Raw genomic sequence first — 144,179 nt, forward strand, 5'->3', positions numbered from 1 at the left:
CAAACACCTGCAAGGATGGTGACTCAGCCACTGCTCTGGGCAGCCTGTGCTCTGAAAATATTTTCAGTTAAGATTTTTTTTCCTTATATCCAATATTTATCCCCCCTGGTGCAAATTAAGGCAATCTTGTCTCATCCTCTCACTTGTTACTTGGAAGTAGAGGCCAACCCCCACCTCACTACAGCCTCCATTCAAAGGGATGTAGAGTGCAATAAGGAAGACATCCCCTGAGCCTCCTTTCTTCCAGGCTAGACAGCCTGGAAGAAAGCTGCTCCTCACAGGATTTGTGTTCCAGACCATTTACCTGCTCTGTTCCCCTTCTCTGGACACACTCACTGTCCTTCCTGTATGAGTGGGGGGCCCAAAACTGAACACAGGGTTCAAGGTGTGGCCTTCACAATGTCGAGCACAGGGGACAATCCCTTTCCTGGCCCTGTCATCCACACTGTTTTTGTTACAGGCCAGAATGCCAATGGCCTTGGCCCCCTGGGCACATGCTAGCTCATAAAGAGATGGTTTCCCTCTGATTTTATTAATTATACCAATCTCTATGCAGAGGTATCTGCCAGTGGTATACAGCAAATTTTAAGCTGGAGAGATGAAACAAACTAATTTTAGGTGTTCTAAACATACTGGAACCATCCTTCCTCCCAGTTCTGAGATAAACCCAGCTTGCACATAACTGAATTACCCTTGGGGAAAAGCATAAAAAACAGCTGTACAAAATATATTGACAACAAGCAGGCAAGTCAGACAGTTCATTTACATGAAATGTTTTGCACATAAATAAGAATGAAGATAAGTTCCTTCCCCCAGTTTTGAAATAATTTAATTGATGAGGGGAGGGGATGGAGCAGGGGGACCTTTATTCTGATAACAGAAGAATTACATTTCTATTTCTGTCAAGGCTGAGAAGTAATAGGGTTAAATTTCAGCAAGGAATATTTAGATTACGCAGTTATGGTAAAATTTAACTCAGAACAGTTACACATAGGCAATCTGCTTGTCTGTGTCAGGCATTATCATTCTTGTCATATGTTTGTCTGCATTTTCCTTAAATAATACTACACTGAAGAAGATGTCATTTAGCAGTGTACTATACCCTCATTTTCTAAGAAATCAGTCACAATCAGTAATTAGTTTTATTTTCAATTTTATTAAATCTTCCTCTTACTTAGAGATGAAATCTCCACAATAGTTTGCTACATTACTGAAGAGGATTAATTTTCTTAAAACTTTTCTGAGCAAGTGGTTACATTGCAGGTATTTTTTATTCTTAAGCCCAAATGTGAAGGGTGCTGGGGCAGCAAGGGAAGAATACATAGAAGAAGTCCTTGCTTTTCTATAAAAGGAAAAGGGAGAGAGAAATTGGTGCTTAAATAAAGGAAGGCTTGTGCTACAACCATGGTGTAGGATTTGAACTACACCTCCTATCTTTTGTTCTAATCCTCCTAGGAGTTCTACCCTTCTAGGGTTTTGGATGATCTAATGTTGACGTCTAGTGGTGGGAAGGTAGATTGCAGAGAGCAATCTTGCCCTGCTCACACACACACACACATTATTTGGAGGCACAGGAAATGTCATTCTAAAATTTAAACTCAGCCACTAAAACCTAAGACTTGTGAAGCTAGGAAGAGTAAGGTTAAGAATAACTGCATAGTCAGACGAGAAACTAAATGACTCATCTTTAATTCTCATATTTAAGTCTTGTTTGCAGCCTTTGTGAATTCTTATTTGCAACCTTTTGCTTTAATGTGTTATATAAACACCATGGATGAAGAGACTGGTGTTGGTAAACATTATAACTAGACTGATCTTTATATTTGTCTCCAGATCTTAATCCCTATGTTTATTTTGGGGTAATAGCAAAGCTCATTCAAACAAAAGTTAAAGGGTTTTATTTTTTTATGTCAGCAACAACTGGGCTAAGGCCATGTACAAAAGAATTTCTATTTAGCTGCTTCTGTGGCAACACTTTTGTGATTGCTGGTTACTACTCTGTGTTTGAGTGTGTGTGATTCATTTATGATAATGCCTTCATCTTGTTTTTGTTGGGTGACCTTGGTCATATTGTTATGCCCTCATTTGTGCCAACTTGTCAAGATATTCCCGGAGTACTGGTGCCAACTACAGGAATTATTGAGTGTCCTTTTTATTTAGAAAATATTCTGTTTAGGTCAGATGACCTGCCAAATGTTTCAGGATACAATTGTGAAAGTAAATGCTGCAGTTTTCCTTCTATGGTCCTTTAAGCTTTCACATTCAATGGGTGTTGGATGCATGTGTACCCATTTCTTTTATTTTCCAAAGTTAACACCGAAACACGAATGATGTTTCAAAACATTGCTTTAGAAGATTTACATTACATGAAAAAATCTTTCAAATTCAAGCAGCCCAATTACTGTGTATGCTGAGCTATTATTTAATTAAGTTTTGGATAGGGGAGCGGGGTGGTGCAGAGACAAGGTATTTGTAGTAACCTGAGTGCTCCTACTGGAATGGAGTTTAATTCCATGTAGAGCTAACAGTTTGTCTCCTGACTGTAGCTGTTTGGAAGAGAGGGCCCCGGTCGATATGCTGAAGACCTGAAGTATGTTTACAACTTCCAGTTAGATAAAGTTATGGAAGTAAGCTGGAGACACTGAGAGAAGGAGGACAGGGAACCAAAAAAGCGAAAGGTCACAACCATAGATGCTTCTATTCTTCTTGCCATATAATAGAAATAATTAAAAGAAAAATTTTGTTCAATGGACTTGAGAGAAGAAGTCAAAGTTATAAAAGCAGCCTGAATAACTTTCCTTAACAAGAGTTACTGATGCTTTACATCACCAAAAAGGTTAGGTATCCTATTACATAATACAGGATTATGTTCTGCAAGACATGTCTCAAGCTTCAACCTACACCAGGGGAGCTTCAGGAACAGGCTGCCCAAGAATATGGTGGGTGGAGTCACCATCCCTGGAGGTGTACTGAAAAACAACTGGATGTGGCATGCTCTAGTTGACAAGGTGATGATCAATCAAATGTTGGATTTGATCATCTTAGAAGTCCTTTCTAACCTAAATGATTCCTTGATTCTATGTTGAATCCTCCTATCAGAAATTAGAAATATTATATTAATTTATTAGCTATAGAGAAAACACATTTCCTTCTTGGCCAAAGAGAATCCTATTTACTGTGTGTGTTTTAGAAAACTTAATTTCTCTCATGATCATTGACAAACTATGACAGTATAGCAAACTATTAATATATGCTGGATAATTTCAGTAGGCTTTTGGAAAAAATTTCATTGACCTGTAAAATTTACCTTTGAAAAAACATACTCCGTACATTTCAGAAAGCAGTGTTACAAACAGCTTTTGGTCCACTAACAGACGAATGAACAAAACATATCAGGGGACTATGTCTTTATGGTAATTTGATATTTAAATACAAAATTAGCCTGTTTTGATACTGTCCACATTTTTCTTCCTTAACCCATAGCTTTTAACTGTTCAAAACCACAAATTGTGCTTTGAACTATGATTTAAACAAGAAGTCAAAGCTGTCAGAGACTTAATTTTGGAGCTGTATGAGGATCAGAATCCAGACAAGATGATAATCTTTCCTGCTCATGCCTCAGACAGAAAATACTCATTTGGCCTTTGCTGTTGTCAAGTCCATTAAACCTGAGGGAGTTTCATCTGTTTTAAAGAAAAACATGGTTGTAGCCACAAAGTGTGGCTTGCTCATAATACAGCCTGTGTTGACTTAAAAAAGGGTCTTTTAAAATACTATTTAAAGAAATGGAAGGGGGATTTCTATTAACTGAAGAAATATGGATTAGAAGAGTTTTAAAGAATTAGTTTTTACAAGTTGTACATTTAAAATATTGTGTTCATATTTCCCATCTCATTTTTGCCTGTGAGGTTTTTTTTTGACAGCTATATAATCAAGTGTATTTAGAAGAATATACATACCTACATTGCTGTCCAGTTCACATCTGCTTCAGATTTTTTTAATTTAGCATTTAAAATCATAGCTTATAACATTTGAAAAGTATTGCCTTAAAAATAACAAGTTAGAGATTTTTAGGGTGCTAGATATTTTTATATTCCTGTTCTGAGCAATGTAGTTGAAAGACATAGGTAAGCCCATTATGTTTTACAGAAGTAGTTCTCTGTAGTCGTGATAGACCAAGTCCTTGGATGTTCTAAGAGTAAGTACAAAATATTAATTATTGGTGACTCTTGCATATCACTACATTTTTGTTCAAATGCTTTACAATAACACTTTTCTCAAAGAGCAAGGCACTTAACAAATGATCCCAGCATTCACTGCCATGGGAGCTGAAAGATTATCCACAGATACTAGTGATTAACTAGGCCTTAAATTCCTCCAAGTCACTAACATAACCTGCTTTCTGCACATTGCATTTCCACAGATATTAAACTTTATGGGTAGTTTTCCATGGCTTAGAGAGGAGTAATGGTCATTCTTTAGATTTCCAGCCATTTTCCTACCTCTCACACTTTCTGCCCAACTACAAACCCTCCACTAAAAATGGCAGCACCACTTATAGCACATTCAGTTCCCCTTCACTGTGGCAACAATTCTCAGACAAAATAATAAAGACATGAGGACAATTTTGAAAGCTGTTCTTACCATGCAAAACTCATGGAGGTTACTGGCACTTACCAGCTCGCCCAGCAACACTGGTGGTACAGCATGTTAGTAGAACGGCCTCATAATAGTGGCAATTAACCTCAAAAGATGTGCCAAGTTTCTCCTGTACTTAAATACATCAAAATGTCATTTTTCTGAGGGAAAATAATATAGTAATAGCTATTGCTATAGTCATAAAATAACAATTTCTGTGCAGCACAGAAAAATAAAAAAGTTCTACTGACTTTTCAGTTTGAGTAGTGCTCTTGTGTATGCTGCCAGGTGATAGTTCTCACAGCCCAGTCCTGGGAAAAGCACACCCTGACCTTTCCCTGCTCATAAAAGATGTTTGCAGTTTCACATATTAAACAACACAGATCCCTTTTTTTCCAAAGTACAGAAAAAGCAGTCTTTCCAGAAGAAAACAGTCTGTAATGTTTGACTAATTCACTTTTTCTTTAGTGTTGGAAAATCAGGAGAAGGCCCTTCCTAACAATGCTTTTATGCTTTTAAGGAAGTGAAGGACACTGACCTATAACACAGCATCCATACTAGTGAATGGCAGTTCTCTATGCTGAGGGAACAGTGAAGAACACTCTGGGATGAGGTACAGGACACAGAGCCACTTGCTGAATGAGCGGCAGCCAAGAGGGGTGGCAGAAAGCACACTCTGCAACAGCCCATCTGTGTGAATATCATCCATGTTCCCAATATGTCACCTGACCCCCCCTTTAGAAGTACTGATGCCATGCTAAGTCCTCAAACCTACTGTCCTAGATTAACCATTGTTGCTCAGAGAATAATTCAAAGCAATTATTGTCATAACTATAGATAATGGAATTTTACTTTAAAAATTCCAGCCACAGGAAAAGACATCAATGAAATACTTTTCTAGGGCAGCAGATTTATTAGAAGGCGACATATAAAATGCCCAAATGCCTCCACTGCTTGATCCAGTTTTGAGCCCCCTGGGACTTCCAGAAAAATATGTTTAAACTCTTAGAGGTTTGCTCTGAGAGTCAAGATTTGCTGAGTATGTGAGTAGGACATTTGCACCATGGGTGTGGGAGCCTGGCTTTGCTGGAGTACAAATTTTGCAGATGGTGAGACTGTTACCATTGCAGGACCCATCAGCACAAGTTTGCTTTATTGTCACACTTCACAACCAACAATCAAAAGCATACACGGAGGCACTGACCAAGACAAACCTCTGCACATAGTTCTCAATCTGCTTGACGCAACAAGGAGTGAACATGCACAAAGAAAAAAAGCCAATTGGAGACATCCAGCAAAAAGAGAATTCCGTTTTTTCCCCTCTTTTCTTATTAATGTCCTACCTCATCATGCCAGTTCTGGCAACCATATGTTGCAGTCTTTGCTGTACCATGACAAGTTAAAACAAAAAATTACATAAGACATTCTTTTACTTCTTGTTGGAGCAGACTTAAAACAAATGTACTCTTCCCTTGAGATATTAACAAGAATATTTAAAATTCTTGTTCCAGATTTGCCATGAAGACAATCAAATCCAAATTACAACATCTCGGGTGTGTGATCAGTGAACTTTAGATTCTTGCAGTCACAAAAACAAAAATTGTGACCGAGATCATCATTGCACAGATTAGATAAAGCTTCATCTCTTAGGCGATGCATAGATGTACTTGCATATACTGTGCAGAAAATTCCCAAATCTGCAGGTAAGAGTAATTTTGTAAAATGCTAAAGATAACAAACAAATAGCTAATGGCACACATACACAATCTTTATGATTAAAAAAAAAAAATTGAAAGAGGATTTCACAAGAATTGGGTTATTCTAAGCAAGTACAGGCTCAGTAGAGAATGCTAGGGGAGCACCCCTGCATAGGACTTGGAGCGGCTGGTGGATGAGAAGATGAAAGAAGACCCAGCCAACTTCACTTGCAGCCCAGAAATCCAAATGTATCCTGGGCTGCATCCAAAGAAGTGTGGTCAGAGGAGGAGGGGAGACGATTCTGCCCCTCTATTCCAGTTTCATGAGAGTGCACTTGGAGTGCTGTGCCAGCTCTGTGGCTCTCAATGGAAGACACAGACCTGTTGGAGATGGTCTGGAGAAAGGCCAGGAATATGGTCTGAGTGCTGAGCAGCTCTTTTATGAAGACAGTTCAGGAGATTAAGTCTGGGAGGGGAAGATTCTGGGAAGATGATGTAGCAGCCTCATGTATCAAAAGGGGGCCTACAAGAAAGCTCGGGAAGAACTTTTGACAAGAGCATGTAGAGACAGGAAAAGAGGGAACAGCTTCAGACTAAGAGAGCAGGTTTAGATTAAGGTATCAGGAAGAAATTCTTTCCTGTGAGGATGGTGAATCACTGCAATAGGTTGCCCCAGGAAGTTATGCATGCCCCATCCTGAAGCTGTTCAAGGCCAGGTTAGATGGGGCTCTGAGCTACCTGGTCTAGCTGAAAGTGTCCCTGCCCACAGCAGGGGGGACTGCAAGTAGGTCATCTGCAATGTCCTTTCAACCCAAATCATTCCATGATTCTATCATCTGGCAACATCATTATGTCTCTTTCAATACAGCAACAGAAGAAAAAAAACAACAAAAATCAACAGCCAAAAAACCCCACACCTCCAAAAAAAATTTTTTAAGGAACTTATACATGTTAATCCAGTTAATAAAAACTTGTCTTAAAACAATAAACTAAAGGAAAATTCTAAAATCTGTAATTCTCTTTTCCTGAGATGGCTGTGAAAGAAGTTTGACCAGGTATTCTCAGAGACAGGGTTTGACTTGACCTATGAAATTCTGAGTAATGAATGGCTTTATCTGTTAATTAAAGCAGTACATAAAGAAAACAAGTAATAATCACATTTCAGTCAAATAAAATTCAGTTTCACTTTATTCAAGATTAAGAAGTGGGGTAGGGTGGGGTGGAAACCAAGAGAGCCATGCTATGAAAGCCATGCAGCTGAATAAAAAGGAAGTGCAACAATCAGACTTACAAATGCTTCAGGAATTTCTTAGAGGTAATTGTAACCCTTAGCCAACTGAGAACCCAAATTACATTTCTCAAAAGTTTTAAGTTTATATAACAGTCATATAGAAGAGGAGCAGTTCTTCAGCATTTCAGTAAAGGCCAAGATACACTTTTAAACACCACAGTGGGCAGAACCAAATGCCTACATTTTAATGTTTATCGAGATCCCCTTTTCTAGTTGCATATACACTTTTATTAAAAACTAACACACCTATTCAGCCTTCTTGTTGAAAAAAATATGCATATTGCAATAAGGAATGAGGCACAGCAGAGTAGACATCTCATACAACCTGCAGTAATCCAGAAAATTACACAATGGCACAAATCTAAATAGCTTTCTCTTCACTCTGGGGTGATACACCGTTAAAGGAAAAAAGTGGTGTTTGCCAAGAAATGGCAAAATTCTTTCATGACTGTATGGAGAAAGCTTTATTAAAAAAACCAAGTCAAAAGACAAAAATTACAGACTAGAAAGGGGAACTATAGAAAATCATATTTTCATTACAAGTGGAAACCAAGCGACATGGAAGATAAGTCCCACACTGACTTGTGGACATTTCAGATCCTGTCTTAAGGCTTTTAGTTAGAAGAAGATGAAAATATTTTATAGTCTGTAAGAAAAAATGCTATTCTGGTGAAATTGTTGTTTTCCAAAACATCACCTGCTTAACCACAAATATGCACATTGAAAATAAATCCTTCAACATTAAGAGTTAAATTGCTTAAATATTACCAAAGAGCCAGCTGAGATTTGAGAATCAGAGTTTGTTGGCAAAATAAATATAAGAAATAATTAAAATAGAGGCTCTGTGGAGAGAAAATACTCAGAATCAGGTAAATGAAAAAGCTACACACAAATGGGAATGTACAAAGTACACACACACACGACGCATTTTAAGTGAAATTTGCAGTGAGTAGTCTGTAAATTCTGGGGATGCAGAGGAGACCACACGCTTTATCAAGAACATTAAGAGCCTATTAAATGAACTATCATGCCTAAGACAGAAATGACAGATGAAAAACAAGAGACAGATAAAGAATGGTACTCAGTGCACCTAAAACCACTACTTATCTAAGGCAAAGTATGGAAGTTTGGCGTGATATAACCTGAGTTAATACTCTTGGTACATACTTGGTGTACAAAACGATTGGAATAACACCATCATTGTAATAGTTTCGAATTTCGAATCCCCTTATAATATTTTGATTCCATTTACAATTTATGGGGGAAATTGCAAGATTACCTGTATTTTGTAACCTGCTAAATGGTTACTCAATACCAATGGCAAGACTTATGGTAAATTAAATATCTGCAAATATAGGTTACATGCTAGTTATTTTAGATTTACAATAAAGAAACAATTTGGATACTTCAAGCATCACCAGCAATGCTAGAATTCTATCCTGTAGCTATAAATATTCCAAACTATTGTCTGGAAATAATATTTTGGCAGTAGGTGCTTTCTATATGTACAAGATATTTTGAAGACTTAATATGGAAATTTATGGAAACCTTCATGTAACACTGTATTGTTTCATGTACTTTTTGTATCAACTACAGTAAACAGTCATTCAGCAATACTATGACTACTACATCTAAGAAATAAACAGAATTGCAGACATTCAAGCTAATAAAATGCTGCTGTCAGGGTATGAAACAAACAAGTTTCATTGGGTAAGAAAAGTTAATAAAAGCAACGGTGACATATTATGTTAATTATTTAATATAAATTTGACTCCATTAGTCTTTTGCTTAGCACACAATACAGTGTAATTCAAGGCATTTATATTTGGTATGCAACAGTGCACTTATAACCCCATAAACTCCTTCTTGTGTTGCAAGACTGTTACTAACTTACTAACTAATAATAGGCTTTTATTAATATTTTTAGTGCAGAGTTAATTCTCCCCAATATGCATTTTTGTAAACTGTTAAATTTTCTGTAATAATTGATAGAGGTGCTGCAACATTTCCTTGAGTAGGATATAAAAAAGTTTACACTAAAAGCAATACTGTACTATAAATTATTGGGACCTGGTCCATCCATTTACAAAAAGCCCTAGTATCGTCAACTAAGCAGCCAGTTGTGACTTAAATTCAAATTCTCTGACCAGTAGCCTCCTTCTTATATTGTGAGTTGTAACAACAGTGATTAAGTTAACATTTCCTTTGACAGAGAAATTCATATTTCAACACAACCTCAAGTTACATTAAAACCAAAATATTAAGTAAGCAATGATTATCACAATCAAATGAAAATTGCAAGACTTGCTCCAAATTCTATCATAAGAATTATTCCAGAGTTCAATGTCAGTATCAAAGGTTAAGACAAACTCACTTTATACTGCTTATATAAAAAATGAAATCTGAAATTCTTACATTAAAAAAATCAAGCAAACCAAGACAAAACTTGGCAGATTTTTTTTATCATTATGTAGTTTTTAATCTAACATCATCTACTTTTCTGATATAGACTGTTCTGACTGTAATAAATAATTGCATAAATCTTCCTTCCTTCCTGTTTTTGCTTTTGTTGATGATATTCAAACAGTTCTGCTTGTGAAAGAGGAATTAGAAGATAGCTGTTGAGTGTTCTTCATCTTGGTGTCTCTCCACTCATTACAATTTTGGCTGATTCTCTCGTACTTCTTCCAGTTTAGAAAGGATCCACTGTGTGAAGAAAAAAGCAAAAATTAAAATCTTTCTGTGGTACAAAACAGACAAAGCAGCTGAAAACTGGACTGGTTTTTGTCACTGTCTTTACTACCTGCCCTTTTCCTAACCAAGTTTTAACGAGTGTTAAAAATTCTTCGGTAGACTATAAACCCCGTCTTTCTAACAGGAAAATTGAGCCATTTAAGCACCAATATTCAACATTTGATACCATGACACATTAAACTTGTTTCTTCGTCTACACTTCAAGGCGTAAGATTTGAAAAAAAGAGAAGACAACATTTAACTCACATCCTGGCTCTGCTTTCATCTACAGCTCTAGACAAATCACAGATGACAACGGAGAAGTGAGGATCACAACAGACAGAAGGCAGTAATAGGTTGCAGCAGTGTGATAGGTTATTTAGAAAAAAAACCTTTCTTTAACTATATAGTTATATTTTGTTTCTTTTAAGGAATTTCTATTGGAATGTTCACATAAAAGGGAAATTAGTTTCCCAGGAGTATTAAAGAAAAGAAAAAAGGAGGTTTGGGGGAAAGGGCAGTGAGATGGGAACCTAGAGTCATACATGAAGTTATATCAATGGTCTGCGGTAAGATGTGAGCATACTGCTTTGAAGAAAGATGAGTGGATTATTATAAATCAGAACCTGTTACAGTATCAGGTTCTATCCCCTCATATGAACATTTGTGTTGGTAATTTTGTGAAGCTCCTGGGCCTCTCTAGAAAAATAAATACCCCAATATTTTTGTGAATGGTATATTGGTTACTTTTTACCTTTCTTTCCTTTACTTAAGACTTGTGGTAGATGTAATATGATGTATTCATTCCCTTTTTTAATAGTTCTTGATTTAGCTTGGGCATAGATGGGATTCCTCTCCCAGACAGACGAATGGGCCTCAGCACTGCCCACCCTTGCTCCACACAGCCAAAAAGTAAAAAAGCCTGAAACCTCAGTACCTCCAAAGATTACAGGCAAGTGAAATTCAGCACAGGGCCCTTACCTTTCTGAAGTAAGACTTAACTGCCAGGTAACTTCTGAGGTAACTAGAAATTACCCTCACAAAGACAAAAGCAACTTAAACTGATGAGAAAATCAAAAAGCAACTTAAACTAATGAGAGAATACAACTTTTGCAAGCTGTCTCAATCCATGATCCCAGGAAACCACACCCCTCTGAAATATACACAAGACTCATTCTCTTTTTTTGTGAAAATTACTGGCTACACTAGTTAAAAACAAGGCAGAACTCTGACAAGCAACTACCTTCTGGTACCAGATCTGAACTGTTCCTACTGTCTGTTCCAGTCAACACTAGTGATGTCGAAATGAAGATGTTATACAGAAAATGTGTATAACAAATAGCAGCAGTATCATATATCACATAAACTACTGGTATTTTTATTACGGATTTTCTTCATTCTTCAAAAAACCTATATTTTTAAGAACAGAGCAGTAACACCCCACCCCTGCCCACCACCGGGAACAAAAGTAGGAGTAATTTACAAATAATTTTGGTCTATTAAATTACTATTCTAGATATAATATACTAATATACTATTCATATTCTAGATTGTTTCATTTTTGTTAGCATTACTGTTTAATCAATCTTTTGTCAGACTGCTGTAATTCAGAAGATTTATGTAGAGACAAGTCTGGTGTTGGAATTGACTATTTTTGAAATTCGGTACTGAGTAGATTATTGGTATTTCCATACCTGTAACGCATATGTGGAAATACTGAATTTTAACTATACATAGTTTCAGGTTAAGAGTATTTTTGTTACACTTTTTAAGTTAAATTTACCACTATATTTTTAATTGTATTTTGGCTTTACCTTAGCATCCTCTGGACTTCTAAAGTTAATAATTTTTCCAAATTCTTTGGCATGGAAGACAGACTTAACTCGTTCCTAAAAATAAAACCAAAACCAAAACAGTAATTCAAAAGTGATGTTAGGTACTTCAGGCTTTAACACCACAATGCTATTTATTATCAAGGCAGCTACAATGGTTCAAACAGCCACGTATACCAAGAACAGTCATCTGAGTATGTTGGCATCACATGCACATACACTGAGAGAGACAATTTTCTGCATGAAAGCACAGTAGGGTGAATACTCCAGCAGTAACAGACTCCCCTTTATACCATGGAATCCCTGGTTACATAAGGGTCTATAAAAGTGTGTAGGAATGGAAGGCAGATAATGTACATGTGGTAACAAAATCCATTACTCCCCAAGGTTTTAATTTGTAATTCTCCTTCAAGTCATTACTTGAGTGGACATTCCACCAATACTGACTTGCAAGTAGTAGACATAGGTAGTGAAAACAGCATCTTAAACTTCAGAAAGAAAAACGTAAGGAGTTATTTGCAAAATACAGTTTTCAACCATAGATTTCAATAAAGAGCATACTGCAGACATGTTAATGGATTCTGAAATGACTGCTGTGTAGGGGTAAAGATGGATATGTTATTCAGCATTGTCTGAAATGGCAGAAATGCTAAGAATTATTTCATCCTGTAAAAGTTCACTTGCAGTCAGAAATCCAGTTTGGCTCTGCCTTTCATGCTCTCTGCAATAGAAACAAATAATCTGAGTGAAAAACTGAATGATGTTGTGCACCATCAAGACTGTCCTGATAAACAATATGTGTAATTATACATGTGCAGCATATTAAAAACAGAAACAAAATACTGGCAGAGATAATACTGCCTCTTTGGAGGCAGTAATACTACCTCATAATACTACCTCATTGGAGGTCATCTTTCTCCTTATATCTTTTGCCAGCTTACCAGGGAAAAGAATTTTAAGGTTTTGGGTTTTTTTTAAGCAAAAATTGCAACTAAGAGCAACATTCTTCAATTTGTATAGAGAGGGAAAATACATATGTCATTATGGTCAGTTTTGAAGACGATAAAACCTTATTATATGCCGCAGAGAACATAATAAAAATATCCTGCAATCCTCTGACCCTTTTGTTGTATCAGCATTTTCCAGACTATGAATACACCACTAACTGGGGAATACAAACAAAAAATTCCTACAGCTCAAGTAAAAATGTCATCTGCAAAGACCAAATCACTATGCTGCATAAAACAGAGATGAGTTATCTGCGGAGCTCACCCATGACAAGTTTCAACTCCTTCCTCTGAGTACATCTCAAATACAAAGGAGATCAAAAACTCAGAGGACAATAAGCAGAAATTCAAAGTTCAATTTCATAAACAGTAACTCAAAAAGACAACAAAACATGGTAAGAGTGATGTACCTTGGCTTCAATACGCAATCTTCGACCATCAACGATGAATGGTTCTTTGGTAAATTCATCGTAAGTGTATTGCCATTCACATGTCAGCTGTCCAAATGCCCCTTTTGTCACAAATAACACACCACTAGGCACCAGAAAATAAAAGTAGTTTTAAAAATTAATCCAAAAACACTTAGAAGTTATCATGTTATCCTTGCTCTAGTGAATTCTTTGTCATTGCAAAATAGGTTTCATCTCATGATCTCTAACTATACAGCACACTTTCCAAAAGAGTGAGTTTTGAAACTCCCTCTAACATTTAAAATATTCCATTTCATAGCAAAACTCTAACACTACTTCAAGCTGTATTCAAGAAGGATGCCCTATACGCCACTGCTAGACATTGACTGTTCCTATATTATCCTTTCTTTCCTTCAATACACCTCCATAAGTAAATTCCACAGTTAGTTAATTTTAGCCTAACCCAGTTTATAACAAATCCTTCTCAGCTAAAGAAATCTTAAAATCAGCATTTCTTTCCCTTTTTAAAGAGGAGAAAAATAACACTGAACACTCTCCTACTAAAAACAATGACACTGCTGAAGATTATTACCAGCACACAAGGCATGCCTTTCTCATTATTTTGTCTACATATATGGTGACAGTACAGTTACTGATCACCAATCATCAAAGCATGCACATTTTTATGACTGTTTTAAGTACATATTATTCAGAGTAAAACTGTTTACCTTTTTGTTACCATTAACAGATCTGTACTGTTGACCATAGCATGTGCAATATATCTGAGTTTTGCAAATCTTCCATTTTCAATTTTCTAAAAGAGATAAAAGTTTTATAGCTTTGAATAAGCTAGTAATGTACTAATTTTGTGCTTAAAAGTTATTTATGCTCCAAAAATACAAATTGCAACAAAACACAAAGCACAGACTTTTAAATATAAAAGGCTACTTTCATTAAGTCAAAAGATAACTAACATCTGTAATAGTTAATGTTCATAACTACTTGGTTGCTGTTAATACACCTATGTAAATAAAAATCAATCCTAACCAAAACTGACAAGGAATAATTTCTCTAAAAATGTCAGGACACAGTTTTCTACATACTTCTCGTATACACTGAACTTCTACTAACTAATACATTTCTGAGACAACAAACAAAATAAGGATTCCTTTCCTACTTTATCGCATTGCCTCCAAAACACTGACTAATTAACCCTGAGAATAAATCTACACCTAGCTGTATATAGGCACCATTATCATGTAGACAGTGGGACTAAAAATAATGCACTTGTGGTAGTACTTAGCATTCCTCTACATTCTTTTGTTTACTCATGAACTAAACCATTTCCTACAATTAATGTGAATACTGTAGCAGAATACTTTTAATGAGCAATATATTTAAAATATTGATGACAGCAGATTAATAATTTTTTTAAAAACAGAAGCCCTGTACCTCTCACATGACTTGGTAAGCATTGGATTTCTGACTTCCTGAGCAGTGAGTGATTAAACTAGTGGTTAAATTAATATTGCTGCATCATGGTTGAGAATAGCAACACAACTGCTTGCACACTTCCCAGCTGTTACAACTTGGAAGCAACACCAGATTAGAACAAACTAGTATGAAATAGAAAATAAAGTTTTAACTACAAATACATAGCTTCAGATATGTATGACAAAATTTTAAAAATATCTAGATTAGTTCTTAAAACAGTTAAGAAAGCAAAGCCATTTAATATGTTCCCCAACACAGTAAAATGGTGAAGACATTTAATTAGCGTAAAAAACTTCAAATTTGACTGTGTGGATAATTCCACTTGCACAGACAGACTTTTAAAAAATTATTTGTTCCCCAAAGATAGTGATTCTTTTGTGACTAAAATGTACGAATATTTGAGTAGCAGGTTATTCTTAAGAGAGCTTTCCAAAAAGCTCTTAGAAAGTTCCTATTATTTCTCTTCCCCCATCTCTTTCACAATACAAAATCACAGCTACTGGTCACACACCTACTTACGTAAGTCACTGCTTGCATTTATTTCTGCAAGAGCTAGTGTCAGGAGCAGGATGAATTCCGCAAGAAAAAATAAGGAACTAAGGGCTTGGAAAATGAGCTTTTAAAAATTTTTTGGAAATGTCTTATTCAAGCTTTATCAAGGCGTTGCTCTGCCTCTGAAATATGTCTCTCCCTGCCTCTTGTATTAGAAACTTGGACCTAAATAAATAAATGACTGAAAAAAACCTCTCTAAAAGGTAGCCCCTACTACATTCCAGTACATAACACACTGGATGGTTAGAAGACAAAGGAGGCTGTATGGACAAACTATGGACAGCATGAATAGGATACCTGATCCACAGGTCAGGCTACTGGTCTAGGTCTGTATACTGATGGCCTTTCATTAGCAGTCTAGATAGCATGACAGAGAAATGGAAGAGAGGGCTGACAAGAACTTAAAGAAATTTGGAACGAGCAAGGGTGGTCCAGAATAGGTATAAAATACACTAAACTTCACTTAACTGCAAGAAACTTTGACAATGACACAAATTAGTCTTACTGACCAAACATATAAATATTGCAAATATAAATATTCAAAGTAAGTATAAGCAAAAGTGTTTAGCAATTTAGCCTTATTAGGATGGAGAGAATTTCCCGTGTTGGAGAAAGTAACCTTATGCTTTGCGTAGCATAGAAGTAAGGCTCTCAATCCAAATATTAATCCCCTTTAAGTGGGATTTAGGAAAGGGGCGTTACCTCTTTCTCTCTTCTAATTAGACTGCTAGCTAATTTTCAACTAGTCACATCCCTCTACTGTAAATTGCTCAGCTTACAGATAACAAATTTGGAATACTGAAAATTATTATGGAAGTACAGTACTTAATTATCGCACAAGCAACAACCTTAAACAAAAGCTATTTAAACACACAGAATGAAACACTTTTTGTGGAATTTAGTATAAGATTCCCAAACATGTGACTTGCGGAGAACAAAAACATTGTTGCCATGTGGCACACACTGAGATAACTAGCCCTCATTGTTAGCTATGAGTCAAAAATCATAAACTATCTGTGTTTATTGTTTTGTAGACAACAGGAGTTAATTGGGAAATAAAACACAAGGAAATGCTGCACTATTTATAAAGGGAACAAACACTTGCTAATGCTAAGCAGTAACTACTTTTAAATTTTCTGTCTTTGGATTTTTCTACCTTTTATTTCCAAGCTTTAGCCCTTTTAGCATTAGACTTTTACCTATTCATTAGGAAATACATCATAGAGGGAGACTGCTGACAATTCTTGTAACAAGCTCAGTACTACACTTTGCTACCAAAGTGTGTTATACAACTCAAACGTAAAACGATATATAATTGGTCACTCAATACAGATGTATAAATAGTTCTTAAAACTTTTATGGTATGTAGCTATTGTCTGGAGAAAGACAGCAACTTGGACCAATGTTTGGTGATGCAAAACTATGAAAGGTAACATTAATCATTCATTCTTTGTTCAATGTTGGTTTCAACACTGGAAGAAAACAAAAATCTTCAAAATGCAATGTCTGTATTTCAAATTTAAAACATTTTAATCACCTGATTATGTATATGCAGATCTATTTAAAAAAGGACACTCCAGAAGCTGTAAAGCATGAAGTAACACAAGAAGAGATCCCCTCCTTTGCAAATTCTTACCTGTAGTACAATTACTTAAATGTCACTGCAATAGTCTAACAGTAAAAGTGATCAGTTATGCAAATATGCTCAATGGTATCTCTGCACTTGGAGATTCCTAATCACACCGCACCCTCTTAATGTAATGAGAAGCAAGCCAAGAGGCCTTTGACAAAGTTAGAAATGACACAGAGCAAAATTAAATAGTGGAGGCAAAAATTAAAATCTATTAATCTTCTGGTAATAGTTCTAAAAATACTAGTAGTATGTATGACACTTAAAGTCAGAATGTTTGACAACCTTCTTGAACTCACATGAAACAGTATGTAAAAAAATACTGAAAAGGCTGTTACTGCTTAACAAGTGGTTGTAAATCTGCTGTTCTCTTTTGATGTTGAAATTAACTTTCATCTGGACTACCAGCAAATTTCTCTATGAACTGGTTACGGTACAAATGTGTGAATTCTGAAGGCACTCCACTGTCATTGCTAGAAACTCCACCCCTGAATGCATCTTTCAGCTCAAATTATAAGGTAACTTTTTCAAAAGTTGTAGAATTGCTAATTTCAGCAGGCTAACCTGGTATTATTACTTATCCAGTCTTCCCCACAGAAACATTTAATAGTTCTAAGCAGTTCCTAGATGACATCTTCGATGTAGTTTGAATGAGTGTGAAAAAAGGGGAAAAACTGTTAAACAAAAAGTAACATGTAAAACATTCATTTTTTGCCATGCAAAATTCTTTCATCATTTATGAATAATAACCACCAATAATCCTTTATTACCGCCTTCCTCATTTCAGTTATCCTAACGTGCAATGTCATTATACAAAATGCAAAGCAATGCACAACGTCTATGATGTGTTAGTGTCTGTATTCAGATTTCCTTTAGCCATGCTGAACAGTAACTCCAAAATCAACCTGGTTTTATTAAAATCAGTGGGAATTTGTAGTCATTTAACATTTAAATCTAAGGCCACAGCAAGACAATTAAAATTAGGACAGCAGCTTTCTTTCAGAATGCAAAACTACTATTTCACAGCAGAAATATAAATTGCCTATGCTGACTGGCAGAATTATCTTAATAAATTTTTGATCTGAATACAGAGGAGAATTTTTTGAGCAGCTGAAATGGAGAAACCATAGTGATCTACACTTTCATCATGATGACCACATCTAGATGTTCTGTTTCCTGCCAATACAACCAAAACTCTTGGATTCATACCATTTGATGCATGATTACAGCATCAGCAGGGAAATTAAAGAATATTGTCTTTACACTTCAGTCACAGTGAAGTTAAAATGAAATTGAGTAATGCAAGCTTCCATATTCCTCTGGAACAACTGGTGTCATCTGGTTTCAGACAGCTTCCCATAACTGTCTTCTATTTGGGACTGGGCAATGGCTATGTAATAGTATTCAAACGTTGCATATTTAAGTGGTAAGGATCCTTCTTTTTCCTTTAACCTAGACAAACAAAATTTTCCAAAGCAGGACAGATCATGATATCTGTGACTCAGTAAAGAAACCAATAATCTAGATGGTATGCATGAGTATCTGGTGAAAATCTGGACAATGTCAAATAAAAATGAAGTTATTTTGAACTTCATAAAGAATGTAATTTTGCAAAGTGAAACCTTAGTTTTAGAGTACTTCAGGATATGGATGTTTATGTTTTGATTTTAAACCAAGCTCAAGAGCAGTGAGGGAAAGACAGCAAGGATTAGCAGGACATACTTTTCTCCTCAGATGTTCTTCCTGGCAGACGAAAGTGTGAATATGAAGGAACAAGAGCCTGCTCAAATAACTTCAACATCCTACCTGATACAAAGCTCATGACCAAAAAGAATCAGTAAACCAAAAGCTGAACACCTCCAATAAAAGAGGATACGGTATTGAAGCACAGCTTTGAATGACTGTCTTCTCTGAAGCAACACAATTATACAGCAACCTTATACAACACAGTATAAGCATCCTCACAAACTCACAAGTTATAAAATAAAACTAAAACTAACAATAACAAAAATAGCTTGCATATGTTTTGGGGTTGGGTAGACATTGACACAGAGAACCAGTGACTGCATGGCACACCCGCTAATGACTTAGCTTCAAAAGCACAAAATCAGTCTTTCATCCTTATTCCCTGGCAGGGCCAAGACCTTGCAGGTCTGCTGCTACTGGAAATTACTAATAACAATTTATGCATAAACAGTCTATTAAATTATCCCTGAAACTGTCTAAAGCATCCCCTGGCACTGACCTACGTCTATGGAGCATCTTGAGAAAACCAGACAACCATAGAGGCCTGAACAAAAGGGATGTCCTGGATATGCTCAAAGGTAAAGACCACAGCCAGTTACTCACCTCAGCAAGGAGGAAATTATATAAGTCATTGTAAGAGTAAAACTGAACTCTTGTGAAAGGCTGCATTCTCAATTTGCCAACAGCACAAAATCTAGCAATTTGAGACAAAAGAAGGACACTTAGACCTGGAGTTTTCAGGGACAGTACTGGACTTCAAATTCAGTTCAGCAGTTAAAAAGGGATGGGATGGCAGAATTATGAAGCCAAAAGTTCATCTGTTAAAATACTTTAAATTGAATTTAAAAAATCCCTAAAGAAAATAATCTCTAAATGTTTCCACGTTTTGTTTTAGCTCTGGGGATTTTTCCATCCTGAAAGAACATCAGTTTCTGCTATTAGTTTTCACAGCTTTTTGTCCTATGACCTAAAGAGAATGTAAGTATTAATATCCCAGATGGTAAAATTTTTTGTTATCCCAAATCCCCATATTCACAGATCCAATTTATTTATTTTTCTATGAATGCTCGGAGAAGTCTAGACTCAAGAGAGAAACAAGTAAACTACTTATATAAAATTACTACCTTTTCTATTAACACAAAAACTTCAAAAACAGAAAAATCTAACTATACGCCACCAAAGAGACAAAATATTCTAGGGCATATAAACATATTTGCCCACTCCAACTGGAGTCTTAGTTTTGTTTGGCTTTTTTTTTTAAATTAACATCCTATAAGTGTTTAATCTAGCAAGTAAAGAACAAATTTTTTTCATTTATACTGCACTGTAACTTGAATTAGTAATATCTGACCCAGAATTACTACCATTCATGTACTAATTTTACCTGCATGTTCTGCATAAACTTGCAGGATTTTAAGTCACAAAAATTTAAAACCTAGGTCAATTTTGGCCAAAAAATTATCACATTTCTAATGTATTTTCTAGTAAGATCGGTCATTATAAAAGAAAAACGATTTTATAGGATAAAAAATCAAATTGCAGTAAAAAGCAGGGCAAAGAAAAACAATAACGTTAAGTAACATTATTCCAAATTTTCAAAACCTAGTAAAGTTAATTAAATGTCACAGTAACCTTTACATTATGTTATACCTAATAATTTCCTCAACTTTTTGACATCATGTGTTCTTTTTCAGAACTGAAGATCAAAATTATTTCCTATGTTCTTCAAAGAAATATAGGATATCCGTTTGTTCCTGGAACATTCAAAATCCTTCCCACAATGTTTCAGGCAGTAACACACTGCAATAGAGCCTTTCATCTGTTTCTTCAGGGCATCTTTTGAGGTGACAGCATTACAAAACATGCAGGGACACATGACCTGTAGCAATCATAAGCATCAGCAATTTCAGCTACAACCATGTCCCAGACTTAGTCCCCCTTTTTCTCCATGACACTAAGGATAAAGGGTAACTGCCCAAGAGATCACCCGGTACAGCAGTTTTTGAATGCACAGTGCCAGAATAAGCAATCTTAACAATTTTAATGGTTCTTCCTCCAGAATTTTGACAAATGAAAGCCAACAGACAATGAAGGACATAACATTACCTCACTGAATGTGCAAACATTTCAGAACCTCTTGTTGTTTTAGAGCAATGCCAACTGCTCAGATGGTGGCAGAAGAATTAATTCTCATTATAATACCTACTGGTACAGAATCATCTATTACAAGATATCTTTAAAGTGCAACACAAAAATCTGAATTTAGTAACAAACCACAAAAAAATATCAAGACAACTGTGCAAGCATTTCTGTGAATACAGAATAAATACTTTTTTAAGAAATGAGACACTTGTAAAGGTATTTGGTAGAATTTGTAGTACCAAATTATAGTCAATCAGTGTTCACACTTTCTGCCTCATCCCCCCAATGTCTAGGTAAATAAAAAACTAAACGCTTTTCCATATTAGGTATGTTTTATTACACAATGTCTTGAAGAACTATGGATATTGTTTTACATCTGTCTGTGCTTTTTACATGAAGTTTAGTTCTGGGGCAGATTTACTTTTTTTATTGTTATGAAAATAAAAATACTGACTTATGAAACAAATAATATATAGTCAAAATAAAAACCAAAATAAACTGTCATTTCACATGTTTAAGGATACCAAAAATTACACAAAGTAAGTATCAAAAATAATGGTAAAACAAAGGATAAATGAAAAATAAAAAGTATATGATAACGTTTCTTTAAAAATGTATGTATTTTATCTATTAAATACCTTTATAAGCCATTTAGTATTCTCACACTATCTAGTTCCAGAAAACAAGAGAAACAATGTTGGAACAGAACAGATGAATCCATTTTAGATATACTTTAGACATGTTTATTTTTAAGAAGAAAAGCAGACAAAATACTTTCAAAATAGTAATTGAATAAAACAGTCAAACAGCATTTTAACACCAATAAGGACTGTACAAATCAGTAAAGTTTTACTAAACACATTTAAAGCAATAGTAAATAAACCCTCTTAAACACTTATATAAATGCAAAAAACATTAAACACAGCTGATAAAAATACATCTGGAAATAAACTCTAAGTCACGGTATTATTTATTTCTTCATATTATTCAATACTATTTTACCTAATGTCTGGGTTTATCTGTAAGACTATGTTTATTATATTATTTGCCTGTTTGCCTAGCACTCATCATCATACATTTTATTATCCCCACGTTTTTTTCACAGTTTAAAAATAATTTAGTATCACAAAACCCCGATTTCTCAGCGGGAATTATAGCAGCAACATTTAAAATTTAAAGGTCAAAAGAATGTGACAAAGGCCATGTATATCTGTTACAATCCACATTATCCTAACTGTCATCATCATCACTACTACTGTGAGCCATAGTCCACTCTTTGTAGGCCTGCCTTTTCTGAAAGCATGGTAAGGGAAGAAGAAAGCAGAAGTATTAGTTTAAAAGTACTAGTTTGCCTGGCAAGTTTGTTAATTAAAGCAAAATAAAACCACAGAAAGCAGAAATTCTGATGTAACATCCTAAGTTTAGAGCACAGTATCAGCACACAAAATAACCTTTATCCTATTTCCTTTGATCAGCATATACAATTTCTAAATTACCAAAAGAAGTTTTATTCCAACCTAATCCTGCAATCTGTTGAAAAGCTACAATACAGTGACCACAGTGTGACCAGTCACCAGACCTGTATGCAAAGAAGCATTGCAAAAGGGGAGAGAAATATTTTTATCCATAAGAAAATATTATTCTATTCAAACTCTTGGAAATAGTGGACATGCAATACACTGAGTCTCATGCAAAACAAAGTAACAGCTCTAGAACCACAAACACTAAGAACCAAAAACATTAGTATACTTAAGGGGTAAATTAAGACACCAAATATCTTATAGCAGAATTTAACGACTGGGAAAAAAAATTGCAAATCTCTGTTTTCTTATATGACTGTCTACAGGAAGAGATGTCTACTCTGCTTGGAGCTCTGAAAACATTTCTTCAAAAGTAATTATGCCTTAGAATCATCAATAGCAAAAACTAATACAAAGCTAACAATCCTTCAGTTTTAGTGACATGCAAATGGTGGCTCCCATCACAAAATATCAAAGGCATGACAAAAGGCCACATCTTAGTGTATTTTAAGTTGGATAATGGAAGGTACTGCACTCAGCCATACAATACAGAAAAATTAAAATTACATGTTACCTGACAGCTTTTTGTAAAGGCTTCTCAGAAAAAAACCCCACAATATAAAATGGACAAATTTAAGAAGCAAAAGCAATGTAAAGTCAGCTCATTAGAGCTGTTTGCTAGCATTTGTTTTAGCAATATACTTTCAAACAGACAAGGGGATGTTTGAAAATTTATTTTCTTAACAAAAAGAGGATATAGGTTAGTAACAAATTTATGCTATCCATAAGTAGTAGCTTCTAACTACCAGAGTGCAGAGGGTAGCTAAGGCTTTATAACACCAGTTATAAATTGGAGAGCGCAGGTTAAAGCAATCTCATTTAAAGAAAGGCACAGGTAGAGTATTTATTATCAGAGCACTTCCACAGTTGGCTGAACTACATGACCAGTGAACGGAACAATGAACATAGCTAAGGTGTCCCCAACAGATCAATCCTGTTCTAACAGAAAATGAATAACAAACTAATGAAATGTAGGAGAAACAGAAACAACAGTGGAACTCAACATGGAACAAACAGCTGTAGCAATAATCAAAATTAGTCATAAAATGCTCTCCAAAGGCTACTACATTCTTATTTACTTCTCCAGAAAGGTTATTCTGGTACGACATTTTTGTAGCACAGTGTGAATCTTTCCATGTGTATTTTTTAAATTCTGTTTAAATTTATGCAATCACTAATTACTACTTTATTTGTTATGGTTGAACATTTCTAGAAAGAAGTTTTATTCCTAATAAAAGAAAAAAAAACTCAGTAAGCTGTGTGCGTCACAACTGAAATTATTTCCCTTTCTGAGGGGAATTTTTTGAGTCAAATTTGCTTAAATGGCAGATGAATCATTAAAAAGTAAGGGCTGTTCAGCATACACTTCCTGCAAACAGTATTCCATTTCAGAACTGTTTATGTTCTTTCAAAGGCTTCATTATGACACAAAGAACTATTTCTAAGTGTCTTTAAAATGCTGGTCACAACATTGAGACTTAAAAGTCACTGTTTAAGCTATGTATTATAAAATTACTGAAAAAACTATATGTATTTATTAACAATTTTCACCAAAAAATATTTAAAGGCATAAAACATTTCAGTTGCAAATATAAATGTTTTTCTTTCTTCAGAATGCTCTGTTCAGAAACTTTTATATATATATATATACTGATCTACTTTATTGTGTCCTCCTCAAAAATTGTACCACAGCAGCCAAATCCCCAATGTGGTTACATGCCTAAGAAATTAAATTAAATTCTTGACTACTGAGTTACTAGGTAAGAAGAGAATGGGAATTGAGGAAGAGGGAAATTTTAAAGTATTTATTTCTATGTAAGATGAGTTTAAATTTATGTCAAAAATTTATCTTTCATTTTCTTCACCTGTAACATTTGACTTCCAGTTCCATCTCTTAATCTGTAAGGTCTAATAACTCCATCTTCACCAAAGAAGCGGGGTGGTCTCAGGCTTATCACATCTTCTGATGAATCTGCAACCCTGAAAAAGCAGAAAATTTAAGATATGTATCAATATCTCTACTCAACTGTACTATTTAGCTAAGGAACTAAATTATTTTGTATACAAATTAAATTCAAGCCCTCGTATAATAACTATTGTTGTCTTTATATGAACTTTGGCATAGTAACACACATTACATAAAACAGCAAAAGACTCAGAAATCTATTTCCAAGAACAACAATTATCAAATCAGATGGCACAGAGCAGGACATATCTGCATATACTTAATTAGTGACTAATTACTGCACTTCAAAATTTTAAAAGTAAAGACAACTGTACTATATAGAATAGAACTGTACCATATTTCACTCTGATATTTTTCTTGCATTTCTCTGCTAAAAAACTTGAACATGAAAACAAAAGAGACTGGCATTCTAATGGTAACAGAAGTGATCCAGCTCACTAAGAACAGGGCCACTGAACAATTGTATTTAAAGTTAGTAAGTTTCAAAACACTGTCTCCTCCTTCATTGTACATAACAGTGTGGAATAATGAATTTAATAAAGTGAGACTATCACAAGATTTAAATGCAGTTTTATCATAGTTCTGAGACTGGCACAATTTAGTGATCTTGGAACACATTTCATAAAGTAGTAATAATACATAAAGTAACTTTGAAAGCATCTGAGAAGTCCCTTTTTTTCCTGCTTATTTGGGGTAAAAGTTAAAAATCATCAGCTAAAAGAAGTCTGATAGCTGACATATTTAAAATAGTTTTTTCAGTAATGCTAGAAATCCCTGAGATTTGTGTCTGTGTTTTTTAAATCATACCAAGTATGCATTTTGTTAGAGCCACCTATTTATTATGTAAATAACTTAGAAATGATACAAAGACACAAGGTACTACTAGTATTACTATTGTCTCTTTCATGCCATACGATACTCTGTACAATTTTACTTACTTTTTAATACCCTGAAACGTGCTGCTTGCCATATCTATGATTCCACCAGTGGGCCTCGCTACTGCTCCAACTAAGCCTTTTCCAACACCTTTGAAAAAACCAGCTGCTCCTTCTTCCTGAGCTCCTAAAGGCATTAAAAAGAGTAAATCATTGTAAACCACAGAGCTTCTCTTAAAATCTTAACAAGTTTTACCACCACTTAATTACAAATCTTATTTGATATACAACTAAGTAGTCTTCACACAAAGTTAATGTAAACAACGTTTAAACTGTAAGTCAGCAGGAATATAAAATCTTGACAAAGAGTTTTATAAATCTGATTTACAACAGCTCATCAAATATCAAGAATTTACCATTGTGTGAACAGTTAATTCATCAAGACCAAACTCACCTCTTATTGGTTTTGTAACTATTCCTGTTATGCCACTGACAAAACCCTACCAGGATAAACAAAACAGACATTACAAACATGCTTCCATACAGTATTTTTCATTTTTAACATTTTTCTTTCTACTTCATTGATGAATAGCTTCAAAGTACATATGTTGGGAGTACTCCAGAATTCACTACAAGCCAACAGAATTAGAGGCACCTGCTTCACAGTTTCTACTTCTTTTCTACCCTCTTGCATTTTTCTATAAATCTGTCATCTGATTGTAGCTATACACCTGCAAAACCAAAATTAAAATTAAGAAACTAACAAAAAACTAACTAAAATAAATTGAAAACCAACAACTGTCTGGCGAATACAACAAGCATCTAGTATTCTTGCGTGCATAAAATGAATCAATTTTTGTTTTCCTCCTTACAGAAACTAGTCCTTTTCCGCCACGGGTGATACCCTCTCTCAGACCAGTGGGTTGTTTATTCATGGCTTCTCTCCTTTTTTGCTGGTAATCTTCATCCATAGTTATTGCAGCTACTCCTTTTGCCATAGCACCTGTGATTCTTGAGGCAGCTCCTGCTAATCCACCTATTGGAATATAAATCAAATTAAAATTCTAATGCAATTTACAAATACTCATTGTTTACTGTCAGGCAAACTACCATCACAGCACTGAAACTTACCAACAGCTCCCCCTACCAGTGCTTTAAGTCCTAGTGCCATTCCCTCTATAAATTCCTCAGGACCCTGGATGGCTCCCTATGAGAAAAAAAGGATACTCATAATGAGCTTTGAATAGTATGCACTATGTATTTTTAAATCGTACATTTTTCTGGGATTTATATGTAACAAAGAGGAAAACAGGATGACACTGAGTGATAAGGTGTGAAAACACTCACAAAAGCTCCTGTGACAGAAAGACAATTTTAGAATACTAATTCATTCCCTAAGTCTGCTTATTTTAAGAAGAGAAAAATTTATTTTAAGGTATGAAGTGTACAAAATGGCCTTTTAGTAGTTAAGTAGACATCTCTGTTCTTTTTACTCTCACTTGAGTTTTCCAGGCATTTTCACTTGAAATTTTCAATTCTAAATCTAAATTTAAAATCAGAAAGGTATTAATACAGATTTTCAATATAATGCCTTTCTGTCTACTTGTAAAAGGGCAGCAGAGAATTTTACCTGGTATGGTTCATAGAAAAAAGCTTCTACGCCTTCAGACAAGCCTCTTATGAATCCAAATGGATTACCCAACACATCAAGGCCAAGAATAAGAATATACATCTGTTTAATAGCCTAAAGTGAAAATAGGTATTAGTGAGAATATTGCCTAAATTACACTGAAACAAAGCCAAACAGTGTAGTATCTCAGATTAAAACAGGGAAAGAAACATGACTTCGATATAGAAACCTTAAAATTGTCCAGAAAAGTAGAAATAGTTATACTAGAAAGGTGAGAAAATCAGTGAGTAAACCATATTATGTCAGCCAAGAAACAACAGTACTTAAAAGCATTTCACTAGCCCCTTATTATTAATGCTGGATGGAGAGGACTAATTCTTTTATGCAATAGTATTTTTGTTGGATTTTCTGCACTGGATGATAGGACTTTCAACAGTACACAAAAAAGCCAAGAAGGAACAATGATTCGAATAGCACTAATGTGCAAGAAAATGCATTAGTATTTTAATGCCAATCATGTTCTATCAGAGCTCCATTGTGTTTGCTTCCCCTATCTATTCCAACAAGTCGTTTTGCTATCCATGCGACTTGGCAAGGCAAAAAAATCCTATTAATGAGTAATTGGTTTGTATGCATTTATTTGACCTTTTTTCATAAATACAAGGACAAAAGTAAATTTTATTTTGTTTAATAGAATGAAAGTGCACAGTAGCAGTTTCAAAATAAAAATTTATTGGGATATTGACATTTTCTTATTCTCACCTGTTTTGAATAGTGCCTTACAACTGCTGATTGGAGCTGCTGTGTAGTACAGAAATGATACCGGAGCTCAAAGAATGCCAACCTAAAGAAAAAGACAAGGGAAAAAGTAAATCCTTACTGTGAAGAACAAAATAAAACTGAACATATGTAACTATTGGTATAATCTTTGTGAGTGATTTTTACATTCTGATTTTTAACCTACTTAAAGACAATATCTTGTACATCTGTAAGGGTGGCCCCTATACTCTTCAGCAGGAGATTCAAGGACTGAAATGGTATCAATTCATTCTTTCTTTCTTCTTTGTTACTATCTTCTCCACCCGTACTGAGTGAAAAGCTCAAGTGTAACTGAAGGATAAAAATGAGATCGGGAAATAACATGGTTAGTTGTTAGACATATGATATTTCTATCTTTATAATCTTTTAGATTATTTAAAAATTGAGTTAGGATATTTCTAGTCTGACTGAAACCAGTCTGACTTTGTAACAGAATACACAAATACATAATATAAGCCAAAAAGCCCATTGACATTTAAAGCTGAAGTGAAGAATTTAAACTACCTTTAAGAAAACAAGAACTTGATACTGCTCACTTCTGTTTTCAGAGACGGTCTCCAGATTCTTTCAGCTTTAATTTAGATTATTAACTCATTTTTAAAAGTTTTAGTTTGTCTAAGTTATGCCCAAAATCAAAGTAGACAGAAAATGACAACACAGCATAGTGTCCAAGCAAGAATGTTACATAAAAGCTTGAAAACAAATAATTACTAACACAAGTTTTGCAGGTGCCAAGTAATTGCTGGAATATGCATACAGGAAAAATCCTACCTGCGCACACCTGATACAACTAAAGCATTTGTTTCAAAGAAATAATAAAGGAACAACATTCAGGAAAATTGCTCAAATGGCTTGCTTGGCACAAAAGGTACAAATCTATCCAGCCATTTTCAAAATCAGATTAAAGGAAGTTATGCCTGTTTCTGACTCTCTGAAGACAATATCATGCAACATTCATTATGCTGTAACAAGAGCTTAACTGTAGCTCATTTATTCATAACTGTAGTATACAGAGTTTAAACTGTAGCTGTGCCATAGCTTACCTTGCAAAATCATTGTAACTCAATCCCTAACCACTAAAGACTAATCTTTTGCTAAAAACTCAAGCCCATGTATTCCGTCCTATTTCCTCCCTGCATTTTTTCTAGTCAAATATAATTTCTAACATCTCACAAGATACTGCGAAGAGGTACAGTTCAAATCATTCTTCAATCTACTTCCCATGGAGAGATGGGAGACTGTCTTAACAACTATTATAGAGCCTATAAAGTCCTGCCACAGTTGTAATAATGTCAGCTGCACACTAATCTCCTACCCTGGCTATGCATGTTTTTTAGAAATTACGTCATTTTCCAATCCATAATACTCTGTGTGCACACAAACCAGAGCATTTTGCAAGGAACTCATAAATAATCAAATGAAAAAAAATTACTCATAAAGTAAGCCATAGGAACACAACAGCAAGTTAGTGGTTACAATGAAAATATTTTCATGGCCCTCTTTCTTTAAAATCAGCTGTTTCAATCTTTATTTCCAGTGCCTACTATCCCGCATGAGACAAAACATTTTCAGAGAGCAAACTCAGTATATAAAGTTAAATTAAAGGAATACCTTAATTACCTAATGTTAATTAAAGGAATACCTTAATTGGAGAGATATGGAAGTATTCATACAAGCTAATTTGTGACGTATCCATTGATGAGACACTCATTAGTTCTTCTTGAAGAGATTCAACATCCTTTATGAAAAGTTCTAGCTGTAAAAGCATTTGAAAAAGATATTTCTTCAAAATTTGAAGTATATAAAATTACTAGTCATTTGTAACTGATACAATATATTGACTAATACTACTTATACTCTCTCATGTACAAACTCCTCTCACTGTCCCTGTACTATAACATTTAAAGCCTTCTTTGCATAGCATACAGAATGACCATAAAGGAAGGAGTCTATTATCTGACTCAGGTAATAGTAAATGAAAACCTCATAGCTTTGTATTATTCCCAGACACACAGAAATTAACCACTGATATGGACATAGAAAATAATTTTTAGTTTTTTAAAAATACAAGTTGAATAGCTACAAATTTCAAATCTATTCATCTTCAAACAACAAAAGGTTTATACCTCTTGGTCACTTGGCACATCAGTCTGTGTAAAGAATTCAACCACTGCATACAGGAAGCCAAGATCTAATCTGAGATCCATCTCTTGAATCAGAACCTTAAAATACCTACATATGCAAAAAATAATTATTAAGGTGTTCTACAAAAACATGTAACACTTAAAGTTTAGTAGAGATTATTTAGATCACTTACACAACTTCAGGTACTGGTTTTGGTGGTTTTTTTTGGTGTGGGTTTTTGTTCTGGGGATTTGACAGGGTGTTTTTTGTGTATTTTGTTGTTGGTTTTCTTTTATATTTGTTTTGTGATTTTTTTTGCGGGATTCACCATTGCTGGTGAAAAGAAGGCTTCCCACTTAGGTGTAAGATAGACACATTTCCAAATAAACAAAACAATTTGAAACACATAGCAGCATTTAACACTGTATATAGCACCACTATACACAGATCTTTTTCCTAAATAAAGATGACTAAAAATATGCATTAAAAAGACATGTAAAAATATTTGCTTTACTTTTCAGTTATGTGGATAATAAAGAACACTGAGCTTTCATTTCTATTACAATGCTCTGAGATTCCAAGACCGAGTTTGTGTTAAATTACTCTTCATTATCTTTGTCTATAATTTGTAATAATTAATTTGTAATAATTTTAATGTTAAAGCTTGATTAAACATATCCAATACCAACAGAGATGGAACTTGTCAAAATACTTACTTAATATGAGATATTTGTGAATGTCCTGCAGTTCTCATGACAATACTGACATCAGTAAATGGTTTTGGTGCTATGAAGTTGTCAAATAAAAAGAGATCAGCACAGACTGTTATATGATATACATAACTTCCTACTTTTTTTATGAAAATGTCATATACATTCAGGGTTTTCTCAATCCTGTACAACAGGATTACATAATGGATATGACTGGCAAACAACTAAGACAGGGAAAAGACAGGAACAGAAAGTAATAGGAAGACAAGGATGAAATGGCACATCAAAATCCTATTTAACTGAAAATGCACCATTTTCATTTAAAAGCAAATTAATATTGATATAATATTAGATTTATGTAATTTCTTTAGTCATGGAATAAGATTTTCCAATCTGATAGGAAAATGTAAACTAAACAAACAAAAATGAATTCTGCAGACTCATGCACTGTAGCTTGAACACCAATTATATTCAGAATGAACAACTGACAGGCCACTAGCTTCTGAACAAACTTGCAAGCAGTACTCTTTGTCTCAATCCCGAATCCCTTTCAATACTACTTAGATTTTCCAAGTGACTTGGGAGAGAAAAAATTAATGAAAGACTCCAGCTCATCACTTAGTACAGCAAGATTGAGCTCTATGTTCTATGCTCCAAGCAATAGAGAAGCTACCCAAAAACCATACAAAATATAATCTGCCATCTGGAGAGCTTATAAGCCTCACTTAACAACTCTGAGCTTAGGCACATTTCTTTTCTTAGGGTTAATATTACTTCAGATAGGTAACTAGGATATGCATTGTATGATACTAGAGCAGTAGGGAAATAGTGGAAGACTAAAGATGACAAGTGAATCCTCACTGCCCCAAAACTCAAAATGTAAGTAGCACAGAAACAGTTCAACAGATTCACTGCCATCAAAATCAACAGAACTTATCTTATGAACAGACAAGTCTTGTCATATATTAGTCAGCATTAAATTTTAGTCGTAGCCTGAACTTAAAACCTGCTTTTAAGTTTTTTAAGTCATTTTCATGTCATATGCTCCCCACAATCAATTAAGTAATGTGCCAAAAAGATGTTCTTAAAATTTATGATAATTGCAAATAAAAGACATTTTCTTTTTTTCTGTTAATTGCTAATTGTTGAAAGTGTTCTGTATATCTTCTATGTAGAGGTAACTGCTTCCTTACTTCTACCATTATTATTGTTATTATCTGTAATCAAAAAGCTCATGCAGATAAAAGTGATAAATCTGATAAAATTATTAACTACAGTACAAGCAAGTTATCTTTTGTTTTAAAAGGAAGGATTATGTTAAACTAGAACAAACCTGAATCCAAGGTGATGGACTTTGGAGGTTTAATAGGATAGAACACAAAGGGAAATATGGCTCCAGGAATCTGGTTTTGTATCTAGCAGGGGTAAGGACAGGACAAGGTGTAGCACATTAGCTTTTCAATAGTGAAATATTTTAAAACCAGGACAAACTCTAGCAATATTATCTCTACCTGCGGCCTTCCACCAATCCAAAAGCAGAAAAAAGCTATTACTGTACTTATATCTATTTTCAAAATCTAATAATAAAATTCTAACAATTTAGAAAAGCTTCTTTAAATTGGTAGCTTCTTTAAAAAAAAGCTTCTTTACATTGCAAAAGTTTTGTGAAGGATTTTTCTTAAAATATTGAGCATAACAAGACAAGAAATTTCACCTCTCTTTTTGCTTGTTATACAGAAATGCTCCAAGAAAAAGCAAGTAAGATGAATGCCAAATATTTTTTTCTGAACAGTCATGTTTGTCTTCCTTTTTTTCCAAGAAGCACTTAAGTAGTATTTTCAAAGATTGACAAGCACTGATATAAAAGCCAATGATTGCTATTAAATTGAAAACATGAGAAATCCAAACAATTCTAGAAATGAACCCAAGTTTCCATAAAAGTTGTTCTTTCAGAATAAATAACTACTTTTTGACATGACTCACTTGTATCCTGTAAATTTGAATTCTGAAAGACTTCTGATGTGCAGAGGAACTGTATTCCACTTTTAAAGCAGGCAGATAATTTCTTCTGATAGGAATCTCATTTGGCTGCTGAATCGTCATGTTCATTCCATTAGGAGTTAAACATACCTGTTGTATTATTATTAAAGAAAATTTAGTATGCCAAGTATTTTAAAATCCTACTTCATATAATATACTTCAAAATTTACACTGTTCACCAATATTGTAAAATTTAGCAGTAAAAGTTCTGCACCTTTTAAGTTAGATGTCGTAATTTTCCTCTATATTTAAAGCGGACAAATTTTGACATAAATTAAAAATAGAAATAAAACTACAAAACAGTGCACTATTTGGGGGTTACTATCATTTACCACATAGCTATCTAGAAGAAAAGCTGAACAGAGGAATGGACTATGACTGACATAAACATCATTTATCTATCCAGTGTTTATTTTCCTACAGCACACTTCTAATGAGTGTCTAGAATTCAACCATACACAAGGACGGAGCATTTGGAGCATAATGTGCTTCTACATTCCAGATAACTCCTGAAATTTCTTTGTCAATTTTAAGTGGTTGAATCACAGCTAAATCATTCCACGACAAGCCGTTTTAAAAATACAGGATTTCAGGCTCAAATCAACCCCAAACTAACATATTCAGTGACATAACATACGAACCAAATGCAAGCCTTCCTCACTGTAATTTTATGCATATTTAATACCACAACCTCCAAAAATGTTACACCTCAATTTCAAAGTCAGGCACTAACAACAAAAAGTCTGGAGCAATATATCAAGTTTGTGGAATTTTTCCTGCATTTTTTTAATACAGAGACAAAGAAGTGTTCTCAAATGGAGTACGTAAATCAATAATCTCAAATTTTACCATAAGTTTTATCAAAGACAGCAAAATTGATACATTATCTTTTTCTTGTGCATATATATAAGCAACAGAATTAGAGAACTATCAATATTACCAAAACATTTGATTCCAATTCAATAATCTTATTTTCTGAAGGACTTAGCTCACTGTAATCTCTGAATTCTTGTTCTAATTTATCAATTTGCTTAACACTCATTGGTCTCCATCTTGACTTCTTCTTGGGTTTTGTCTCCCACACCACATCAGAACTTGGAAAATAAAACAAAGAACCAAAAGAGAAGGATTAGCTTTTTGAAAACAAGTTTTCAAGAGCACACCTACTTCAGTGACTTTTAATATGTTGTAATTAGGGAATGAGAAACCACAACAACTACTGCAGAAAACAGAAGTGACCCAAACCATGCACTGTCTTCTTGGAGCTAAGCAGAAACCAGTCTCTCCACTACGATGTGGAAAAAAAAAGTTAACAAGTCTGTTTAACTCCCCACTTTCATGAAGACGGGTATTTAGTGATACAAAGGAAGCTCTATCAAAGAAGCAGTACTGTCATCCATTGTCCTACAATCTCCATGCAGTTTTCTGCTTATAGTCCTGCATTTATTTGGGCATTTTAAATTTACTACAAATTGAAAAGCCCAAGCCAAGATGCCTCCTGCACTGCATCTTATTTTCAACAGCTTGTTTATTTAGTCTTTCCATCTAAAATCAAGAGGTGATTTTGGTTTACCCATTTCTTCTGTTGATTTCACAGAGGGAGTTTTGGGTTTGTTTTTTGTTTGTTTTTTTAAAATGTTATCCTTTCTTCTGTCTCTCAGTTTTATTAATGCTAATAATTAAACAACCTTAAAGGGCATTAGACTTTTTCCCACTGCTTTTGTGAAAAACTCTGTGCCTGATTTCACCCTATAGTCAAACTTAATGCATAAAATACAGCACAAAACACTATCAGGCAGGTTGAAGGGACTTCTTTCAACAAATTTTTCTCTAGCCTACAAATATATAGCTTTCCAGACACAGCCACCTAACCTCTTTTAGCTATATCTGTGTCTGTGTTGATACACATGAATGGCAGAAAAAAAAAGGTGAGCTGAAGTTCAAAATAACAACTACAAAAAAGAGTGTTATGTTGATTGCTGGGTTTCCCCCCCCTTTTTTTTCTTTCCACCTTTTTGGGTTTTGGTTTTGGGGTTTTTTTTCTTGCTCAAAAAAAAAAAAATTAAGCCAATTTCAACAGTACTGCCATCCATTTTGAAGAAATCTGACATCTCATCAGGGTTTGACAAGAAACTATAAGCACTGCTAGACTAATGACTATGGATGACTGCTCTCAAAGAAAAACCAATTTTGTGAAATCTCTACACTATTGTGAATCTCAGCAATCAGCTGCTACTTTTAATGGAGTGTTTCCACTGCCTAAATATCAGAGCACAGCTTCTCAGGTGAGAGCAAGGACTGGAATTTTCTTAGTAAATGATAGATACGATTATGTAGAGCCTATGTGTATGAGAAGTTCACGCTTGTTTGTTTTTCAATAAAGTGCAAAGAATTAATCAAGAAAAAGCAACTCTTGCTCTGTCAACCTCATAATTGAATAAAAAGAAGTGTGTGGATTATGGCAATTATACTCAAGTGTCCCTTGATGATTCCAAAGAGCCCCTGTTCAAATATATGATAGCACACATTTCCAAAGCATTACATGATTTCTTTTCTGCTTCCATCTGAAATGTATAATTATAGCAGGAAATCCAAACAGTAGAGCTGCAGATCACCATAATTAATCAACTAAAACTAAAGGGACCTACAAGCTTTTGCATCAAAATTTCCAATGCGGAATTCAGCTGTTTCTGTAGTGAAGATAACAAAACCCAGTGACACAAACTATTAGCAGACCCTGGTCCTTAAAACTCTATTATGACTTCTCAAACTATGTGGACAGGACATATTTTCTGTCCAGTGTTCTGGGAAGTCTACCACACAGAGTAACAAAAACATGTTCCAAAACCACATACATCTAAATACAATTAGCATATGCATTAGAATACAACACAGTGAAAGCATTTCTCTTGGCAGCAGGAAAATACAGTGATTAGGTTTGAACATTATTAACCCAGACCTCTATTTGCTCTTTCAGCACAAGCCAAAATGAAATTCATAGACTGAAAATACCTGAAGTTAAACATTTTTGACAGTTGCACACAAAGTAAGTTACCTTGTAATTCCAATGTAGGACACCTCTTGTTTTGTATAATTATTAACCAGTGAAATTCCAACATCTTGCAAAGACAGAACAATTTCTTGTTCTGCTAGTTCTGCTTTTACACTTTCATATGTCAATTTAAATACATTCTCATCTTCAGTGAACAGGACAATACGCTGCAAACCTTCATAAAATGACATTAAATAGACCACTTTTCTACAGTCAACTCTGAGGACTTCCATTTTGTCCTACAAATGAGAGGAAAAGTTTTTACAACTCTATTATCATTCTACTTCACAAAAAAAAAATTCCAGAGTCTTAGCAACACAGCAATGGAAGACTTTTTTTTAAGGCACAGGAAAAAAAATAATTACAAAGTTTTATGACAGCCTCTCACCACACACACACTTTTCAACTGAAGACTGCTTACTTGAACAAGCTCAAGTTTCATGCATACACTGATGAATGGACATATAAATAAAAATAGACACCATTAAAAGAAGTTTTTCATTAAAAAAATATACCTCTTTTGCGGCAATTTCCTCAGTTCTATTTCCACACCTCCATTTTAATTTTTTAGATCCTGTTGGGTCTGCCCAGGTATACAACACTGCCTTATTTGGCTGAAGGCAGTCTTCCAATTCACTGAGGGAGCTAGAACAAAGTAATTTTTAATTCAAATGTCAATGAATATTTTCTCAATGACCTTTGCATTCTAGCATTTCAACAAGAACACTAATAATATTTTCAAGTAATGAGAACAGAACAAAAATAGCATTATGCATGAAAACACATGCACAAAAACATTCGCAGAACAGCAATAAGAATGAGGACTTGTACTTTAATATACATACATATACTTTAAAAATAAAGTATATACAGTAGATTTTACAGACTCATTTTCTTCCCCCTTTGTGATCACCATTTTCAGACAAATGTGCTTTAAACTCCATTCCCCCTCACATATAGTTAAAAAACTTGCAGAATTGTCTTCTACAGCTCTCTGAAAGAAGGCTGTGCCAGGAGAGGAAATGAAGAGTTGCTGATCTCTGCTTGCTGGGATCCAGTGATTTGAACCATTCCCTTGCATCCATGCTGTGCCAGGGGAGGTTTAGACTGAACATTATTAAGATTTTCTTTCAAAACATGGGAACAGGCTTTCTTGAGAGGCAGGAGATGCTCCAAGCCCTTGACTTGGACAATACCTTTAATAACATGCTTTAACTTTTGATCAGACCTGAAGTGGTCAGGTAGCTGGACTAAATGATAGGCCCCTCCACTCAAAACATTGTACTCTGTCCTAATTAAACTGACACTAGGGATTCCCACAATTCATCTAAAAAGATAAAAATTACTAATCTTTACAGAGAAAAACCAAACAATAATTCTTCAGGCAAATAGGAAGCAAACAGGATTTGACTAACATCATCCAAGTAAAAATCTTTAAACAACACTGCTCTGACTGACTGAAGGAAGAAGAGCAGGCTGTTTCGCTTTTAAAAGGGAATATTTCAAGGATGCTGAAGGTATATGCTTCTCAGCATTGCACAGTATCTGCATACAGTAGCAATGCATTACCAAAAACATTACAGGTAGAGAACAGTGTAACTGTGTCCAGGTGCAGACATAAATATTCACTCATTGCAGAAAACTAATATTTGTTTAAATTATCTTAGTTTTGTCCTGGCTTGGATCAACCAACTACCTCATCCCCTATCTCATTCTTTCAGCTACATTTTCTTTACTTATTCTGCACCGTCAGCACCTGCATGGTTCCAGAAAAGCACATCCTTTCCCCCACCCAGGAATGTAGATGTCATGAGGCCACAAAATTCATACAAAAAGACACCACAAAACAGCTCACTTGTAAAACTACCTAGCACCATATAACACTGTTAACAATTCATTGTCTTCAATTTACCAAGCAAGAGATTTTTGGGTGCTCTGACAAAATTTGACAGCCATTTCCTCAAAACAGTCTTCTTTAGAAAATGCATGCTTACAATATACAAAACTACAGTTCACATGTCTCCATGCAAACATCCATACTAAACCTCTTCATACATACCTTTGTCCATACTCAATAATTTCTTCTTTGGTATGGTTTATCAACAGAAATGGAGCTGCACCATCATGGTAATTAGAAAAGGTAATCACGGTAGAATGTTCAGTCAAATTAACATCCACTGCAATTCCTCCAAGCTATCAGTTGTAAAAAATTATAAAGTAAATAACAGTGGAATGGATTTACAGTAAAACAAATGTAATTTAAATATTTTGCAGAACTTTTCCTCTCATTGTGAGATAAAACCATCACATAGTAAAACTAGCTGTTTTACCATACCTTCAAAATATTTCCTTGATCTAAATACTAGGTAGCAGATATTGCAATTTGTAACTAAAACTATGGAGAAGTTCTGTACCGTGAAAAGCTAGACTGGTAGTAGAGTAACCTTCCTTATTACAAGCACATACATTCATGCCCTCAAGAACATTATACTACTACTATTATTATACTACTAATCACCTACTTAAAAACTACTTCTAGATGAGACTATCTGCAACATACAAGTAAATTTAGTGAAGACAAAGTTACTCAGTGTTACTTTAGAACTAATATTAATATTTCTCACAAAGAATACTTGCAAAACAATCTGTATTTTAGCTCCTGTGTAACTGCTCCCCAGAGAAAAAAATACTTACTTACATCTGTTTGTATACACAGAAAAGAGAGAGCATGAGAATGCTTTTGAATAAACATAATCTTCAGCTACGGTTTTGCAATAGATGATAGGAGAAAACAAAGTTTTGAGAATGAATATGAAAAAGTGATTTACGCTGTTTTACCTAACATGTAAATATGGAAGGCAATATGTTACCTTATTGTCCAAATGCAGTAAAAGACAGTTTTCTTGCTGATCAAAATTTATCTTCTTTGGAGGGAGATGAGAATTTTCAACTCTAACAAGCAGTTTGTTGGCATCATTTTCAGGCCAAAAGGGAATGCACTAGAAAAGAAAAATCAGAAATTTCTAAGTGAGAATACAAATCAGGCTTTTTGGCCATTCACATTAGCCCAAAATTCATCTAATAAAGTCTATCCAAAAGCGTATCAATTATGATCAGAAACCCTGTTAAAAAACCTGAAAGTTATCACTTACCTGAATACAGTAAACTGAAAGGAAGTCAAGAAATAATTCTGACTATGTGAAGTGAAGAAAGTGAGGAGTTAATGAGCTAAAGGGGAAACAGTAAGACTTAATATTCACAAAAAGAAGCACATTTAAAACTGATAAAGTACATAATATCCAGAGTATAAAATAATTAGATCATTCTTCCACTAGCAGACCTTTCCCCAAAAAAGTTATAAATTTCAAATCAATTTCAAAGTGAAAATTAATGACAAAATGGGGTATTAGCATAAATGTTACCCCAGGGTAACTTGAGTACACAGGACATCAGCTACTAGCAGTCCTTTTGAGAATGTTTCATACCTATTTATAAGTACATGTACCCATATGTATGTGGGTATAAAACACACAGTATAGAGCATCAGGCAGCTAAATCAGAGAGCATCTTCTGCTATTCACATTCACAGCTGAAATCACAACCATTATGGATTTAAAAATCCCAAAGGCAATCTCTCTTCAATAATTTACTTGCTAAATAGAGACAACCAGTAAACAGCAAAGACAAAAGTTTTAATTGTAACTAATGAAAAGTCTCTGAGTCCTGCCACAAGAACAAGCTATGACTAATAGTAACTCTCAGCTAGCAACAGCCAAAGTCTTCTTAGATAGACCATCTTTCCTGTGCTTCAAATTGTTGACATGCAGCATCCAAAATTCTAGAACAATTTTTCTCTAACATAGTTTAAGGAATTAGATGTTCATATTTAATTGCATCTGAATCCTAAATTAATTCTTCAGTGGTGAAAGACTAGTTCACCAACTTACCATGCCACTAAGTTCCCTTTCCCATTGTTTCTCACACCACAGGAAGCAGGAAGACAAAGGAAAAAAATATAGTTAAACAGTAAGATTGAAGGCGTAATTTACATCAATATGTATCCCAAAGACAAAGGAAATTTAAATTGTGCTGTAAAGGACAATAAAACACTGCATGTAAGTCTCAACATGGAATTAATTGAGCCTAGAGGAAATTCAAGGAGAATCAGTCAATAGTAAATGGAAGTTTAAAATCCAAACCAAATAAGTAAAAAAGATTGGCTAAACAAGACAGTACAGAAACAACTATAGGGACCTGAAAAATTTTTGTAGTAGATTTTAGCCAGAGATTGTGTCACATAATGATGTCATTTTCAAGCCTTTTACCACACACTTGCTAAGTGCTTCATCAGATGTGATATTTATACAACAATTTTGCTTCCACAGTGGCATCTTTAATTTATATTTAGCACGGGTCTTCAGCACTGTCTTCTTTCTCTAAGGATATTTGTTGATCAACTGCCTTGCACTACATATAATTCAAAGGATTGTCCTTAGCAAACCACTGCACACTAATCATTGTCCAATAAACTTATTGCAATCTTTGAAGAACAATGGATTTTTCTAGAAATAGTGATTAAGGTCTCTGATATATTTACTACCTTCCACAGGGAAAGATGGGACAGAGAAGATGTCTCAGAGAAGATTAGTTCTACATAAGAATTGCTTTCTTTCCTGAAAATACAAGTTATCAGTCACTAAGAAAGAAGAGTGAATTTAAAAAGAATCAGCAGGAAAGTCTCTGCTTAACTTAAAATGACAAAAAATAGAATAGTGGCAGAAAGGAGCAAGCCAAAATATGCATTAACATTTTGGCAACCTGTTTCATTTTTTGAAGACCTCTTACCTAATAGATCTCTGTAAGAGAGTAGTGTGACAAATGATCAAAAAAATTTACAGGCATTAATTTAAAAAAATCTAGACTATCTGAATAGCAGAGCTATCTATCTCAGCAACAGGATCAGATGTAAACTTGCTCCTGGAAATTGTTCTGGATTAAGAACAGAGATAGACCAAAGACAGATCAATATACGCTTGATACTACCTACGTTTAGAAGATGAAATTTTGGATATTGGATCAGGCAACTGAATTACAAAAGAACAACCCTGGCAGACCAAGCTGCCACAGCATAGATTTTTATTAGACTGCCTATCAAAGGGAAAAATATTGACACAATGAGAAAACAGGCTTTAGAAGGGGATACAGATTCTTCTGTTGACCTGTACTCCCCTATTTGGTAAACTGCCATATCTAACCTTTTACAAGTTTTTAGGAATGATCCTAAGATCCACAAGTCTTCTCTGGATACTTTATTACTGAAAGAAGACTAAGATTAATCAATATATGAAACACCTAAGAAACACTGACATTTGTGGGACAAACTAGAAAATCCTGTAGGCACACAAATAAAACAGCCAACATGGGAAACCTGCACATGATATATGCAGCATGTATTTCAACTACCAAAATTACTACCTTTGAGTAGTTTTTTGCAGAAATTTCAGAACTTTTTGTAAATATTTTAGCTTATTCTATTAGCAAAGATATATCAAATATAAACCACAAAACAAGAAGTAATACCATCTGACCATATTTCCTAAGAGTAAGAAATTAGATAAGAAGTTGCCCATACTACTACACATACACTACTACAGTGATGGAGTAATTTCAGACCTTTATCAATAAACTAGAGGAAGATTATTGATACATGTAAAGAACTCAAAAACTATGTACGGCCAAGCAAAAAAGCTTGACTCAGAGGAACATAAGAATATTAGGAAATAGAACAGGCAGACAGGCACATGTCAAACAGTCCGTCGTTGAGTAAAAGCAAAAAAACTTATTTTGAAAATTGTAAGCATAATGGGAAGCTGAAGTGACTGCAACATCTAAAGATCTACACCTTTATGCACATTTAACAAAAATCACAATGGAACAAAATATCCATTTCAGTAACTGAAATAATGCTATTTAAATGGCAAGTCTGTAATGACTGTACCATTAAAGATAATATACACAGCTAAGGAACATGTACTGAAAGTACCAAAAAAGTAACAGAAAGATCTGGTTAGGAATCTCATTGAACACATTCTTTTAACTTTTGCAATCTGGTTTGCAAGCATTTTTAGTAACCACTTGAAGTATTTACAATGCTGATATTGAGGTGCTGGAGTGTGTCCAAAGAATGGCAATGGAGCTGCTGAAAGGTCTGGAGCACAAGCCCTAGGAGGAGTGGGTGAGAGAACTGGGATTGTTCAGTCTGGAGAAAAGACGACTCAGAGGCCACCTTATCACTCTCTACAACTTGCCTGGAAGGAGGATATGGCAAAGTGGGAGCTGGTCTCCAAGCAGCCTCAGATGACACCAGAGGACATTTAAAGTGGCTATGAGGAAAAATTTCTTCACTAAAGGGGAAGTCTGGCATTAGAATAGACTGCCCAGGGAAGTGATTTAATCACCACTACTGGAAGTGTTCAAAAAAATTATGAATGTGGCATTTGGGGATTTATTTTTGTGGTGATTTATTTATGGTAGTGCCAGGTTTGTGGGTGGACTTCATGCATTATTTTAAGAAATCTTTTCCATGCCTAACAATCCTGTACTTCTAGGATTCTAAAGGAAATCAACTGGACCTTCAACCACACTATTTTTTTAGGCTAAACTGTTTTGATAATGCTCTTGTCAAAGGGAAGGGGAGCAGAAAGGGGAACGGGATGGGGGAGGATTTCACTCTTCTCAGAAGGCACTTCAGAGATCACTTGCAGCTTTAAGAAACCTCCAACAGTACCCCAAACAAGTGCTGCTTTTCCTACCTGTCCTGCAAGAAGGCATGATGGTCCCAAGACCCAAAACACATAAAAAACATAACTGTGTGATACTGATGTGCAAACTGCCAAGATTCACACCCAGTCTGCAACAGTCTCTGCAGCACTGACAAAAGGCCTAAACCCATTTTCACACCACTTGGCCTGAGGGCCAGGGATCTTTTTCTAGGAAGTATGCATTGAGCACTTAGTAGCAGAAGTGAGACTAGTTCCCAAAGAACCATTTAGATCACTCTGAAGTGAATCACATGAGGGAATTTCTCCCCATACCAAAGTGGGTTCACGCATACCAGGTCAACCAAAATATTCACCACATACCACTGCTAAACTGAACAGATGCTCCAGTGCCACTGCAGAGAGATAATACAATAATAATATAATATAATATAATATAGTAGAGGTCTGAGGTTCACACTTTTATGATATAAGGTGACTGAATAAAAAATTCCAATTACAACGTAAACCAGCTTTACAGCATGTCCTAATGGAACACTAAGAAATGGTAAAGGAACCAGATCATTTATTGAAAAAGCATGGTATAATCAGTCATTGTCATGGAACACTATATACGGCCCACGTTTCCCATGAGAGAGTGTTCAAACCAGTTTTTTCCCCTTAGTGACACAACTTGGAATAGGTTCCATTATAAGTTTACCTGTTGCAAAACAATGGGAATCCACTTTTCCTTGCCCTCTTCAGCTACTTCCAAAGTGTATTTACTTCTATTTGAAATCATAAAAAATGGAGTGAAGGTTACAATTCTAGTAATATTGAAACTGCTATTGTTTATGGTGACACCAACCTGTGAACAGAAAAATATTATTTTAAGTACACTTTTTAAACCCCCTTTGTATCTCCTGAAAATAATTAATTTGAAAGATAAATTTAACTCACTTGATATTCCTTTTTATGACTCTTGCATTTCACAGAACCATGACTTCCAACAGTGTCCAGTGAAAACTGATCAGACAGTTCACTGTCAGTTACCCGAAGCTGCACCTGTTAAAAAGCACCCTGAATTAATTTTCAATTTACAAATCACTGACATAATTTAGAATTATATATATAAAGTATGCATAAAGATAAATGGAAATACTGGTGTTTCTATTAAAAATATCAAGACATAACAACTGCCAGTATAATCTCATAAAATGTATTTTCTACCATGCTTAGTTATAACCCATGTGGAATAAGCATTGTAAATACAAGACGTTCCAGAGGAAGCAATCAGATAAGGATTCTTTAGAAAACATCATAATTAAAATTTAAAAGGAAAATCAATGCACTCTTGTAATCTCTTTCATATCATTCATCCATCAGTAACATTCATCATTAAAAAACCAAGGAAACTCAAATGGTGAATTTAACCTTAGCATTCATTGTATGTACCCAGAACCAATCTATCAACCCACATTGCAAGTATTAATTTTTCAAGTAGTATTCATTGCTCCAGTACTGCAGCGTTACATTTCATACAGAATTTCTATGTCTTATTTGGACTAAGGATATTTATTGAGCAGTTTAAATGTAAAAGGAATTTGTTTTTTTAGAGAACAACTTCTCAGGGAACTTCTTTCAAAGTGAGGAGCTCTTTCTTAACACCTCTGATAATGTAAATTTCCTATCTCAAGCATATTTGACTCCGCGCTTATTTAGAACACTGTTTTAGACAGAGATATTAGAGGTTTCACGCCCTTTACAGAGCACAGGATAGAGTAAACACATTTTAAAGTGTAAAAATGTTTTAATACAACAACATAAAGGAGTTCAGAGATGTCAGGTTTGCAAAATACAATACCTTGTTATTTTGAAGGAAGTTTTTAGGCTGGAAAGAAAAAAGGAGGGGCTTTTTGTAATCTGGAGGATGCTTGCGGTGAATACCATCCGCTTTGTATTGTAACATTCGACCGGTTTTATTCACCATCCAGTAGGGACTGTGAATTTCTATTATCATCTGCCCAGTTGTGTAGGTCGTATGAACAGCAATATCCAGCTCAGTCTTATCCAGCTCTGTGACACAGTAAAATGTTGTGAAGCTGATATCAGGCAGATTGCTTTTTATATGGTACTCGCTTTTCCAGTCTTGATCAAGATAGTTAAGCAACTGCAAATCTAGTTTTGTTTGGTCCAAGACTGCATTATGGATTTGGGCAGAACATCCTTCTTGTAGAGTGTCATATTTGTTCCCATTTCCCTTAAAAAGACAAGCAGACACCAAACAGGATACATTTACATGAATCACACACAAAATTCATATGAACTTTTATTTTTCAGCTAGCTCCAAAAATTAAGATACAAGCTATTTAGGCTTAATTTTAAAATACCTTCTGTGCTATTTAACTATGCTACTTTCCTAAACATCTACCTTAAAACAATATTTTGCAAAGAGAACCTTAATGCATGGTCCTCAACATTCAACATCAAAAAGTCCATCTGTCACCAAATTCAAACACACAAATATTCTTACATGACAAATTTCCTTAACACATATTTTCTTCAGTAAATTTAAGTTTGTAGAAGACATACAGAGCCTGTTACTTCCATACATTTGGTATAAGCTACAGTCTCCAGTCCTAGTAATAGTTTATTTATGATGAAGTTTTACTATTAGATTCTTCTATTTGAGTTCATATATTAAATATTAAGACCATCTGAAAAAAAATCTGTCTCCCAACTGTGTTTCTATTATCCTAAGTGACATCAATAAGAAGTGGGACACAATTATACCAGATCCATAAAATGAAACATACAGTGCTGAGGAATCAATGTGTACACTGCATATTTTAGGTATTTTACTCAAGACTGTCTCTCTTCTGGCACTGGAAAGAAAGCCTATTAAGAGTCAAGGTGCACCTAATTGTTTCATTTCTCTGGAAAGAATTTGAAGTGTGGCAGTAGGCTGCAATTCAAGCCAAAACCTGGCTAAAAGGCAGGCCTGTGAGAATTTGTTAAAAGCATGCTACTGCTGAAACAGTGACTGCACATAAAATGCTTACATATAGTGATCCACCTGAGGCAGTCTTCACAGAAAAAGTTGAACTATTTAATTAGGCTGAAGTGAATTGGAGTAACTGAGTGACTTGAACACTGAGCAACTCTCACAGGGCTCAACTTGTACAGTGTTAAGTTTTATTTTGCATAGATATCTAAAGTATGGCTTAATGACACCACATTTCAAATTCTGTGATATTTCAATACTGAAAATACAGACTTTATTAGACTATGTAAGACTTAAAAGATCTGTGAACTTATTTCACAAATACTCCATCAGAACCCCTTTGCTCCAGTCTCCATTTCAACCAGCTTTCATATTATAAGTGGGAAACATCACTAAAATTCGAGCATTATACAATTACCTCTACAGAGTAAGTTATTTGGTAAGGAAGAAGATTGCGGAGAAGAACAGAAGGCCATAAATGAACAACATATGGAAAATCCCATTCATCTTCTGCACCTAACGAAGTTGTCAATGTATCTTTTACAGGAACAATATTGATGATAAGTGAGTGGTTAGATGACCTCACAGACTGGCATTTCCTTTGTAACAAACTGTCAACATTTTTCATAATTTCATCAAAAGTAATTCCTTCACACATATCATATTCTCCACCCACTCCGTTTTCATTGGCTAGTGGTTGCAAACTCAGCATGGATCTGTAAATGAAAACATTTTTAAACACTTAATATGTGACTGCATGTTTCAATTATAAAAAAGTCCTATGCAACAGGGACATTCTAATATTATTTGTATTTAGGAAGATTTTTAGCAGTAGTTCATTGCCTGCCACTATCTTGATTAGAGGAGGAATCAAATTATGGACTGGATCCCAAAATTTCATACTATTTTAACAGTTGGGTTTTTTTGTTCCATACCTCCACATGCTTCCCTTACAAAGAAAGGGTTATTGAAGATTCTTATGAAGAGACTACTGAATTTTCATACAAGTGCTGCTCTGTTCCTGTTCCAAGCTAAAGGTCTGGATCAACAACTTACTCCTAAAACCAATGCATAGAAAATGCCCTTCTTTTCAGTTACATAAAGCACCAAGTTAATTCATGAATTATTTACACCCATGGCTTTAATTTAATACAGCTGCTCCTGAACAAAGATTTTTTTTTGCTTTAACACATTTTCTAACTGCCTAGTGCAACTCATCTGTGCAAGGAATTAGAACACCACTAAATCTTATACAGATGGTTAGAAATATCAATGAATTAACGAATCTACCGTAAAATGTAATTCAAGTAATGAAGGAGATACAAAGCTTTCACTACAAAGAATGAGGAGAGTGTTTGGGAGACTTTCACAGAAGTGAAAAGTCTTTGCAGCCATAAAAAAATCCATCAAAGCAAACCTACCTACCTAAAACCTGGTTACAGTTCAGGTAAAATTACATTCAAACTCATTGCAGTTTTGCTATTAGCTTGACTGTGATAATAACATAGCTATGCTATATGCCAAGTTTTTCTAAGGTTGATGAGTCTTTTTTTTACATCTTTGGTAGAGTTTAGGTGTAGAGCTTTTAATATTTTACTTCAGAATCAAAAAATCAAAAGAAGCCTTTTCAGAAAAAAACAAAAAATCTGCATTAATTCACGAAGCATCACCCACTAGGAAGTGTACCATGTGAATTGCAATCACTGTGTTCCAAAAGTTCCCGAGCTCAGACTTTTAAAGTAGCTGAGCTAATTTAACTTATTCATAAAAATGGATTTCAAAATACTTCCAATTCAACAATGAAATAGCACTCTGTTTAACTCAGACTGTATGTCCTGAGAAGATCCTACCTACCAATGACAGCACAGTATTATTTCAGTATTAAGTAGCAAGGGCAAACAATTTTTTAGCATAATTGTATGGATACAATAATCAAAAGTATATAGACATATTCTACAATAAGAGCAAAACACAATAAAGTACCTGTAAGAAGAAAAGGGTATGTTGAATTCATTTGCTGGTGAAGCAGTCCCTAAACATCTTCCTTCTTCAAAAACATTTAAAGGGATTGAAAAGTGATTCCTTATCTATGTAAAATAAAAATCCAGCAACACACATTAGGAAAAACTGTAAAGACAAAGTGTTTCAGCTTAGTAAAGCAAGAATTGAGAAGTCTTGTTTTCCATCTTTCCCATATAGCATTCAAGGTCAGTATTTCACAAGAACTGTGTCTAAAACAGCAAATCTTTTTAAATGACCTGGTTGTGCAGTTTAATGCTATATTTTATTTATTAAATAAATATACTAACTACAAAAAGCTTTTCAAGGAGAAATGCATGACTTTGAAAAACCACAGACAAGTAAATCTCAACTATATGGTAACATTCCAAACAGTGATCTCCTAAAAATATAATAGATACAAGGTTCAAAAATCCATACAGTGGAAGTGTAAGGGAAGTCAAAAGTTTCAGGTTAAATCATTAATGTCCATTCCAAGACACATAGTTATCTTTCTTGCAAGCATTCTTTTTTTATTTATTTCAGAGTTAATTTAATGGCATTAATTAGCTCCTAGAAAAAAATAATTTAGAAAAAAATAGTAAATTTTGTTATTAATCAAGTCATAAACCACTTTGAGTGAAAAAAGCAACCAAAATGTAACAAGAACACTATCTCTGTTAGAACTGTAATATCTAATTCATCACTGTAGCTATAAACCATATGTCTACCAAAAATACCATGCAATCAAAAGACATATATACTTAAAGGTCTTACTTTTCAACTGACACAGTACTAAATCTGAAAATAACATACTAATGGTACAGGATGAAGAAAATGAAATAACTTGACTGAAGGATAATTTGTGGAACAAAGGTAAGATTAAGAGGTTTGATCACTTCATACAAAACAAATAGTTCATGACCAAAATTACAGGCAGGATTAGTTAACATTACTAATTAATTATCCTAATCCAAAATCTGATTGACATCCAGCTGCATCCAACCCATCTGTCATTTGGAAAATGGTTTTTATTCTTGAAAAATCAAACACAAAGCAAAGTTATATGGATCATTCAGGGAAGTTTTAAAGTATGTCTTTTCCATGTTTATTTAAAGACTACAGGATCATTTTCCTTCATTAAAAAATTAAATGTATGGATATATAATGACCTGAATAGGAGAACGTATAGTTATTATCTTGCTTCCTTCAACAGTGTCAATTTGACTGACGATGGACCTTTCAACACCTGATTCCTCATGTCTCACTTTGTAAATACATCGACCCACTTTAGTCAACGGAATCTTTTCCACAGCAGAATGATTATGCGGACCTAGAATTTACACAGAGAGACATGAAATGTTCAAAAGGAGCATAAAGAAAGAGTTGAAAGACAAAGATGTGCATTCAATAGAATTTTCTGTGTCATTCAATCTAATAATAAAAAAACCACCCGCCATATGAAAAAGTACAACCAGCTCTCTTAACATGCTGCTCTCGCAGTGTTACTAAGGAAACAGCAAAGATTCTTTTCTTGCCACAAGGAAAAGAGTCAATGAGTCCATCACTCAAATATTTAAGTAGGTTTTGCAACTGCAAATAAAATTAATGCCTCACAGGAAATGTTTACAAGACGTAACAGCTTCTTAACAAGGTATAGGTATATTGTAAAAACAATTCATATGGTCAAGTTTGAAAAACTGCCAATTGATGCAATAAATCAATTTAAATTTTAAACAAACACACCATTAAAAATAGCTAAATTTTAATTTTAGTTTTAGCTATGGTTACTTAAAATTATTTAAAACAATCTTTTTAAGAAACTCCCCTCTTAAGAGTAACTTCTGTAAACACACATATATACAGAACTCTATTTTAAAACAAAAATTATTCTGAGCAGCTGAATCCTACAATAACATATAAATGCAAAAAATATCTGACTCAATAAATATTATTACATAAATAATTTATCACAGCAGAAATACTATGCTGCAAAAATTAAGAAGTATGATATATATAACTTTAAGCTGGAAAGGCTAAAGCAGAATTTCATATAATGCCATGCATCTACAATTCAAAGAGATACTCCTTCCATGTTATGTTGTCCTCCAAAATTTATTGACCTGTACAAGACACTGTATTAAGGATGATAAATATTTACAAAAACAGAAGATGTATGAACTTTAGTACTTACAGATCTGAATGTAAAATCTCTTGCTGCTCAGTGTTGTCATTGCTGTGAACTGGTCACTCTCATTTCTACTTCTGACAAAATCCATATTTAAACTCTCTTTGTCTTCTAAATGAAATATTTTTGATCCAAATTCAACATTAAGGACACTAAAGGAATCACTAGGTGAGACTGTGATGGGAACTCCTAAAGAATTTATTATTACAAATGGTGCTCGTTCTTTTTTGAAGATGTCTGAAGTTTGACTAGCTGCTTCAGCAAATGCCTAGAAAGCAAAGAATCAATACAAAACATAAACATACCAAGTAAGACTTCACCAAGATGATCTCTGCATGTATTAATCTAGCAATTCTAACACCACTTAGTTATGAAATCTTTCTTACCGTGCCCAAGTTACTCAACATTTGCAGTCCTAACTTGGACAGTGTAATGTTGAGCTGGTCTTTTGATGAAACATTTATTACTGTTTTATATTCTGGAACTTTGTAGTTCTCTTCTTCTTCATCATCTGATTCAAACAGAGCTTTTTTAGCCTTCTTCATCTGAAAGGAGATATTTAAAGAATTCTATCTGACCACTTATTCTGTAGAAGAAAGTTTCACCTCAAGACTATCTATGTCTCCCTTTCCCATCTCTATGTCCTGCCACAGTTTTCCTTTTTGTTATGTTTTTATTCTCAAATAAAAAACAAAGAGGGAGAGAATAAGACAAGAGATAAATTATATATTCAAGAAGTCAATGAAATACAAGTAAGAGTAACCAAATTTATGATTATTCCAAAGTAAAGAAAATACATACTAAGTACTAACATGTCCAGGAAATATTGTGTGATAGCATTCATCTTAACCTCATGATTAACACTGTGTAAAATGTTACACATAATTGACTTCCTACTGTTAAAACAGTCTCCAAATTTAGTCTTTTTGTATTTCCAAATCAAATACCTATTTTGTTTTCATTTGGTTGAAAGAAAAAAATAAAAAACCCTGATGGAATATGTTTTCCTAGCCTTCACCACTTCTGGAAATTATGTATTTCCAAATTTTTTATTTCATATCAGGATGAGAAGGACACGAGGTCTGACTCACTATCTTCTACCTCTCTCCTGTATTATCTCTTGTGCCTTTCTGGAAAATTGTTGGGGTATTTTTAATAGCAGTTTCTTAACAGCAGTATCTCAATCCATAGTATTTATCCTTCTGAGGCTATCACTGTAGAAAGTTTCTGAAAACGACAGTCCTAGGAAAAGGGTCTGACCAAACCCTCAGGTTAAAAATACTTCAACAGTTTTGAAAAAAGTCATGAAACAATGAAATGAAATAGTTAAGACAGAAGGAGGAAAAACAAAAGGTACCTCCCATCCATCCTTTGATAAAGCCTTATCTAGTTTGAGACCAGGATCAGACTATTTCCATGAAAGATGAAAATTAAGTGGTTAGAACGCTACCCCCACAGTACTCTTTGTGCTATTCAACAGCTATCAGTTTTTCCAATACAATTTTGCTACACTACTGGTATGGAACAAGAGCAGTGGCTTGTCTTTCCAGAATCACTGAACGCATCATTAGCCTAATTAGCATCATGGCCTAATAGACAAACTTATATAAAGTCGTTATGATTACCTCATGCAACTAGAATAAAATTTTGCCACTTGAAAGACAATATTTAACAGATCTGGGTGTCTGGAATCTTTCCTTGTATAAGATGTGGTTTCATTTACTATCTGGAAAAAAACTCTCATTAACCAACAGGCATGAGCAAAATTGTTAGATTAGTCTCAGAAATGAAAGGTGAAGAGCATTTGGGTTGTTTTTTTTAGGTATCATAATGCAATATTTGAGCTCAGCTTTGTAAACTATACCTTGATTTCAAGAGTCCACGGCTTGAATAAGTCAGTCTTCTCAACTTCTAGTGGTTCAAGCAAAGGTTCCCACACACCAAACATCTCATTAAAATAATGTACCTATCAAAATCCAGAAATCAGTTAGGAATTTACATAAAACTTGAATAAAAAATTCTGATTTACAAGTATATAAATTATTTTGGTAATCTAAAAGATTCACAATCAGATTGCACTTTCAGCTGCTACCATAAGATGAAACAAATGCATTAGAGAAATAAATGAGGCAGCTAAGTTTCTACTGCAAAATCCTGGTTCCAAGTAAATGGCAAAAATTGTGCCACTTAAAATACAATTTTGGCTTAAATGGTAGGTGCACTGGAATTCAAAAGCACTACAAACAAAGAAGAATCTACCTACACAATCACTGAATTTTGTCACTAATTTCCAAAGATGAGTCAGTTTGAATGTTTTATTAATAAAACTGCGTTTTATAGAAACAACACATTATATATTCTACAGTAACATTAACTGAAGATTATTAGACACTTTTAGCCAGCTGCCATTCCAACATTTAAGAATTATGCAACAGGTCTTTATGAACTTGCAAAAAAGTGTAAATGTAAGGCTGCATAACACCAATTACTGCACCATGAATTAACATTACATCTAATGCATTAGATTTTCATTTTAATTTAGCTATCTTAACCCCTCATTCCCATCATGCTCCCACAACACATATTTTCAGGAGTTTAGTCACCATATATATGGGTTATTTTTGGTTTTTTTTGTCTAAATAATACATATATAAGATTTAGACAATAAGGTTCAGCATCCTAGGAAAACTTCTGTTTCTTTATGTTAGATTCCTCACCTCTAGCTCAAGACGAGAATGTAGGTTGATTAGAGTACTCCAGTTCTTGACTTCTCCAACAAATGAGGACTTGGCTAAAAGCATTGGTACTGTTCTGTGCCCAACCCCAGCTTCAAGTGTTATAAAAACAGATTCTATATTAATTTTCAATGACTCTCCTGTGGGAACCAGTTCAGTGTTTGGATTTTTATCTTCATTTTCATTAGTCTCTTCAAGAAACCACATTTTCAGATTTTTTATGTCTTTCTTATTCCACAAGTCAGGAGGAATTTGACTAATCTCTTCTTTCGTTGTTTCTGTAGTTTGATAAAGGGCTGATGTAATAGTAATTACTGTGTTTATGATTATTGGTGAAACCTACAAATAAGAAATTGGAATAACTGGAAATGAGAATCTAATACAGAAACAGACTCAGACACAAAAATATAATGAGTATGTTACAATAACAAAACCACTTCCATTTTCTACAGGACTCTCATTCAAACACACTTCCCTTCCACAAGCAAGAGTTCAGTCTTTTCAGATTTGCTATCCCTGCCTTATTTCCAGATGGAAGCTTTCTAAACTATATCACTCAATGATTTATCCGAACACTTCAAAACTTATCTCTGCATATCAGGCATTTTATAAAACACAGATTCAAAACTGAAGCATATTGACACAGTTGTTTATTTTCAATTTTATTCACTTTGACATGCTCAACAGGTAGATGACCTAATGAAGAACAGGAACAATTCTCCATTTCAGTCATTCCTGAAGCAACTTCACAGCCTGCTGAGTGGGAAGTAGAAAACTCAAAACATAATACAAGTCTACTTACTTCTATTGTTAGAGATTTAATGGTTAGATCAGCTGTCTGTGGATTAGTACCTGACTGTTTCATTTCAAAGAAGAAGTCACAAGGCTGCAATACCTATACAACAAAGTAAAAAACACATGTCATTTAGAGAGAAAAATATTTTTAGAAACTTACTTTGAAAAAATACACATAAAAAACAAAGTTTTATATTAATAAAAGGTTTTCTTTCTTTTTACTGAAAGAAAACTTACCAATATTTGGTTCTTCAAAATTAAGAGAAATCTGAACACCAGTAACATGTTGAAAGAAAAAACAAGTATCCAGAAGCATCACTTCAGCCATTCTCAAGCACTAAAGACTGAAACAGTCAACTACAGTAAAACACATCACACTTCAGTAACTCCATTCTTATGGTAAAGCCTGCAGATACCTTCAACACACTGCACCATCATGCCTCTGATTTTTGAGGAAAACCAGTTTCTCAGTTGCAACACAGCATGAAACAGTTACATTTTTCCTGAATAACAATATAACCGTTTGAATCACAATCACTCAGTTCCAACTTTGTTTTGCAATCAGTCCCTGTACATTTGCACTTGCCAAAGTTTACCAAATCAGAGCTATGCCATAAACAAAACCAGTGCAATGTTATTAATAGAGGACTCAGATTAGACTATACTGACACTGTACAGACAGGAAAATTTCAACTCAAATCCCCATCTGAGATCGTCAGTCTTTCAAAAACTATTATTTAAAACCACATTGATGCAGCAAAATTTTATGACATCTCTGTCAATGTCTTAATCAGATGCTGGAGGCATAGATACACCCTGAATCAGTTTGACCACACTCTTCCCAAATAAGTTTGATCTAACAGAAGTTTTTTTCCACAATATTATTTTTTACCCTATTGCTCAAATCACCTTTTCTTTCTTACTCTGTATTACATCCAGGAACAAAAAACAACAGATTTCTCTTCAGACCAACACACATCAGAAATATACAAAAAAACCTCATCAATGTATGCCATTTTAAATCTGGAGGTTAGTTTCCCTATTTGGCATGTGGATATGACACTTCGGGATATGGTTTAGAGCTGACTATGGTAGCGCTGGGTTGACAGTTTGATTAAATGATCTTGAAGGCCTCTTTCAGTTCTAATGATTTTGTCATCAAAAGGATTAAGCCACCCAACACAATCACTTTCTGTCTAAGGTACACAATTTAAGATGTACACAAAAGTATGTACTCTATTACCATCTTCATAAGCCGTTAAAACCAGGTGGGGCAGTGTTCCTTATCTCCTCCATGACTCATCTCTGACAACTCCCTCTGGGGTGGGGGAGTGGGGAGATACATTCTGTTAATGGGCCATCAAGCCTCACTGCATGACTGATAAAATTACATCATCCCACTGTGAGATGCTCTGCCCAGGGGGAGGAGCCAAGCATTCCTACCTGGATATAATCTGAGGTTTGAACACCACAAACGGCCACTGGATACCCAAAGGACAAGAGCTCCATAGCCACCATTGGACCTTCAGAGGAAGATCAAACCCTTCTACAGGATCGCTGCTTCAACAGAACCACATCTGACACTTCAACAGGACTGCAGTCACCATTTAATCAAATTGCCACCAACACCCTGACTTAACAGAGTTTCAGGTTGTATTCTGACTCTGTCAGTGTTTCTGTATTATTGCATTTATTTTAATTTTCCTATTAAATCATATTTCTGACTAGGGATCTCCCACTGATCTGCTTTAAAACCAGTACACTTTCCCAGACTAAGACTGTTTACAGAAAACCCTGGGTTCAGAGGTTTGCTTACACACATTTTCAAAAGGAGCAGTTATGCTCCTCCCTGCAGGTAACATGTGGGTTTTCGTGATGGTTTTTCTGACTCTTCTAAAGAACTTTCTGAATCTTTCAAGGAAGGTACTGTTCTAAACACTGAAACTAGCAAGCTCTCAAGTTTTTTTTCCCTATATAGCACAAGCATCCTGTCAGATTCAGGTCTTTTTCCCTGTTTCTACAGGAAAAGAGATAAGAGATTCCATTAAAGGATATTCCTGTAAGACGGAAAACTTGGTGCCCAATAGCTTTCTACAAAAAAAATAATGTTTATGCCACATTTGCCAGCCACAAAACCAGTAGTCAAACAATTTTGCATCATGGCTATCAATGCTAGCCCATCACTTTCTAAATTACTAGATAAATATTTTTAATGAGTGGAATTAAAGACTGTGTAAACCCAAGGAGTACACTGAGGTGCTATGATTCTACCTGAAACTGAGATGAAAGGGAAGCCCCAGTCCTTTCTGCTTACAGCTTTGGTCTTTCCTACATCACTCCATAAGTAAGAAGGCATTAAAAGAGAGCTGAAATGTTTTGCTCTTCAAAATTCATGCGTGGTCTGAGAACATGGGTAACTCTTGTATATGCAGCCAATTTGAATTTTTTCTCTGACACAATGATATCATCACAGTTAACTGAGGAACTGTCTGCTGTAGAGGCAGAAAAACTGTAAGCAGCTCCAGGAGTCAATGCAACTTTCACATGGACAGTAACTAAGAAGTCTGATTCTGTTGCCAAATATAAATAGGCAGCTTTACTATAACAGATCTACAGACCTTAACATGAAGGAATTTATGAATAGCATACAGTAAGTAAATGATTTCTCAATATGCATTTCCCTTTAATTTTTGGTGACACTATTACTCTCTTACATAGCTATTTAATACAAAGTTTTAGACTGATAGCACTCCAAATGTATTATATTGCATTTCACATAGCATACATTTACAAAATTCTTTTATAGGGGTTACATGGGATATGAAAGATAACTAACATTATACTTGTTGGGGCTCTGCATTGTAGTTTGTCATACAAAGCAAAACCCAATGCCACAGATCAAGTAGATGCTTTAGGCATATCAGACAAAAGAGAATAAAATCAACAAAATGTTAGCCACAAAATTTTACTTATACTCTAAATCTATACTACTATATTGTAGCATACATTTTAATGACGAACATTTCAGAAATTATCTGCATTTTAGTTACATGGCATCTTTTAAGTTACCTGGCACCGTTTAAATACACTGAATGGTTGCAAACTCACCGTAGTAATGTTCCCTTTCCTTTCTTCTGGAAGAAATGGACATGCTTTCATCTGTATTTCTCTAACAGCAGCTGTCATGTTGTACCTTTCAGGACTATTTTTAATGAAGACCTCACACTGTGTTGTAACCACCAATGCAGGAGCATCACTTCTTGTTAAATCAGCCACAAACACAATCTCTGGATTTTTAACAACAATATTCATTTCCATCGTAGATACAGGCTGCACAGATGCTTCAAAAATATAAATTACATTAGTTTAATTGTTCAAAGATTAAATCTCAATTATTTTCTTGTTGATTTAATTATTAATATAATTAATTTTTATCATTAATAACATTAATTACAATATTTTTAAAATTATTATAACTTATATGGAGACACTGACAATTTAGGGCTAAGATCTAGCACGACTAGTGTTAGCAAATCTGTAGATCCCTGCAATTGACATTTCTAGGCTCTTCACTGCAGGCACAAAACCATTTAATATCTAATTACTCTTGGGTACAACAGAAGACTCTCACATAGCTTCTCTGTGAAAATGGAGAGGGTAACTACAGTTGAATGGAAATGACAAGTATCACCGCTGCTACTATCTCTGACATTAACAAATCTATCAGCTTCACTCAATACCTATATCTGTCAACTGTGGTAAGAGTTTTACAAAAATGCTGGGCACATTTTCTGCTCTCTGGAATAGCAAACCCTCATTTTTCCACAGGACAATAATGCAGCATTACTGACGCAAAATATAAATACTTGCAATAAAAACATACTTTCATATAAGACTTCTTTATCTGTTCAGACTTTGATCATCAGCAAATAATCACAACAGGCCCGGCTGACAGGGACACAACTACAATACTTAGGGCACAGGAAAACAACACCAAAAGATCAGGGATTTGCTTTGGCATACCTGATGAGAACTGAGGCCTGGAAGCATAAAAAGAATATTTCCTGCTCTGATGCTCTAATGGACCAATTTTTATTATCAGGTATTCAAGCTAAAAGTCTGTTTGCTGATGCAGGAAGAAATGCACATAAGTGGACAACTGCAATAACATTTCTAAGCAGCAATATCAGGCAGGCCATTTCCACATGTAAGCACAATATATACTCCATTATTAATCCCATTTTATTTTAAACATACATTTTTAGGTATCTTCTTTCTCTAGTAAGACAAGACTTCATTTGGAAACAAAGACTAAAGGTCATGAATCTATTTCCATGATGCAAAGAAAGCAATATCAATGGTTACAAGCTGTTCTATACATATAAGCATAGGAAGGAGGATGAAGGAAGTACTGTATCTTTTACGAAGTATTACAATACCAAAATTAAGCCGATATTCAAATGCAGATTTTAAACTATTTCTGGTGTATACTGGTATATACCTTGGTCCTTTACAGGTAATGACTGTTTGAGATTTCTCTGCGCAGCAGCACTTTCTGCATTAGCCTTTAGAAATATATCTGCTACAGTAAGGAGAAACTCCATGCTTGCACAAAGGTATATCTCTTGAACAATAACATCAAGAACAGTGCCATCTCTCCCCTGTTTGTAATTTACATCCACCATAACTTTCTTTTCAAATCCATGTTTCATTTCCACCATTCTGAAAGACAGTTAAGGAGACATTTAATGAAACAATAAAAAGCCAGCCACAAATACTGAAAAACACTAAAGATTCTCATTCCAGATGCAATACATTAACAAGACTGAATTTAAAAAGCAATGCAAATAATTTTAGAACATGACTGATAAAAACATTAGTACAATTTTTTTATAACTTTAAAACCAAATGGAATCCCATACACTGGTAATTAAAGATGTTAATAATTTAACAAGACAAACCATCATATTTCCTTATTTACATATCAAAAGTACTACATTTTACTGAAGTTTGTTACTACTCATGAGACATCATCTGAGTCTTACTTAGAACTTCATTAAAGTGGAAAGTGGAATTGTTTTCTATGTACATTTATTAAATTTATATTTAAAGTTCAGTTTATTTCATGTTTTGTATCTAGCACTAGTCTCTCACAAAGATGTGTGGAACAAAAGGCATGTGAAACATATAAATGCACCCCTACACTAAAACAATTGTGGTTTTAACAGAATGCTAATGAAATGTAAACCTTATGAACTCTTTGTCTAATAAATAGTAATTTATGTAATATTACAGACCTTGGTGTAGCCTTCTGGATTGACTGTCTTTTATCATCTAAAGTACAGTTTGCCAGTTTGACTGAAGCATTCATTGAACCATCTGATAACATTTTCAGAGCAGCTGACATGAGAACTAATTTAAACTCTGCAAGCTTCAAAAGGTCATCTCTCTGATCCAAACTGTTAATCTGTTTAAATGAAACATTTGTAGATTTCATTATGGGTAGCAAAAATAATATATAGGTCTGATACACAGGTTTACTCTAACCGGTGGTATGTTCAATAATAATAAATTAAATAAACCCACTAATAATTCAAAAGACAACCACAAACAACAACATACAAGACAAAACTTCCAAAAAGCAAAGCTCTGCCCTTCTACCATCTTCCTAAAGCAAGTTAAGTGAGAGACCCAAGTTTTATTATAAACTACAAACTTTCGGTCAGAAATCTAGCAACAAGCTTTGTAAGTTAAATGCGAGATGAATATAAATGCACTCCTATTGTCAAATTAAAGAATTTAATTCTTTAATTCTCCTCCATTTTGTGTGTCCATGTACCCATCTCTACATGTAACTTATTAATATGTTTCATTCCTCTGCATATTTTTCTTCCCAAACTGTATTTTAAATTAATACAAATTTTCATCAGATTTTTAGTCAGATGACAGAAGATGCCATGTATTATGTGCTACCACTGGTTATTCTATTTCCTGTAGAATCTGCCAATCTGTGATTTAGATAAAATAGCTGTTCTCTCATTTCCATCACATTTGTTATTATTGCTAGAACACACTTTCTCTGTCATAAATTAAGCTATTCTTGCTCAGAATTTCCAGGACTCTAGGCAACCTCAAAGCTGCTGATTACTCTTTTTAACCAAAATTATACTTACCTGTTTTGAATTTGGACTATACAACACTAAAGTCAGAGAGTCAAATCTGAAGTCCAGTTTTAGTGTTGTTTTTATTTTCATAGGTGAATGCAATTCCACCACAGCTGATGTCACAACAGTTACACCTTTTAGGAATCAGAAAAATGGTTAATACTAAGAAAATTACCTGACTGTAAATAAGGAAAAAAAACCAAAACAAAATATCCTCACTTACGACCATAAAGACAGCAACTTACTTTTTTGTCCACATGTAAATCCACCCACACTCACCATATGTTTATCATCCTTTATGTAACTACTTTTGGCAAAATCACACATTTGGGAATATAAAACACTCCCCTCAAGTATTCTACATGACATTTTCACCATCTTTAAAACTCAAGTGTACAACTTCCTATTACAACTTCCTACTATTACACAGTACTGTGTGCAAGAGTGTTACAAAGAATACAAATTTATTTTGTCCTCATTTGTTCATTTGCCACATTGTTGCTGGTTTTCATATGTAATAAAGGAGTTCAAGAAAAGATGGTTTTCTTAACTTTACTTGCTTTTCTTTTTAGTGTGTACTGAGTCAATGGGCAGTGACATGTATCAAATAGGAACAACTTTCAAGGGTGTCATCATTACAACAGACAAACAGATCTAAATCAGAACAGCAAGGAAACCACCATACACAGGAAAGAGAGTAAAATGGTAGCTTTCCAAAGTCAGGATACTGACAAATGCAGTCAACAGACTTTTAAGTGCTGCCTTGCATTATGGCTGGGAAAACAAGACCCTTACATTACATGCCATGATCCAAAACTCACTATAGTGGCTCACTTGCTCCTATTAATTATTAATACTGTCAGATATAGCTCAAACCACAAGGTCCACAGGCAGTCAACCAACCTCATGAGCTAAGGACCCATCTAGCTACAGCAGCAGTAGTGGCTACAGTTGCAGGGCAAAATACCTCAAAAGACCCCGGCAGGGGGTTCCCAGAGTTGGGGAAATCCAAGGGATGGGAGAGACCTGGCAGGATAGGGAGCTCTTCTACATGGTGAGGGCCTTGCCAAAGCCAGCGAGGGAGATGTAAAAGACTCCAGGGAGCAGAAGAACTTAGAGCACAGTGAAAATGCAGGCAACAGGATACAGTACATCAGAAGGATGCGGCACAGCATTTGCTGCAGCAGTTCATGCTGGCAGGGCATGTAGGAGGGCAGGGTGACACTCCCCAGCTCCTGAGGAGAGCTCATCTGGTGGTTTAAACCTACCCCACGAGAACAGATGCAAGAGTGATCTCTATAAAGCCAAAAGCCATTGCTAGTAACACAGCAACTCAGACTGAGCTTCTCACAAGCATGCACCTGTTCAGGTCTGCAGCTGCAGGGAGTGTTTGAGCTACGCATCAGCACCAAAGGGCAGAAGAGACTACACTTGTGTGCAGTGGGACCAGATGGATGATGTACTAAGGCTTGGTGGCTGAGCTTAGAGAAGAAGTGAAGAGGCTGAAGAGTATCAAGGGGTCTGACAGAAAAATAGACTGGTGAAAATTCCTAAGACAAATGCAGGAAGTGGAAGCAAGTCAGAGGAACTCCAACACTCTTGTCATCAGACAGAAGGAGGGGATCTAAAAGACAAGGGGGAAATGCAAGCAGGTGCCTGCTGGGGGCAACAGGAGAATCATCTCCTTTGCCTTCACAGATAACCTTAGGAAATAGGTATGAGGCTCCAGAATCTGAGGGTGAAGCAAATGATGGTGAAGGTGAAGGTCTACCTGGGGAGTTGCCCAGAGCAAGTCAGTCAACCAAATGCATCACAATTTCAGGTTAAGAAAGAAAGAAAAGTAATTGTTGCGACTCTCTTCTGAACACCCTGGTAATGCAATTCTGTGTTACCATCAGAATTTCAGTTTTGCTCATCATGGGTCAGGCTATAGAACACTGAGCCTGCTGGCACGCACCAAACAGGGTCCTCCTGTCTCAAAGGGGAAAAAGGACTTTAGCTCAGGAATTAGCAGGGCTTGTTGAGAGAGCTTTAAACTCGATTTGAAGAGGAATAAGGACAGGCCAGGCTTGAGATAAGGTGTGGGAAGGGGAGAACTACAGTGTCCACTCAAGCAGTAAAAGGATGCTTACAAGAGAATACATTCAGTGAGTATAAGCATCCAAAGATGTAAGCAAAAGACAGACATGGGGGCATCCCTTTGCACAAGCAAATACTTCTATAATATGCCTGTACATCAATGCATACAGTATGGAAAACAAACAGGAGAAACGAGAAGTGCAGTCAAAGGACTTAGACCTAATTGCTATTACAGAGATGTGGTGGGATAGCTCATGTGACTGGAATGTTGTCATGAAGGGCTATATTCTGTTTAGGAGAAACATTCTATGTGAGGAAATACCCGGAATGTATCAAGCTCTGTCTTGCGGTGGATGATGAGCAAGTCAAAAGCTTATGGGTCAGGATAAAAGGGCAGACCAATAGGGATGACACTGTTGTGTGTGTTTGCTACAGGCCACCCAAGCAGGAGGAAGAAGTGAATGAGGCCTTTGACATGCAGCACAAAGCAGCCCCAGAAACACAAACACTGGTTCGACTTCAACTACCCTGACATCTGCTGCAGAGCCATCACTCTGAAGCACAAGAAAGGTTCCTCAAAAGCACTGAACACAGCTCCCTGTCATGGCTAGTGGAGGATCCCACAAGGAATGCTGTGGCTGTTTGACCTCACACTAACCCACAGGGAAGGCCTTGTAGGGGGTGTGAAGGCTGGGGGCAGCCTTGACTCGGTAGTGATCATGAGATTGTGGACTTCCATATTGGGTGAGGAATGAACAAGGCAGCAAGTAAGATTGCAGCTATGGACTTCAGGGGAAAGGACTTCAGGAGAAATAATTTTAGCCACTTCAGGGAATTCTCTTGGAAGAATCTGCAGGAACAGGCCGTGTAGGGAAGAGGAGTTGAAATTCAAGAATCGCCTCCTGCAGGCTCAAGAACTAGCATCCCAATGCAGGCCAGTGAGCAAGAAATCAACCAAAGGGGCAAGAGACCGGCCACAGATGAATAAAGAGCTTCTGCCACTATTCACACATAAGCAGGAAATACATAAGAGACGTAAGTTGGGTGAAGCTACTTGGAATGCATATAGAGGGGTTGTCAGGCCAGGCTGAAACAGTGAAGCCCAAGGCCCATCAGGAATTAGATCTGGCCAAGGATGTCAAGAACAACAAGAAGGGCTTCTCCAATAAGAAAAGTAAAACTAAGAATAACATAGGACCATTGTTAAATGGAGGGGACACTGGTAACAGAGCAAGTGAAGGAATTACTGAATGTCTTCCTTATATCAGTCTTCACTGACAAGACCAGCCCTCAGAAATCTCTGTCCCATAGGCCTGTGTAAAGGAATATTGAAAGAAAGCTTTTTCCTTGGTCAGGGAGGATTGGGTTAGAGAATACCTGTCAACCATGAGAGCACGGGCCCTGATGGGATACATTTATGAATGCTGAGAAAGCTGACTGCACACATTCATCTTTGAAAGGCTCTGGTGATTAGGAGTGATGCCTGAGGACTGGAAGGAACCAAATGTCATCCCAATCTTCAAATAGGGCAATGAAGGAGAACCCAGGGAACTACCAGCCAGACAGCCTCACTTCAATCCCTGCAAAGGTGATGAAGTGCCTCATTCTGAAGGCCATCTCTTCTATCCCCGTGAAAGACAAAAGGTGGTCAGGAGTAGTCAGCATGGATTCACCTAAGGGGAATCACGCTTGACCAACATGATGTCTTCTATAGTGAAATAACTACCTGGATGGATGAGGTAAGAGCAGTGGTTATTGTTTACCTTGACTCCAAAAAGGCTTTAAATAATGCCTCTCAGAACATCCTCACTGGCATACTTGGAAGTGTTGCTTGGATCAGTGGACAGTGAGGTGGTCAGGGCAGAAAGTTACAGACAGGAAGTTCCAAACAGAACTTCTTTACTGTGCAGATTACCACACACTGGCATAGACAGCCCAAAGAGGCTGTGGAGTCTCCCTCACTGATGATATTTAAGAACAGCTTGGACACAATCCAGTGTCATGTGCTCTAGGATGACCCTGCGTGAGCGAGGGGGTTGGACCAGACTGACCTGCTCTGGTCTCTTCCAGCATGACCTATTCTGTGATTGTGATTCTGTGAGATCCTCTAGACTGATTCAGCCCCCTGATTATTATCCAATTCTGTTTGTACAGGTTGGCAATTAAGAGGTTGAGGAAAAAAGTCCTACAGCAATTAGAAAGGACTTCAGGATGACCGGTTGAAGGCACGGGAGCATAAGGTGGTGTCTTTCTTGATCCCATCAGTAGCAGGGAAGAATGCTGAAATGAACAGGAGAACCCACCTGATGAATACAATGCATGAAGGCTAGTGACATCAGTGGAATTTTATTTTTTGACCATGAGGCAATTGATGTAATACCAGGACTGCTGGGAACAGATGAGGTTCTTTCATCTCAAAGGCGTAAAAACGATTCTTGCCCATGAGTTGGCATGAGTTAAGAGGGCTTTAAACTAGGTTTGCAGGGGGGTGAGAAGAAGACCAGGCTCACTTAAGATGAGCCTGGGGGTAGATGCCAGGGTTAGGAGTAAAATCAGTAGCCTAGCTGAAGTGCAACTACACCAATGCACACAATATGGGTAGCAAACAGGAGGAGCTGGAGGCCACTGTGCAGCAGGAAACCAATGACAAAGTGCAGTGGCATGAGCAGAGTGCTGCACTGGATGGCTACAAGCTCTTCAGTAGGGACAGGCAAGGAAGGAGAGGTGGTGGGATGGCTCTGTACATTAGGAAGTGTTTTGACTGTACAGAGCTCAAGGCTAGTGATGACAAGGTTGAGTGCCTGTGGGTGACAATCAGGGGGAAGGCTGAAAAGGCAGATATCCTGGTGGGAGTCTGTTATAGACCACCCAAACAGGATGAGGAGGTGGATGAACTATTCTGTGATGTGATGGTGATCTTTCATGATTATCAGCCCTTGTTTTTGTGGGTGATTTTAACCTGCCACATGTCTGCTGGAAATTGAACATGGGAGAGGAGGCAGTCTAGGAGATTCCTGGAGTGTGTGAAGATAACTGCTCAACACATCTGGGAAATGAGCCTACCAGGGTCCAGCTACCCTGCTGGAACTGCTGCTTACAAACAGAGTGTCTCATGGGAAACACTGTGGTTGGAGCCATCTTGAGCACAGCAACCATGACACAAGAGTTCTCAGTACTCAGGGGTGTCAACAAAATCTTGGACTTCTGGAGGGCAGACTTTCAGGACACTGGTTCAGACAGTCCCTTAGCAATAAACCCTTAAAACCAGAAAGGTCCACGAAGTCTGAATGCACTTAGGAATGAAATCTTACAGGCACAGGACTAGACTGTCTCTATGTGCTGGCCTGGCTGAATAGGGAGGAACTCAGGGGGAAAAGTGAGAGTTTATGACTTTTGGAAGAAGGAGCAAGCAACTGGAAGAAAAGTACAAGGATGCTGTTAAATCACATCCACAAAAGGAATAATCTCCACCCTTCACTGTGGAGGATGTGGAGGAGTACCCTGTCACCAAGGAAGAGGAAAAGGCTGAGGTACTTCATGCCTTCTTTACCTTAGTCTTTAAGAGTGAAAATGGTTATTCTCCAGGCAACTGGCCACCTGTGCTGATAGGGTCAGAGAGTGAAAGAAACCTGCTGCAATCCAGGAGGAAGTAATTAGTGACTGCTGTGCCACTTAGGTGTTCACAGTTCTACAGGACCAGACAGAATTCAACCTAGGGTGATGGTGGAGCTGGCAGAGAGGCTCACCAATGCACTCTCCATCAGGCTGAGGACAGTGTGTCTGGAAAGCTGCTCAGGGGAAAAAGACCTGAGAGTGCTAGTCAGTAGAGGCTGAACACCAGCTGTGCCCAGTGGCCAGTGTCATCCTGGCCTGTATCAGGAACAGTGTGGCCAGCAGGAGCAGGAGAGCAATTGTCTGCCTGTAGTCAGCCCATAGTGAAAGTGAGGCCACACATCGAACCCTATTTCCAGTTCTGGGCCCCTCATAAAACAAAGTCATTGAAGTCCTGAAACATGTCCAGAGAAGGACAAGGGAACTGTTGAACAGTCTGGAACACAAGTTATGAGGAGTGGCTGAAGAGATGCAGGTGCTCAGGCTACGGAAAAGGAAGGCTGGAGGGACCCTATTGGTCCCCACAACTACTTGAAAGGAGGTTGTAGCAGATGGGCAGTTGCTCTCTTTTCACAGACAGCTAGTGAGTGACAGGGTAAGATGATACAGCCTCAAGATGACACAGGGGAGGCTCAGGCTGGACATCAGGAAGAATTTCTGCTCAGGAAGGTGGTGGAGTAACCATCCCCGGATGTGGCACTTAATGCTATGGTTCAGTTGACATGGTCATGTTTGGTCAAAGGTTACATTTGATGGCCTTGGAGGTCTTTTGCTACCTTAATTATTTTGTGATTCTACAGCACTGGTATACACAGATGAATCTGGCATCCATTTTTAAATGCTATTCCAACAGAAGCCATATATTGACAATAATAACTAAAAATGCCAGATGATGTAATTTTAGAAAATATTACCTGCAGAGTGCTGAGAAGTACCATGCATTTCACTAGAATGACTAGCTGATGCTTTCGATTCTGGCAAAGCCGTTGATGAACCAGAGCTTTCGCCTGCATTTTCATTTAGTGTCCTCAGTATTGTGGTGATATCTTCCTGACTGAGAATGAGCTTTAAAAAAGATTGGAATGGAAATCAGAACAACTCTGTTCCTATAACTTTTTAATCTAAAATCTGAGCTTACTAGTAAACAGATAAATCAAATTAATCTCATCTGAGTCTGTGTTTAGGACACTTGAACATTTTTCTCAAATTCACACAACTCCTTACAGTAATTTCTAGGAATCAGTCACACATTATTTTGTTTTCATCTACAAACTTTCACTACCAAGACACAATTTAGAAACTGGAATGTCAGAACATGTACACATACAGTTTGACTTACAGTTTTTATCTGCAATTATTCACAAGGCACTTTTCAGTAGTACTTTACAGTAATACTTAAGAGTTCTATTTCAAAATCTGGCAAATTGGTTTTCCTCACACACTTCACAGCCTTTCTGTTTTTAATGTTGAATTTAAAATTATGTTCTGCTTAAATTTCAATTTACATTAGGTTGGTTTTTTCATCTTAAAATTAAATCACACTAGGATGAATCCCATCAGGCCTCGTAGATCTGTGAATGCCTATGTGGCACAGCAGGTGACTAATAACTACTCAGGTTTGTCATAGGTAAAAATTCAGCAATGCTATTGAACAAACCAATAAACCCCAACTTTTCCAATACTTCATTGACACTGAAGACACTGACAGATAAAGGCTAGAACAGAATAAGCATTTTTAACTAGCAACAGTAATTAATATTTCAAAGTCTGCCTGGAGTATCACAGATGAAATATAGGCCTTAAATTAGAACCAAAATCTATTAATTTCCTTTTCCCCTTTGAAACAACAAAAGCTGTTCTACCTCTATGTCTTGAAATCAAACAATAATTTAACCAATGAGCTTGGACTTTTATAGAGAAAAATTAATCTGTTTTCAGAATTATTTGAACAGCTGCTTTCAGAAACAAGTGCTTACATTCATAGGCTTGAGTCGGCCAGATATTTCAATATCGGGAACTTCATTATACCATGCAGCAGCTAAATTTCGTTCAACAGCTAGTTCCAGATTGACTGGCTGAAGCAACTGTACTTCAGTTTGCAAAGAATCTTGCTCATAGTAAGATCTGTAAAAAGAAGCAAAATACTCCCAGCTTTTACATATTTCACATTCTAAAAAAACACATTTCTGTCTTTTCCTCATCCTTTTAAATAATGCTATAAAACTGCCTTTATATTACTCCAAGTAGCTCTAGTTGAAGCCTTACTCCACCAAGCAGACCTCCTTCCTCTGCAGGGTGGAGTATCAGGCACATACCAAGCATGCAACACACAAACTCTTACAAGTCAGGACCTCTTACCTGCTCTCCAGTGGAGAGCAATTCCTTCTTTCTTCCGTACTCTTCAACTGTGTTTGAAAAGTCCCTTCCATTCCCTGTCCCTCCATGAACCCCCTGCACCAAGGACGATTTTCAAACAGTTCTTAATGGCTACCTAACTGAGGACCTTTGCTGCTATGCATAGCTTGAAAACCCCATCAAAACAGTCTAATACAAATAAGTATAGCCTGTCCCAAAGTAATGAATAATGCATAACTCTATAGTACTACACAATTCACCCTGAACAAACATTTGCTTCTATTTAAAGATGTGCAGATTGCTCTTTTCCTAAACCATACATTTTCATTTAAAAAAATATTCTTTTGCTGTTATATTCCAAGATAATAGTCTGTTAGTCACCAACTATTAACTAATTATTTAACTACTCCTTGAAGCTCTCTAACTGAAAAATCCCAAAAGGATTAAATTAATTCTAAAAATATTGACATCACATTACCTGTATAACTTCAGTTCACTCAATTTCACCGTCATAGAGTCAATAACAGGTGGAAGAGTACAGCGTGTTTTTGTTTTAGCAATAAAGAATCGGTTCTTCACAGTGATTAGACCAAGATCAGCCACCAGGACATTTGCAGACATTGCTGACTGTGGAATTATCACAACAGGTGCCTTGATATTGATATCCAACGCCAAACGGGAACTACGCTCCGCTAACTCTTTTACACCTGTAGCTGCTTTCTCTGCTGTTCGAACAGTTGCCTCAGTGAGAGCTTCCTTGGCAGCTTGAAAGTTATTTATAAAAGCCTAGGAAAGGAATGCAGACCTCAGGAATTAATTATTAAGAATTACAGTACTTCAAAAACACTATGAATCATAGTTATTTAAACAGCAAACCACCCTAAAATGTTATTTTTGCAATACATTTCGTCCAAATTCTTAAACGGGGAAATCTTCTCTCAAATATGATAAATTATGTATATATAAACAATAAATTCCTTACCAAATATTTGGAACATTAGATGATAAAAGCAATGACCTTGTAATATGACTTGTAGGAATTACATTTTATTTAATCATATGAGCAGCAAAAGATTGATTTACTTAACAGCATTTATGGAAAGGGCATTAATTTTCATGGTTTCTTACTTATATTTCAGTGTTATAAATAATGAATGGTATGTATATTTAACAGCTGTCATAAACCTTCTAAGAAAAACATTATTATTAACAATAGTAATGTTTTTTGCTTACTTATCTGCTCCACAGTAACAAACATATGTAAAAGAATAATAAACATCAAGCCCAACCATCAATCCTAGTAAAGTTTTTTACAATAGTATATAAAAGCTCTTACAGAAATGGACACCACCCCATATCAAACATCTTATCCCTTTCTTGCTCTGACAACTTCACCTGGATGACAAGAAACAGTACCCAGAAAATTAAACTTACCAAAACAGATGAAACAAACTTGTTGACAAAAACTACTTGAATACACCCAACAGTTAGGTAAATACGATTATCAACAACATCCATATTTGTATATGCAATGCCATCTGTAGCATTCACATATGATACCATTCTGAAGTTGAAGACTTCTTTTTCTGTGATGTAAAGAGCCTTAAAGACAAAAAAAAAATCAAACAAAACAGTATCTTAGCTGTAGAGACTTACATATTGAAGAAACTTAACTTCAAAACAAAATGTAGTACTCACACCTCCAAGACATTTTTACTTCAAGTATCTCAACAATACATGAAAAAAAATCAAATCTTAAAAATCCATTGAAATAGCTGAAAATATTCAACTAACATCTCAGCTTGAATAATTCTCTTCACAAAAGTCAACATAAGAGACACAATGAGCAGCTAAATATCACAGTTGCACAAATTAATGTCAGTCTAATAATTACTGATTGTGGGTGCAAAATCAATCTGTCATATAGAGAATACTATTCCCAACAAATACATAAAACATGACTGAAAAAAATCACAGTAGAGAGTGGAGTCTAAAAAGTAAATTTAAGTTAGCATGCATTAAAAAAAATCAACAACACATGCATGTGCCTACCTTTTTATACAATGCTTTCTCATCAGAATCCATAATACTGATATTCTTCAATTTTGCAGTCACATCAGTCGCTGCTTTCTTCATGATCACTTGGCTATCCAGACCTCAAAAACAAGACATACACAATCCATACACTATAATGGTTACAAAGTTTTGTGCTTTTGTGATTGAAGTTTTGTTCCTACCTTCAATGTGAATTTCAGCTATTCTACGGTTTTTCTCTCTGATAAAAATACGCAAACATGATAAATCCGCACAGACAATGAGGTCAATAACATCTTCACACTTTGATTTTTTTGATGCTATGGGAAATAAAAAACAACAAAAGTTACCATTCTTCAAAGAGGACATGTACTGTTTTGGTATCCCTTTTAACTGCATAGCAAGCAAGAGGTTAATGCTCCTCAAGTATAAGATAATAACCATAAGGCCATCAAATGCCTTAATTCATACCAGGAAAAAAAAAAAACCTAATAAAAAACATGGCAACAATTTATGGCTTTTCTATTTACATTGACTTAGTGCATCCAATACATAGCAAATGTATGCTTTGACCTATATGTCAGAAAACTTCACATGGCTAACGATACAACCCTATAAATACATATAATTTGAAGCAAAATTTCTCATATCAAACATCCTTGACAGGCTTGCAAAAATATAAAGTACATTTGTTTTATTTCTTACTTAAGTGAAGAGAGAGGAATGGAATGAGGAAAAAAAATAAAGAAACTCACTTAATTTTTTAAGAACATCCTTCTTCTCCTCTGTTTTTTCATGGACTGGTTCTTCTACAACTTTAGTTACTTGTTTAGGCAGAAGATTATTCAGATAGTTCATAGCATTCAGCAGAGCTTCAGTATGCAAATGAACATCTAGAGAAGAAAAGTTCACCTAAAAGAAAAATTTTTGTTTATCCAGTATGCCTCTCCTCCCAAACTGAGAAAATTATGTTAAAAAGAAGTTATCATACCTTTATTTTTTGTAGAACATTCTGACAGACAGTTTTCAGTTCTGGTCCCTTAATATCAGTCTATTTCATCAAAAGTGCACAAAAAACAAACAAATCAGAAGTTTGTAAATTCCATTTAAAAAATCTTATTTTCAAATCCACTACAACTTAAGATGTAAAAGTTTTTCTGTTGAAGGAGCACACATACTGCACACCACACTCAAGATGTTAAAAACATCAATAAGTAAGGAAAAAACCTTCAACCTCTGGTGCATATTAATGTGATGTTTATGACAGGCTTACAATTCAAAATCAAAGTCTACTCTTTCCTAACCTTGGTATACTCCAGAGTGAGAAGATCATCTTCTACATTGTCCAATGTAGTAATTACGTAAACTGGCTTGTCGTTGTCATCTAGAAAAACCAAGAAAACAGAGAATACAGAAAATTACTTATCTTATTAAAATCATCTTTATCTATAAAAGGCCAACTAGGCTAGTAGCAGCATTGCTGCTTAATCAAAAAACCTCTTTTGCAGACATAAAATAGTTAAAAGTCTACAATCTACAATCTCTACAATCATCATCACCAGAACATATATAAATAATGGATGAGCTAATAAATGGATGAGCTCCTGATTTACTTGCTCTCAGTCCTTCATTTTAGTTAGGAAACAAATCTTCCTTATTTGACAAAACCCCTACAGAGTTTTTAAAGACCAGTTCACAGTGTTATTTGTGAAAAAATTCCTTGACCAGATTATATATAGTTACCAATATACTCCGGGCACAGAAGACAAATTTCACGAAGGAAAGCACTCCCAGTCATGTCAAATGTTCTCATTTTAAGTTCAGTGCCTAAGCCCAAAATATCAAGCTGGAGCACAGGCATCTCAGTATTTCCAGTAAGACGGCATAATTTAATTAAGACCTAAAAAAAGAACCAAAACACATAAGGGATTATAACAAGTAAGAAAACTGCTTAGTTTTTATACAGGATATAATATATTTACATTTTATTGGTTAATGTCTACTTGTGTATTGATAATTTAACTCTACACAGCAAATGCTTTGAAGAGAAATAATTAAACAAGCAGTACTGGTTGCTGTTATTATAACAAAAACTTCAAACATACATGTATGTAACACCACAGTAACAGTTACATGAACTAATTTTTTTTTTAATTCTGTACAGCAATGTTCAATACAGTCAAAATTACATTTTCAGTCAGCACGAAGTGTTTACTACTTTCACTGGAATTTCTCTGAGTTCTCCTGCTAAGAGTTAGATTCCCAAGCTGAATGTCTGGCAAGAGGATTTACTATATTTTCACCAATGCATGACAATACTGTTTTTAAATAAATAGGTAGCTGAGCTGTTGTATCTGATTTTCACAACTAAACAAATATATGTATTCTTCCTTTCCATGTAATGCTGTCTATAAATAAGAAAAATCAAAACAAAACCCAGTAAGCAATTTTAAACTATGAGAACAGCAGAGGTGATTTCTAACAGATTCCCAAAATAATTTTTTCTTAAAGATTCTAAGTTAGTTGTCATTAGAAAATGACCAAAACATGGCATCCTCATTTTACACTAGTTATTCTAAATAAGGTCTTGTCATCACATAAACAGTACATTTCAGTTTTATTTGTAGCAAAGGTGTAGTATATAGTATGCTAAAAGTTGGCTGTGGTGTGTTAACGACATTCTGTAAGCCCTAGCATAAAACAAAATTTAAGTAGTTAACTGAATTAGTATGAATTATTTTTACAATAAATGTAAAGTAAAATACACTGAGTTCAGGAATAATAGTGCCATAGTCACGATCATCTGACAGTGTTAAGAGGTCACCTCTTTTACAAGAACTGATACACTTAGCAAGTGTTCTAGCATTTGGATAAAATACTGTTTCCCCCCTAAGCCTGAAACAGTAAGAACACAGAAAACTCTTCATAATGAAGGTGTTACAGATTTACATGTGTAGACAACAGCATCTGGGAAAAACCAGAAGAGAAAAATAAGGTGCTTGTTACAACATAAAACATTAAAGAAGTTCTCCCACTGACCACAGCAGTATCTGGAAAAAAGATGCCACAAGCACTTATTTAGCTAAAACAAAGATGTAATGTGGTTTCTGAGACATAGGTAAAGAAAATTCAGTGACAGAGTTGGGAAATCAAGTGGATAAATCACTTCAGTGATGACAAGGATACAGAAGCACAATTACAACTTGGACAAAACTCTGCATAATAGTTTCAGGGAAAATTGGGGAATGAGTATATCTGCACACATGGAATTATAAACACAACAAATGTGGAAAAAAATTAGAGTCCTGCTGTGCTTCAGGGAAATTTTAGAATGTAATTTTACCTCAGCTACTTCAAACTTTAGCTGGAAATCTGTCATATTTTTCAGAGATTCCTGTTTGTGTAAGTTTTTTCGCCTTGTACTGACAGTCTGCTTGAGGGAATCGGATGAGACTTCAAAAAATGGCACATCTTCCACAGGACTGCTTAGTGCATCATAAAATTCTTCTTCTGATTCTAAGGATTAATTCACAACAACATTATATATGCAGTTTACACAGCCAATATTTTACAGTATTATGACCTAGAGTTTTTACATCTCCATCTATAAAAACTTAAACATACAAGTATCTAGCTGACAACTAACAACAAAATCAGTTTCCATAACCATCTCAATTCCTGCCTCCACAATTTTACACCACACCTACAGCTGTCTCCATCATGTTGTCATCAACTTCAGATCTCATTAGCTTATTCCTTTGTCAGCATTCTCTTACTTCTGGCTTTGCAGAAGACACCACAATCAATGCTTTGTCTTGCCCTCGGTGTGACTTAACAGCTTAACTTGTCTGCTGATCAGACTGCTGTTGACAGTACAGGAGCCTTGCCCTCAGTATCAGCCATGCTACTTGGGATTTCTCGCTGCTTTAGATTTCCCATTTCAGAGAGACTTCTAACAACTATCAAGCTATTAATCTACTTTACATTAATGCAGAAATATAACCAGGATAAATAGATTGCACTGTCTTGTGAAGGTCTTCTTCACCTAAAACCCATAAACACTAAAGTATAAGATAACTGTGGAAGAAATATCCTTCTAAAAAACTCAAGAAATTACATGAAGTATTTTGTAAAGCTTAAAAGTAGCCCCGAGATTTTGGAGTGTGAAGATAGAGAACTAACATAAATCACTTAAAAGGACTGTACAGCTGTATGTGTAGTATAGATTAAAAATCAGGCTTGATTCAAACCTAAATCTAGCTATTACTTTCTCAAATTACTTGTTGCCAGCATGCATTCTCACTTCAGCATAGTTTTTAAGAACTGAAAGCCATTCCACACTATCTTTGGACACTTAAAGGAGCTTATAAAAAAACAGACGAAGATACACAAATACATATTTTACATATACTGCATGCACACTGAATTTAAAGCTATGAAATAGACATAATAACTTTGCTGATAATTTTTCTAGTGTTTGCTAACCACAAAAATCATTAACTTGAAAAAAGTGTAGTAGTCTATTTCTCCAGTTGAGTGTTTTGGCATCACAAACATGACTGACACTGAAATAACACTGATATATTTGATTATTTGTCTAATGTAACTGCTAGATGAAATGTTAGGATCTAGCTAAGCTGTTTTGAGCAGCAAGGCAGTATCGAACACAACTGGTTCTCCCACAGGCAATCTTCTGCTTTATCCAGTACAAAATGTTTGTTTATAAAAACACAGTAGTTTCTAATGGTTATAATTGCCCTACCTTGTAATTTAAACAAATCCACCTAAATAAGAGAGAAATCCCTCACCATAAGAAAATAATTAAAACCATCATCAGAGGACTAAGTATATGCTACAGCTAAAAATTTCGTATTACTTCAAATGCCTGAATACAGACTTGCAATAACATATGCTGACAAAAACAAACTCAACAAATTTTATATACCAAACAAATTTTCCTGCTATACCCTCAGGAAGGGAACGATACAAACAAGCATATAGAATTTTATTGCTATGAGAAAATACTCAAGTAGTTTGTACAGTATCAATTATAAGCTAAACAGAATAACACTACTCAGCCCTCAAGAACTTGAAACAAAGCCCCATATCCTTGCTTACAGCAAGAATAATAAATTAATTCAAAGAACTCAAAAACTCCTTGACTTGACCCACTTCTTAAACAAGACTTTAAAATAGATTATACTACCTGACTCAGCAAAAGAATGAAGATCCAAAACAGGATACGCGCCTTGAGATAGGTGTGGTGCTGAAAGCACAGGGGACAGTGTAGCCTGAAACAGGAGATATCATAAAATTTTTTCTTGTATTTATTGGTTATGCTATTGCATGCATATCTGTTGCATCCAAGTTTTACAACTTAGGGAAACTTAGCTTAAGTGCAATTCAGTAAACATATTACTAAAATTATAAGCATGGAGAGAAATGAGGCCTAAAATAGGTACAAGCAGCAGCTTTTGAAGGTATGTGAAATGCCACTAGAGTGCACTCTAGAACAGGAATCCTCCACTCCACGTGGTTTCATATATAATATAATTAAATGCTCTTAGTAAAGGTATCCAAAAGATTTAGTTATCATCAAGTCTCAGAAAGCAATCTCAGCAATCTGAGTTTGTAAAGAATTCTCACGTACAAGTTCCGCATGCACATGTATTATACATGTGCCTTGCTCAGAGTATCAAAGTAAGAGAACTGTGCACTGTGTGCCCTTTCTTCTTGAGTGCCTTTGGCTCTGGACTGCACAGTTTACAACATTTTTTCCCTGCACCACCACACCTACTCCTCTCTCTTGTTACTTACTGCACCTTTCAAAGCTCAGACTCAGACAATTATTCACAACATCACAGTATCAAATCTATACATTACAGCAACAAGAACACTCATCTTGAATACTGTTTCCAAGGCTACATGTTTCATATCACTCTCAACATTCCCATATCTCTTAGTCTCCAGCCTACATAATCTGACTTTATTGAATATATTCTTGTCTACAAGTAATAAATAGACAAAGTATTTAAGAAATATGTGAAAACGTCTCATCTGTAACACTTCCACATTCTATAACAACAAGGAGAAAAAACTGAAATTTGACTTCATAGTACCAAATCATGAAAAATAGATGTATACAGTCAAGTGTCTTCTTGGACTAAAATGCTGAGTGAAAAAACGTAGAAGGATCTGTTCCAAAATATCTTCTGTTTTCACAGCTCAAGAACACTTCCACCACTAACTCAGAACATAAAGAAGAGAACAGCACTCTGACAAAGGATTTCACATTCTTTTCAGTCCAGAAATGATGGGATGTTAACAGAGTTCAGAAGAATTACAGCTGTAGGGATGAAAGCATGGTAGTATACCTGCTACCATCAAAGCACAAAATCACTCAAATTAACTGAATTTAATACCAGCAATTAAAGTCTGTCATGTTCTGAAGTAAACAGAAGCTTGAGCAGACAGGTTTAAGCCTAAGTTTTGATATGGATTCACATATAACCTAAATATATTTATACTTGGTCCACAGTCTTTCCTCACTTCATCCACTGTATATCACAACTAATGTACAGGCAATATTAACTACTTCAAGGTCACTTAAAATAGCTCAGACTTAACAGTTAAATTCTGTAATCAAATTCAAGTTAGTCAGTGCTATAAAGCACAGGACAATGTGCATCTTATACACGCAAATTCTACTTATGTAAAAGTAAAGACCCAATACCTACCCTCAAAAAAAGTTACTCTGTGATTAGTTGCACAAAACAACAAAGACTAAGGTGGCTTTGGCTGGGTATACTATTAGTATATGAAGAGTCAAAGAAGTCAGAATTAGCTAAAATTTTAATGGCACCACTAAAGAGATGGCAAGAACCACATGAAAAAAAACACTCTTCACTGTAGATATACTTTCAATAGGTATGTATGTCTAATCTATTGTTAATAAATATTATGCTAATATAACCGACAGAAAATACCAAAAGCTTTCCACAACAGCGCAGAATAATTTGTATAAAAACGGAAAGATCGGAAAGATAATTATGAAATAATCTAAAAAAAAAACAAATACAAAGATGAACACTATTCCTGTAGAATTAAGTTCATGAGTTAGTAAATAACAGATTGTTAGAAGTATTTACAAATGACAGAAAAATAGAGAGCCAAATTTTGTGTTTGGCTTTTAAAAGAGTACACATACATTCTAATAATAGGACTGCTTTACACATATGTAAAACATAGCCAGATCACAAGGACTAGTCAAGTCAAAAATTAGTAACTAATTTTTGTGAGTTAATTTCCTAATTTTGTTAAGAACAGCTCAAAAGGTGAAATATATTTTTCAGGAAAAATAAAAAGGGGACAAACTTCTGCCCTGAAGAAGGTATAAAACAGTGACCCAAACCATTTTCACCAAGGAAAGGGGGTGGTGAAAAAGCAAGAACCACTCCCCAAACTCCTAATTGATACAAGAGCAAGGAAAAACTTCCACCCCTGAGCTACATTGTATGAAGGACTTGAAATGGGAAAAGCACTGAGGTCACCTGAAAAAAACCTGCTACTTTTTTGAGGGAGGCATTGTTCATAAAACAGATAGTTAGTGTTTTTTGCTTGGCTTTTGAAACTCTCATCTAACATGACATAATACTTGAACTTCAAAAATTCCAGCATTTTATGTTTTCTTCACTACACAAAACAGCTGAACCCAAATTCTGCAGCATTATGATACATTTGTAAATTTGAAGGTACAATAAAACTAATCAATAAAACTGAGTATGTTTATTAGTCAAGATTATTATGAACTACAAATTAATTCTCACAGTAGTAAAACTCTGAGGGATTCTATTTTGAACCCAAACACTTGACAACTATTTCATAATTATTGGCCAAAGTAATAAACTAACTAAACAGCAAGAAAATTTTCTACAGCTTTAGAGAAAAAGCTAACTTTTGCAAAAGGCACAAAGTCAATGCTTGTCCATCACTTTCTTGTGAACCTTTCAAAACTGGAATGCTAATATCAAGAAGGCATTTTTCTGATAGTTTGTAATGAAATCTCTTTTAAAAATCTTACCTCGGTCATTTTTGGAGGAGAACTGGTAGCAGGTGCACTTTCTGGCTTAGGAATGCTATCAATTAGCTCCAAGATACTTGTCACCTTCTGGTCTGATATTTGGATAGAAAGTAAAGGCAACTGTCCTGACAGTTTGAACCTGTTTTTTAAAGAACCAAAGTCAAAAGTTCCACAGTTAATTAATCTTAAAATTTTCCAATCAAATTTCAAATTATTTTTCTGAAAACCATGAAAGTCTTCTGGGTCTGAAAATTCTTTATCTAACCATAGCATGTATTGTGTATATATACATATGTGTATATATATACATACACATATGTGTATGTGTATATATATATATATACACACACACAGTATACGTGTGTATATATATGTACATATATATATATACATATATGTACATATATATGTACATATATATATATACACATATACATATGTGTATGTATATATATATACACACATATGTGTATGTGTATATATATATATATACACACACACATATATATGTGTATATATATACACATATATGTACATATATATATGTACATATATATATACACATATACATATGTGTATGTATATATATATACACACATATGTGTATGTGTATATATATACACACATATGTGTACGTGTGTATATATATATATATGTATATGTATATGTATATGTAACCCTTCTGTTCCACACAGAAAAGTTACTTGATCAGCAACCATCAACTTAATAGTGTAATCTGTATTCCATTTACTACAAAGTCTTGTGGATCAGGACTACAAATAGTACTAATAACCATTTCCAGTTTAGTTACATAAGGCATAGTTTCCTTACAATTAGAAACTATGCCCTCATGTTCATGCATTTAATTTAATTACTTACAATAAATCACATAACTGAGCTTTTACAAAGTATTTTACAAAAGAAAAGGTGGAGGCATTTTTGCATATGAATGTTTAGGGCTCAAAACATAAAAAAAAATGCTTCCTTTCTCATGTATAGTTCAGCAGACTACAGCAGTAGTCTAGATATTTAACAAAGGAATAAACATACAGCAATACGGGGTATAAAAGAATAAAATAACCATCTTTAAAAATGAAAACAGTAAAACATATTTTAAGTGTAATAGAACAGGATTTGGCCAAAAAAGAAGTAGAATCACATCAAACATTCACACTGGTATTTTGAAGATTTAAAACACTACTTTGTTTTTCATAGAAGTGAGTGTAACAGAAGCAAGCAGAAAATTTGCTCAAAGAACATACTGTGTTTTTATTACAACTTCTAGCTAGAACCGATAAATAGGTCTGTTCAACAGGTAACAGGGAACACCAGATGCTTAATGCATAGTGTGTGTGCTACTTAATGCTACTTTCTTCCACTTTTGAGGTGCTTAACTCACACCGGAGTCTTCAAAACGACATAAAATGTAAGACTGAAGATGACGTGAGAATAAAAAGCTCCATATTTTCAACCCATCTCAGCTAAACTTGATACTATGAGAGTATCTGAAAAAACAGTTTCTGACACTTAAGCACACAATTGTACACGTTAGACTGTGGCAGTAACTAGTTTTCTTCAGTTTATTAATTTCTTCACATCCTTAAACTTAGAGGATTAATTTTCAACTACTATTCTAATTCTTAATTTCAGTTCTACCAGAGCGAGATTTAGACTCTTCCTTCTTTTTCTTTCATTATTATGGAGAGGATTAAGGTAGATGTGTATCTACCAGATTTGAAGGACCTCTCTCTTTACTGTGCTCCCCAGTTGTTGGAAGAGCAATAGCAATTAAATATACAATAGCAATTCCCACATTCATTGCACTTAAACCTCTCAAGAAAAATCTGTGTACATTTTCAAGTCTCTTTTCATGTTTGTACAACAGACAGCCCATACAGTTAGAAGGCACTCAGCACATACAAAGCAGACAACCGCAAATAACCTGCTCTTTAAACAAAAGCTTTTAAGGTTTGGAAAATCTTAAAAGTATGGAGAATCAATTACGCCCCATTTGTAGAGACTGAGGTGTGGAGAAGCTAAGTGCTTCAATTTATGAGGAAATCTGTGCAGAAACTTCAAGTTCAGTCTGGTTGTGTTTAAAAAGAAAGAAATGTTAAAAGATTGCCACCATCAAAGATGCAAATCAGTACACTCCTTCACATTGGAATTTTTATTGTGTTTATAATGAATGCTATTATATAGGATGCTCCTAACATTGCTATCCAAATACTTCCTTCATACACCTTCAAAAACCGTATGACAGACTCTCAAAACACCTCTTCCAGAAAATGGAGAAACCATACAACAGGACAAAACAAACATAAAAAAAAATATAAAACCTTACACAGGCTGTAAAATTACAGAATCATATTAGTGCTTCCAAATTTCAAGTAACAGAAACTATAAGGAGCATCCTATTACCAGAAATTAAAGAAATGCAGATATTCGTATCCAACCAGAATGAAAGTTCATTTTAATGATTAGGAAGTATGAATACATGAAAACACAGATGAACAGTGAAAATCCTTTGATACAGTAGTCATTACTAAAATTACCTAAATTAGTATTGTCTTCAAGGTAGCAATATAGAAATGTGCCTTTCTAAACAAAGTCAGGACAAAGCGTAGTAAAATCATTACTGTTTTGAACAACAAAATTGCAAGGAATTCAAATGAGTCCAAAGGTCACTGAAAGACGTACAATCAAAGAATCAAAAACAGAGTCACCCAATCATCTGATTTTCAGATGACTAAATGTAAAACAGGGGCCTTCCAAACTAAGAAACTAATTTGTAAACATCTATCTGCTACATTAAACATTTCTGGCAGTAGATTTTGCTGTAAAAGTAACATCTTTCCACTATTTTTTCTCAACAGAACTATGCTGTTCTATGCAGGTAGTTCTAAATACTAATTTTAAAACTCTGGAAAAAATATAATATTGGGTTTACATGATAGTATGCTTATAAAAACTGAAATATAAAGGAACAGATACATGTACACTAAAAATACATTTTTTATATATGTGTAACTGATTTGAGTATAATATTCAACTAAACTATATATTCAACTCTGTTCAACTATACTAAAATTTACAATTTAGGGGACTCTTGCTGACACAAAAGCTACAGTTAACCTTTATCATTTGTGCCCAATGTGACATAGAGAAGAATTATGCAGAAATTTTCCAGAATCAGTTGGACACATTAACTGCCAAAGCATACCTGGTAGGCAAGACAGTTAGACAGGTAGCATTGCAATACTGCAACACAGGTAGTCATTAAGAAAACACACTTCTTAATCCAGGTTATACCAGTGAAATTTTTGAACTATGTGAATTACATACCTACATCAAAATTATGTCATTCTATTATATGACCATAGAAATGTAATTGCACTTTCTAACATAAAAAGATTCCTGTGAATTGCATTCCCTTTATTTTACCTTCTTCACCAGAGAAAAAGTAAGGAGGGAAAACATTAAGATGTTTTGTAAGCATCAAAATTCAGAATCTGACAACCCAGGTTTCCAGAAGGTGGCAGCATTATATCATGCAATCACTGATCATTATTAACAGTACTACTTATTTTTTTTTGTATTTATAGAACTGATTTTAAATTCAGATTTTTAGCTCCTTGGTATTTTCAATGAGAACTGAAATGTAGCTATTAGGAAGACTGAATAAGAAGATGCAGTAATATCTTTAATAAAAATCTTTAAATATGTTAAACATACTACTATAACATTCTATCTTTTTGATATTTAACAACTTATTTTAATTTATTCTGCATTTTTCTAGATAAATGTATTTTACTTTCAATATTTACATAGAGCCAATGCAAAAGTGCACAGGTATGGCCAGATCCTTTTTTTTTCCTCTTTTTCCCCTCAAAAAAGTCATTTACTAAAAAATTTCAAAATTGGGAAAAATACATACCTGGGCATTCTTGCATCTGTAACAACCATAGCCCTGCTAAATTCCAGTTTTACATCCAAGGGCTGCAAGATGCACTGAGGTGAGTTTTTCAGCTTCCGAGCTTCTCGCCAGTTCTCATCTAGAAGAGCAGAGAAAACATACTCTAACCACTCAAAGAGATTCCTTCTCAGTACACATCACAGTATTCAAGTATGTGATATTGGTATATATTCCTAAAAATTCAGGTGCCATGATCTCTTTTACAATTCTATCATCAGATGTATTTATACAGGATCTGAACTTCAGACATACAAGACTAATTAATAATTTCTCCTATTCTCATCTTCACAGCTACAGCATCCATGGGGTAGAATTCTAAGGACCCAATTCTTAACACGCATGGTAGTGGGAGTTTAGGCTCTGGATTCTCCCCAGGAGAATTAAACGATTAAACTGAATTAAATCCAAAGGATTAAGAATTAAATTATTAAGACTTGTCTGATTATGATTGACTCTATGTTGCTAGTTCCCAAAATACTAAAGCTTCCTTTGACACCTTACTGAAGTAGTTCAATTCTCATTCTTTCTTTACCATCAAAGAAATGATCAAACCTACAACTACTTGTGGATTCTGCACTAAATCTGGAGAAAAGCAAAGGCACTGAAGGAAAATACCATAAACAAAGTAATTACTGTCTTACACTCTCTATGCAACAAATCAAAAAATCCTTCAACAAAAGGAATTTTATTATGAATTTGCTAAGATTGGACCTGAAGTCCTAAAGGTATGTTTTGGAAATTCATCACATGTTCATAATACTGAATCTAGAACACTGATGTTTGAAGAAGTAAATTTCAAAAGATTCTCCTCTCCTTCAGCTACAAATATGAGGCACAAGCACCATCACATTGTATTTAGTCATATAAAGAAAAATTACTTTCATGAATACTTACCGTGCTTGCTGTACAGTAACTGCATGCTACTGAGCTGGACATCAAAACTGTCATAAGCTCTGGACATTATATCTTCAATAGAGGTTTGTCCTACTTTGATTTCTGATAAATCAGAACGACTTTTGCTTGCCATCTTAAAGTATGTAAAAAAAAAGCATAAATAAATTTCAGAAATATTCAAGGCACTAATTCTACAAATACTTGTTCCCACCACAACAAATGATGCAGTCCTCACTACAGGTAACAGTCTTACAACTATCACAGCACAACAAATATCTAAAATTTCTATGCTGCACCAAAAAAAACCCGGAGTATTAACACCATTTCTTCCTCAAAGAAAGTGCATAATATATTTTAATTTGCTTTTTGTTTCTATGTACAGAATAATTTTCCTTAATAAGTGGCTTATACTCCAAAGTATAAAGTCTCAATTACCTTTTTAATCAGTAGAATAATAATTCAGAATTTTTCTATATAAAATATGACTTATACATTTTACATCTGTTAAATTCACTTGTGACACATTAAAGAGGAAAAGATTATTTGGACTGTTTATCATTAATGTCTTTACTTTAATATCAGTCAATATTCCTCTGATTCAGCTTTGGGACACCCATAATTCTTTGGTATTTCACATTTGTATGTGCCCTCCCATCATTAATGTCTTTCCTTTAATATCAGTCAATATTCCTGATTCAGCTTTGGGACACCCATAATTCTTTGGCATTTCACATTTGTATGTGCCCTCCCTGATGTTCATCTCTGGGGACATTTTTCAGCAGCCTTTCAGTATTTAAAGTCGGCCAAAAAGGAAGATGGTAACAGACTTTACCAGCACTTCTTCTGACAAGTCAAGGGAACACTTTAAAACTAAGAGTAGATATAGACTAGATATAAGGAATTTTCTTAACATGAGAGTGGCAATGAGTTGCCCAGAGAGCAACTCTGGCATGAGTTGCCCAGAGAGGAGGTGGATGCCCATCCCTGGGAACATTCAAGGTCAGGATGAACAGGTGGCTGAGGAACCTGATCTAGTCAAAGATGTCTCTGCTCATTGCAGGGAAGTTGAACTCAATGACCTTTAAAGGTCTCTTCCAAGCCAAACCATTCTATAATTCAAACCAAAATCACATGTTCAGAAAGTAATCATGTGGAAATTACACAGCAAACTAACTCCCATTAGCAAGATTTTAGGATTTGAAACAAATATTTGCTAAAAAAGACAGCAACCTAAACACATAGTAAGTGGCAGAATCAATTTTACCCAGAATACAAGTAAATAAAAAGTAAATTGCCTGTACACATGTAAGATTGTTTATCCTGAAGAACACAAGTTCATCAGTAAGAAGACCATTAATAATATGGACAAAGTCTCTTCTATTTTTATAGACTTCTATTCAAAGTCTATTTCTTTTTTATAGTGATAAATTATAATTTTACAAACCTCATTCAAAGGAAAAGTCAGAAAGATAAAACATTATCTCAAACATACCTCAAATCTCATCTAAATTATCTTAAAAATTGCCCATACATTTACTTTTCTTGTTTCAAAGTAAATTCAGTGATTGAAGGGTAAGTAATAGTAATATCAAAAATAAGAATACCATTTAATCATGTAACAAATAAGTTCATTTTTATATTGTAAGGCAATGTAAAAAATTACTAGACATTTTCCATGTAACAGTCCAAAGTCTCAACAGTAGTTTCATACTAGGGAAGGGGTATTTCCTAGCAATTCTTTTGCACTGAACGAATCCACTGAGAAGATTTCAGTAACTTTTGCCGCGACTAGAAAGCACTTTAAAATAAATACCTAATAAATAAACTGCAAGAGGTACTCTTACTCTTGTAAGAGTAAGTACTGTGGTACTCTTCACTACCATAAAACACAAATTAAGAAATTGTAAATCAGGTAAAAAACCGAATTACTATTTCCAGTAAATTACTGCATTATGTAAATACATACTTTAAAACTACCAAGATCCAGAAGTAGTAAATTTGATGTATGATCATAGAATCCTTTTTGTGGAACAATGATGTATGAAGCCATGAGGTTTATTTTGAGGTCAAGAACTTTCTGGGTTTCAATAATATACAACAAACCTGAAAAAAATAGTACAATTATTAAATACAAACAAACAAATGTAATTCAAAGATTAAAAGAAAGCGATAAAAAGAAAATCAGGTCTAATTTTAAACAAACTCTATATGCTAGATAGCTAATATACATATACTCTTCATATTTCTTCTGAACCATTCATTATAGACACTCCTTAAAGAAGCATCAAGTAGATGAAATGGTGATACCAAACAGTGCTGACAAGTATAGACAACAATGTGACATATGCAAACTCAAAAATGTTTTCCACTGAGCAGAGATAAAGTGAGAAGGACTGGAATGTGAACTGCAACTTCGAAATTACTGAATTAACCCACTATGTTCCATAAATTCAGAAATTTAATTGCTCCAGAATTCCTTATTGGGAGTATCCAACTACACTAATCATACTGTTAGTGTTTTTTGATACTGAGATACACAAGTTTACATTAACTCTGCTGACAAACATCTCCATCTTGAGACACCAACGATATGCAAATATATGATCTTACAAAAATGAAGCTTAAAAATCATGCAATTAGTTGGGAAAATCAGACATTCTAAGATTTGAGATAAAATTCTGCTTTTTTTCTCAGCTGAATTGTGAATAGTATTGCTTCAAGTTAGATCTGGAAACTGCCTTATGATGCAGCCACAACTAATTAAATATTTACCGTTTACAACAAGGTGATGATCACAGAAGTAGAGAGTTAACTTAGAGGACTAATATCTCACAATCACTATTTGAGGAGTATTAAATAACTGTTAAATAACTAACATAACATGAACAAAACAGAAGATGTAACAAACTGTTTTAACTCTGTATGGAGTATAAAGACTATCTATGGATTTGGAGTATATTTTACAAATAAGTAGAAATAGTTTAAGTCAAAAGAGATACAAACATAAAATTATTCAATACTTAGAATAAATATAGTGCAGTAAGATTGAATAATTCAACTTATTTAGATGGTGTGTTAGAAAGGTACATATACTGAAGGTACATACACTCTTCATATTTCTTCTGAACCATTCATTATAGACACTCCTTAAAGAAGCATCAAGTAGATGAAATGATGATAGCAAATAGTGCTAACTGAGCAGGTGGGAAACACCTGATTTAGGTGGTGTCTTAGAAAGCTATGACTTGGATGCACACATCTTCATCGGGAAAGATACAGTCAGCACTCCTATGATCTAGAATTTGTCTGAGTGTGCTGTCAGAAGAATATGCAGCACTTGCCTGTTGATGTTTTTTCACGGAATTCTTCAAGTTTCATCAGAGTTGCTGATGTCAATTGCTCTAAATGTACATCTTTCGGAGGTCTGAAGAAATCCACTAAGTTATTTACTGTCATCTGTTAAAAAAAAAAAAAGGTAAATTTACTATTAAGTAGGATTTTTGATGATTTATAGCTTATTCAAACATTTACTTACTGCATCATATACTATTTCCAATGGTTGTGATTCTATTCTAATCCTCTGATCGGCTTTCTCATCCAAAGGATTAGTCTCAAACATTATGCTTAAAAGAGAGGTACTGTCATCTGAATAGACCGTTCGAGAAGACAGAAGACGGGGTGTACACTTTTTTTGAGACACGCCTGTAACTTCAAGGGAGGTAATTTTTGTTTCAAACCTGTGAAGATATATAGGCAGACTGTTCAGATGCAATATCCATCTGGCTAAGTACAATTACATGATCAAAGTATAAAAAATTACACGGAAAAAAACCCAAAACACAAACCAGTACAATATGTTTCTACCCTACCTTAAATTATAGCTTATTCTAAGGACTTAATATACACATCCATGTGTTAACTTTTTTCCATTTCATTCTCTTTTGTGTCTATTACATGCCCCTGTCTAAATACAAAAGGGCATCCAAGTTACTTCCTTCATACACTTTTCATGAGGACAGGTGTCAGGGCACGTAAGAGATTCTGCAAAGTGGCAGAATTCAAATGAGAATTCTTTACTGTGACTTCAGGAATTAGAAAGTGTATTTATAGAGGGAAACAAACACACAACAGAGACGAAAGGGTTCTGGCACAGAGAAATGAAAGAAACAAAGATAAATAGCCTAATTACTCCAAGAGGTACTTTTTAGGTCTTGGACTTTTTTTTTTCCCAAGATGGTATCCACCTCTGTAACAGCTCTTAGTTGAAGATTTTTTATCTCCCAACACTCTAAGAAAAATATTTTACTGTAAAAAATGTAGTATTTTTCCCCTTTTTCTTAGTACAATAGGATTGTCAGGGCCATTTAGATGCACGGAAGTACCAACAGAAAACACAGACGCAAAACCTTAGAAAAAATTCTACATAAAACTAATCAAGATCAATAGTATCTTAGTATCATACATATATTATACATCTCAAAGTAGAGCGAAAAAGGTTTAAAACAGGAGAGTTATCTTCTCCCAGAATTTTTAAGTCACTACATTTGAAATAAAATTGAAATATTTCTCTAGATGCTTTTCACCACCTACTGTGAGAGCATAAAACAAACGAAAAATCATCATTTACATATTTCTTCCACAAATCTAAAAGTGAACTGGGAACACAAGAACTTTTCAGTCATGTTAAATGCCCACAAACAAGTGGTTACAACACCACCCTGCTCAGGTTAAATTTCAAAAGGAAACTTAACAGTCACTTTTCAAAGCAAATAACAAGTAAGTAACTAGATTGTTTGCAAATAACAATGACAAACTGAAGGAAAAAAAAAGGAATATATCCATATTAGCACAAAAAACTCTGGAGATGCAGAGAATTCAATCATGGGAAGAGTATCCATGATTCATCCCTTAGACGCAGAATGACTCCACTCCAAACTGCACAAGGAATGACACTTAAATATCATAACACAGTCATAAAATGTCTACTAGGCATCATCATAATTTCACGACAGGCGAAACCAGTTTGATAGAGAAAGCTCACCTTATTGCTTGTGCACCTGGTCGTTGAGTAAATACTGTACTCAAGTCGGTTAATGCAAATTCTATTAGCTTAGGAGTTTGCTGGTTTTCTCTTATTGATATAGACATGCTTAATAAGTTCACAGAGAACTTCATGGCTTCATACTAGATATGCCAGAAAGAAAACAACATAAGAGTATAAAATACATTAGTATCCATCTTAATACAGTTTATGAAGAGATGAAAGCTACAACTAAGTTTGAAACTACTGCTTTCTTGCATAGCTTGTATCATAGCTGGTGTAAAAGTCTACAAAGATGCACGCTAAACTAAAGAGTAGAGTATCCTTACAAATATGAGTCTTTTATATCTTTACCAAATTTTGTGAAAAAGACCCTCTGATGCAGAGGTAGAAAGCAGTTCATCATATCATCCTTGGTATCTTACAGTAAGAAGATTTATCAGACTATTTCTGAATGGTTCAAAATGTTTCTCTTTCCCAGTACAATATTGAATCATCTCTTTCTTTTTATAATATATAATCACTTATTCTACCTCATCTACTATCACTCCTATTTTAGATTACAGTGCACTTCCTGATCATTTAGTAAGATTCCCTAGTGCATTTTCTTAAAAAGCTTTTGAATTTTTAAAGATAATATATGAATATACTTCAATATTTAAACTGTAATACACTACATCTATGATCTTATTCCTGTTAGAGAAAGCAAAAATTTATTCTTTACTATTTCAGAATATCCAAAAGAAAGCTTTATAACCACTATACTGAAACTGCATCTAAGGATGCAGAAAACTGACATGCAGTAAATTCATTAAAAGGTATCAGAACAGTATTTGGATCTAGAGACAGAGCTTCAAGTAATTTAGAAGTGATTTGCTATCATCTTTATAGATCTTTGTTAGCAGATAAAGCTACTATTTGTTACCATATAGTCAGCTATGACTTACTGATTTTGGAAGGGTTGGATCCACAGCTGTTTCACTATATCCGATTGCTGCATAAAGTTTAGCCTTCTCTTCCTGTGTCATCAGCTGTTCAAGACCTGCCACATTTCAAGAGGTCAGTTAAACTGAGTATAGATACCTGAAAAATGCAATTACTGTTATACACTTTCCTGTGCTTGGTAGCTGTACAATATCCAGTAGATACTGTCACCATTACTGTCACGAATTGGTAAAAGAAAATACCCCAGGGTTTAAAGCCAAGTCTTGCAAATCTAAAGCATGCTTTAAAATGCTCTTATAATTTTTTCCTTACCTATTTTATTTCCTATCTTGCTAACAACACAAACAGCCTTTGTGATTTAATTTCTATGTTCCATAATCGTTACTAGTGCCTTATGTATCAACCATACGAAGCACGAAATACACAAATTTTAAAATGAATGCAAGTAGACTTGTTTACATTCCACAACTTCTACTGTACTGAACACAGTTCAGAAGGAACTATGGAGAAGTTATACAATTGTATAACCTCTGTTACACGCAACTAACAATTATATCAGCAATAGCAAAGGATAAGAGAAAATGTATACAGTAACAATTTGATAACAAGTTCCACTGCTAGGTACCTAGGACTCTAATAGATTCCTAGTAACAAAGAGAATACCAATAAATTATCATACTTGAACCCTTTACTTCTTGGTTTTGTTCATCCTTTTTTCCACCCGACCAGCTCCATATCCAGCTAAACCAGCCACCAGAATTTTCATCATCTTGTTTTACTCCTGGCCTGTAGATTTTCAATCCAGCCTTAGTTGCCTTAAATTTAAAAAATACTTAGGTAAGTAATTTTCTTCATGCTTTTTCATTAATTTTCCTAAGAAAAATATAGACCCAGAGTAGCTCTAACATATTAGAAGATCATTAGGCAAGCATTAAAAAGGCAAAATGTTTTTATTTAGTTTCCCTTCTAGTCACTATTTCAAGTACACAGTGCATTATTGGACCAATTTATTTTGCATAATAACAACCACCTTTACAAAAGAACAGAACATGTAAAAGGTCAATAAACATTTCTTACAGAGCAGCTTTTCTCTCCAGCTTTCACCATAAAAACCTGCAATATTATACACCGTGGTTTTCTAAAGAATAATTTAAAATACATATGTAAGCAACTAAACAGCCATCACAGGCTAAATTTGACATTAGCCCTACATTTTTCGTTTCAAGATGGATACTCAAAGCAATTTAAAAAGTATTTACTCTCATAATACAGTATTTACTCTAACTATTCCTGCATGTGATAAATATAGGTAAAATTGTAAGGAAGCCCTCCCTCCTCCCACACTCATTATTTCCACAACTAGTTGATGCCCTATCTGATGCCGGTCATGATTCCAATACTGGGTCCTCACAGAAAGTGTAGACTACATCCAAAACTGACCACTGAATGTTTGTCATGGGGATGGCAAGCAAACATCGAGTGATCCAAGAGACAAATTTGTTCTCAGAACTATAGTGATCCACGCAAACTAACTTTGTGACTAATGCGATCCAAAAATATACAATCAGTTGCAAGCCCTAAATGTAAAGATACTCTGGTGAAAGTGAGACAGGAATCCCTTCTCAGCATTCAAAACACAAATATCTCTGTAACACAACTAGGAAAAAACCCAGTTGACCATAAATCGGTACTCTGTAGGGACTTTTCACATCTACATACCTACTGGACAAAGGAAGGCAGGATTCACCACAAAAATGTAAAGGTTTCTGGGTTTATACTATTGATTCACCTCAGAGAGATGATGCAGAATGTCTGCTTAACAACAAAAAGCTACCAAAAGTTTGAACAAAGTCCTCAGAAGTCCTCTTCATAAAGGTTACCATGTCATCAAGCAGATGTTACAAAGTGAATGACCCAAATTAAAAATGGACAGGCCTTAGATAAAGAGGTTAAGTCTGTGAGATTACAGATTTCTGGGATACTGAGGCTGAAGGACAACTGCCATGGAGAAAAAGTGATGTTTAAAGCTATGACTCTTTCACATGTCTGAGACAGAAGCAGGCAGCAGAGCCCAGGGAAAGAAAGACTGCAGGCAGAAATCACTTCTGCAAAGATGAAGAAAAAAACATCTGTGCAGTATAGGAACTACAAAAATTTGCTGAAGAATCTTCTTGAACCTTCCCTCTCCTCCATTTACAATGGTTAAGTAATCAATGCAGTCATAGACTTAAAGCTTAATCAGCAAGGTAAGATGATGCAGAATGTCTGCTTAACAACAAAAAGCTACCAAAAGTTTGAACAAAGTCCTCAGAAGTCCTCTTCATAAATGTTACCATGTCATCAAGCAGATGTTACAAAGTGAATGACCCAAATTAAAAATGAACAGGCCTTAGATAAAGAGGTTAAATCTGTGAGATTACAGATTTCTGGGATGCTGAGGCTGAAGGACAACTGCCATGGAAAAAAAGTGATATTTAAAGCTATGACTCTTTCACATGTCTGAGACAGAAGCAGGCAGCAGAGCCCAGGGAAAGAAAGACTGCAGGCAGAAATCACTTCTGCAAAGATGAAGAAAAAAACATCTGTGCAGTATAGGAACTACAAAAATTTGCTGAAGAATCTTCTTGAACTTTCCCTCTCCTCCATTTACAATGGTTAAGTAATCAATGCAGTCATAGACTTAAAGCTTAATCAGCAAGGTAACTATTTTGACTAAAAGAGAGAACTACCCAAAAAGTGGGTGTAGCCAGGTAGGTCAGTCTCTTCTCTCAAGTAACAAGCAACTGAACATGCAGAAATTGCCTCAAGTGCTGCCAGGGAAGGTTTATATTGGCTGTTAGGAAAGGGGTCTTCACTGAAAGGGTTGACAAGCAAAGCAACAAGCTGCCCAGCGATGTGGTGGAGTCACTATCCCTGGAGGTATTTAAAAGGCACATAGATATGGTGCTCTAGAACATGGTTTACTGGTAGACCTAGCAATTTTCTGTTAATAGTTGACCTTGGTGTTCTTCCAGGTCTTTTCCAACCTAAATGATTCCATAGCTCTATCCTGTGTCCTAACTGAAGTAAATCCTAGAAGTCTGCCCTAGGCTGAAATGATAGCATTTCTCAAGCTGATACAGAGCTTAGCTACTAAAGTTTAGCTATTATTAGCTTAGCTACTGAAGCTGAAGTTATTATTTGGTACTTCAAATACTCACGATAAAAAAGGAAAAGTGGTCTGAGGTTTGGAATATAAAGTTCTGGCTACAAAGCTGCCCAAAAATGAGCACTGTGATCACAAATGTGATTTCTGAGGAGCTTGATTAGGAATCTTACTTGAAAAGTAAGCCCTTGAAAGTCAACTCTTAGGTATGCTTTTAAGATACAGAAAAGCTTTGCAAACCGCAGGATCATTTGCCGGGCTTTACTCAGCCTACATCTAATGGGTCCTCCTTTAAATACCTGGCAGATCTAAGGCTAACTGTCAGGATACCAAAACAGTAGTATATTTTTCTCTTCTAAATCATTTGAATATTTTTTCAAAGGTATGACCTGATAACAACAAAACAGATGCATCCTGACAGATAGATGGAGACAGAACACAACTTCAAATCACTGTGATCTGATTTTCAATACTATGAAATATATTCAGATAATCAGCCAGCACATTTTTCAAGATGTACTTCTAACATTTTTCAAACGCAAGACTTAAAGCCCAAACAACGGAAAATTCATTTCCTTGCAACCTACTTCTAAGTGTTACAGAAATGTTATCTTATAACTCAGGATGTGAAGGTAGTCAGAAACGCATATATGACATAACCTTTTGTAAGCAGCATAATCGCACTGAGGGAAGGAAGAACAAAACTAGATAGAAAGTATTTCAGAATTTCCATCAACTTGCAAAAAGTTGAAGGAAAAAGATAAAACCAAGGAAACGATACACTACAAGATAAGACTATTCCAAAATCAAATGAGAACTAAACCAAAACCAAACCTTCTGCCACCGCTTGAAAAGCACTCCAGTTTGGATAAACTGAAGAAGAACAGTCATGAATGTTTCTTCTGCTTCTGTTAGAGCTGGGGTAATGGTAACACAAGCATTAAAATGGGGGTGTACATACAGACAAATAGAAGGAACAATCACATTTACAGATTCCTCTTCAGAATTTTGGGTTAGAAAGATGACAGATTTCAGAAGAACTACTAATATTTCACTTCAGTGTCCTAGAAAGATGCTCAAACACTGTATGTAAAACTAAACAGTACATTAACCTAGGAAAACCAAGGCTAACAAATTAAGTGTAACTACTCAAGTCACATTATCTTGCCAATTGCACTAATCTAATTGCACTAATCTTCTTAAATGTATTGCTGTACTCTGAGTAACATTTGCAAAGAGTACATTAAAATGTATTGCTGTACTCTGAGTAACCTTTGCAAAGAGAAACATTGCATCTCTTTTCAGACTCAACATACTACAGGTGATCACTCAATGTAACACAGTATCATGAAAAAATGGAGTGCACTAAGAGTCTAGGCCGCTGTGAGGAGGGACAGCTTTGGGTGTGTTTCCAATTTAACTTTGTTAATCCTTTGGCCACATTTTCCAAAGTAGATCCTTCCCACCGGAAATAGAAAGGGATTTATCCCAGATTTATGCCAGTCATTTTGAAGAAAGAGTATATGGAGTTATCTAATTTTTGTTTAATTACAGAGCTGAAAAACTAACTACACCTCATAATAAAAAATCATGAACGAGGAAAATGGAAAGACTGTATGATACACCACTCAATCACCATAGCTAAAAGGCGTCTGCCTAAAATCTCCACAACCTTATGTTTCAGTTATTTGTAGACTCATTTAAATGCTGCAATTTTACCTCAACTTCTGCTTGTTGCCTTGCTAAAGTGATGTTAAAAATATCCAAGGCCTTTTCAAATTCCTAGAAGAGAGATGAGACATTATTTTTGACAATTTAACAACTGTTACATTCCACAGCTCAGTTTTACAGTAAATAACTGCAATTCATGCAATCCAAGTTAATTCGCTGAATCTGAAAACTTTAAACAAACCTGGAAAAGAACAGCACACCAGCTTAAGCTGTTTTTCTTGCAGTTACTAATTTAAAGATTTACCTCATGTATTTGTTTATACTAATAACAAAGAAAGGTAGTAACAAAGTTGCAAATATGGCCACTGAAAATTTTATTTTAACTTAGAAGTGATTTAGGAACATTTTAACATTTAAGTTTGAACAAGTATCAAGATGAACAATATTTAAGCCTTCAACAGAAAATTACTAACCTCCAACAATTTTAAGATTTCTTCACTAGGTTTTTTTGATGTTATCTTTGTTTTATACAACTCTTTATAGTTCTTCACTTGCTTCCTATGATGTGAAATATGTTCCCATGACCACATTTGGAGTTTAGGTTGAACATTTACTCCAAGGACACCATCAATAACATATTTCCACCTGAAAGCAAAGCAAATGTATAGCTTATCTTTCTTTTGGTATATTGAAAAGATTACTAAGGCTTTACAGACTCTCACTTAATACAAATTCAAGTGTATTTGCCAAGAGTGAAATCTCCTGACTAATAGCATACTTCTGATGAGCTGAGAAACCTCAGAATTTTACTATTTTTCCCTATACACTGTTAACAGATTGCTGCTAAATCTATGCATGCATGTGTGAGAATAATAAATTTTTAACGAATCTTCTGAAAAGAAATCAAATCCTTGCCATCTGTGTTGCAATGGTTTGCCTGTTTTTAGGTAATAGTTATGTTCTTGTAGAGCTACCTAACATATAACAGGGGAGCTTTAACTTAAACAAATTTATGACGCAAAAACACTATCAGACTGAAGTTCCTCATAATGGTCGTTAAGAGTGCAATCACAGATTTTTAAATATTGTGTCCACAGTTTTGGTTTGAGGTCCTCATCAACTTCCTAAAATACTAGCTTAAGAAAAAATAATAAAAACAAAAGACTTCCTTTCAGAAGGAAATTAGTTCTAACCTCCTTAAGAAAGAAGCAATTCTTTGGTAATTATTTTAAGTTAATAACTAACAAATTATTTTCAAAGTCTAAGGTTGCCTACCATATCTTGGCGTTGTTGTGCACTGGAATATCAGGTCTGTACTTCCTATATGGCAGATTTCGAGTCATCATATCAATAGATTCAAGAAGCTCCATAACACTGAAGTACTAGGCAAACAAATCCAAACTGAGCATTATTATCTTTCTGAGAACAACAGAACAACAGGTATCAAGCTTATCTTTGAAGAGAAAATCAGTTACAAAAAAAAACAAAAACCAAGACTAAGTTAATAAATATGTACATTATAAAATTTCAGATCACCTTTCTTATTCTTGCAAACTAACTTTTTTACTACATTACATATAACTTCAGAAAAATAACTGGTACCTGTGGCTTATTGAATTCAACAGTTATATCTTGTAAGTTTACATCTAGATCTATCTTCGGTGATGAAAAGTCAACATCAGATCGAGGATTCATAAGGAGCTTGGCTTTAGCTGAAATTGGGCGGAATACTAAAAAACACAAGTTGATATAAAAAGTGCAATTAAATTATTTAAGACTGAAATAAATTATACATATACTTATCTAAAATTATGCCAGACTATTAGTTCTAGAATGCTAGACTTGAAAAACATGAACTGCACCAACACAACTTAAAACAGAATACAATCTATACTCAATTTTCAGTTTCACTGTGGCAACATTTACCAAACAATTTTCTGCAGAGCACCACCACTGACTTTCCTGAACCCTGAATTACATACAGATGTTTCAATAAACAGTTTACATTTGTAACAAATGGAATCTTTTTTGGCTATGATACATTTATAGTACAAGACAGTTTCAAATATAGCATTTATTTCACTATAGGAACTCTTATTTCTTGAGATTTTTTTGTTGTTGCTATTATGAATGCTTTCCTCTTTGATAAATTATACTCACAACAATGGTTAAAACCCAACATTCTATGTTTCTAATTCCAAGCCCAAGAAAGCATGGAAAAAAATCAATATGCATTCTACATAAAAGTGAGGCACATCACAAGAAAAAACGTTCAAAATAGAAATATTTTATCTGTTCCATAGTTTGGAAATATCAGACTTTTGAAGTCATCTTTAGTTCAATATTTTCATCTGTTTCAGCCATTGATCCAACAGTAAGAATTTTTATATTATCTGAGTTCATGTAAATCATATTTATTTCAAATATTATTTCTTTCATCTCAGAAAAAATACTGATATATTATCTACATATCAGATATTCCAAATTCTCTGAAAGGTTCATACTAGTGGAAACATGCATTTTTGCAAGAAGAAACCATGAAACTTTTAGTTATACCTCTACATGGAAGTATTTCAATTCATTTTCTCCCTACATTTAGCTTCCTAAATTTCATTTTTTATGGTTCTTATACATAAGTATAATGTTCATATTTACATGAAGTGATAAAATTAGACTTCATGCTTCTTACCTTCCTATCAAAGTTTTAGTCTTTTGAAGTCATGCCCCAAATGGGACCAAATTTTCATTACCACAGTACACCAACAAAGTCAGCATCTCTGATGGCACTGTTGAATTTTAAGAGTATAAATCTTGAATCCTAAGCTTTACATACACCTATTTTGAACTTACTACATAAAGACTTGAACAACTTATAATGTTTAATACTTGTTTTATTGCAAAAAGAATCAAATCCAGCAACCAAAAAAGATGGGTAAGGAATCAGAAGAAATAGTTTTCTGTCAGTTAACAGAGAGACTTTTTTAGGGGAAGGTAGCAGCATAAAACTGATAGTGATTTTTTAACCCTGGCTATAGTGAACTGAGGACTTTCCTGCTGGAGAACAAGCCACTTCCAAGGCCATTCAGACTTGTGAACAGTTTATGAACAGTTTATAATGATAAACACAAACCTTGTATTTTCCATACAACGGAAAGCAAACTATCACCATTTTTGAGTGACACCAATGTGATTTTCAAAATTAAGTAAGTAGTACTCAAAGCAATATAACTTGCAATATTCCCACTAAAAAAAATTAATGTTTCAAAGTTGTGTGATTACTACTTCCACCTCTCATGGAAAAAAAAAGGATACTTTGCATAAAGCAGGTGACCCCAAAAACATACTCAAACTAATCTGAATTCACCAAACTTACACAGTGCGTATGTTATTGCTAAACTTCTTAAATAAAGGAATTAATCAATAGATGTTAACACTGAGAATCTATGTACAACATTCCATTAGAATGATACATGACTCAAGACTCACCTTTATCAATACTTTTTTTATATACCTAAACAATACAGCGTTCACTGTCAGAAAGAAAGTTACTCTTCCAGGCTTAAACTGCACTCCTTAGTAAGATTTTTGAGTAAAAGCCAAAGTGACAACCACTGAGATGCAGTAAAAATTATAATTAAAAATTAATATTACAATTAAATAACACTTACCAAAATCATAACCGTCTGGAATCACGTTGTGGCTGGCAACTCCCTGTTTTAAGTTAACCTACACACGCAATGGAGTGAACAGTAAGTTGTGTTTCTATTTCCAGATAAAGTTTTTAAAGCACAAAATGTTAGCATTTTTAAACAGTTCTCAGATAATCCCTCTGACCCCAAGTAAAATTCAAAATACTCATCTATGTTTTTAATAGGATCACATGTCTATATTTACCAATAAAAATCACTGAATAGTGGTAAGATGACCATCAGTTGTCTCAATTCTGTTACTGGCGAAGACTGTTTTTTTAACTTTCTCAGGCTTATCTGATACTTCCATCACATAAAACCCTTATACTGTTTTTTCCAACATATACTGTTTTTTTCCTAAAAACATTTTTAGTTACAAACAATTCCGCAGGACATTGATATAGAAAGAAGCAGGTCTGAATGTGAAGCATGTTCTCTGCTTCCCAGTTTCAACTAAAAGACTAGATAGATACACTATCTTACCAATGATTCATCCCAACCACCATGGTAGAACATCTCTGATTTCACATTCCAATAAGCAAAAAGGTTATCCAATCGCACAAGCTGAAAATACAACAGAACATACGCATTGGTATCCACAAATTTTAGATAAATTTGGATTTCACAAAGTCTGGATGAATAAAAATATTCAGAATGCTATATTTGCTATAGAGCCTACATAGTTACATGTTTTCTTAATCTTACTTTCTGAAACTCTAATGCAGCTTGTTTTATTAGCAATTCTTTCTTTAGCAGGCAGTCTATACTGTACCTTGTGGAACAACTTAGCAGTTTCATCATGTAAACATGGATTCCAATTCTTATCTGAGGTCTGAAATGAGAATTAAACAAAAATACTCCAGTATCTATAATTCACCAACAGGTTATAACTGAAACAAACTACAAAAAATCATCATAATAACATTTACATCACCATAATTAAATGCCATGGAAAATAATGGAATACAATGTCCTGATTTAACATGATTAATGCATTACTTTAAGTGAAAGCTTGAAAAGTCTACTTCCTCCAAAAATATGTACATGTATACACACTGATAGGCTGCACACAAGAACACAAGATAATCTAAGATTCTGCTTTCAGCATTGTAAACAGTTTTGCTTTCACCAATAATATTTTTGGGCAGGCTCCTTGGACAGAGATAAACAAGGGACTGAATTATTTATAATTCTGAAATCAATCAATTTTAGTTTGAGCCTAAAGAAGACCCTTTAATGTGCTAGGAACAAGCATTCACAAAACCACTATTTCATTCAAGAAAGTAACGTTTACTTAGGACATATTTTCTTTACAACTAGCAGTTAGACAGCAAAAACTACTGAATCAGAGCAACTCAGAACAATCAACATACTATCCTACTACACAGTCTTACAGAAAAAAAATTTCATACCATCTTGTGATTACTACTCTAAGTATCTTAAAGTGCAGTTCACAGATCAAAAAAAAAAAATTAGCTCTAGTCAAAAATAAGTTGTCATCTTCTTCTTTATTTCTTTTTCTTTCTTTTTCTTTTCTTTCTTTCTTTCCCACCACTCCCTGTTATCAGGCAGTAACTTTCTTTCTTGGACCTCAAGTCAGTTTCAGTAAAATATTCAGAATGACCAGCCCAAATCTAGCAAATCTGGTGTATTGGAAACCACACCATTGTGTATTGCTGATGATTACAAGTGTATTTTCCATTAGACAGTATGTTACCAGAAAGCACAACATACAAAAGCACAACTTCACCTATTGGTATATATTAACATGTTTTTCAGATAAAAGATGAGAAATAAAATTACCTGCAAACTTAGATTCTGAAGTGAAATCCCAAATGACAAGGGGTTATCACGATTTGTGATCTAATACAACACAGGAAAAGACAAAAAAATAATTATTTCATACTCTATAAGCATACACTTTGCTAAGAATTTAAGTATCTTTACATTTTGGTCCAAGCTTTTCTTCAGTTTGTTTGGGTTTTTTTATCAAACTAATAAAATTCCACAACTTACTAGTATTCTCTCAACATGAAAAGCAACCAGAAGAAATCAGACAGGTTCCCAATTTCATGTTACAGTGCACAACCCCTTATGCTAAGATACACAAAAATACTTACATCATCTTCATAGCGAATATGGATGTTGGAAATTTTCAGCTGAAGATTTTTGATGACCTGAGTAACTAGCTTTTCTACAAAAGTGTCTTGTTTCTCTTCTTTTACTTTATCTATGTTAAAGGAAAACAATTTAATATTTTGTTTACATTCCAATATATTTTTTAAAATTAGACAAAACAATAACACAATAAATTTAGCATGGTGTTTGAATTTTCTATTACATTTTACTCCATAGAAACATGTTTGCTCTGTATAATCTACAACATTTACATTCTCAGATTAAAGGGTTTCCTAGCTTTACTACCTGCAGAGTGAAGAATCAGGCAGTTCAAAAGTATGACCAGCACCCACCAATACTCTAGGGGAAAAAATCATACTTCTTGGAAGTACCAGAAATTGAATTTAAATATAAGAATTTGCATGTAATGAAGAACAGATTGAAACAAACCTTTAAAAAGCTGTATTGGTAACAATGCTTTAACACTAGAAACAAACTGTTTCTTATGAAAGAGGAAAGAAAATGCCAGATGACACATGATACAAAAAGCAGTATTTCAAAAGCCCAATTTATATCAGATCACATCAATGCTCAAACCTTTTTATTTTCAGAATGCTGGTTCTGCAATACTGATGGCAATTATACCTAGAAAACTATAACTAATAGGTTTTTAAGTAACAAGGAAAAAACAAGAATCTAAACACATTGACAAAGTCTGCATCTTTCTGGATTAAAGTAAAGAAACAAGCAGCATCACCTTCATTAGCTTTTCCCACCCTTACCTCGGTCAGCTATCTTTTGCTTTGCTTCTTCTATTCTCTGCAACTCCCTTTGTCTTGCTTCCAAGAGCTGCCTGGCTTCTTTTTCAGCATCATATTTTATGCCTAAACACATAATGTAAAAATGTATAATAACAAAAAGTCGTATATATTTTTTTAAAGATACTGTTTCAAAAGCTGTAATTTTTACATTTGTGTAACAGTTAAACATAACAGTTACATAGCAAAAAAATTAGGTGATGAAACGTAAATTACTGAAAGACTTCCACTCCATTATTTAACTGTAATTGCTAAAAGTTTCTATTAAGAATAAAGCTCATAAAAACAGTATCAACCCATTCCAGATAATTCTGAAACCCCACCAATCCATATAGTCTCTTCTTCCTATACATTAACTTACTGGCTGTGGGCACAATAAGCAAATAAACTCCGTCAAGGACTGCCTCAACAGGTTGAGTATAAAGGTTTTGCCATGGAATCTGTAGGTTAAGTTGACCTACAAACACAAAAGAAAAAGGTTGAAGCATACAATTAAATAGTTGACTGGAAAAGAAATGCAAAGATAATTTGTATTAAACACAAAATCTAAAATAATTTAACAATTATTATACTGGAAAGAAATTACCCCAGTACACCTGAGGCAAAAGATGCCTCATTTGGGTTGTATTTTCTTACACAATACACAAACAACATGAGATGTTTTTCCGCAAGAACTATCAAGTCTACAGTCTTTCCTTATTTCCTCAAATTACATTCCTCCTTATTAACAGCAACGTCTTCCTCGTTGAAAATCCACTACAGCACCCTCAGAAACAAGAAAAGCACATGAGCAGCTTACACATCATCACTCAGCTAAATACTAGGTTTTGCGAGCAGGGATCATGAGGTTACAGTGCCTCCCAAGTGTAAATTTTAATAAAATACTAAATCAGTCACAGAAAACACATTATGTCAGGGTCGATTTAAAGGAAGCATAATGGTTTTAGACTTACTTTACTTTATTAAACCACTTTTGCAAAACAACTTACAACAAGAAAGCTTTTTGTTTTAGCAAAAACAAGGAAGGAGATGAAAAGGCAAGTCAAAGGTAAAAATCAGTTATGGAGTCTTGTTAAGACAAGGAACAAGATCCAGTCCTGCCCAATTGCTCATCTTTGCTGTGATGGGCTATTTTCTCACTAATATTGAGGTGATTAAACAAGACTCCCCAGTATACTTTATTGAAAGGAGCTTCCTCAAAGTTTCTTTTCAGATGAGACAACTTCAGAGTGCAAAAAGTATACAAATCACTGAACATGAAATTACTTACTTAGCATGCCTAAAGTCACTTGCAAGGAAAGGCAGTACTTTTAGAAACCCCTGCATGTGTACAAGATAAAATGCAACTTACCAATATGTCCTGCTTTAACTTTAAATGGCACATCCAACTGACTCTGAAAGAAAGAGGTTTAGAAAATTTAAGCTCAATTCAGCAACATGTGAAATGCTCCAATGCAGGAAAAGGTATCATGATAACCTCAATAAACTTACCTGTCAACCACAGGGAAAAAAAAATCAGTATAATGGACAAGCAAGCATTTGGTTACCAATTTAGACTGTTATGCTATGTTAGGCTGAATACATTCCCAAAACCAAAGTTCTAGCTTCATGGGCTATAGCAAAGAAAAGGTCTTTCAGTATTGCTCTTGACCTAAGCACATTCTTTTAGCAATTGCCGAGTGTTCTCTTAGGGGGAAAAAAATGTATACACTTTGCCCTTTAAATTTAATCTCAAATTAATCAGATAATCTATATAGGTGCAGAGAAAGCAAGTCAGTAAGCTTCCACTTGAAAAAAAATGTGTCCTAAAATAAGAATAAAAAATGCACGTTAAACTCATGAAGCACATTAAACACATAAAACATAGCTCAGGAATCATTTTTGCAAGTATTATTGTTATTTTCACTAGCTTACCAGTGCATTTTCTTTTATTTCCAGATTTTTCAGTGCTACAGCTCCTAAAAAAAAAAGCCAACAAGAAAAACTGGAATAAGCAAAGTGGTACACACTGCAAGTTCCATAGTCTGAATCAGTGCGTTACAGAAGCCTAGAAGATAAGGGGCCTAATGTATGTTTTAAACACCAATGGAGGACAGCAGTGGAGTCAACCAAGATTAGTTGGTAAGAACATGCCATGAGAAAGAATGGGATGTGGCAGGAGAAGGTGGCCATACAGACGTAAGCCAGAACTCTTCTTAGACAAAGGTCTATGCTTATGCTCTATTTCAGGAGCCAGAACAAAGGAATGAAGTCAAGAAGTAGGCATAGACTGTCAACCTAAGGTCCATGAAGGGATCAAGACCTCCAGAGACCCACAAAGACCTCTGACACACTCCCAGAAAGGTCTAGAAGAACAAACTGCAGAAGACAGCTCATTTGCACAGTAAACAAGCAAATTATCTCCATGGCACAGAAATCTTAACTGTATAAAGGTACCAAGAATCAAACCTGCACACACATGTGCCCCAGGGCCCTAGACACTCCATCAGCTGCACTGACGCTGGAGTCAGGACTGCCAATGTTCCTTCCTTTTTTTCTCTGTACTGCACTTTAATCTCTATGTGTCTCTCTCTTCTCTCTTTCACCCATTCCTTATCCAAGACTTAGCATCATGTATTTATACTGTAAGGGACTAATTTATACCAATTTCCACACTGTGTGTATAATTTATTAACAAAACTTTTAAAGTTTTTACAGACACACTGACTTTTGTTGTTCCTTTTTGACCATGGGTGCCTACATGTCAAATATCCATGAAAGAAGATTAAGACCATGAAAGACGACTAACAATTCCACAAAATAATATCTGAGATTGTCTCACGGAGCATGCATGTTCATGGAAATAACCTAAAATTACTCAAAGTGAAGACGCTGGCAAACCCTGTCTCAATTTTGTAAGAACTCATTTTGAAATCAAAAGTTAGCTTCTTTTTCTCAACCATCTGTTTCCTATCCTTGTAGAAATCTACCAACAGTAAATGTGAGTGGAATTTTAGCCCTCAAAAGATCTTTTTCTTGCCAGTTTTATTTATAGGCCTACAAAAATTCACAGGAAGTATTTCAGTAATCTAATTTTTAAGGACAGAAATTCAGTATAATGTGAACAAAGAAAATCTAAATTGCAAGATCAGTTTTACAATATACTTCACATCAAACACTTGCCATAACAAGAGGAATACTGGGATCAGAAAACTCGTAACTTAAACATGCACACAGTCCAATGCAATGCCTTCTGCAAAATCTACAAGAAGAATGGAGCTTCTGTGACAGTTACTTTCAAACTACTTGTATAGCATTAACACATGCACATGGAATAGACATCTGATACAGCTGAGCAGGGACATAAATGAGATTCCAGAAACCAGAAGCAGATTACAGGCCTGGAAAGCAATACAACTCAAGGTTGCAAATGAAGATTGAACTTACACAAAATGCTTTTCTTTCAGGATGCATGTTAGAAATAACAAAAGGTATGGGGAAATGGGAGTCCAATGGCAAGAATATTCTTGCAGTTATACAGTGCTAATGGCAATCAACAACTGTTCAATGTACCACAAGTCTTGGGAAATTGGACCCAAATCTCAAAAGTGTACACACTAGAAGAGGTGGCTCAAGTTGTTGAACTGATATGGAAGAGCTGATCAGGTAAACTAATCAATTATATCTCATATCTCACAAAATACTATGAAGTTTTTAATGTTTTAGTTTATTCATTGCAGCAAATTACAATCATTTTCCAGTAAAAGTATATACATCTGACATGCTAACATCAGTCTCTCTAGAGAAATACTACATGAAGAAGGATGTTTTTTGACAGCTGATGCTGCTGCTGTTAAGCCTTAAAATACACACACATTGCCAGGAACAACAGAAAAGGGAAAAACAAAAAAAGCAAAGAGAGCTTTTCCAAAAGCAGACTGTAACTAGGACTCTAGTCTAGTAGGCAATAACAAGGTGATAGTTTTATACACCACTGGTTCAAATCCGTTCTAAACTCACTCCCTGATAAAGCCTTCTTTGCAGAAACCATTTTAACACTAAATAAACCCAGCTCACTTCTTCAAGAAGATATCACTAGGTTTAATTGTATTAATAGCAATTAATTCTAATGGTATCCAGAGCAAAGGTTCAGGTTTGTAACCAAGTTACCGGGCATGAGGTGCAACTTCTTCAGGTCAGTTGAGTCATGTTAAAAACATTCATAAGGAAACTGTAAGACTACGTGACACATGAAGCAGTTTAACTGGGTTGAGTTTCTTCACTTTCACTGATGGCTATGTAAACGTTCCCTCTCATTTATCAAGAGTCTGACACATGCCACAGTTCCACAGAGGCACAGTAAGCCAAGCTACAATAATTTGGCAGCCTGGATACTTCCAAAACAAAGTACTGCAAAGTGAGTAAGGATTATCGTAAAGATTTACAAACAATGTTTTGTGATTTCTATTTCTAGAGCTATTTCTCATTTTATTTGAGCGCATTATAACACCAGAAAATAAACAGAGAATCAATAATATTTCAAACAGGAAGCTTCTGAAATTTCCACATTAAATGCTGGGATTTGGAAGTGAGGGACATAATTCTTCACTGTTTTTGCTTATGATTTTACAATTTTAAAAAATCACTTATGATTTTATAATCAAAAAGTTTGATGTTTTAGTTAAGAATCACTAGAAGAAATACACCTTTAGTAGAATCCCAGGCATCTAAATTTTGGTATAAAATTACTGAAACATTCACTAAAATATAACAATTTACTTACAAAAGCCTTGTTATGGTCTGATCACAGCGAATGGACCATCAAAGCATACAAAAGTCTATTAAAGAGCCACTAGGTTTTGTGTATTGATGTAACCTTTCTTTTTCCTATATTTGAGAGAGAGCCCAAGGCACTAACTAAACACTCCTACAGTGAACAGGAAGTATTTCCAAAGCCACCACACTTCCAAAGTTTGCAAGAACTCTGATGTTCAGAATTTGAAATGTAGTTATTGACCATGCCAATATTCTCCTTCATTACCAAAATTTAATCTCTACCACATGTAGCCATTTTCCTTGCAATGAAATGTAGATCTAAGTGCAACTACATTGAATCCTGACCATTCTGTTGGGGATTGGAGGCAAAAAAACCAAAAGCCCCCACAAATAGAAGCAGGAAAACCAGGGAATAAACCCTAGTTACAGGATGTAAAACAGTTAGTGAATTAGCCTTGAATTACTGACAGTAGATTTAATTGCAAAAATCAGAAAACACGTCAATATTTGATTGTCAATTTTGCTGATGGTTGGTTGTGGTTTTTTTGGCAGGGCTAGTGTCCCTCTCTTGGGAGCAACTAAATGTTTTGATGTCAGAAATGCATCCAATGCATGATTAAAAATTACCCAACTAAGCAACCTTAGAAACTGTATGTACAAGTAGTTGGAGTTGTATAAACACCTAGGGTTAAACATGCAGGCTACCAACCAAAACAATAATAAAAGCCAGAACAGTTATAAATATCTATTGCAAAGTCTAGAATTTATTTAGGCGACAATATAAAGCAAATTTTTAGATTTACTGATTTCTGGACAATGTGACTAATTCAACAAAATAAAACAGCTGTCAAACTTCTAGAAAAATAGCTTTATCATTTCAATTCTAGATACTCAAAATAACTTCATTAATTTAAATGCATGAACTAACATCTACCACCAAGGAAACTATTTCACCAAAGAGGCCTAACAAAAATTTTGCTATGGTTGTAAACAAAAGATAAAGCGGGGAAGAAAATTAATCTACATAAAAATCCTGTATATTTTACCTAATTAATAACTCCCTGCTGTCTTGTAAATAAAAGGGCAGAGGAAGGAAAGCAGACATGAGAGAGATGAAAGATCAGAAAATGCAAATACCTTAGCTAATATCTGGATCAGTATCCCACACTCCTGTTCAAATATTTTAACAAAATTTCTGCTTTTTTTCCAACAGCATTATCAGCTTGTGAACCTCTGATCACTTAACATAAACAGCTGCTTTTGCTAGTCATTTCCCACTTGTGTTTGTGCTGTTAATTATTTCTGTTTAAGCATACCCTCTAGAGACAAGCTGCAAGCCTTTGAGGATCAGTGTCTGCCAAATACCTCATCTACTGACATCTACTGTAAAATGGATGTGAAAGACAGTAAAAACTACTAGACATTATGTATCCCTGAAGTGAATTCAAATTACTACTATGTAAGGGGAAGGGAGGAAGTTGCACCTGCTACACCTAGACAAGGCAAAGTAAATAACAGTAGTGGTCTTTCACTATAATAACAGTTGTAGCCAAAAAAAAAAAGTGTTTGTGTGCTCACAAACATGCCAATTATCTGCCTATATCATCTTACTAACACAGCTACCCCAAAAAGAGACAGCAGCTACTCAAATAATAAGTTGTGTTAAGTAAAACATGCTTGAGACATTACCTAATAAGCAAGTTTGTCAAGTCAATCAAGATTTAAGCTTTTTAAAGGGAAGTACAGAGGGTCTAATCAAAACACTGAAAAATTTAGACAGAGCCAAAAGAAAATAATAGCATCATGAACTGTAATAAAACAATTGTTTGGTCTCTCATAACTGGAAATATCACTAGCATTTCACTTCTTGTCAAAGATAACTGCATACATTTCACATTGCTGCAAGCATCTTTTCAAGTATTTTAACTTGACCAGGCTTAGAGCATTCAAAAATATCTAAATAAATAAAATATTTAAATTCAAAAATATCTAAATAAATACTTATCTAACCTGTTTATCTAAGCCAAGTACTTGCACACTTGTTAACACAGTTCAACGAAACTATCTTTCTTAGTGAACAAGAGGTTCAAAAACACTGTCCTTCCCAGTATCAGCCATCCAATAGCTTTCTCTGATGGCTGTCTAACACAGTAGTCTTTTACTTTGCTTCATATTAACAGAGTTCTTTATGCATACGATTTTCTCCCTTTACACTTTTTTCTGAGGCTTGGCTTTTCCAGTATTGGCTCTACACATTCAAATTACCTTTTACACCTGTGTAGGTTGAGCTACCTTAAACTTTCTGCACAGCCTTTTATATTTCAGGTCATTCAGTTCTTGCAACATTCTCAGCCTTTAATGTTTTCAGATATCACATCTTTTTTCAATATGGAGATAGTCTACATTTTTACCCTTCAACCTGAGGGTTTTTTAACAAGAAAAAAAATAAAATCATTACCGTAATTATTAATGTGTTCATGTATTTTCAGGAGCAGTGTCATCAAACAAATTTACTACACAGATTGAATATGGAACAGCTTTAATAGTGCATGATGAATTCTCTCATTCATCAAAACCAAGGTTAATATTAAGCATGATCATTAAGAAGTCGTTAATAAAGCTCCGAATTTACAGAGGCTGAAACTATGTAAAATTGGGTTTTATCCATAGATTCAGTCTATGAACAGGTTACTAGCTTAATATAAAAAACTAGGCCATGATTTGCTTCCGACAGCCTTTTAATATAAACCCTGGTTTTTAATACAAACTCTGGTTTTTAATCATTCAGAAGCAAAAAAATACATGCCTTTCAGAATTTAAGACTATGTATATATATATTTATATCACTCGTGCAATGCTCTAGCATCCAAAAAGCAGTGGTGACTTGTTACAGGTGAAAAAAAAAAATCCAAACAACTTTCCTTTTTTTTTTCTTTTAATCTGATGGATTTAGGACAATTTAACTTCAATAGTACATGAATTATGTAAAATTTAGCAATCTTATCGAGATGCACAAAGACAAACACTAAGAAAACGCATAGCTGTAATGGAAATGCTTTCAGAGCACACAGACAAGCATGAGAAGCTATTAAATTTACACAAAATATGAAGGAAAAAATAGTACTTGTTTTAAAAATATCTTAATTACAAAATTTTAATAATTAGCAAGCTAAAAAAATTATCCATAGACTTTAGGTATATTGTGAGTGTAGGGATCTGCTAATCAATGATGCACTCCATATAAACGTTTTCAGCTTTAATAGTGCATGATGAATTCTCTCATTCATCAAAACCAAGGTTAATATTAAGCATGATCATTAAGAAGTCGTTAATAAAGCTCCGAATTTACAGAGGCTGAAACTATGTAAAATTGGGTTTTATACATAGATTCAGTCCATGAACAGGTTACTAGCCTTAATATAAAAAACTAGGCCACGATTTGCTTCCTACAGCCTTTTAATATAAACCCTGGTTTTTAATACAAACTCTGGTTTTTAATCATTCAGAAGCAAAAAAATACATGCCTTTCAAAATTTAAGACTATGTATATATATTTATATCACTCGTGCAATGCTCTAGCATCCAAAAAGCAGTGGTGACTTGTTACAGGTGAAAAAAAAAAATCCAAACAACTTTCCTTTTTTTTTTCTTTTAATCTGATGGATTTAGGACAATTTAACTTCAATAGTACATGAATTATGTAAAATTTAGCAATCTTATCGAGATGCACAAAGACAAACACTAAGAAAACGCATAGCTGTAATGGAAATGCTTTCAGAGCACACAGACAAGCAGCAGAAGCTATTAAATTTACACAAAATATGAAGGAAAAAATAGTACTTGTTTTAAAAATATCTTAATTACAAAATTTTAATAATTAGCAAGCTAAAAAAATTATCCATAGACTTGAGGTATATTGTGAGTGTAGGGATCTGCTAATCAATGATGCACTCCATATAAACGTTTTCTGCTTTTTCTACTGCTGGTACTACTAATAGTAGTACCTGCCTTTTACATAGCAGAATGCAATTTCTAGGTCCTTTGAGATATTTGAAATAAAAGAAATACTGCAGATGTACAGACCATCAAACACAATTTAAGTGAAAAAAAAAGCATCATGTGGTAGACCAGGAAAAAAATAAAACTCTACAAGTGATGCCTCACCAACACAACACCGCAGTTCTGAGCCTCTTAGAGCAAGAGCTCTAAGATATAGCTCTATATATCAGTATACACTATAAACAAGTTAACAGGCTATGTAGAGAAAAAATAATTTTATTCTAATACATGAGCACAGGAGAAGTGAGAAATTTAGTTTAAATAAAAATATACTAAACTGTCAAAAATATGAGGCCTTCTTGAAAATTAAATAATAAAAAGGAAAATTGAGTTCCACATGGAAAAATATGACAGCTGAATATCAAAACTTCAAAGTAAAACTGAGGGGTTTTTTTCACTTTTTGTTTGGGTTGGATTGTTTGGTTTGGTGGGTTTTTTTTAGTTTTTTTTAATTGAAACAATGTGCATCTAATCTGTTAATAGGTGCTTCACAGAGGCATAAGCTGCTATGACTAACCATCAGCAACCTAGAGAGCTGAGAAAAATAAGCTTTTACTGTTTGGTTTTTTTTGCAATGTACAAGCATTGCCCAAAACATTTACAATGTTCCATATTTTTCATTAAATATTCTGTCTTCATTGAACAGAAAGAAGGAACTATGTACAGTAACTTCAGTACGCAAATCAAGCAATGAGCTTGACACAGTTCTCCTGAAAGGTGCAATTAGTCAAACCTTTCAAAAAAGGCTCACCTAATCAGTAAGATATGCAATATTAAGCCTTACTGCTACCGACTAAGGACTAACACATTGTCTCCAGAAGTTACACGTGCTGTTGCTGTGTTAAGACTCCTTGTAGAGACTGAACTTTACAAAGATGCTATGAACGCCTTGACTAACTGAAGGAAAACAACTGCAGAGACGAAACTAAATAAGGACGCCATTTCAGAAAACAAGCATGAAAACAAAAATGTCCACGATGCAAAAAGCTCCAGAAGAAGCTTACAAAATCCGGTTACTGTATGTAAGTGCCTAGGAATGAAACTGCAGGTAGTCAAATACCTCGAGGATGCTTCACACCTGTGAAGCAGCATGCTTCACACCATGCTTCACACCTATGAATGCACCTGTAAAAAAACCCCGAACGTCTGTGTTTGCTTTTGCTGATGCTGCAGACACCTGGGATGCACATTCAAAACTGAGCCAGCACTGATCACTGCACAGGCATCCGTTCATGGTCTGTGTCTGACAGACCTTCGGTGCTGTTTTCCCGTAGGTACCTTAAAGCGGACCTCAGGCGTGCACCTTCAAACAGAACACTTCACTGCCTTCAGAACTGGCATGTTCATTTAATTCTACAGACCACTGCGTACCTCGCCTAGTACATCTAAGCACCGCCTTGGCAAACACCTAAGGCAGTATCTACTCCTGGTTCTTTAAGGCTAAAAATAACAAGTATTCCAGACGTACAGATGGCAGCGCCAAGAACGAACGGGATGTCAGCGCCGTTCGCGGAGAGGCCCCCACAAGCACTGAAACGCCGTCAAAACCCTGGGCGTTCATGCACGGTTTATTTGCGGGCGTGGAAAACGCCCGTAAACCAGTTCAGTTTCGCATTCCCAGAATCAGGTCAGGCTCCCGCCTTCAAGCTGCCTGCCCGCCTACCAATTCCCAAACTTTCCGCCAGCACCAGAGACACCGTCGCCAGCCAAGGTCCGTCCCCACTCAGAAGACAGCACGGACGGCTCCATATGGAAAAACAAAACAGGAGCGGCCGCTCACGCGCCTCCAGCACTTCGCTCGTTTCCCTTGCCCCCGTTCTGCAGCTCCTCCCGCCCCGCCGCCGCCCCCCGCTGCCGCAGCCGGCTGCTCCGCGGACACCACCTCCCCAGCCCGCCCGCCCCCGCGGCTATTTTTAAGGGGCCGGGCAGGTGGAGAGGCGGCAGAGCTGTCGGGTGGGCCGGCGGCTTGGCCCGGCCGGGCAGCGCCCAGGGGACACCGCCCCGGCCTCCTCCCTTGTGCGGGCGGCAGGGCGAGCCCGGCCGGGCAGGAAAGCACGCGGCGGCATGAGGGCAGGCGGGCGGCTCCCCGCGGCGCGCCAGGCCCGTACCTCCCCAGATGCCCAGCTTCAGCTGGGAGCTGTCCAGGTTCACCACGTAGTCGCCAAGGAAACGGTTCAGGACGTCCACGACCAGGGACTCAAACACCATCCTGCCCGCCGGCCGCCGCCCGGCCGCAGCGCCGCCGCCGCCCCGGCCCGCCGCTCGAGGGGCGGTGCAGCCGTGCCCCGCCCCACCCGCTGCGGGCGCGGCGAGAAGGGGCGGGGCTTGGCCGGGGCTACGGCAGCCGGTGGGGGCTGCGCAGCTCCGCCGGCCTCGGGCCTTTCCCTGCCGGAGTCGCTCCGCAGGCGCGCTGGCTGCCCGCTCTTGTAGAGGTACGAGTTACCACAGAATGGGTCAGGTTGGAAGGGACCACAGGGTCCAGCCTCCCTGCTCAAACAGGGCCATCCCAGAGCAAATGGCACAGGATTGCGACCAGGTTCTATAACATCGCAGTTAGGGAGAGCTCAACAGCCTCTCTGGGGAACCTGTTCCAGTGCTCGGCCACTGCACAGCAAAGAAGTTATTCCTCATGTGTAGGTGGAGCTCCCTGTACATCCGTTCCTGCCCTTTGACTCTGGTGCTATCGCTCGGCAGCGCCGGGCAGAGTGTGGATCCGCCCTTCCTTCGGACGCTCCGGGCGCTGGTGAGGTGTGCCCTCAGGCAGCCCCTCTCGAGGCTGGGCAGGCCCGGCTCCCTCCGCCCCACAGAGGTACTCCCATCCCTTAGTCATCTTTTTGCCGTCCACTGAACCCATTAGTTTGTCTAAGGGATTTAAATGTGGCATAGCCATAACAGTTGAGTATTTTTCTCTTCGCCAGGCTAGGCAAATATAGAAATTACTGCATGTCTTGAGATGTTCAAAAATGGCTGAGCTATTACTGGCATAATGACTAAAACAAACTGAATTGAATTTATCTCTCCAAAGAGCTTGACTGCCAGGGTGTTTTCTGGCTAGGGTGTAAGCTGGATTGCAATGGAAATAACTGGGCCATGTTTGCCCTGAGTACTGTGCTGAGGACCCCTGCAGTCACAAGGTTTTTTAAGGAAACCTCCCTGTCTGACCATTTACAAGGCTCCCTGACAGTGGCACTCCTGATGCCGAGACTTTCACTGCTAGGACCAAGGCCCTTCACAGGAGGTGGCGTCACTGAAGTGAGCTGCTGGACTTGCTCACTTCACCTTCTGTCAGTGTTGCTGAACCCTTGTACTCAGTATAAAAAATTAAACCATTGGGAGAAAAGGAATGTGAAAGCTGCCAGGTATTATACATGTTTTCGTTCCTTTTTACAGAAATAAAAGAATACTCCCTAGCACTTCTGACCTTTTCTTTCACTATGGGGTTTATCAGCCTGCTTACCACAACCTTTCACACCAGCAATGCCTTGCATATCCACCCAATATTCAGAATAAAATAATTTGGAAATAAGTATCTTGACATAAAGAAATACATTTTTATCAGGGATTATGTTGTTCTTTATTAACACAAGGAAGGGGGAAGAGTGATACTGAAGAATGATAACAGAAGATATAAAATGCACAGTCTTATTGAGGCTTGGGTTCCTCTGAAGTTACTTTGTATTGTTCAGAAAAATTACAATCAGCATTTCCAGTTCTTGGGTTTAGCATCTTTTTCTATTGAAAATGGCAGTAATACAAAAAAAAAATCACCACAAAACCCCCCCACACACACACACAACAAAAAACACAACCCACAACTACATTAGAAAGACATTAATTGGACTAATAAACTAATTGGAGCAGAATGTGATCAGCAGCTTGTGCATGCCAAATGTAACTGTGTCCATGCACTAATACACATACATGAGAATCTCTACAGAATCTCTAGCTGGCTTTCTATAAATTTCTTACACAAAACCAGACATATTTCTTGTAAGCTATCTCTAGAGAAAAGTGTGAACACAAGGCTATATTTTGTGACTCAAATCATATATATATGATATATATATTTTTTTTTTTTTCCTGTTGTAGAAAAGCTAGACGTTAAGTCCACTCCTGTCCATTTACTATTCCAAAATTGGGCTTTGGCACTATGTCTTCAGGATTATCTTCTTCCAGTCAGTTTTTCAAAGTAACTTTACTTTGTAAGTCTACAGCTCCTTAGGGCGTGGGTAAAATTTCTTTGTCTCGTTGAAATATTCTGGAGAAGACTTTCTGAAGTCAGGGGAGTGGGAGTGTCCACGGTCAAGTATGATTTCTTCTGATCACAGTGATACAAATTTTATTTTGTTATTTCAAAGAAAATTCCATTATATGATGGATTTTTTGAATTCATATAGTGTGAGTGAGTCTTCCACAGCAGGCTTGAAGCTCTCAGCCTGAGAAAAACTGCTTACCTCTGATGAACTGCTAGGCCTAGGGTAGGTGACCACAGACAAGCTTGTGTTTCCTACTACTGACTCTTACCTACTTAGAAATCCATAATATTTGCAGACTCATCAAGACACAGGCTTCCATCTTTTTCCCCTTCATTCCTCTTCATGTCCCACAGCTCACTAGCATTGGCACAAGTGAAATTTCAAGCCCAGGCTGGAGCAGTATCTGAGAAGTAAGGAACAGAGTGCATCAAATAGTGGACCATCTGTGGGGCATCCATCCAGTCACATGAACCAAAGTTCCTCCCTGGCATTTCCACAAAATTTGGCAACTCTGTCTACATACACGACACAATCAGAGCCAACATGACAATCAGAGGCACCTGGACAGTAGCTTTTCCACTTGAGCTCTTGTCCTGTACAAGAGTACTGTTCCTGCAGTCTCCATTGAAATCAATTAGTAGTCACTCTGCTTTTCCCATTTTTCTAACCAAAGCTTCTGAAGTACGTGATGACACATCTGTAACAAAGCTGTTTAACATGTGGCTAGACGTTAGCAACCAAGTTTCTGGGTTCCTTGCTCATAGAATTTCTGCAAGCGAGCCTGGAGGCCACAGACTTCTCTGAGACAGTGAGGGATTCCATGTCAGCTTTCTGCTGCCCTCTGTGTGAAGGCTGCTAAGACTTCTATGAAGAGGCTCAGAACCTCACAGGTCTGCCAGGATGGCATGTCATCTTCAAGGTAAGTGTTGTACTTGCTTCAGGACAGTCACAAGCACCCTTCTCAACCACAGATTAGAATTCAGGAAAGTAGATTTCCTAAAAAAAAAAAAAACCCAAAAAAACCCCTAGAAGAATCCAGTGTAAAAATGTAAAAAGATGTTTCTCCTTGGTTTTACTCTCCTCAAAAAATTCTAATTTCCAGATCTAATGAGGTTACATAACTTTAGGCATACTGCCATGATTCTGTGCATTTTCATGTTCATAAATATGGGTGTTCTTATCCTCATTTCTTCCATGTTGCAGATAGTGCTTTCAAAATGGTTTTAGTTCAAAGAAGCGTGAAGTGTAGTGAGTAGAGCAGGAGGAATTGTGAACCTCCTTACTGTGTCCTTGAAAACCCAAAAGACTAATCCTACAGAGCTTTCAAAATTTTTGAGCTATTTCTTGGAGAAAATAACTACACCAAAACCACACACCACAGAGGTGCCTTACTTCCTAAATCTTTCAGAGTCACCTGGTTTTGAATCTCCTTCAGAATCAGCTGAATCATGATGGAATGTTTGCTCTGCTTACACAAACTTTTCCTCAAGACAAGGTGAAATGTGTAAGTTGTACAATTCTTCAATTACACATGCAGCAGTGTAGTTACTGCTGAAACATGTAGTAATCTTAGTAAGTCAGTTGTACTGAGTGTGAACAGCTTAAAGACTTTGAAACCCAAAGAAAGAATCAGAATTTTTTACCTGCTCATGCTATGCAATAAAAATTCCAGGGTCTTCTTACCAATAAAACACTTCAGCTAAATTTTAAAACCAGTTCTTGAGGTTCAAGGAACAAATTAGAGAGTAATTATATTCTTCTTGTCATGATCAAAGGAGGGCATTCAGTCATTTGGTAAAATAAAAACTTCAAATCCAGTAGCCTTTTTAACACTGCCACTGAGAAGACCCTGATCTTCAAGCTTTGTTCAAAATTGTAGTCTAGCATGGCAGTAGACCAAACAGGCTGTACCTTGGCAGCAGATATCTCAGTATAGTACCAGACATAACCTTGGGACAGGGACATGTGCCAGTCCAAGGAGAGTGAATTCACCACAGTTGCTGATTCAACAGCCGGACATGTTTCTTTATCTCACTTGGTTTTCAGCTGCTGTGCAGCTTATCAGCTGGAAAGTACCACCAAGTTACTCCCTCCTCTGCAAGGGTGTCAACAGAGCCTGGTCCTGGAGTCCTACTCCACCCTTCCTTTGGCTCCCCTGAGACTGTAGACTGTGTTGTGTGTGGGAGGTCAGGTATGCTGGCCACATTCCATCCAGGGGATAGCAACTGTATTTTCCTCTGTGCTTTCCATACCATTATCCTTTTACCCCATCATCTTCTCACACAAGCAGAATTAATGGATTTTGCAGTTCATCTATCCTCAGAGAAGGCATATATCCAGGGTTTACAAGAGATGGAAGGAGTGATGTTTTTGTTGAGGGAATTATATAGAACTGTTGTAAATGAAGAGCCTGCAAAAGTGGGAAAAAAATCTGAATGGAGACTGAGACAATATGAAGAGATCTTACAGACATATAGTTGGCGGGGGGCGGGGGGTGTTTCAAAAAAATTAATTTAAAAAAGCAGCCATGCTGCTGTACAATTCCACACCTATGGATTATGGTTTCAGACATACAAAAGCTTTTGACACTTTTTTAGTAATGCAGTGATTTTTTCCATCAAATTGGTTTAAAAGGATTGACAGTTTTATACATTTATATGTAAAGAAAACCGTTATTCTCTCAAAAAAATTCACAGATAAAGGATCCCTTCTTTGTTTTATACCATTTGAGAGAGTCTGCCTCCACCCTTACTTCTTGCTCCACTACTTTTCTAGGTCTTTGATTACTGAAGCCTATCAAAGCATCTTTTACTCTTTTTAAGTATGCAGTTTCACTGAAGCTCAAGTACTATCATATGAACAAAAAATTGGAGTTGACAGTGAAAAGGGAATAAGTGAAACAACTACTCAGTTTGAACACAGATAGTACAATTGCTTCACGATTAAAGCACTTGAAATGTTGAGACCTTTCATCCTTTGAATTGTTAGACTCATATCAAACCTTTTCCTAGTGTATTTGTCAGAGGATTTTGAGAGCTCTGTCGTGATCCTTGCTTTTCTAGTATAGCTAAAATATGGGGAAAGAGCAATTCTGAAGAGTTCCAATTGAAAAAAAGAAACATAGAAAAGAAGGCAGCAACTTTAGCGATTCACCTTAAAAGTGGCACTTCCCTGGCATTTCCATCACGCATACTCTGAAGTCCCAAACAGTAAAATTTTGCACTAGCATTTGTTTTATTGTCTGTTTTTGGAAGAGCACTGTTGGGTGTCATTCTAAGTGATCCCCTTATTAGCAAAGTAAACAGATGTGCTGCCACTTATTCCAGTAGAAATGGCATCGGGACCCAAATAGGGCAACTCTGAGTACTAAAAATAGAAGTAATCTGTATTTGACATGAAAAATTTGCACAAGAGAATGTGTAAATAAAATTATTCAGAGGATACAGATACAATTGACAGAACTGCTCAGGGCACCCAACCTGATATTTTGCAAGACACTGACCTCTTTTTGACACAAAAAGAGTTTTTTTGGGGTGGTTTTTTTTTGTTTGTTTGTTTTTTGATATGTTATTTCCTTAGTTTTGAGAAATCAGTTCATAGAACTTACTGGCCATCCTCATCATCTTGGTTTTTTTTATTATAGTGCAGCTCCATGTATTCAACCCCAGTGTACATTCCTGCTGTACTACACAGACAAATACCCATAATATGGTGCATAAATACCCACAACATGCTGTATATCCTGCTCAACGTGTGGAACTTTGCCTCTGTTCATACTTGAAATGTAATTATTGAAAATCTTATTTGAGTTTTAATTAGACACTAGCACTGATCTTCAATGAAGCCTGCACTTCTATACTGCATTCCCACTTGTGTTGTGCTACAGAATCTCAGTTAGGTGATATCATTGTGCTAATGCAGCTGCACCCTGGTAATGCTCAAGATAGGTAGTAGCAGTAGTCAAAGAGTAGTCTGCCTGCTAGTTTTGATCTGTGAGACTCTTTAGTCTGCTAAATGCATTCTTGATGGGGGAAGATAGGAAGAGTGACAAGAGGGAAGGTAAGTGTGTGGTGTCAGATGTGAAGGCCAGCTAAATATTTTGTCACCTGTTTCAGTTGACCAAACATCTAAGTTTAATCCCAGCTGGCAACTAAGCACCATTGACCTGCTCACTCACTGGCCTGCAGCAGGATGAAGAAGAGAATCACAAGTGAGAAAGCTCATGAGCTGAGGTAGAGACAGTTTAATAGGTAAAGCACAAACCACGCACACAAGCAAAGCGAAACAAGGAATTAATTCATCACTACCCTGGACAGGCAGGTGTTCAGCCACCTCCAGGAAGGCAGGGCTCCATCACACGTAACAGTGACATGGGAAGACAAATGGTACCACTCTGAAAGTCTCCCCTTCTTCCTTCTTCCCCAACAGCATATGGTCTGGAATATCCCTTTGGTCTGTTGGATTCAGCTGTCCTGGCTGTCCGCTCCCAGCTCTCTGTGTGTCCCCAGCCCACACACTCCTGGGCTGCTAGGAGGAGCTGAAAAGGTCTTGACACTGTGTAAGCACTGCTTGGCAGTAAACATCCCTGAGTTAGCAACAATGGTTCCAGCACAAATCCAAAACATAACTCTACACTAGCTACTGTGAAGAAAATTGGCGCTATCTCAGCCAAAACCAGCACACCTAACTAGAAATACAACTCTTTGTCATGAAGTGTGCATTGCTGGGACTATTTTGCAGAAAAGAGATGGCAAAGCTCAAATGCTGGTGAGAAGTCCTAACTATAATGGAGACTCTGGATCTTGAAGTCGGCATTTGGCTTTTTACTCACAACATTGCAGGACTCAGAGCAAATTATTCATTTTACTGGTTCTGTGAAGAACACGGAGTGGGAGAGTTAAGTTACGGAGATGGCACCATCTGGTGGCTATACACAGACTTCAGTGTTTTCAACACACATAGTGTTGGATTGATAGGCTCATGGATTTTATGATAGTTTATATTCAAAAAGGAGCTACAATTAATAATTTGAAATTATGTCCCTTTTTAAATGAGGTGCACATGGAAAACATTAATTCTCACAACACAAAGATAGTTGCATTTGGAGTTGGCCTTGGATAGTTGCAGTGGAATTGGTGTTTGGAAAGCACCCTTGGCAGCACAGCAGTCAGCTAGCATTGAATGAGTGTCATCTGTGTGGAACTAGATAAAGATTGTGTGGTTTTCCCATGTTGTTTATTCTCAGGTACCACATGTAAAAAACTTATTGCAAAGACATTCTTGCATGTTTATCTCTGTCTACAGGATAAGTAAGACAATGTAGATACTAAAAATAATTTCTAGAAATCCTAGGGACTAATACCACATTTGTGTCCCCTCTTGAAAAATCGTGGATATTTTTTGGATATGTCTTGGAGAGTCCCTGAAGACAGGTCCTTGCAAAACAGTTCTTCAAAGTAACATCTGAATGTGAACTATGAGTACCCATACTGAAGGAAATCCTAGGGACTAATGCCACATTTGTGTCCCCTCTTGAAAAATCATGGATATTGTAGTCTTTGGAGAGTCCCTGAAGACAGGTCCTTACAAAACAGTTCTTCAAAGTAACATCTGAATGTGAACTATGAGTACCCATACTGAAATGGGGTGTCAGCTTAGCCATCTCTGCTTAGTCCATGGGGACTGGAGCTATCATTGCTATGCCTTGCTTCCTGCTCTTTCTGCAATTTTACTCACTCTGTGGTTCTAAATGAAGATACTTGGACTGCATGGCAAATCTTAGTCCTGTAGTTCCTCTATATGAGCTTTTTCATAGAAAATGTTTGTATGGGCTCTTGTACTCCAATGGCCCTGCAGAGAGACCTTGACAAATGAGTGGGCTGGGCAATCATCAGCCATATGAAGTTCAACAAGGGAAAGGGCGGGATTCTGCACCTGGGATGGCGCAACCCTGGATGTATGGACAGACTGGGGAATGAGACAGCAGCCCTGCAGTAAGGCACCAGGGAGTCCTGTTTGAAAGAAAGTTGGACACGAGTCAGCAGTGCCCTGGAAGCCAGGACCAACCCTGTCCTGGGGACCATCAGGCACAGCATCATAGCTGGGCAAGGGAGGGGATTGTCCTGCTCTGCTCTGAGCTGGGGCAGCCTCACCTTGAGTGCTTCGGGAAGTTTTGGGCACTGCAATATAAGAAAAACATTAAACTATTAGAGGGCATCCAAAGAAGGATCACAAAGATGGTGGAGGACCTTGAGGGGAAGCCAGTATGAGGAGTGGCTGAGGTCATTTGGTCTGTTCAGCCTGGAGGAGACTGAGGACAGACCTCATTGTAACCTGCAGCTTCCCTGTGAGGGGAAGAGGAGGGGCAGACATTGATCTCTTCCTTCTGTGTCTAATAGCAGGACTCAAGGAAATGGCATGAAGCTGAGTTGAGGGGGTTTAGGTTGGATATCAGGGAAAGATTCTTCACCCAGAGGGTGCTTGAGCACTGGAGCAGGCTCCCCAGTGAAGTGGTCACAGCACCAAGCCTCTCTGTGTTGAGAAGCATTTGTACAGTGCTCTTGGGCACATGGTGTGATTCTTGGGGTGTCGTGCATAGGGCCAGGAGTTGGTCTTGATGGTCCTGATGGGTGCCTTCCAATCCAGTGTATTCTACAATTCTGTGATTCTCTGATTCTGGGTCAGCTGGCTTAGAAACTCTTTCATAAAGTTGTCACATAGGTTTTTTATTAATATTCTGTCCTGGATTGTACCATATGTGTGATGCTCCCAGTTGATTTCTGGTAATTTGAGGTCCATCATAAGGACAAGGGCAGTTGACTTCAAAGTGTCCTTTAGTTCCTCAAAGAACTGTCTGGGAAGTCTGTAGCAGACGCCCATGATGATATCCACTTTATTTGTTAATCCCTTGATTCTTACTTGGTGTCTCTCATCTGTGCCATTGCCAACTGTAAGCTTCATAGATTCTATTATTGTCATTACATAGAATATCACCTCCCAGCCTCTTCTGTCCTGCCTGTAACCATCCAACAGGACACTCCTATCCCAAAAAAGTGATTTATTGAAAATGTTATCTTTGAACTGAACAGCGTAGGCTTGAAGTGGTCACCATGCTAAAGAAAATTATATGCTCATAAATTGTGCTTTGTTATCATGTATGCATTTTGGATTACCAGACCACTAACTCATATATGCACATTAATTAATCTATTTTCCTAGAAATAAAGGTCCTAGTCTATTTGCAGGTGTAGTTTATTTATAATTAGTTGACAAGCCCTTGTGTCATTGTTTTGTACTCCCATATCTTCTGATGTTTTGAACCTCAATTTAGGGCCTTATCAGTTTAGAATTTAGGGCCTCGTCTCCCATTTCATGCTCCTGCTCAGTTCTAGTTGATTTGGGCCTTGGAAGCTGCTTTAGAATTCTTCAGATTTCCCCTTCCACTTCTCCTAGTATTGCACTAAGGTTGACCTTCAGTGTCCAGAAGTTGTGCTCTGCATGTCAAAAGGGCTTAAATACAAAATGTGTTTTACTTTGTTTTGGTGTTTTTGCTGCTAAATCTATTTTTTATACAAATTTAAATTACCAGTATATATCATACATTAGAAAGACTATACATGTGTATCATAAATGGCATTATGTAGTAAAGCATATCTGTTACTGAAAGCTTACCAAATATATGATTTTTATATCTATGCAACATCTGTTGCATCTATTCATCTATGCAAAATATGCATTATCAGTATTTTTCCCTAATTCCTTTTTTGTTGCTGTTGTCAAAACTTAGTGTATGTTTTGTTGAATTGGACCTGTGAGATATGAACATTTTTAGGAAATTGGAAAGTAGATTAGTAGCATTTAATTTTGTGTTTGTACCAAAGAAGTATTTGAGTTTGAAGAGAAGTACTTTTGTGGATTTTTAGGAAACCAGAAGATGGCAGCAAGTGTTGATTAGAATTTTGTGCTACTGAACCTCTTCACACCTTCAGAGCAAATCAATATCCTTTGTAATGCAAGTATTTGCTTTGAATGTGATGTGTAACAGAAAAGAGCTAATTTACATTTATATCAGTACCATTATTCTTGCACAGGGAAGTAAGAGGGCTAATCCATTTCAAACACATTTATCCATTTGAAAAGACTAATACTGTGAGGGGCTATCAATGTGCACATGCCAAAGAAGATAGGCAATAATCTGTTGAACACATAAATGCAAACCCACATGTCTAGTGATTTTTTCTCTTCGTACTGCCATCTCTGGAGCTTTTTGCAGCGCTGTGTTTTCAGGATAGGTGCTGTTTCTGAATAGGCAGGCAATCAATGGTTGAAAGTATTCATGGTGATGGAAGATAACCTTTTGTGTTGATTTCAGGATAGCTCAGAATGACAGTAGTGCTTCCATGCATCTTGGTGGGAACCCTTAAAACTGAGGTCTAATACTTCTCAGTGCATCAGACTGTTTCTAGTTTGGCAGGGTAGATAGGATTAAACCAGCAGATAGAGGTGCAGGAGGTTTAATGTTTTCTTTCTTGATTTTAATTTGAGTACTATAAATAATGTTAGATTGTGAAAAGGTAGGAAGAAACACAAACTCTCTGTATAACTTAATCAGAATAGCACACTTGGCCAGAGCAACTCACTGGAATAATTTTAAATCCTTTCTGGAAATTATCTACTGGGCCACACATTAAGTCTCACTTTGAGTAGATAACTCAAAAGATCTTGGTAAAGTTCAGGTCAGAAAAATGCTCCTGACTTAATATGAATTACCAAGGATCAGAGAGGAGCTGGGAGAAAAATACTATGAACCTCACACATAATTAAATCGTAGTTGTGTTATACTAGCATGCTTCAAAGTGCTTCAATTTAATGAATTGCTGTGTAACTATTTTGATGTAAGGTTTAAATATCATCAAAAGTGACCTGGAAGCCACTTACAGTTTGAAAAGCCTGGTGCATATCTTGTATCATCTGGACCTTCTTAAGTGTGAAGCATCTTAATCTATTTATTTTCTCCTCAAACAAATTATCCCATAACTTTGATTATGCCCATTGTCTTAATTTTGTTTTTGCACTTTACCCATTCAAGGTACATGTGAGCCATGAGTGAATAGTGGTATATTGATGTTTACTTAGTGATGTTGCCTGATACTCTTTTTCTACTAAATCATGACATTTGACTTGGTTTTCTGTACCTGCAGGTGGTCCAACAGGCATACAGTGAGGGAAGGAAATGAAAGCAAAATACAACTCTCAATCATGTTCAAGTAAAAAAAAAAGTAGTATTTTTGCGTGTTGCAACCTCATGTTCAGGAATTAATTTCACTTCTAAATAGAACAGCTGTGAAACCTTTTATTATTTTTTCTCTGTCGAGTGGGTAAAGTAGTGGGGAAAAAAATGGACTCCAAGGTACACTAAATAGCCATACTAAATTTATAGGAATAAAAAGAAAAAAGGTAATATTTGTTGGATAGATGTCTGTAAAAAAGATTTGGTGTTACACTGGTCAGGGCAATATTAGTAAGAATTGTTGAGGGATCTGAATATCATCCAGCTGGTAGAAAAACAGATTTAAAAAATAGTGGTTTGAAAAGTGTAAATATTCAAGTGTCTTAAATGACAGTATCACCCATCAATACTATAAGATTGAAAAAGAATAAGGGTTGTTATACCTATCTGGTATAAAAGATACGTCATGCTGAAAATTAGGTATGATTTCTTTCCAAAATTAAATGCAGTAGAGGAAGTACCACAACCATTTTTATTAGTCCTTCAAGACCTTTCTGGTTTAGAGATAAGTTATCAGATTTAGACAGGAAGTAATTACAGATTTGGTTTTTTTGCTAGTTAATTGGTTTGATCAATTGAATGAGTTGGTTTGATTCTTTGTGATCACTGTGTGATTGGTGAAACTGTGAGAAACTTCTCTCACTTCATAATATAACAATGCTGTAACAATAATTCTAAAGTAAACCCATTATCCTCAATAAATATGCAGGTCTAAGAACATGTTCTCTCATAACACATATTGTGACCACCATTGTTCTTGGCAACGTGGATAGGACAATGAAGTGCACCCTCAACAAGTTGGTCAACAGCACCAAGCTGTGTGGTATGGTTGACATGCTGGAGGGAAGGGATGCCATTCAGAGGGACTGTGACAGGCTTCAGAGATGGGCCCATGCAAATCTCATTAAGTTCAACAAAGTGCAGTGCTAGGTCTTGCACCAGAGTTGGTGCAATCCCAAGCATAAGTACAGTCTGAATGGAAATGGATTGACGGCAGCCCTGAGAAAAAAGACTTGAGGGTGTTTGTGGACTAGAAGTTCATTGTGTCCCCACAGCCCAGAAAGCAAATTGTATCCTGGGCGGTATCAAAGTGCGGCCAGCAGGATGAGGGAGAGAAGTCTGTCCCTCTGCTCTGCTCTGGTGAGCCCCCACCTGCAGTGCTGCATCCAGCTCTGCGGTCTCCAACTTGAGAAAGACATGGATCTGCTGGAACAAGTCCAGGGGAGAGCCATTAAATTGATCACAGGTCTGGAACACCTCTCCCATGACCGCAAGCTGAGAGAGCTAGGATTGTTCAGTCTGGCAAAGAGAAGACTCCAAGGAGAGTTTATAGCAGCCTTACAGTACCTGAAGAGAGCCTGCAAGAAAGCAGGAGAGGGATTCTGTGCAAGGGCATGTGATAGTAAGACAAGAGGAAATGGCTTTGTGTTGAAGGAGGTTCATGTTAGACATTGGAAGAAATTCTTTACTGTGAGGGTGGGGAGGCACTGCAACAGCTTGTGCAGAAAAGCTGTGAATGCCTAATCCATGGCAGTGTTCAAGGCTAGACTGGGAGGGGGTCTGAGCAACTTGGTGGTGAAAAGGGTCAATTTTTTTGAAACATGCCTCTTGCGCCATTGTGGGTTCATAAAATCCATTCATTTACTTTAGATATTTTCTAGTGCTATTTAATCAAATGGTAGAACAAGAGATAGGTAATTGAGAATGAGTGTTCGGTAGTGTCAAGATTCCTAGTTCATAAAGTTGATAACTGTTTGTGTGATTACATTTGTCTCTTTGCAGCTGATATGGTTTCTGGTCTCCCTCTCTACAAACGTTTAAAAATGAGAACATGTGTTACTCAACAAATACCACATCTACATTAATGCTGTTGTATTTGCTTCTGAGCAATTACAAAATTGCAGAAATAAAAACAAGTTAGACCTTGATTTTGAAGGTGTATTTTTTCTAATAAGAAGGAATCCTAACCCACATAATGAATTCAAATCAATGAAGCATGAGAACATCTCAATTGATTTTTTAACCATATGAATTATAAATTCTGATGTCTAGTAATGTTTCATTGTTCTGCCTCTTCTATTTTTGGTTTACATTATTGATCATTACCATTATTATTCTTCTACACAGTCTTTCCTATTCCCATTCAAATTAATTTCTTAGTACACAGTGGAATATAAAGCTTCTGGAGGGTGATTCACTTTTGTAGTAACATAATTGCTTTTTGGATTACTTAATCTACCGGACAATAATGATATAACAAATGTGCAACAGCTTCTGTTATTCAAAGACATCTACATAGAAAACGGGTTTTACCACCTGAGGATATGACATTTGAAAATACATTTTTAAAATGTTTCAGGGTGCTGATGTTCCATTAAATGTATCCCAGTGACATTGAAGCAAATCTATGCTCTCTAGCTGCCCTACTGGAAAAAACTATAATAGATTTTTATCTTCACAGACCACAAAGTGCCAAAAACCTAGAAGGCCCTTTTGGCCTATATTAAGGTCTTCTGTATTTTCTTGATAAAAAGTTAACCTCAGTGAAGAGGTATACTTTAAGAAACAGTACTGTTATAGGTACATTCCCATTTTTTGTGATTTTTTCAATTGCAAGAAGAAATCTCAAATCTGCAGCCCATATGTGTTTTAAAACTTGGTATTATTTTTTCATCTCTTTAATAACATGTATTTTTAATTTTACGTACATTTCAGTTGCCCACGTCCCAACAAAGCTTTGTTGCCAACCATCAGTCATTTACATTTACTGTACAAAAATTCATGTCCTCACACAGCTACTGGCTGCCCAAGATCTTCCTCCCTTCTCTTTTTCATCTTCTTCAAGTGTCTTTTTTCATTTATCTTGTTGGAATTCTTTCCTAAATAATCAAGGTTTCAAAAACATGAGTGAAGTTCTCTTTTATAGTCTAATAATTTATTTGCAGCTTCAGTGTTGGTGTCTCCTGCCAGGCAGCTGAGTATTATACCAGTGCACAGTTTACAAATTGCAGCAACTGATCTTCAGATAGATGTGAGACTGAATTAAAAACAATACTATTAATCCTCTTCCTTTTGAAAGCCAAATTCTTTTCACTCCTTTATTTAAATTATTTCTTGTTCAGCTGCTTTTTGGGCAGCAGATTTTTTTTTCTCCTTTCTTAAGTAAGTCATTTTAAAGGCACTAGCGCCATCATTGATTGGCTCTGCCTTGGCTTGTGACAGGTCCTCCTGTAGCTGCCATTGGCTCAGTCAGACATGGAAGAATGAAGGAACATTCTAGCACCTTCACTCATGCCTTTAGTCACCCTTGCCATGCAAAGGTGGCATGCAAACCTTGCCATTCAAACCAAATAAACAGTATTAAAAATATATTTGGCACCCTAAGATTCAAATATGTCCAAGTCATGTTTTAGGAATACCATTTCTGGGGATTTTAAGTACTGCTACATGTCAATAAATTATAAATATATGCAAATAAATATTTAGTTGTTCAGAGTTTTATTTTAATGCATTTTGTTGATCTTTGTATATAAAATAAGTATTTATAAAATAAGATAGTATATATTTTATAATTTTAAAACAATACTTGTCATATATATGTATGAAGGATGCAGCACAAGTCTTTTGAATTAACAACTGCTATTTATATATGAAACTGAATAACAATGCTTAAATGTAAACTTGGGGAATTTGCCACGTATGTTAGCTAATTCCAAGTTGAACATTCACAATATGACATGAATAAGTAACACTGAGTTATGGCATTAATGACATTAATTCACCACAGCAATTTGAGCAACTTTCAAATTTGTTTTATAAAGTGAGGGAGTGAGTCAAAACTGAAGAAGACTTTAGTTGTTAAAAGTTGTTTGAAGCCCATTGAGCATGAGCCAGACTACTGAATAATGCAGACAAGATAATGAACTGGAGACAAATGACCCCAAGCCAGCCCCTGCTGAGTGCCAGGAGAATATGTTTGTTTGGTAGATTTATTATCTCAACATCTTTTTGCAGTGACCTGCAATTTAGAGAAAAACCACAAAATATTCATAATCTTTGTGTTTTTATTTGTAACTGCAGGACAATGTTACTTTTTATCTAGGGCAGATGTGAGTAGTTGTCTGTTAAAAATGTAGAATCAATTTGCTAGGTTCATCCTTCAGGTATGTAAAAGTAATTAAGAATTTGAATAGGAATCCCAGTCAAATATGTTCTTCCACAAGCAGTTCAGACTGTTAATTTATCTTCAGGGCAACAAACTCACTAATTTCTTCAAAGGTTGTGTTTTGAGACAGTTTTCCTTTCATAGAAAAACTTGCTTTATAAACATTGTTACTGTTATTTGTTTCATGTCCTACTATTTAAAAAAATGTGCAGGAAAGAGTTGCTTAATATAGGACATAAGGACTTTCATACAGAATTACCATGAAACCCTATTCTTGAATTCTGTGAACTATTAGGGTTTTGGCTGCATTAAGGTTCATTCATCAGAGTCTGTGCTGGATAGAAACTCCTTCACTTCAGTCTTCCAAAGTACAGTGTAATTAATAGTGGTTTTAATTTGTTTTTATCAATTTCCACTTCAATTATATGTTATTTGGAAAATTAAATAAATTTTAAACATACATTATTTACTTGTATATATTTATATAGTTACAAAGCACATAATAAAGCATTGAAAATCTTGAAGATATTTCAGATTCAAATGTCGATTCCATACATTTTTCTTTTAACTCCATAAACTACTTATTGTCCACTGCTTTATAGTATTTATCTCTTTCAGGTAGCTCCTAGGTATACACCATCTTCCCCTTCGGTTCCCAGAAATGCATCCTTCCCAGCAATGGGACTTTTGGCCAAACAGAGAAAGTGCAGTTAGATCTTTTACTATTAATGGTTCATCAACAAGAGAGCTGGTCATGAAGGTCTTGAATGGGCCCAGGAGATAATTTTCTTCACATTCCATTGTACACTAGAATCATATTTCTGTGAGCATATGGATTTAGGCCTAGGATTTCATATTGCCAGAGAAAATCGGTTGCACAACATCTTATTTTTTGAGAACATTATTAAATTACACAGTTTTGCAATTAAATCCTCAATTCTTCTTCCCTAGGCTTAGACACAGAAATTGTAAACAAAAGACATATGCAAAGATTGCAATAGCACCATTTTTTTGCTATCAGTTTTTTTCTGCTGCTAGTGCTGAAAGAAGCAGAGAGTTATCTCATTTCTTGGCTACCCTTCAACATCCAGTGAAACCTGAAATACTTCTGCAATGAGGTGACTACCTTGGTAAAAAAAAAGGGAGAGTGAAACAGATTGGAGACGGGGTAAATGGCCAAGCTTAAAATATTGTGATCACTAGTGGTTTACACAGTGGAAATACTGGGGCCAGTACTGTCATCCATGGCCTGGATATTGAGATAGAGTGCACCTTCAGCAAGTTTGCAGAGGAAGCAAAATTGGGACAACTAGCATAAACATCAGAGGGACTTTGCCATGCTGGAAAATTGGGCTGGGAGTAATCTCCTGATGTGCAGAAGGGGGTAAGAGGAAGATTTGCCTCTTGAGAAAGATGCACCAGGACATTCTGGGGGCTGTTCAGCTGCAAAGTATCCTTGCAGAGAAAGACCTGAGGGACAGTGGACACCAAGTTGAAGATGATCAAACAGCCCCTGGAGCTGCAATATGCCAACTGTTGTCAGCAGATTGAGTGAAGTGATCCTTCCTTTCTGGTAAACACTCGTGAGGTACATCTGGAGCTCTGGGTGCAGTGCTGGGCTCCCCAGTAAAGAAGAGATACAAACATACTGGAGTCAGCCTGGTGCGCAGTCTAGAAGGTGGTAAAGGGACTGAGGTATCTTTCATGTGAGGAGAGACTGAGAGAGCTAGAAGTGACCAGCCTGGAGAGACTGACTCAGGGACATCTTAAACACGTGTGTAAAGGGCATATGAGAGGGAATGAAAAAAGAGAGAGATAGGCTCCTTTTACTGCTGCCCACTGCAAAACAAAAGACTTTAGGCACAAATTAAAAAACCATTACATTTCTTGTGAACATAAATATATTTTTATATTGTGAGGATGGCCAAACACCAGTAGGTTTTGCCCTGAGAGGCTGTGGAGTTTTCTTCCGTGAAGATATTCAAAACCTTGCTTGATAGCACTAGTTGAGCAGTAAGTTCCAAGAGATTATCTCAAGAAGTCCTTCTCTGCCTTAATGATTCTTTGATTCTGGTAGTTTTTGGAAAAGGCGAGAACAATATGCTTTTTTACTTGCTTAATTGCAGTGTGTATGTTGCTATTTTTCTGGAAAACAGAAGCTTAGCTCCTGAATTCTCTGGGTTGTGGTCATGTAGGTATTTATGAGGGCCTGGTTTGGTGATAGGAAGGAGGCAAGAGAAGAATAAGGAAAAGGAAGATGTCTTTTTAGTTCATTGTTTATTCTTCACAGGGCTATCACCAGTTTTTATCAATATGACACTGGTTAATTAATGGTATTCAACAAGTTCCTATGAGCCTGTACATACTGAATAATTAATACATTTTAATATCCAAATGAGAAAGTGTTATTTTATCTGTCACTTAACATAAATTCATAAATAATCATGCATACAAACATATTAAATCATGGAGAACAGTAATGAGTAATTTTCAAGTCCTGGCAACCAGCAAGATTCAATTGGAATATGCTGTTTGGCCTACTTGTTCTTATTAAAACTTTCGAAGAAGGGGCAGCATGTCCTTTTTAATCTGTTTCTCAATGAATAGTAGAAATAAATGAACATGAGATTGGTGGGTATGACAAATTAATATGCACACTGACAGCTTATAAACACAGCATTGCTTAGGGGATTACTATATGAATATATACAAGCTATTACATGTTTTAAATTATTTATTTCATTTTCCAAATAATATACCACTGAAGTGGAAATTGATAAAAGAGAGAATACAAATACAATATTATATCAACTTTTTACTGAACTTATTAAGTGGAGGGCCCCTTAATGAGGAAATTAATGAATGAAGCAGTTCATTATGGCTAAGCATTCTTTGTTGTCGTTAAGAATTTGCTGGCATAGACCTGTTATAGTCAGTTTAATTATGATTAATATCTTATCTTGAATTCCATCTCCATTCAGATCTGAGAAAAAAATGCAAACCCTATTACATGATCAAAGTTCATAAAATAGGGTAAGCTTCTGATGACCTTATATTTTATTCATTTTCACATTCATATTTATCAGTTTTTATAAGAACTGGTGTCAATCTTTCAATAGTTTCTAAAAATGCATTTATTCATGGTATGCTATACAGTCTCTTGTTCTTCTTAGGAGCAGGATCCTATGTTCAAGATTAAATGTCTCAACAGCTTTATTACCCTTTTTCAAATTCAGTAACTGCTATTTATTATCAATTTAATGAAAGAATACATACTCTTAGTCTCCAAGATTTACTCCAAGTAAGACTTACTAGACTGTCTAATTTAAATTGATTTTATTTAGCCAAAGAACTCATAAACATCAGTGCAAATTGTACTTCAGCTGTAATCAAGGTTTAATCTCTCAGTTCTGTGGGGTTTTTTTTCTCTGTGTATATGTCCATTAATTGATGAATGGGGAGCGTTTTTTAATTAGTTTGTGTTTCTAAGGGCCTGTTAGTAATAATTGGCCCACAATTTCCAGTATTTAACCATATATGGAATCAATAACATCTCATCTGCTTAAGAGTTAATAGTCCAGTCTAATATAGTTCCCATGCTGCCTTTGGCTGTGTGGTACTGGTTACATTAATATTATCATTTTATTCTCCAATTTTCTTCACAAAATACCTTAAAAATTGTGCAGTCATACTCTCCATCTGTAATTCCTTTTCCCTTCAAGCCTCCACCTTTGCAGAGAATTATAGGACTAAAAAGAATGAAATTTCTTAGGCTTTTATTAAACATGAAACCAAAAGAACTGGCTGGTTTGTGATAACTGAAAGAAAAATTGCGTACATATATGAGTCATGGGCTCTAGAGAATGTAGGAAGCAAATCTAAAGTGTCCCAGCTTTAGTGCTTCCATTGTTCACACAAAACTTTTTTCTTGCAGAATTTCAGAACAAATTATTTTGTCTTTCCTACAAAAATCAACATACGGAATGATTTGGAAACAAAAAACCGAAAAATTTCTCAACAGTAATATGGAGATAAAAATACAGTCTTCTAGAACCATTATAAGAGCCAGACTCTCCAGGGAATTGGCATCTGCAACTTCTTTTTTTAGTTAACTCCTAATAATTCTTAAGGTGTTACCAAAATAGTGAGTTGATACTGTACATTCTCTTTAACTGGAATGTCCTTTTCATACCAGTATTTGAGAACAGGGATTAGATCTATCCAATTGAGAATTACTTTACTTAAATTTACCTACATTGGGAAAATTTTCTTAGTCACAAATATTTGTGCTGTGCTTTATTGGTTTTTTGTGATGTGCTCTTCAACACCAAAATGTTGTGAGTTCAGTTCAACTTGTCTCAACTGTGTTTGGGACCAAAATCTTCTGAAGTCCTTCAAATCATTTTCTACTCTGTGGGTTTTTTTCCTAAAAGTGAAGAATTTCAGTTTTCCTGACCATTTGAAAACCATATTGTTCCACTTCAAATCCCGACTAGAATAACTAGAATCACAGGTATCTCATCAATGTATAAATCTGTCAAGCCCAAGTAGTCTTATGTGAACAACTTGAAAGATGACATTTTAATTATGACTTCCCATAGGCATTTGGGGTCATATGTTTAAGAACTTTAACATTATGTATTTCAGCAGTCTCCACTACTGAGTTCATGAGTCTGTCCTTTTGAAAAGCACCCTCTATCACTTTTATGATGTTGTCTTAGTTAAAATGGGTACTGATCTAAGTCTGTTGAAGACTCGATTGTACTGCTATTTCTTCTTTCTTTTCTTTTTCTTTTTCTTTTTCTTTTTCTTTTTCTTTTTCTTTTTCTTTTTCTTTTTCTTTTTCTTTTTCTTTTTCTTTTTCTTTTTCTTTTTCTTTTTCTTTTTCTTTTTCTTTTTCTTTCCTTCTTTCCCTCTGTGTCTTCCCATTATATGAAATCTCAAGCCTTTCTTTGCTTATTGTTATCCCTGCAGTATTCTCATTCTGCCAGTGCTCACAAGCACAGATATTAATTGGATTTCAATTTCCCAATTATTCCTAGTCACAAGTATATCTCCCTGCCTGTGAAAACTCTACCGTACCCACACTTATGAGCTCCCTTTGGCAAATTGTGTTTATGGCAGTTTTTAATCAGTTTTAATATTAATTTTTTTACATATATTATTCCTGTTCGGATCTCTGTATATAGGTAACAGACTCTTCAGATCAAGGTAGTCGCAGGTATCCAGTTGTAATTATTCATCCTATTCATAAAATTACCCACACTTATAAACTCCCTTTGGCAAATTTTGTTTATGGCAAAAACAGTTTTTAATCAGTTTTAATATTAATTTTTTTACATATATTATTCCTGTTCGGACCTCTCTGTATATAGGTAACAGACTCTTCAGATCAAGGTAGTCGCAGGTATCCAGTTGTAATTATTCATCCTATTCATAAAATCATTTTAATGCCAAAGTAACTTAACTATCTAATCACATCATCACCACTCTGCCTTTATGGAAATGTGATGAACATTACGCTAAGAAGTATTTTCAAAAGATAAACAAACATCATTAGTGCATGCAGCTTTATTTTGTTTGTAAGATGTCTGATCTCTCCTTTGTAATAAATTAAATTGAAAACCTCGGACTCTAATGTTAGTAATGGACAGTTCAGAAGGATGATTGCGGTCAGAAAGTAATAATTTTCTTGGGATCAAATTCTTTCCTGACAGCATTTACTTTAACTACTTACAACTGTGTAAGATAGGCATGAGCTGCCATCTAAGATCTGTGTTCACTTTCATTAATGACACTGTGTACCATATTTTGTTTTCAAATAAATGGCTTTAAAAGATCATGAATCAACATTCTGAAAAGTCTAGATTACCTTTACTGATCTAGTACTAACCTGCTGTGTAACTGGATAGAATAAGATAAATGAGTCCAAAAGGAAGTTCCAGCAGCTACAGCTGCAGAGGTGAGTGTTGCTGTATTGGCAGAACTGCTGGAAGTGATAATGCCTCTGTGCTCCACTGGTATGCTCATACTTGGATGTAGGTGATTTTTCATGTCATAAATAAGTAGCACAAAGGGAGAAAAATATGACTGGAAAACTGCAGCCTAACTTTTCAGTCCTTACCCAAATAGGGCTACTGATTTTCTCAATATTTACTGATTTGGCTCAATATTTACTGGTTTTATGACTTATCTCTGCATCTCTTTATTTAATTCTGTGTATGCTGAAAGAAAAAGAGCATGGAGTAAAGTATGACAAGGTATAAGTATTTCAGTATTATTTAAATATACATAGGTAGGATTAGCTTCACAGGAAAATGTGTATGCCTGGGTCAGGTGGCAGAATCCAGAGCCCCTGATTTAGCTGTCTGGAATCCTCACAGAAAATACTTGCTTTATAATGGGATACATCAAAGTCTTTCAGTAAGATACCTAATATAGCCAATCTTGACTGTGTCAAACTCCATTTCTTTATTCTGTGGCTGAAGGGGGAGTGCATCCTGGTTTCCAACAGCTCCATGATACAGCATTCGCTCGGACTGCATGAGGCATGGCTTGATTCCTGTTTAAGGCAAGTGAATGTCTCTTCTTCACGGAATATGCTATTAATTAGCTGTCCCCTGGTACATATAGCACTAAGATGTTTCCTATGTGACTAAAATTCTGTTGGCCAGGAACTAAGCCAGCCAAATGAAGGGACAGTCCTAACACTTTAAGGACTTTGCTCTTTTATTTTATTGTGCATAGAAACTGTAGCCCAAAACCTCTGGACAAAAGATTTCCAAACTGGATTGTATTGTTAACAATATCTCCTAGCAGCCAGGGTGTGTGACAGAAACAAACAACCTTGTCAAGGCCAAGAAAAAGTGGAAGTTTCACCTGTTAAGTAGGAAAGGAGGCAGTCTGTGAAGGCACTAGCAGTTCCCAGTTTTGCTGCTCTACTCAGAGGAAAATTCAACACACAGGAAATTGTCAGCCATCCACTCTACCATTCCATGGACTGCCATCCATGTGTGACAGAGTGCAGACTTTGGACCACTCTGAAGTGGTCTCCAGCCACTAGCAGCACAGGTATTGTAGTGTTACAGGACCTGCAGAAATTCTGATTCTGCTATTTATCAAATTCTCTCATGAAATCACATAAATTAAATAAACAATATCACTATATACTATATTTATATTGTTTTCTTAACGTGATGTTGGATAGTGTAATGCACTAGTATAATGCTGATGCTAATGTTTTCCTTTACCTACTGAGAAAGGATAGTTCTACTCCTTATTCTGAGTGGCTAATCTACTTAAATATGGTCAATCCCTAGGCAATTGTGACTGTGTTCCAGAAATGCAGAACATATGAGCAACTCTGCTTGTAGAACTGTCAGGTCTACAGTTTTTTGCCGAAATAAGAGACTGATTCAGCTCCTGGTGAAGTCAGTGGGACTAATGTCAATAGTAACAACAGCAGAGACGTGACATTTCCTTGTCCAGAGTTTAACTATTGTGGGGATTTTTTTTAACCTTCTGTTCCAAAAGTCTTGGAATCACTGGCATAGACTGGCACAGATGGGACCGTGCTCCAATATAAATTTTTACATCTCAAACCACAGCAGCAAAAAAAAATTACAGAAAGTGACACAGCACTAGAATCTAGGTTGTATTTAGACAGGCATTCCTCAATTTTAGGTGGTTTTGGGGTTTCTTTGGTTTTTTTAGGTTTTTTTTTTTTAATTTGGTTGCAGAGGTGTGGGGATATTTTTTAGGCTTTCCTCATTGATTAGTATTTGTTTTATGATCATCAGAAAGGTAGTTGTGGAAGTCGGTAATGTTTCTCATGGAGATGCTGTCAGAATCATAACCCACTAATAAACATAAATTAGAGTATAACTCATGTTAACCTCACACTACACAGCAGAAAAAAAATAAAGAACATGTCTCTTGAAATAAACTTTAATAACCATAAAAGACACTGTAAAATGGGAAATAATGTGTAATTGTGTTGTGAATGGGAGTCTATAAATAGCATTTATTTGTGCTGTTGGTATAAAATGGATGTCAAGCACTGGAGAAAAAAAAGAGTTACATGAAAAACTAAGATTTTTCTGGTTTAAACTCATTAACTGTCTGTGGAGCTTTAGACTACATGATGTTTAAACATGTAACTAAAATAGAGTTTTGGGACTGCAATGGTAAAAAGTGGTAGTAGGAACAGTAGCATAAAAATTCCAATAATTTAAATGGGTACATTTATGAGCTCTGTTCTCTTGAATTAATGTGATTATAAATATGATACCTATCAGACTGTGTTTTGAAGAGAAATAAGTTTTAGCTTTGTTGTTATAAAGAAGGACTGAACTTTGGCACTTCATACTTTCAAAAGGCAAAGAAAAAGGGGGTTTCTTTGGGGGTTGTGGGAAAGACAGAAGTTTTGAGTTTTGAATAGCTTGAATTAGCAGTACTTTGCTTTGGAACAAAGCAAAGTGCATTTTGTGAAACAGGCATGATGCCTTAGATAAGGCAACAAACAATATGTAAATTTTATCCTGTATATTGTATTTTGGTGAAAGTGGATGAACAAATTGTTCCTTTTTTGGTTCATGGCAATGATCACTATCCATAAATATCTCTAAATCGGGAAGGTAGGTATATTTTACTTCCGGATTATCCTGTTTTTCGTCCAGTCAGTCCATTCCTTTAGTGAATCCATGAAACAAAAAGACCTTTCTATTCAACTTTCAGCTTGCTAAGGTGTTTTATCTCATTATTTTTGTTTCTGCAGTACAATTCTATTGTCCACATGTACACACACACAGAGTTTTGATTTTCTTAGGATATGTACAAAATTATACTGTTTTGATGAACTTTGGCACAAAATTCCTGCATTACAAAATCCATAGAAAATAATGTGGATAATTTCTTTGTGGATAATTTGGGGCTAGTTGTTTTGTGAAAGACTAAATTATTGGCTTTACAAGGTAAACAATGCTGATATTATATCTCAATCCCGCAGGTGTTTCAGTTTCTTTTCTAGGTAAAGGAAAAATATTCAATTACAGAGCCATTGCTCCACCAATAACTTGGTGGAATTATTCAACAGCAGTGTTTGAACATAGAATCAATTGCTATTTTTACAGCTGTCTCCTTACCGCAGTTTCAAGAGGAGGATTTTGTAAGTGTTTTGTATCTTTACCAGCTTAATTCTCATCAGATAGTCTTCATGCTACGAAGCATTCTTCCATACCACCTTCTTAGGATTTGTTATTTTAACTTGAGACAAGTTACAGATTGAAGGCAAATACAAAATATTATTTTCATGTTTGCTCTTTGTATCATACAGCTTACCTGATCAACTGCTGTCAAAACAAATGATTACAAATACTCATCCTTCAAGGCAAGTGAAAAGAGTAGCCTGTAACTTCGGTGGTGCCGATGGGAATATATTTGACCTCTCATCTCCGATCCTGACATTGTTTAACCATATCCTACAACTAGAGAATTTCAATTATTTGTTCAGAAGAGCCATTCATAATTGCCTGGTGTAAGCCTGCCTTTAGGATGCAAAGCAGAAAACAATGAAAATGCTACTCTGGTGAATTAGAACAGCATCACTTAAATGTATAAATTAAATGGGCCTCTTTTCACAGCTTTCTCTTTCTGTTCTGAGAGGCCTCAGCCTGGTGACATCAAAGACAGGATTATGTGAGAAGATAAAAACTTGATCTAATGTCCATGTTTGAAGTCATGAAAGTCCTCTTCTCTTCAAGCCAAAATAACCCTCCTTAGAGCACAATGAGCTCCAGTCCAGGTGCAGGAGGGGGGAAGGTTTCAGCAAGGCACTGAAGATATGTCAGAAAAGCCAAAGGGTTGTACATTAAACCATAATCTTCCTAGATGTGCTAAGAGATTGTACGTAGGCATTAAAAGCTTTGTCCTGTCAATTACTTTGCTAAGTCTTCCTTTTAATTGAAGAATACTATTATGCATGCAGCTGGATTGGCCTTTAATGAGATTTTAACCTGTTTCATGTATTTTTAGAGAAATCTTCTTCACAATATATGAGAAATCAAAAGGGGAGTACTAAAACACAAGGTCATCTAAGAGTACACAGTGAACATATGTTGTTGGTGTCTCTGCATGTAACGCTCCATTTCTGATGCAGCTGATACTCTGCCTATGGATTACAGAAGGATTTATGATGTAGGGAAAAATTGTGGCCTTTTTATACTTTAAGACTTGTCCCTCTCTGTGAGGGAGTCTTCTTACATTTGAATATTCTCTCATGGCGAAATTATCTTCTCTGCAGTCTCTAAAAATTGAAATCAATAGAAACTTTCACCTCATAAAAAAGTACTGTTTCAGTGCTTCATAAAGAAAACAAAATTAATTCTCTTTTAATGAAATTAAAAGCATCTCCAAAACATGTAATTAAAAGTAATTGCCCTTATAACATTGAAGAAACTATCATGGTCTTGGACAGTCTCAGAAGGTTAAAGCAAGTGCAACTGTCCAGGTTAAAATGACTGGTATAAGATTTAATGGACATCAGATACTAATGAAAATGTTTGCCTCTCATACAGTCTATGACTTTGCCATGTGGTCTTCTCTTTGCCCTGCATTTTCAGCTTTTTACACGTATTCAGTTACAGAAGAGGTACATAGCAGGTTTTCAGTTCATAACAATGTACAATCAGATGCAACAAACCACAGGAAAAATAAATAATTGACCATATGGCCGATATTTGCCACAGCCTCAATTCCAGCATCAGATAATTCACAATGGTTTTGTTGTATTCAATTCTAGCCCACTATTGGGGGAATATTTATCATGGTTTATTGACCATAACTTTAAAATAATGTATCTATTATGTTACTGCTTTTTATTTCCCTTATGTTTCCACAAAAATGGCTATGTTATTATGGAATATTGGAACAAATATATTTCACTTAATTTGAATTATGGTGGCAAACAGAATTCTCTTTCTCAAAAATCTGATCTTTTACTGGCTTTATATGTACAATCCATGTAGCTACATATTTTGATGGCTACAATGTAGTTTAATTTCTTTCATTTATAGTTTTAGGCAGGCACACATAATATCTACTGCCAATTCCTCTGCTCTCTGCCTGCCTTGTTTTTAACTTTGTGAGGTCATTTTCCCTTTCTCTAACTGCATTTAAGTCACTAAATTCATCCTGCCCTTTTCATTTGTAAAAGTTTTAAGACACAATATTCCTGTTGAATGGGAAGATTTATTACTGCAAGATGCATATAAAGGCTATCAGTAGCAACTTCATTTAATTAGTTCCTGACAGACATAGAATGTTGCTTCATGACACAGATAAATGCTAATTCTGTAGGCAAGTAGCATATTAATTAGATTTCACCAGGATATAGAAACCTTTAAGATATGTTTCCAATGGTCTTACTGCTATGACATAACACTTCTGTCAAGTCAGTCTTAGAGGTGACATTTTCTTCCGGTCTGGCTTTCAGGCAGCACAGTGGCACTAAAGTCATTGGATGAGTAGAAAGAAAGGTTTTCATTACTTGATGATGGTGGGAAGGCCCCTCATAGAATATTTTCAAGATGTTAGAATGGGAGTGAGTTTAATCCTACAAGAGGCCCTTGTGGCTTCTTTTCCCATTTGCAGCTCTGGGTGGTCCAGCTGAATCCTTTGAGATCATTAGGGTCCCCCTAAGCATTTTGATGACAAAGCAATTAATGGAAATTCTTAGAATGAGGGCCTGATAGAATATTTAACAAGCTCTTTGCATCCTTTACTTCTTCCGTGAAAATTTCGTCCTCCCCATTTTCCTGCTCTTTATCACTGGTATATATGGCAGCAAGAAACATTTAGTAAGCAGAAAAATTGAGAATAAATGGCTGTATAACCAAGAAGAACTGGGTAGTGGCCATTCTAGAGCTGAAACAGCTGCCTAAATGGGTTAAGTTCAAAGCAAGAAAAACCTGACATCTGTCTATGTAACCATATCTGGGGCTGGGCACTGCCATCTGCAAGCATCAGGACCTCAAGGCAGAATGAGGCAGTTCTTCCAAGGAGCCAAAGCTCCATAGCACTTGGAAAAGGGATAATGCTAATTAGAAACCACAGAGCTCAAAGGGATGAGAAGACCTGATTAGCTCACTTAGCTCAGTGAAAAAATGAAAATATCTGGCTCAGATAAGACTAAAAGGAAAGAGGAAATCTGTCTGGATTCAGACTGTCTCTGAGGCAGTGCTGGTACCCAAAGCTTATTTGCGTTAGAATGCAAGTGGATTTTATCATTGCTTTCTTCAAAGCAGGACAGGTACCAGCAACTACAGCAGAGTTTTATGAACATAATGATGTATTTCAAGCCTTTAGTTATTTACATTCATCAGTTTCTGGGAATTGAATTAGGAGAAAAATGTCTAAATGAAAGGCTCTTCCCATAAGAGAGAAGAGGATCTTGCAGGTGGGGCTTGAACCAACATTTGTAAGGTTTAGATACAGTCTCTGTCTCTGCTACCAGCTATAGAAGCAAAGTTAGGTTTTCTTTATGTTCTCTGTCTGTAAAATATGCAAGTAGTGCCTTTTTATAGTCTACAACTCTAGCATAAAAAAAATCAAACTCAGTCTTGACTGGACCCCTTGATGCTCTGAGGGTCTAGTCTGAAAAAAGTGTATTTTACTTCTCATCTGATTTGCAAGTTCCCAAGAAATTAACATGTTACAGCTTGACTCTTTTGTTTGTTTAGGGTTTTTTGTTTGTTTTGCTTTTGGGGGTTTTTTTGTTTACTTGTTATTTTGTTATGGTGGTGCTTTTCACTAAGATACTGCAGTGTTTTCATCATTTTTCCTGGTGGGCTAAAAAGAAGAGTTCCTGTGCACATAACAACAGTGTTAACAAGTGCTGGTATCCATAGAGCAGTCTCTGAATATCTTGGCCGTACTGGGTCAAAGTAATTTAATCCTTCCTTATATCCCCCAAAGATGTGAATGGAAACTGCATGAACCAACCCTTTCTCTTAGTCTTCTGTGGCTACTGGGAGAATTATCACCTGGATGTCAGTGTCCTTATTAAATACTTAATGAGAAATTCTAAAATCAAAATTGTTGTAAAGTTGAAATGTCTTCAGCAGCAGAAACAAAAATCAATTTTGTAAGTCCTCTTCTATGTGCCCTTGTTAATTTTGATGGAATAGAAGTCATTGAATACACCTTTCATCCTTTGAGAGACCGGAGTTTATGTCTGTACTGTTTGTGAATCTTTCTCCACTAATAAGCCAATTCATTCCCATTTCTAATACCTTTGACATGTCATCTCTAAGTATTATTCTGAAATGACCTTCCAGAATTTTTGAGATTGAAGTATTGCATTTCATGAAGCATTGTCAATCTTTGGAACTTTCTACATAAATGTCTAACATTCTTGCCTTAGATCCTCAGTGTAGTGTTTTTGGCATTTCACATCTGGTGGTCTTCTTGTGACAGCATTGTTGGAAAAAAATGTAAGGAAAGGAAAAGGGGATACATTTAAAGAAAATTATCTTTACCAACCTTGTAGTATTTTTGGTAGCACTGATAAATAAAAAAACATATCATATAGGCAATTAGGATGTTCTCACCTGTATGACAGCAATGATTTACTTCAGCCTGTGCTTGTACAGCTTTCTTGACTTGAACATTTCCTTCTTAAGTGATGAAAACGTGCCAGAGATTTTGTTTTTCTTAAATTAATTGTGCAACAGTAAATGATGCTATAATGCTCTGAATTAAAAAGGCACACAACAATCCCAAGGCAGGGATTGTTGACATCAGAATGAAAAAGTTCAGACTGTTGTTCCAAAGAGGTAATTTCCATCAGAAGAAGAGAGTGAAGTCTTGGTAGAGTCTTGCAGCTACCATCTTTGCAAAAATGTTAGCGTTAAGATAAGCCCTTAACAGCCAGTAGTGAAGAATGCCTTTCTGCATTCTCCTGCCATCAATTTAACAAAATCCCACTCATTACTTTTGAGAATTCCAGAAAACTGCTGGGATGCTGAAGACACCTCTCTGATGACAATTAATCTTTTTCATGGCTGTCTAAACAGGGAAGCAATTTTAATATTCAGCAAATCAGAGGAATGTGGCTGAATTTAACAGTTTTCTGATTCCTGCTTGGGAGAAATGTATGTTTGTGGTGTTTCTCAGGCACATGAGGAAAACTTAATCTATGGAGAGCAGACTTAACTTCCCTATAAAAAAAATGTTGCCCTGAAAAAAATTATAGAGCTTCAGTGGCATAAAATCATACTATATCACAAGAAATAGGGAATTTCATATTCCAGGAGAACTTAGGAGAAATTCACTGTCAAACTCAGAGAACACAGATTCTGGGTTTACAATAAGAAATTGACAAAACTCAGAGTAGTAAATAAATAGAGCAGTAAATTTAAAAAGTACTGTGCAAGTAAGGAAGAAATGGAGGGGACAATAAGAGCACTGTATGCATTAGGTATTATGAATCCATGAGAACTTCCAATTTTTTCTTAACCTTCATTCATATTCCTGCATATTCAATGAGTTTTCTGGTTTTTTTGTTAGTAAAGGGAATCTTGTAAGTTGCTTGTATCTGGCAAGTCTCCTCAGATACCCTTATGACAAGACCTAAAATGCATGAATTTATGTTACCCGATTTCACACTATTTCACACTATTTCACGCTATTCACACTATTTCAGTGTATAGTCAGCCTTTGTACAAAGTTCTAGTCCTCCTCAACCTACACTGATGATTTGCCAGGCACCCTCCCACCAAGCTCTTTACTGAAGCTCTGTTCAATATTCAGATTGTTGCATTACCTGTATTTGCACTAAAAATTGGTTACCAGACAAAAACATTGAGTTGTTTCGTAGTAGCTTGCATTCAATGCCTGCAGGTTTTATTAACCCCATTTTATGCTTATATTTGTTATTCTTTCCTTTAGAATTCTTCAGTCTAATACACTGGTGTTGGTCCATACATTTTATCTTCATTTGTCTGGAGATTTGCAGATGAAATTTTTGGTGACACAGAGACACCTTTACAAAACAGCAAATATATTGAAATGTAGAATCTGCAACAATATGACTTTGATCCCAAATTAAAGCCCATGTATTCAACATTTTTTGTTCTCAACAAAGTTTAAAGTTGGCAAATAAATCAGGGAATTTCCTGTTTTTAAGAAAGCTTTTAAACGGTATAGTGTAAAGATAGCAGAGGCTTAGTAAGTATCTCAATTCACTTGTTATGTGTTTTACTGGTGTAATTAGTGTAACTTAACTTTGGAGATATTCCATGTTCATACTTTTATTGTTTTTTTCTTTATCTATCTCTCACAAATATTTGAGGAAGAAATAAATTGATTCTCTTTTTAGGTCTTATGCCAACAGTCCCATTCAACTTTTAAAATTGTGTACAGTAATAATCAGCTAGCAATGTTGCACATTACATTGCATTTTTTTCTGTATGTACCAGGAAATCTTTTCATAATCAGTCAGTATTAATCAGTTAAAAAAGATGCAAGTGCCTACCAGTTTCAACCATATATTTTATTTAGCATATGAAGTATCACAGTAATTTGCATGTTTACTAATCTGTTATGGTACAAATTCATACCAGCCACAGTCAAAAGACCACATAGGGATTTAAAACAGCCTAATTTCAGGACTTAGGAGAGGATTAATCCAAATCACACATCCCACATAAAACAACAGGTTCATAAAGCACAAATGGTACTACAATTACACTACAGAGTTTCTCGCATATTTTTTCAGCAAATTATCATTTTCCAGTAGCAGTTCTATGGTGCAAATGATACATGAAAATACATTTTTCCTTCTTTCTCTATACACCTCTGTCCATAATTAATAATTAATTGAACTTTAAATTATTTCGACCATCCTCAAAGGAAAACCTGACCCATGCTGGGAGTTTATTGTATGGTAGAATTAAAATTCTATTTTTTGGTAAATTGAAGACTGATAATAAAAAATAACATCCCTTACTCGTGGAAGACCTTTTTGCCTAATAATTTATTCACTGGTGTTCTACCAAAAACCTCCCTTTTGACAGTAAGAGTCATGATTAGTTGATAAGGAATATCAAGTTTTTACTTTTCCAAATGACTGCTTTAATATAACCCTGGTATAAAAATTTGGGTCATCATTGTGCCATTCATATCTATTGTTCAATAATTATTTTAATAAGAAATACATAATAAAAGCAGGCCATGCAGTGTGAACTTACAGCTTTCTCCCAGGTATTTTTCCTTAACACGAATTTTCATATTTCATTGGAAATTACTACTTCTCTCAGTGTAGATTAAGCATCCATGTGAAGTCCTGTAACTAAACAAGGAGATAGAGACAAAAGTAATACTTTTGCCAATGCCTGCAACACTATGGATGCTTCAGACATGCATGGCATAAACTCACCACCATTACAGTACCAGGGCACGGGTGTCTGAGTTGCTTTTAAATTTGTACTTATATGCAGCCTACTGTATCAGTTATCCTGGCATAACATTAAAAAGGGGCTCAGTCTCTCATGCAGAAAACTTTTAGTTGTTTAAATTGATTTAACCAGAAAATAGGCAAATTATTCTAATCAATGCAGCACTGTCCTTGAAATGAGGAATTTGTACATTCCTGAACCATTTAAAATATTTTTCATATAGAACATATGTGGTTAATCTTTCATATATTGTACACTGAAATGGCATTAAAGAATTGCTTTCATTCCGGACCCTTATCAAACAAACAAATGAAAGTCAAAAATCCTGATCCCCTCTCTACTGAAGAACAATTGTCATAGGTGACCCCAGATGTTTATCTATCCCAGTGTCCTGTCTCCAACAGTAAACAAATAATGGGTGCTTTATAAGGAGTAGGACAGGAAAAGTATGTCACCATACTTTCTGAAATATATTATTAGCATAGCAAATCTGAACAAGAGATTGTGAGGTTTTGTGGATCAATTGTCAGTGGTTTTACACAAATTTTCCACTTGTTCTTAAAATGCTTGTAAAATTTTAACACCCTGAACATCCTGCCACAATTGATTCAGTTATGTGCTGTGTGAAGTATCCCCTCTTTCTGTTTGCTTTGAACCCTTCTGAAGATTCACAGTTCCAGCATTAAGAGAAAGAATGAGCAAGTGTGCCTCTGCCGCCTTCCAAGGTCTCTCACAATTTTCTAAGTTTGTGTCGTGTATCTCTGTATATCCTTGCTTTCCATGCTGAAAAGTCTTGGACTATTGGATTGCTACATGTGCAGAAGATGTACCTTTGATCATTGCCTCTGATTCTTTCTAAATCCTGACAGTTGTAAAGTACCTCAGGTATATTTCAGGTGTAAGGAACTCACAGGTGTCCCTGATGGATTCCAGTTTCCTTTAGATTTAGAGAGGGACACGGTATTTTCTGTTATGTCCTCTGTTCTTTTGCCAATATTTTTTTCTGTTTTCACAGCTAATGACTAATAAACCAACATTTTCTTAGTGCTGTCTACAATAGCTTAATAAAAATCCAAACTTTAGGACCCATTGTTATGTATATAAATAAAACCAGAATTATTTTCCCCGTGCATA

The 144,179-nt window shown here is 35.7% G+C and overlaps 1 protein-coding gene across 5 annotated transcripts; it reads right to left on the minus strand.

The window, feature by feature from the left end:
• Positions 1-7,503: 7,503 nt before the first annotated feature.
• Positions 7,504-111,139, minus strand: VPS13A (vacuolar protein sorting 13 homolog A). Of its 5 annotated transcripts, XM_039729561.1 has the most exons (73): positions 110,990-111,139; positions 101,982-102,025; positions 101,419-101,461; positions 100,429-100,524; positions 100,032-100,133; positions 99,252-99,361; positions 98,935-98,994; positions 97,904-97,963; positions 97,615-97,695; positions 97,111-97,168; positions 95,045-95,172; positions 94,718-94,824; positions 93,916-94,087; positions 93,491-93,553; positions 89,306-89,441; positions 88,629-88,723; positions 87,682-87,824; positions 86,176-86,377; positions 85,982-86,096; positions 84,607-84,743; positions 82,641-82,773; positions 81,708-81,825; positions 77,771-77,909; positions 74,897-74,981; positions 73,034-73,206; positions 71,434-71,590; positions 70,995-71,074; positions 70,682-70,741; positions 70,446-70,602; positions 69,894-70,010; positions 69,709-69,812; positions 69,091-69,258; positions 68,135-68,442; positions 67,278-67,425; positions 66,216-66,366; positions 59,620-59,744; positions 58,744-58,913; positions 57,948-58,168; positions 56,555-56,787; positions 53,454-53,546; positions 52,634-52,990; positions 51,781-51,882; positions 50,303-50,461; positions 49,923-50,184; positions 48,901-49,061; positions 47,714-47,817; positions 46,149-46,446; positions 44,591-44,986; positions 43,687-43,791; positions 43,448-43,594; positions 39,916-39,954; positions 38,839-38,967; positions 38,028-38,161; positions 36,484-36,613; positions 35,972-36,207; positions 33,857-34,010; positions 32,860-33,006; positions 32,210-32,291; positions 30,883-30,952; positions 30,169-30,274; positions 29,685-29,798; positions 28,188-28,333; positions 27,986-28,067; positions 27,224-27,337; positions 26,725-26,800; positions 26,466-26,629; positions 26,048-26,093; positions 25,657-25,780; positions 24,618-24,732; positions 14,337-14,422; positions 13,609-13,732; positions 12,174-12,248; positions 7,504-10,332 (listed from the first exon to the last, which is right to left on the minus strand). In XM_039729561.1, the coding sequence occupies exons 1-73, from the start codon at positions 111,087-111,089 to the stop codon at positions 10,282-10,284; spliced, it is 9,627 nt and encodes a 3,208-aa protein (XP_039585495.1). In that variant the 5' UTR covers positions 111,090-111,139; the 3' UTR covers positions 7,504-10,281. The 5 variants fall into 5 exon arrangements, with proteins under 5 accessions (XP_039585495.1, XP_039585496.1, XP_039585497.1 ...); XM_039729562.1 differs by lacking the exon at positions 39,916-39,954; XM_039729563.1 differs by lacking the exons at positions 7,504-10,332; positions 12,174-12,248; positions 13,609-13,732; positions 14,337-14,422 and adding an exon at positions 21,465-22,465.
• Between the last annotated feature and the right edge of the window lie 33,040 nt (positions 111,140-144,179).

The sequence above is a fragment of the Passer montanus genome, unplaced genomic scaffold, assembly GCF_014805655.1.
Source record: "Passer montanus isolate IOZ18808 unplaced genomic scaffold, ASM1480565v1 scaffold7, whole genome shotgun sequence".
In the NCBI taxonomy this organism is placed as follows: domain Eukaryota; kingdom Metazoa; phylum Chordata; class Aves; order Passeriformes; family Passeridae; genus Passer; species Passer montanus.

What these genes read in the sequence shown, in the direction of transcription:
- VPS13A (XM_039729561.1), bottom strand. Translation starts at nt 111,089, where the DNA reads ATGGTGTTTGAGTCCCTGGTCGTGGACGTCCTGAACCGTTTCCTTGGC. An exon ending in CCGTGAAAAAACATCAACAG is followed by an intron (nt 84,744 to 85,981) that starts GCAAGTGCTGCA and finishes TATTTTTTTCAG; the next exon opens with GTTTGTTGTATATTATTGAA. An exon ending in AGTGAACTGAAGTTATACAG is followed by an intron (nt 67,426 to 68,134) that starts GTAATGTGATGT and finishes TTCTTTTTACAG; the next exon opens with ATCTTACTATGAGCAAGATT.